This window comes from Vitis riparia, chromosome 11, assembly GCF_004353265.1.
Source record: "Vitis riparia cultivar Riparia Gloire de Montpellier isolate 1030 chromosome 11, EGFV_Vit.rip_1.0, whole genome shotgun sequence".
Classification (NCBI taxonomy): Eukaryota; Viridiplantae; Streptophyta; class Magnoliopsida; order Vitales; family Vitaceae; genus Vitis; species Vitis riparia.
The window spans coordinates 203,357-347,535 of NC_048441.1; the positions used below are offsets into that span (position 1 = coordinate 203,357).

The 144,179-nt window shown below is 32.3% G+C and overlaps 8 protein-coding genes across 11 annotated transcripts in view; 3 read left to right on the forward strand and 5 right to left on the reverse strand.

Moving 5' to 3' along the window:
• Positions 1-2,069, forward strand: part of LOC117925699 (PTI1-like tyrosine-protein kinase At3g15890) — a 2,347-nt gene extending 278 nt beyond the window's left edge. Inside the window, exons 2-4 of the mRNA XM_034844774.1 lie at positions 1-67; positions 202-464; positions 1,221-2,069. The exon at positions 1-67 is cut by the window's left edge and continues 81 nt beyond it. Coding sequence (XP_034700665.1) covers positions 1-67; positions 202-464; positions 1,221-1,926 — 1,036 coding nt within the window. The 3' untranslated portion in view covers positions 1,927-2,069. The remainder of the gene's footprint in view (positions 68-201; positions 465-1,220) is intronic.
• A 5,881-nt stretch (positions 2,070-7,950) lies between these two features.
• Positions 7,951-11,377, forward strand: LOC117924925 (probable receptor-like serine/threonine-protein kinase At5g57670). The gene is made up of 10 exons (XM_034843664.1): positions 7,951-8,186; positions 8,489-8,607; positions 8,769-8,887; positions 8,975-9,096; positions 9,187-9,576; positions 9,711-9,965; positions 10,069-10,226; positions 10,311-10,526; positions 10,829-10,978; positions 11,069-11,377. The coding sequence occupies exons 1-10, from the start codon at positions 8,054-8,056 to the stop codon at positions 11,213-11,215; spliced, it is 1,809 nt and encodes a 602-aa protein (XP_034699555.1). The 5' UTR covers positions 7,951-8,053; the 3' UTR covers positions 11,216-11,377.
• Positions 11,378-16,577: 5,200 nt separating this feature from the next.
• Positions 16,578-18,081, reverse strand: LOC117925718 (zinc finger protein CONSTANS-LIKE 5). The gene is made up of 2 exons (XM_034844806.1): positions 17,300-18,081; positions 16,578-17,215 (listed from the first exon to the last, which is right to left on the reverse strand). Exons 1-2 carry the CDS (start codon positions 18,011-18,013, stop codon positions 16,847-16,849), a joined length of 1,083 nt encoding a protein of 360 aa, XP_034700697.1. The 5' UTR covers positions 18,014-18,081; the 3' UTR covers positions 16,578-16,846.
• Positions 18,082-29,630: 11,549 nt separating this feature from the next.
• Positions 29,631-44,665, reverse strand: LOC117925299 (probable 1-deoxy-D-xylulose-5-phosphate synthase 2, chloroplastic). 2 transcript variants are annotated; one of them, XM_034844286.1, is made up of 11 exons: positions 44,615-44,665; positions 34,217-34,389; positions 33,003-33,194; positions 32,686-32,850; positions 32,404-32,554; positions 31,732-32,003; positions 31,364-31,637; positions 30,951-31,258; positions 30,469-30,750; positions 30,088-30,372; positions 29,631-29,955 (listed from the first exon to the last, which is right to left on the reverse strand). In XM_034844286.1, exons 2-11 carry the CDS (start codon positions 34,337-34,339, stop codon positions 29,803-29,805), a joined length of 2,205 nt encoding a protein of 734 aa, XP_034700177.1. In that variant the 5' UTR covers positions 34,340-34,389; positions 44,615-44,665; the 3' UTR covers positions 29,631-29,802. The 2 variants fall into 2 exon arrangements, with proteins under 2 accessions (XP_034700177.1, XP_034700178.1); XM_034844287.1 differs by lacking the exon at positions 33,003-33,194.
• LOC117925298 (probable 1-deoxy-D-xylulose-5-phosphate synthase 2, chloroplastic) lies at positions 40,816-44,668 on the reverse strand. Of its 2 annotated transcripts, XM_034844284.1 has the most exons (10): positions 44,442-44,667; positions 43,972-44,166; positions 43,651-43,815; positions 43,352-43,502; positions 42,970-43,241; positions 42,593-42,866; positions 42,175-42,482; positions 41,687-41,968; positions 41,302-41,586; positions 40,816-41,169 (listed from the first exon to the last, which is right to left on the reverse strand). In XM_034844284.1, exons 1-10 carry the CDS (start codon positions 44,562-44,564, stop codon positions 41,017-41,019), a joined length of 2,208 nt encoding a protein of 735 aa, XP_034700175.1. In that variant the 5' UTR covers positions 44,565-44,667; the 3' UTR covers positions 40,816-41,016. The 2 variants fall into 2 exon arrangements, with proteins under 2 accessions (XP_034700175.1, XP_034700176.1); XM_034844285.1 differs by lacking the exon at positions 43,972-44,166 and having other exon boundaries at positions 44,442-44,668.
• Positions 44,669-64,902: 20,234 nt separating this feature from the next.
• On the reverse strand, positions 64,903-82,286 carry LOC117925363 (ADP-ribosylation factor 1-like). Its single transcript, XM_034844364.1, has 8 exons — positions 82,107-82,286; positions 81,972-82,010; positions 81,612-81,674; positions 79,673-79,691; positions 76,830-76,941; positions 75,871-75,918; positions 75,431-75,561; positions 64,903-65,209 (listed from the first exon to the last, which is right to left on the reverse strand). The coding sequence occupies exons 1-8, from the start codon at positions 82,207-82,209 to the stop codon at positions 65,176-65,178; spliced, it is 549 nt and encodes a 182-aa protein (XP_034700255.1). The 5' UTR covers positions 82,210-82,286; the 3' UTR covers positions 64,903-65,175.
• Positions 82,287-84,890: 2,604 nt separating this feature from the next.
• LOC117925428 (xylose isomerase) lies at positions 84,891-92,331 on the reverse strand. 2 transcript variants are annotated; one of them, XM_034844432.1, is made up of 21 exons: positions 92,223-92,331; positions 91,833-91,923; positions 90,940-91,050; positions 90,679-90,753; positions 90,453-90,582; positions 90,268-90,359; positions 90,026-90,076; positions 89,398-89,474; positions 89,268-89,322; positions 89,052-89,153; positions 88,780-88,831; positions 88,519-88,564; positions 88,382-88,437; positions 87,201-87,252; positions 86,992-87,071; positions 86,793-86,863; positions 86,659-86,699; positions 86,431-86,530; positions 86,246-86,317; positions 86,071-86,148; positions 84,891-85,302 (listed from the first exon to the last, which is right to left on the reverse strand). In XM_034844432.1, exons 2-21 carry the CDS (start codon positions 91,890-91,892, stop codon positions 85,267-85,269), a joined length of 1,437 nt encoding a protein of 478 aa, XP_034700323.1. In that variant the 5' UTR covers positions 91,893-91,923; positions 92,223-92,331; the 3' UTR covers positions 84,891-85,266. The 2 variants fall into 2 exon arrangements, with proteins under 2 accessions (XP_034700323.1, XP_034700324.1); XM_034844433.1 differs by lacking the exon at positions 92,223-92,331 and adding an exon at positions 92,091-92,195.
• A 50,905-nt stretch (positions 92,332-143,236) lies between these two features.
• LOC117925279 (CBL-interacting serine/threonine-protein kinase 21) overlaps positions 143,237-144,179 on the forward strand; it is a 3,422-nt gene continuing 2,479 nt past the window's right edge. The window contains exons 1-3 of the mRNA XM_034844249.1: positions 143,237-143,790; positions 143,894-143,956; positions 144,031-144,102. Coding sequence (XP_034700140.1) covers positions 143,629-143,790; positions 143,894-143,956; positions 144,031-144,102 — 297 coding nt within the window. The 5' untranslated portion in view covers positions 143,237-143,628. The remainder of the gene's footprint in view (positions 143,791-143,893; positions 143,957-144,030; positions 144,103-144,179) is intronic.

Genomic DNA, 144,179 nt, shown 5'->3' on the forward strand with positions numbered 1-144,179 from the left:
GGAGAACAAGCTTGGAGAAGGAGGTTTTGGAAGTGTGTACTGGGGAAAAACTACTGATGGCCTTCAGGTACTATATATATATATATATATATATATATATCCGTTCTTTTGTGCACCTTTTTTGAATACCTTTGAGCCTTGATGCTTCCAATTATGCTTCATCTGGAAAATTTATTTGGTTTTGGCTCCTCAAATATGCAGATAGCTGTCAAAAAGTTAAAAGCCATGAACTCAAAGGCTGAGATGGAATTTGCAGTAGAAGTTGAAGTTCTCGGACGGGTTCGGCACAAAAATTTGTTGGGTCTTCGGGGTTATTGTGTGGGGACTGATCAGCGCCTCATAGTCTATGATTACATGCCTAATCTAAGCTTGCTTTCTCATCTCCATGGTCAATTTTCGAGTCCAGTCCAGCTAGACTGGAGAAGGAGAATGAAAATCATAATCGGCTCTGCTGAAGGCCTACTGTAAGCTTAAACTCGTCCTTGTTATGCACGTATACTAATGTCACAAACATACAACTTATTCTTAATGACTTAAATATAGAGAATAAAAAAGACAGACTTCTAAAATTCCATTTTCATATTCACTAATCCGTTGAGATTGAATTGGGTACACCGTCCTTTAAGATTTTTACCAATTCCATTTGGGGCCTTCTGGCTTAGCTTGTAACATATATTCTTGATAACAAAATGATATTAAAACATGTGATATGAATTTCATTTTCCTAGTTATCAATTGTACTTATGTTTGCAAAAGAGACCAATCAAGTCTGTAAAAGCCTATGTAACAGAAGGGTGCCGGTCAGCTGACTTCAACCCTTCAAATATTTTCATTTTATAACTTCATATACTCAAGGTCTCTTTTCTGCTACTTTTCAAAGATTTCAGTAGTTGATAGTACTTATAGTTTGGTTTGATGAACATCATGGTGTCCTCAAACTAACATTATTAAGACGCTATAATTTGATGTAACTTTAATGGGGCCATCCAACTGTCACATTTAGGGGCCTTTTGGAGGCAACATGAACTGTGACTATATATCATTACCAACAAATTAGATGATGACAGAAAGTCAAGTGGGAATTCATCGTATTTGATGAACTTGTTTCCAATGCTCTATGAATTGATATGAATTAATTACATAGTCGTTAAGTGTTTCAAAATCACCTTATCCCTGTGATCAGAAGCTAATGAATTGGGCATTTTATTTGATGCTGTTAGGTACTTGCATCATGAGGTGACACCCCACATCATTCATAGAGATATAAAGGCTAGTAATGTGCTTCTGGATTCAGATTTTGAACCACTGGTTGCTGATTTTGGGTTTGCAAAGCTAATCCCAGAAGGTGTTAGCCACATGACAACCCGTGTTAAGGGCACTTTGGGATACCTAGCACCAGAATATGCCATGTGGGGGAAGGTTTCAGAGAGTTGTGATGTATACAGTTTCGGAATTCTTCTATTAGAGATTCTCACTGGAAAAAAACCAATAGAAAAGCTCCCTGGTGGAGTTAAGAGGACGATAACTGAATGGGCTGAACCCCTGATAATCAAAGGGAGGTTTAAGGATCTTGTGGATCCAAGGCTTCGAGGGAACTTCGATGAAAACCAACTGAGACAGGCCATCAATGTTGCTGCCCTATGTGTACAAAATGAATCTGAGAAGCGGCCTAACATGAAGGAAGTGGTTAGCCTTCTAAAAGGTTATCAGCCCAAAGAAAAAGTGACCCAAATGAGAATGGAAAGCGTAAAATATGGGGAAGAATTATTGGCACTTGACCAAGGCAGTGATGATGATGATGATGATGATGATGATGATGATGATAATGATCCTGATGAAAGCAAAGGGTATGGCGTTTTTGGTGCCATGGAAGTGCAGAAGATGCCAGAACCTCGCATTCGCCGTGGAGACAGAAGAATTATGTAACATGTCCATGAATGAGTGGCGAGTGGCTTCACTTGCATGAACAGAAACTTCATTTTTCCTTTTTCATGGAAAGATCAATGGTTAAGGGAAGCTCTTTTTCTGTTGTTTATGAATTTCTTAGTGATGGAAGTGTGAAGATATATCAAAATATGTATGTTTAATATATCTTGTTCCCTTACATTTTTATGATCTTATACTTGAATCTTTATTGTAAGTTCCACAATGGAGACAATAAAGATTAAGAACTAAATATGTTTTTTTTTCCCCTTGATTATAGATAGTTCCTTAAACACAGCCAAATGCTAGCTAGAAGCTAGCTGAATCCGATTATATGATCTCCTTAAAAGCACCTGGCACAGCAATATCTTGATAATCCCTTGAAGATGATTCAGTTGTGTACTTGAAAAGGAGAAAGAAAGACAATTAAGAAAGCCTAGCATTGTTTCTCATGTCTGTCTCTACTCCCTTGTGCCTGATTCCGCCCCAGCCTTCAAATCTCTCTCCTTGTTTCTTGGCCTGAAAACTACATTTTAGCCTTTTTGCTTCAAGATCTGTCACAACATTCATTTTGTTGATATTAATATCAATATAAATATGGGGACTTCTCTATAGAAAAATGAATAATTTGAGTACAAGTGAAATATTATAATTCAATGATCAATATAAAAAAGTACTCATTGTTGATGTTCACTGAATGGCGATGCATCCATCTTAAAGTTGGCACAGGATATCACTTCCATATATCTAAGATGCTCTTGACTGCAGAGCCATGTTTGCCTAATTCAATAGAAGTTAATTAAGAAAACTCCAAACCCTTAAAAGCACTTGTTCATGTCCTTATCTACTAAATTATTCCTTTTGGAGAGAAAGCATGGGAGGGATAATCATATCTATAAGCTGCATATGGCATGTGCATAACAATCTTTTTAATTAGAGAAAAAAGTTTAGATGACAAAATATAATTATGGAGATAATCCAAGATACAGACACCATTACCATATATATTACAAAGGGGATGCCTGAAAATCATAAAGCCAACAAGACCATATTTGTTGATAAAAATTACAAGAGAGAGCCCAGTTGGACCCAAAAATTAACATATGGTCCATATAACTTCCATAATTGATGGAAATGATATAAGGTGTTAAAAAACCAATATATTCTTCAAATTTCTATATATTACCTTTTAAGGATATAAAATAGTAATGGACTAAAATACTCAATAACCTTTCACGTAAGCTTTTTTTGTCTTTATTGCACCACTATTTATGCAATCATAATAATTATATTTTAATAATTTGGATTTTTTATTGTTTTTAATTTTTTTTATAAATAATTGAAAATCAGCATTATTTTTTATTTTAAATTATAAATAAAGAAAAATTATGTTCAAAAACTATTTTAAAAAATACTTTCTAAAAAAAATGGTAATATGATTTATATTTTTTATATTTTCTTTTTGAAAAAACATTTAATTAAAAAATGAAAACTATTTTTAAAAATAAAAATTGAAAACCTTGTTTAGTAATATTTTTTATATGAAAATAATAAAAAGAATTAAATTTCATTCATTGATTATCCATTTTTATTTTTTTCCATTAGTTATTTTAATAATAAAAAAACAGTATTTTTACAATTAAACAAAGAAATTGATCAATTATGTGTTTTTTGTGGGACTATCTTTTACATGAAAAATAATTAAATTAATAAATTATATATATTTATTACTCTTTTTAATTTTATTTTATTTATGTATTTTTTTCTAATAGAAAATTTTAATATATTCATAATTAACAAAGTAATAAATCGATTGTGCACATTTTAATCTATTAAAATAAATTATTTTCTAATTTAAATAAATAAAATGAAATAAGTAAATAAATTTGGGGTTATTTCTATTTTCTAACATATCTTATATCAATATTTTTTATGGTTAAATATATTTTTATTTTTTATTTCTTTAATTCCAAAAATAAAATAAATAAATTTGATATTTTCCAACTGATCTTATATTCATATTTCTTATGGTCAAATAAATTTTTTATTATTTTTTCTTTATTTTAAAAAATAAAAGGAAATAAATAAATAAATTTGGCTTAAATAATAGTTTTTAAGTAATTTCTTGGTCTTATTTTTAATTACATTTTGCATTGAAAATAAAATAAAATAACGTTTTATTTTACAAGGTATTTATATTAAGTGTACATGACAAATATACTAACTGTACAAGGGTGTTCAAGACTACTATTTGTGAAAGATTTTAAATAATTCTGAAAAACTTGTTTGTTTATTTTCCCTAACCGAGGATAAATAACATTCCTTACACACATTGGTTAAGTATACATTCATCTCATGCACTTTATCTAACTTGTATATGGTCATTTGAATAGGTACCTCACTTATGATGATTGTAAAACAAAATTATACAACAATTTTTTCTTTTTCTTTTTTAAAACCAAACCAATGCATACATGGTTAACCAACCTATTGTCAGATATTCATGAGATGATGTATAAAATTTGAGTTATTGTACAAGTGTATTATACTAATTGTACAAGACAAATTTACTAATTGTACGAGGGTGTCCAAGACTACTTTTTATTAAGGATTTCAAGTGATTTTGAAAAACTTTCCCATTTTTTTCCACTCAAAGATTTTTTTTCGCACTCAAATTCTCTAACTCAAGAATTGTTTCGAATTTTATTTTTAAATTTCATCATCAAAGTGTTGTAATTGCATATTTTGTTTTTGTAGTTTTAGTAATGTTCTTTCTTTCCACTTTTTTTTTTTTTTTTTTGGTGAAATTTTATCCAAATGAATCTATATTTAAAATTATAATCATATTTATCAAATTTTTTACTAAGATTAACTTTAATTCTTTTAATATATTTATACTCATTTATTTAAAAAATGAAAAACTAATTTTTTTTTTTTTTTTTTTTGTAAACATATTCTATTACCTTTCAAGTAAAAAATTAGATAAGTTTGAAAACCAATAAAAAAAATTAAATATCACTTTCAATAATTTTTAAATAAAATTTTATATAATATATTTTATTTGAAATTTAATTTCTAAAGTTTCACTAAAAAATTGTATTGACAATTTTCTTATTGTGAATCAAAATACTTTGCATTAGTCTATTTAGATAAGAAAATTTATTAATATAATATTAGAACTTCATATCTTAGTTATTTTTTTCAATAAATTTATCTTTTTAAAAATTTTAAAATAAAACATTAAAAATTAAAAAGCTAAAATGATATATATATATATATATATATATAAAGTGAAGTGATAATCAATTTTTAAATTTTTTAAAATATGGTTAATGTAGAAAATATAAAAAAAATAATTAAAAATAAGATAAAAATATAAATGAAAGGGTAATATAAATTTAAAATAAAAAATGAAAAATTAAACTTAAAGATAAAAAATATTTGGATGAAAAATCTCAAAATTTTTATCATTGCTTATAATAAGAGCAAAAAGATTCAATATCTTGAAAAATGAAAAACAAAAAAACATTATTGCTTTTTATTTGACATAAAATAGAAATATAAATTGGAAGAAAAAGAAAAGAAAAAGTTAAAAATGAGTAATACTTAATAGGGAATAGAAAAGGAAAAAAAAAAACGCAAAAAAAATTGAAATTCACACTCACTTGTGCCTATGTAAGGGTTAAGAGTATTTTAAGGATTAATGAAGGACAATATCCTTCATCTTAATTTTCATACTTTGTTTGGGTCTTGGGCTTAAATATGCATGATATATATACCAAATGTTAATTTTTTGGCCCAATTAGGCCCAAAACATAATTCTCCCTAAGAAATAAAAAAACAAAACATAAACTAAGAGAGAGCCATATATATCAATGGGAATCCAATCCTTGTAGCATGAACATAAGAAATACAACTCATCAACCTAGAATTTTTATACTAATAAGCATCCATATTTAAATGACAGACCAAGATACTAAAGTAAAGTGACAAATCTTGTAAGTAAAATGCATCCATCTATTTATATTCTCCCAAAAAAAAAAAAAAAGTTTCAATTATACTCAATTTCCGGTAGTTGGAATAATGTATCACCTAATTGGAAATGATAACACAATAAGTAGGTTTTTAGAAGTAGTTTTAAGATGCATATATGTATGTGTGTGTGTGTGTTTAATACACACACTTCCTTGCTCTTAGGAGTTGCAAATTGTTTGACGGGTTTTTGAAGAAACAAAACCAATAATTTTAAAAAATAAAATATGACAATCCAGAGAATATATCCAAATCTATGTCAATTATGAAAAATTCAATTGAAAATCGTCATTTCAAAAGACAAGTACTTCTCTAATTAAAAAAAAAGGACAAGTACTTCACTTCAATTATGAAGTTTTCTTTGGGAAAGATATCTTTAATATCTAAATTAAAGTTGTGAAATTTCCCAATAATGGAATCTGATCTTATTGATTATCATTAATCCTAACAAGTAAATGTCTCGTTTATCCCAAATAACCAAAAATAATAAAACATGAGATGGGACTTGGAATTTTTCTAGACCGACCTGAAATCTGGGACTTATTTGTTTAGGAATGAGATCAACCCAAACGTATTCATCCGGATTCAGATCAGCCCATCATCTTCCCTTGCCACGTTCTTCTGTTTTGGAGCTTTACTAATAGACAAACCAAAAACAGAAAATAAGAACTTTAAGGACCATTTTGGTGCTTCTACACATGTGGCTCTTTTAAACTTCGAAAATGAGTTTGAAAATCATATCTATATCTTCTTGTTGCATACATCCATAAAGCTATGCAGGAATGTGCTTGAGTTATGAAACACAATCCATGAAAGAATTATTGGGTGCGGAGTCTCAAATGATTCTCCATCCCTTATGATATCTTATGCTGAAGGGGATTGAGATGATCATGACCCCAATTTCATGGAGGACTTCTGGCGTTCAATTGAGCAAAGCAGCATATAGCAGCAAAATCTAGGAAACTGTCGAGAATCCAGAGATGGCAGTCTGAGCTATGGTGGTGACCAGTAATAAGGTCACAAATGTTGCTGTGCTGCAATACCTTGATTGCAGTCATATGTACTCTGCAACTCTTTTCCATTATCACATAAAATCTCATAAATTTGGATTCCATCATTGATATCGTAAGTAAGCAGGATTCAAGCCTTGTTTCAGAGAAATGCGTGAGTGAAGCAAAACACATGATTGGGCTTGCCAGTTGCCCACCTGGCTCAGTTGTGTCCTTGTAGCACATTTTCTAGTTGTGTGTAGTGCAGAGAAAGAGCACCATCTATGAAACTTGTTACCAAAGTTGCCTGTGATGGTCCAAGGATGCAAAGCTTCTCATGAGTTTAGAAATGTTACTTAACACACACTGCCACTGTAAAGCTCCGTCCATCCCTGTTCCATTACCAAAGAATGAATGTTTGCTGGTTTTGTGAGAGGAGGGTTGTTTGAATTCTGATTGACTTGGTAATTCTGACAATGCAGTCGTCATAGTGACGTTGGGACTGAGCCTGACATGTACTCATTCTAGCTAAAGGACCTAGGATAGATGTAATGGAATTCAATGAAATCTTGGGACATTACTGTATGCTTCTAAATGTGTAGTTTAAGACAACTCTCTGTGTCTCTCAATCATCCAAAAGTGAAAAGTCTTCTCAAAGTTTCATCCATGATAAAGTGAGGATATCTTTTTGAGTGGCAGAGAGCCCACCCTACCAAATTCAACAATGTTTTTACTTTTTTTCTTTTCCAACAAGTTTGAACAGAAACTTCTTTTTTTTGGCTTATATGGCAAGCCAAATCAAATACATGCCCATCACCTTTGCTTATACCCCAAAGCACCCAACCTAAAACAATTAATTGTATTCTAAAAATAATAAAACTCCAGAGAGAGAGAGAGAGCGGAGGTGGGATTTTTTATGCTTCCCAAACAAGAATGTTTGAATGAGAGCTAAGGTGGCCTCAGTCTCCCACTGGCCTTAATCATGCTGTCCCAACATTACATATAAGCTCAGTTTCTGTTCTTTCAATGGTCTACCTGAAACAGAAAAAACCGAAGAACCAGAACCATATTCCACTGAATTTGAGCCTGTCAACCAACTGGTCAAGAGAATGGCCCCTATGGCTCCTGCTAAAATACTTATAGGCATCTCTCTGGACTCAGATGACAGTAAGGAGCTTCTTTCATGGGCAATCAGAATTTTAGCTCATCCAAAGGACACCGTTGTGGCCTTACATGTTATCGGTCAGTATGTTTTCTCCTAAAATTTTCATTTATGTGATTCCTTTACCCATTAGCTAGGTTCTCAGGTCAATCATATATCAATGGTCTCAGAGATTTTTGTTTTATTCCTTTGTTTTTTTTTCCACTTAAGTGGGAGTTCCAAGTAATTAGCTTATTTAACAGCATTATATGATCATCCTTCAATAGCTGATCAACTTTGCTTCAGAGTCCTAACTTCTCAAATCAAGCGTCCATTTAAGTCAAGTTATTTCAGAGTTCGCTAGAACTCTGTTTCTCACTCCATCACATTGTATGTTGAACAGTAGGCGAGGACATGAAGAAACCAGAATTGATGACAAAAGATCAAACACGCTTTCGTCGAGCAAAAGCCTTTGTTATATCCCTGGTGGGAGAATTTGCTGAGACCTGCCAGTCTAAGCAGGTATACCACGTTCTCCATCGCAATAAAATTTTATTACTCTTCTGCTGAATGTTTCTAAATGCTCATATATATGTCAGTACAATGTTCTACAATGTATCAGAACCTTAACATACCTTTGCACATTGTTTGAGTTTGAATGTTTTTTAATCTTCTATTTATAGATAAATTTGGAGGTTAAGGTTGGATTTAGCTCTAGTATTGGGAAAGGTCTAGTTGAGGAAGCAAAGTCTATTTCAGCTGAATTTCTTCTTATTGGCGGCTCAAGGAACGAATCAAATAGGTAACTTAACTCTTTAGTCCTAAAACATTTCCACTTTCTCTTAATTGACTATTCATTTTCAATCTTGCTTTTCCATTTTTCTATTAGAATTTCACGCAAAAAAACAAGATACTGTTTTGAAAATGCCCAAGAAGGTTGTGCAGTAATCTCCATTGGGAAATGTGGGCAAACACAAAAGTATTCAGACTCAAATTCCACACATTCTGAAGGTCAGTTTGGATGAAAGAAACCTCTTGGAATGAATTTGCTGTTTTCTGTTATATATATATACATATATCCTAATATGTTCCTTCAAGTAGAATTTCGCCAAATAAGTTCAAGAAGGTCGAACAAAGAGGTTGTCTCCGCCGTCCAAAAGCTTGTTACCTCAAAATCAAAGAGAGAAAAGCCTACACCAAAAGCAGTACTAGATGGGTCTGAAGGAGAATCCCACACCACAGAAGATAGCTTTAGTTTTGGGGATTCAAGCATCACAGAGTCCCCTCCTCTAGCTTCCAAGCTTAAAGGCCAATCCAACTTTAGGAAGCAATTATCACCAATTAAGATCATCTCCTCCTTTCTCCTCTCACCCTTTAATTTAAGTGGAAGAAAAAGGAATGAACGTTTATCTGATAAAGAAAAGCACCAACCTTTGTTGAGGTGCTTCAGCTATGAGGAGATTTCAAAAGCAACAAACAACTTCCACCCAGGTAAGGATGATACGAACCATAGGTTCTCAAGAAGAAGCTTCAAATATCATGGATTTTTTTTTTCTTTTCAAATTATTCATACTAAGTGCTGTCATTTGTGAAATTCATATCCATGAGCTTGCTTTGACTGGCAGATAATATGGTGGGACAAGGGGGGTATTCAGAAGTATACAGAGGCCACCTTGATAATGGACAGATAGTAGCAGTGAAGAGGTTAGCTAAAGACAACGCGGATGAAAACAAAGAGAAAGAGTTCCTTATTGAGTTAGGCATAATAGGACATGTTTGCCATCCTAATACTGCAAACTTGGTTGGCTGCTGTATTGAAAATGGACTCCATTTGATCTTTAACTTCTCTCCAAATGGAACTCTGTCATCTGCATTGCACGGTAAGGAAGACTTTATCCACTAGAGGGTATACTAAAAAATTGGGAAATTAAGAATGTGGACTGCACTAGTTCAGACTTCAGAGGTACTTTGTTGTTTTCTCAGGTAAAACAGGCAAACCTTTAGAATGGCCAGACAGATACAAGATTGCCACCGGAGTTGCAAGGGGTCTGCATTATCTTCATAAATGTTGCAAGCATCGAATAATACATCGCGACATAAAAGCCTCTAATGTCCTTCTTGGGTCAGATTTCGAGCCACAGGTGAAGCAACAAAGCAGCTCACTGTAATTTGTATGACAGTGTTCTTGATTAATTTGACTTAATGGTGGTTTCTTGTCTCTGTAGATTTCGGACTTCGGGCTTGCAAAATGGCTTCCTAACAAATGGACTCACCACTCTGTGATTCCCATTGAGGGTACATTTGGATACCTGGCCCCAGAGTACTTCATGCATGGAATTGTAGATGAAAAGACTGATGTTTTTGCATTTGGGGTTCTGCTTTTGGAGATCATAACTGGCCGAAGGCCTGTGGACTCATCAAAACAAAACCTTCTCCTATGGGTAAAGGAACTTCCATTGAAGCACTTCAAGGAAGAATTTTTTTTCTTTTTTCTTTTTAACACCCACTAGAATGATATCTAATGGACTGACAGTCACTCTTTTTATGTTCTGCATGATAGCTTAGAAGTCATACCAAATGAAATTGTGAATCTAGTACTTGGGCCTTTGCCTGCTCCTTATACAGATTCGCTTTCATCAACCAAATTGCATCAGTTAATGAAAGTGAATCTGTACAAGCAGCAAGCAAAGGCCATTCCTAAAACTAGGACAATTCAACTAACCCCGAGGATTTATATGTGTAGGCAAAGCCTCTTATGGAGTCTGGAGACATTTATGAACTAGCAGATCCTAAATTGGGAGGTAAATATGATGTGGAACAAATGTACAGACTAGTCCTCACAGCTTCCTATTGCGTAAGACAAACCTCAATATGGCGTCCATCAATGAGCGAGGTACACAAATTATTTCGTCCTTTTGATACTTTTACATACATTTGATATATAAAATCCATTGATCTGGCTGAACCCAACAATTTTTCCTAGGTGCTGGCGCTTCTAACAGATGGTGGTGACTCTGCTGTTGCAAGGAGATGGAGGGTGCCAAAATATACAAGTGATGAGATGGATGAATACTCCATGGTTTTTGGTTCTGATGTTCCAACAGATATAGTTTTGGATGATGATTACTGAGTATGCTGAAAATTTACCTTCTTTTTTGGCTGTTTGATCTTTTAGATTTCTTGTGGTGTAGAAGATGATAGATATGGCTGGGCAGTAGATAAGAGGCAATATCACTGGTTTTCTTCTATTAACTTATAAATTTTAAAGCTTTGGATTGACTCTCTATTCTAATACTGAGTATGTAGATCTGAAGTGGTTTTTTCTTTTGCGTAATTCCAGTGTTTCATCAGTGAATTTCTCATCCACCAAAGATGGGATGCTTCAGGTCATACTAATACAGAAAAATCACCACAAAAGAAAAAAGACTAGTGTGGCAGTTTTTATATGGTTAAAGATTCAAGGGACCATTAGAATATATACAGCTCATTTCAATATTGGCCCACCAATATTGCCTATTGGGCAAGAATAGATAATCATGATTTGACTTTAAATGCGAAAATATAAGAAAATGATTTGATCTGCAAGGCTAAGGGGGCATCGATATTGGGCCGGTTGAGACTTGCAGTGGGCTCTTTAAGTGTCTGCAGTTCCATGCCTAAACCCTTTATTTTGCGAAGCTTCCCCTTTTCACCTCCTAGGTCGAGAGATTTCACTTATCACCCTTGAAGTAGTATTTTTATATTGGACACATGGTAAGTAATACACATATTTACTGGGAAATGAAAAAATGTGATGACAGATATTACGTACAATGGTGACCTTCGAATTATATGGCTCAGGGAGCAATTTTGTCCCTACGGAAGGAGTTAAGTGCAGTGGGTCTTCTTATTTACAGTAGAACCTAGGCACTTAGGGATCCTCATGTGTTAAGTAGACGGTGACATATGGGCCACTATGAATTGTCGAGTTGGTCATTTATCTCGGTTATGTTGTTTGGACTTTGGAGGCTGTCATTGTCATTATTCTCTTCTTTTGATTCTTGGCGATTGGCCGTGGAGTTAGAGGTTAATTGGGTTCACTCCGACCCTAGTTAGCTTAATAATGCAGTTTCTCAATAATTATAGGCTATACTCCTATGTTATTGGCTGATTTTGTTAAGCATGTAATAATGTCCATGCTTAAAAAAAATAACCTTGGGATGGGCGTTGAAAGGTTCAAAGCGATTAGACCCAACTATAAGCCTCAATAATGAGCACAGGCTTCGGATATATACATGTATATATATTCCATTAAGAGCTTGTTTGAATGATGAAGTCTTTTGATGGGTGTGAATGAATTAATTTTAACTTTAATTAATTAATTTTCAAATAAGATGATTGATATCTTAATGTTTTATTCCAAACAAGTAGTATTAAGATTATGTCATGAGTTAAAATCATAGAAATCATATAAGACCATGTCATGGGTTCAAGTTACACAGGCCGCAAGTTCATAAGAGTCATGCAATGTATAGTTAATTAACTTTATCAAGATAAATGTGAATCGATTAGAACCTCAAACTTAAATGTTTGAATCTACTTGTTAGAATTGAAGGGTATTAAAGAGATGAAAGTCTAACGGTTTTGACAATATCTTGATCCCAAGAAGTCTAAGGTGCTTGTATCGACACAAGCATAAACTTTACTGGAGGCCCACTACTCAAAACACGTTATATACATTGGTTATTGAAATTTAAATATTTAGCAAGACAACAGTTTGAGAGGAAAAAGATCTCTCCGGCAAGAAAAGAACCCCCTTTGTTTCTAGTCAGAGTGATCCACACAAAGGAACGTGTTAAGCATGTGAATTTCTGAAGGGTCCAATTCCATAGACAGACTCAATGCGCCAGCATGAACTAGAGATGAAAGAGACCAATTAATTAAATAGCTTCTCCAATCTCCACTTGATATGGGTAGTGTATTAACCAATATAACATTCATTTTATATTCCAAATCTTAAAAGTAATGTTATGGTTCATCCTTTTAAGCTTGTTTGGTAGCTTAAATAAATATTGAGAACTTCTTCTTCAAAGGATTTGTAATGTAGGGTTAATAACTTAAAAAATTATTCTTAGGAATAAATAAGTGGTTTTATCGATGTAATGATGAAATGAAGGAAAGAAACAAAGAGGGGAGAGGAGTGGGGGATGCAATCAATTGGTGAGGGGTGAGTGGATAGAGGGAGGGGGGAAAGGACCACAGTGAGACAGAGTGGGTGAGGGTGAGAGTGAGAGGAAGCCCACAAGCGGATGGCAAGGGATGGTGGTGGCACGTGATGGCCATGAGGTCCTGCCCCACCATTGGTCCCCCTCCCCCACCACTTGTCTCCATTCCTCACTTCTCCACCACAAGTATAGATTTTTCTTCCCCCGCCCATTCATCTGTCCCAATAGACTCCCTGAAAATGATATCCATGCACCTCATTTCTACAAAAGTGGTATCTTTAATGCGTTTCCGAAATCAATTTTCGTTATGAGTGTAGATTCTTTTTTCTTTTGTTTGATGGGGGGGTCAAACCCATGTTCTCTTACCCCATTTCAACCTGGTTGGAATTGCCCCAAAAGGTTAAAATATTATTAAGAGAATCCATTGATGCTTACCATTTTCAATTCTTCTTGTTTGAAATAAAATCATATTTTGATTTTATCCTCAATTACCTAATAAAATTGTGTTTGATATATAAACAAGAATAAATGTGAATAAAATACTTTATAAAAGAAAGTAAAATTATGATAAGAGTGAATTCCAACTTTTACGGTGATAAATATTTTATTTTTGTTCGTATTTAAACAATGAATTGAATGCATTTCTAATTCCATTCTTTATTATAAAGCTTTAAACTTACCCTTAATATCTATACAATATTAATTAGATAATTGAAAAATTAAAGCCCCCCATTATATGTTTGGTTCTAAGAAAGTATTAAAGAAAGAAAACAAAAATATTAAGATGAATGATTTGTTTATGTTTAGTTTATTATGAAAAATAGTATAGAAAATAATCTATAATTAATTTATTTATTTGTTATTTTCTTCTATTTTAAATTATTTTACATCTTTCAAAAATCTTTAATAAGAACTCATAAGTAAGTGATTTGAGGGCTTCATTTGGGATGCTTTTTAGTTTTTAACTAGTTAATTAGAGGTTGAAACAAAAGTGAAAGAGGGGGTAGGAATGACATTGAATACTGATTATTTTATTTTTTAAAAAATATGCCTTAATGCTTGACCTCCTTTAGAATAAGTTTCACATTAAAAATTTATTCTAATCTAGAGATTATTTCGTATTTATTAGTGTTAATGCAAGATTTATGAAATTTATTTAGTCTTTTGGATAAAAGAAAAGTGTTATTTTGAATGAATTGAAATAAGAGCAATTTGTGGCACAGGGTGGCTCACAATTAAGGAGGTTGGTGAGGCATCAGAAGATGTATTAATTGATTGATTAAGAGTCCCCTTTTTGTTGGTTTTATTCTACTGTTTTACAACATTCTTATCTATTAACATGTTGACTATTTGGAGGGATTTGATATGTGTAGCTTTTGTATGTCGTTATTGTATATTTTAGGGAAGATTCCCTGTATGAATCTTTTAAGTTTTAATTGTTTGTCATTTTTATTTCCTTTGTGACATTAATTGAAATGTAGGAAAATCCATAAAGTTCCTCATTTGAAATTGCAAAACTTTTTGTTTGAAGGGATGAGTCATTTATTTTAACTGGAATGTAGTTTCAAGATAACAACTACTGATTTCAACCATTTGCCCGACCAAATCATGTTGATATCTTTTATAGGCATGTACCAAGAAAGTTAAAACGCCACCCGGTATAGGACAAAAATGATGAAATGTAATGTGTTGTAGCCTATAAAAGATTTTCTCACATTTATAAGGGGCAAGTGATGCATACTAAGTTTTAAGATTTAATGAACGAAAAATTGATGATATTTAAATATCCATTAAAAAAAAAAAAAACCATAATCATAGTTTGAGCATCCATGAATTGTATATGTGATTTCATACAAATACATTCTTGATGCTGGTACAAATTATTGAGCTTAAAACGGACAATATATATGATTTCATCGATTAAAAGGAAGATTTCAATAAATGTGTTTTCAAATTGTGAAACTCGTAAATCTAAAGCAAATAATAAAAATGATATTTCACATCATCCCGTGGAAAGAAAATTCTTGAATGATATTTATATGAAGAGAATGTCATATTTGTATGAAGAGTGATTATAATAATATGTAACATCATTTAAGAGAAGTTTCCAATGCTTACGAAGAATGGTTCATTTGAGATGTGTAAAAATATTTTAAAGTTGTGAGAGATAAAAGCTCCAAATAGACCCCAAATCATAATATCTACATAAGTCATCATAAAAGAAATTGATAATTAAAATAAATGATATTTATACTACAAGAGTCATTAGCCAAAGTGGGCATGCAATGTATGTGATAAAGGGGAAGGGGAAGAGGATGAGTTCTTAATCCCATAAAAGGTGACTAATTTGGAAAAAGTTATTCGCACTTCTATAAAGGATAATTCATCTATCTAATATATATCAATCAATAGCATCATATCTAATCCTCAACTAAAAAGATGTCATACTTATATAGAAGACTAAATGTAATATCAAGCATCTCTTGAAAGGAAAAGTTTATAATACCGCTACAGGATGACTTATCTAATAGGTATAGATTTGTTCTAAAGTTGAGATGACCAATTCAACTTGAGAGCAAATGATATTTACTTTGGATGAATGGGTCCGGTCATATCAGCATATACTAGAGATAGTTATTTAGACATTGTTTAGTCATGTCCCTTGTCTTCATTTTAACCTAAAAGAATCATGACAATAAAATGTGAATCCATGTTTCCTTTAGGTGCATGGGTCAATGTTGGCCTCCTACTAAGCAAAGTCATATCCGTCCCCACTTCTTCCAAATCCAAGCCAAGATTCACTTCAATATCCCCTCAACCCATCAATGCTACAATCCATCCTCTTCCTCTCTTTGCTCAATTTAAGGTATCATTTATATGCTGATACATTTGATTCAATTTCTGGTTTCTAACAAGAAAAAAATATTTGGTTTATTTATTTATCAAATCAGAATAACGTTATTAAAAGGAAGAAGGGTCAATCGGTTGAACAACTTATTGATAAAAAGTAAAAAAAAGTCAAATGAGAGTTTGCTTCTACTGCAAACCCAGGAAAAATTCAGAAAAATTGAATATTGTTTCAACCCCATCATTATCATCATCATTTATTTTATCTCGTAAGTTTTTTTTCTAAAGAGCTGATGATTCGTCAGAGGCAGTAGGGCTGGGGACTAGATCACTAGGCGCATCAGCTGGAATTAAATAATGAAATATACTACAATAGAAATTGAGATTTAGAAAGAGAAAAGAAGGTGGGTGAGAGCCAATTGAAACTCAGAAATAGATCCGTGATCAGAAAAGGCAAAAGTGAAAAGGTTTACTAACAGCAGAGTGTTACAGAAGCCTTGAGAAAGAGAGGGAAAAAACACAGTAGATGGGGGATGTTGAGAGCAACTTTGAGATGGAAAAAGCCTACCATCATGCTTCTTCTACACCACACTCTCATCCATGGAATCAAGGGTTCGATAATCAAAAAACGAAACTAAATTAAACATAAGACACCAAAAGCCTTCAAAGCACACCTGATTATTTCAGGGGACAAAAAAAAAAAAAAAAAATTAATAGGACGGAACGACGCCGTATCCGGCGTCCACCATGAAAGCAGCGGCGGAGGCGGAATTGTAGATGTGATCAACCATCTCCGATTCCATCTCGGTTCGCTTTGCGAAACGGCCTTTGATTCTTGGACGCGTCTCGGCGTAGGCTTTTCTGGAGGCGTATCTGATGGTTTTCTCGAATTTCCGGTTCTTTCTCTTCTCTCTGTACCTCAACACCCTCGCTTCGCGATCCATTCCAGATAATTGGGTCGCTTGATTCCCAGTAGAACCGCCGCCGCCGCCGCTCACTTGCTTCATCGAAGGGTAGGATGTATCAGACATGGAGTTGCAGTTCCCATCTGGGACAACCCCAACATCTGAAGATGAAATCTGAAACCACCAATTCATCCAAATTTATATACATATATGTTAGCGTTGACAATTAATAACACTAGTTTCTGCAAGGGAAATTACGCTTTGGCTTAGAGATTGAGCTGTATAGTTGTAGGCAGAGAGCTTTGATCGAGAGAAATCCAGTTCAAAACAATTGTCAGCAGGGTGGTTCGTGACCGGAGGTGAGGGATCTTTGGCTTGAACCGGAACTACACCATCATTTCCACCGCAGTGGTGGTGATGATGGTGTGGGAATTTCGCATCCGGGTAATCAAAATCCAGAAATGGATCGATATCGGAGAAGAAAACCTCGCCGGACTTCACCTCCGGTCCTTCGGGGAGTTTCGGGTTCGGGAGGAGCCATGAAGCAGCCTCGGAGTCCTCCTCATCCCCGGCGGCGCCGGGGACGAGAAACCCAACAGCAGCGGCGGTAGACTTCACCAAGGACTCGGCCGAGTCGTAGAACGGAACCACCGGGACTCGGTCGTGGCGACGAGCGAGGGGGTTCGCGGAGTGGATGTCGCGGTCGCACGTGACGCATAGGGCGGCGGCGTCGGCCTTACAGGTGACGCTGGCAGGAGCCTGCTCGCAGACCTCGCACATCCAGACGCGCTCGTGGCGAGACGCCAGCTTGTTGGCACCGTGGATCTTGGAGTCACAACCCACGCAAAGAAAGGCGGAATCCGCTCGACAGAAAAGTAGGGCGGCAGCGGACTTGCAGGAGTCGCATGGCTTGGCAGCCAAGGCCCAAGTCGCCGCCGAGAAAGTCTTGCCGTTAACTTCCTGGAATCCCATATCAGCTTGTTTTTAAAACCAAAAAATGAAAAAAATCTAAAGCCTAAGATTTGTAAATAACAATGTAAGTAGGAACAGTCTCTCCATTTCAAGCTCAGCTAGGAGTCGTTGTCTATCTTCAGCGTAGAAATCTAGGTGCTGACGACTGAGGTGTGGACACGTGGACGATTGCAAGCCACAAAATAAGTTTTATGACAGTAATCACGCGATTTGCGATTAGTACTTGTCATTTGTCTGTGCCGACCAAGGACCCACCTCTCGCTCCCTGCTTAATTGCTTATCTCTTTATTTCTTTATTATTCTTATATGTTCAATGGTCAGTGGTCACAGCTGTGACTGTGAGATGAGGCGACGCGTCCAATTAGGCAATCAAATTGGGTGCTTAACCTTGATTTGGACGCCCCAAATCAAATCCATCTCAGGTTCTCAACATGTATATTCGGGCTATGACCAACCCCATTTCCTTTCATTCCACACCAACTCCTTTCTAATTTTGGACTCTAACCTCTCGTCTATATTGATTATTATTTTTTAAATGTGGGTTTTAATTATTCATGTTTTCGTTTTTATGTATCGTGCTCAAATGTAGTTCAATCTCAAATTTTCGTAATCATCTGGTTGGTTGATAGCCGGTGAAAATTTATGTTCGTTTAACTAATTTAGTATATTTGTTTGTTTCTTTAATCTTAATCATATTATATATGGTATTCATTTAAATTAAATTAAATTTCATCATAAATGATATGATCAAGAGTATGCATGTGGGTCTAAGGGGCCAAAATTTTTAAGTGAGGTTGGGGTTTAATTGTTATTTTAGTACACCTACACTTACAAAATTTTGAAACTTCAAAAGATTAAACATACCAATTTAGATATATAGAGCCAATCATTTCTCATTCAGTATATTAAACTTTTTTAAACTTGAATTTAACATAAGCTTGTCAATTGAAATCATATGAAAATTCAAATGCAAATCTAGTTAAGTTTTAATCATGATGTTAGGATTATATGCTAATTAACTTAAGGTAATCATTCAAGAAGGGGAATGAATTGATTGCTTATCTCTTTTTCATAAATTTAATAATTAAGAATGCAAGAGGCAAATTAAATCATGGGCAATGATATGAGTATTTAAATGTAAAGAAAAAGGAAATATAAAAATTGTAAATACAAGATTTTAAAGTGGTTCGATATAATTTGATTTATGTCCTTGTCCTCAAGCTCTAACCATGATGATGGATAATTTGACTTATATCATTTTCCTCAAGCTCTGACCAAGATGATGGTCCCATTATTATGAGGTTTCAAACCCTAACCTTTAAGTTTTATACTTGTATCATGGTTCTAAGCAACCTTCACTATAACAAGACTTTTAAAAACAAAATTTTCAAACTTTCCCTCTTTGAAAAATCATCTTGTTTAATTACTTAGGATAACATTATTAGTTGCAAACCATATTTTGTAATTATCAAACTGAAATTAACCAAACTTTGGTCTAACACATAAAATTAAACAATGGATATTGTACTTAAAATTAAAGCTAAACATTTGTCTTATCTTTTTTTTTTTTAGGCTACTAAATGTAGTTTATAACAACTTAGTTAAAGCTAAATCATTATAAATAAATGAAACCATATAAAAGGCCTTTGAAATACTTAATCTCAATATTTGGTAATTAAAAATGTTGATTGGTAGATAGTCATCTATAGTTTATTTAAGCTTAATCTTTTGATTTGATTTAAGTTAAATTTAATTATAATATAAATGATATGATATGATATGATTAAAAGTAGGCGTATAGGTTAAGATAAGATGGGTAGGATTCTAAGTGACGATGAAAATACTAGGATAAGGGTGTTATTTTAGTACAAGCACATTTAATTACAAAAGTTCAAAAGATAAAAGTAAACTCATTTAAATGTATGAAATAAATTATTTTTCTTTCTATAACTTTTTAAACTCATATGATATGATTGATATGCAAGCCAAATCAAGTTTCAAGTTTTAACCATGAAATAAGGCTACAATACTAAAAATCAAAGCTAAACATGTGTCCATGCATTTTTTAGGCTACTAAACAAGATTTATAACAACTTAGTTAAATTTAACCATTATTAATACATGAAACTATCTAAAATGCCTTTTAAACACCAAATCTCAATTTTTGGTGATTAATTGATTGGCTGATAACTAGCTAAAATTTGTGTCTGTTTGTTCATTTAATATTAATAATATTATACCATTCATTTGATTTAATTCAAATTAAATTTAATTATATCATAAATTATATGATCAAGAGTATGCATTTGGGTAAAGGTGGGTAGAATTTTAAGTGATATTAAAATACTAGGATAAGGTCGTTAGTTTTGAAAGGTCAAAAGATAAAGCAAACTTATTTACATGTACACACAAAATTATTTTTCCTTTGATTACACTTTTTGAATATCACATCTAACATATCTTTATCAATTGAAGTCACGTGGTTCATATGCAAATTTAATCAAGTTTTGAAAATGAAACAGGCTACTATGCTAAAATTCAAAAGCTAATTAAACATGTGTTAGTGCTTTTTTCTTTTTTTCTTCTAAACCATTATTAATTGATGAAAACTTGTAAAAAGCCTTTTGGACACCAAATCTTAATTTTTGGTCATTATTTGATTGGTTGTCGACTAGTTAAAATTTGTGTCCATTTGTTTGTTTAATCTTAATTATATTATACTTTTCATTTGATTTGATTTAATTTTAATTTGATGACATCACAAATGAGTAGGCATGTGACTCAAGTTGTCTAACCCTAAGCCCTAAGAAGGTTGATATACATAAATAATTAGACTTAAATGAGTAAAATTCATTCCATAAGCCAGGGTTACTTAATCTAACCTTAATAGGTCTTATTTAATTAATTAACCTAATGAACTCTAATCAAATATTAAATAGCTCAAATAGAAACCACAAAAATTTAATTATAAGATTTTGTACAACCTTGTGCACTGTAAAAGCATAAATGCACTTATACTTACGTACCTTTATACGCACTTATAATTAAATGGAAAATTATCTTAAACCAAGTGTCACCAAAGAGTATGAGCTAGAGGGGGGCCCATTGAAACTTATAGGAAAATATTGACTCCCACAAGATCAAATATTGAAGTTGACTTAACTCATTAAAGAGAATTAACAACACTACTATCCTATGATATTAGATCTAGATGTAAAACTTGGGTCCATGACTTATAATTTATTACATGCAAGTTCTTTATGAATTAATGTTAGTAATCCAACAAAATAGTAGTAATCAACCTTTTAGGATTGCCTTTTCAATCCTCAAGTGTTAAATCTTTCAATATTATGATTAGTTGATATACTTTTGCCCATACATGACATATGTCAAATCTTACTTAAAGGATTCCTATGACTCTAGATTTTATGATCATAAATCCTTAAGATAACCTAAGGGGACCTATTATCTTAAACTTATGAGACATCATGGTGTCTCTATTAAGAATATTTGTTGTCATCTATCTTAACCACTAGTCACTAAATCCATAGGGAATGTAGGATCACTCTAAGATTTTACCTGTAAATCAAAGTAACCAATGACCTTAACAGTAGTGCAATATTTTCTCAAGATTGAGAACCTGTGCAACATAATAGTTTGGAACAATTATGACAACTCGATAAGTATTAGTCATGACTCTCCTTAGATCTTATACATACTAATATATTTACCACATAAAATCTATTCCAATGATTAAGACAAGTCATGTCGCCAATTAAGAGGCAATATACTACAACTTCTAATGAATTACCCAAACCTATAAACCAACTTTGAACAAACTCATCAACTTATAAAAAAAAAACCCATGATTTAAATCTTCCATATAGCTCCTAATATACTTAAGTCACATGCAATACAAGTGACTAATAGAATACTCAAATATATCATAATACAAATAGGGTAGAAAAAGGAAAAACAAATGACGTATATAATGAAATCAAAATGTTGTATCATGTTATTACTTTTAAGGTTCTATCCTAACACTTGGCCAATTAGCCCTTTAATGAATCCACATATAACTTGCATAAACTATTTAGTTAAGCATGCCTGCATACACTAGCAACACGTGCTCATGAAGCAACCCCATGTTCTAGTGTGCACATCTATATATGGCATTATGTTCAATTAATTATCATCATTTAACCAGTTTATCATCATTTGATTTCTTTAAGATTCCAATGTAAAATTAGTTAGGTTGTGCCAGCGTTTGATAGCACTAAGTTCTATCACTTTCAAGTGAGTTCTCAATTAACAGATATACAAACATTGAATTTAACAACCATAACAAGAAAATCCACAATGATGAAAAAAATATTAAATTAAAATAAACAACAAAAATGGAAACAAGAATTTAAATTAAGCACCAAGGTCATTACACTCAAAGATGGAAATATCGATATCAATGAAAATATCGATTGTAGGAATCTTTGTATTGCAATGCATGGACTGACTAGCTCCAATTTTGTTCTCTTAGAAGACAGGAAGATTGCATTGAAGATAAATGTAAAACTAGTGTTTGTACTCTCAAACAACATAGAATATTATATCTAAGCTTTAATGCCAATATTTTAATGGAAGAACACAAAAGAGCAAAACAATCCACACATAAAGGTACATGAGGTTTTAGTGTGGCTTAGTTAACCATGCTTACATCCATATATGAGAGATAATATTTTGCTATATGATAGAGAATATTCAAACAACATAAAACAAATATAACTATTAGGTTCTAAAATATATCATATTTCCTTACTTTTTGTATTTATACCCTAAACCATAAGTCCTTCACCAAGTGTCTCCACTCTTCTGCACATTTCCATCCACTACGTATAATCTTCACAAATCTATTTTCATCTCATCTTATAATTTTTTCTCTCATGACCTAGAATATTTATAAAAATATTTCTAGAAACTCCTTATTTTTGCAACAAAATTCAATTTAGGCTTTGGACTTTAATTATTTGATGTTTGATGTGAACTTTGGGCTTAGCTTTGTTTTGACAAGACTTGGTTTTAATTTGGATTTGGACATCAAATTCTTTTTGGGCTTGATTAGTTGAATTTTTGTGATATGGGTAAGAGATATTGATTTAAACTAGATGTGTTGGGCTTATCTTTGGATTTCATTGCATTTGGGCTTATCTTTAAATTTACAATATGGCCTTTGAATTGTAATTGGATCTTTGAACTTTAGCGATAATATTTGGGTTTTAGGCCTTAGACTTTTTTTATTTATTTACTTTATTTTATATATTAGAGTATAATGCTTGAGCATTCTTGGACTGGGCTTATAATTTTAATGTGGGCTTTGGATGAATATTTAGGATTTGAAATTGGGCTTTAGTTATTTAATTTGGGTTTGGGCCATCGATTAGATTTGAGATATTCATTTTAATTTGTTTTTTGGGAGAAGAAAAACTTCAATTTAATTTGAGCTTTCTAAATTTGGGCTTGGTATTAGGTTAGAGGCTTTGACCTTTAGTTATTTTAATTTTATCTGAGCTTTGGTTTATATAATGTAAGGCTATGAAATTTAGAGTGTGAGCTGGGCTTTACTGATTTAATTTGAACCTTGGGCTTTAATATTTTATTTGGATATAATTCATTGGTTTTGGGCTAAGACTTGTTTTAAATTTGATTTAGACTTATGATTTGGGATTAGACATTTTATGTAACGCCTAGGTAATTAATTAATTATTTGGATAAGTTAGGAAAATAAAATAAATAATTAATTAATTTAATAAAATGAAAGAGGGGTAAAAATTTAATTTTTCGAATAAATACCCTACCTATAAATTAAAAATTTTTGTTCTTCTTGTTCTATTCTGAATAGCGTTCCTGTTCACAAAATTCTAAAGAACGTAAGGTTGGAGTTGAAATTCAGGGTTTGAAAAACAGATCTTTATAGGTAAGATTTTTTTTTCTTCTAATTCTTCAATTTTATTTTCTTAGATTTGTCACTTTTGTGAAAAACTTTAGGTAATTTTTTAAGAAACCCCAATCTAGATTAGGGTTTGTTTTTTTAAAAGAAGAACAGATCTCTACAGATAAGATTTTTTTTTTCTTATAATTTTTCAATTTTATTTTCTTAGATCCGTCACTTTTTGTGAAAAACTTTAGGTAATTTTTGAAGAAACCCCTATCTAGATTAGGGTTTGTTTTTTTAAAAGAAGAACAAATCTTTATAGGTAAGATTTTTTTTCTTCTAATTCTTCAATCCTATTTTCTTAGATCCGTCACTTTTTGTAAAAAAACTTTAGGTAATTTTTTTTTAAAAAGGTGGAAGAAGTCTATGAGGGAGGACTTGAGACGTTATTGGGTATATAAAAGAAAAAAAATGAAATGAATGAATGATGAAGAAATTCTAAATATGGTGTCGTTTGGTATGTGTGATTTGGAAAGTCAAATGACATGTAGAATTGGTGTGTGTACTTTAAAAAGTTAAATGACATGTTGAATCTAGGATGAAAATATATATATATTATTAAAAGAAGTAGGTCTAAGAAACCTACGTAATGATGGGTTTGGATTGAAAAAATAAATTCTTGTATAAAGTGAAGAGATAAATTATTTCAAATAAATATTTTTAAGAAATTCAATTTAGTTTAGGAATTGGAAACAAATTATTGAAGATAAATTTTTGAAAAAAAATAATAATTAATAAATAATAAAATAGAATAAAATAAATAAATGGAAATTAATTAAATTGTTATTGGTTAAAAAGTTGGAAAATAATTTTGTGATAATAGTATCTTTTTGTTATGTTAGGTGGGAGTTAGATTCTTGAGGTTAAACTCTTCAAGGTTTCTAAATGCATTTAAGGTAAGGAAAATTAATACAGTTATTATTTTTAAAAACAAATTTTTATATACATCATTTAGAAACATTTTGAGTTATTATTCGTTTTATGCATGGATCAAATATGTTTTGCGTGAAAAGTATGTTAGAACTTTATATTTTGTTTACAACAGAGAAATGTGAAGATATTATGTTTTGCAAATTTGAATAATTCAAATAAGTGTTTGACTCTAGTTTGTTTGGCCCTTGTCAACGGGATATAATAGTTGACCTTTACATTTCTTAGTGGAGAATATAATTGATTTGGACCCCAACCTCTAGGGGTTTGACTAGATGTTACTAGTACTAGTAGTGTTTGGTTTCATCCACCTTAAAGAAACAATTTGAGACTAGTCACCTATTTAAAAAATCCTACCTAACTCGGCACCATTTGATGTTAATGACCAGAGTAAATAAATGATTTGCATATTTTGATTGAATTTGATATGAAAATGTTTAAATTAGAAATGAAAGTTTATGGTTAAAAGTGGTAAAACTGATTCAAAGGTTTATGAAAATAATTAGTTATAATATCTCCCATTTTGAAAGTGAACTTGAAATATTTGATTCATAAACTGCATTAATGTTCCTTATTAGGATTTGAGTTCATTCCTATTTGTTGATTACTTTTCAGGTACCCTTAGTTCGGGCGAAGAGTGATGACTAGGTCGGGGAATGGTCATCATTAGGATTTTTCTTAAAATATTATTTTAGACATTGTTAGCTTATAAGTTTATGTTCATTTGGATTATTTGGTTTTTGGAAGCTATTTAGATATTGAACTTTTAATTTTTAATTTTTTATTTTTTTATGATAGTTTGAAGTTGAGAGTTGGAGATTATGAAAATTTTGTCAACACTAGAATTGTTTGAGTTTGTAATCTATTTGAATAATGGATTTTGGTTTATGGATGCTTAGTTTTAAAGTTAAGTTTTGAAAATTTTAGAATTTTGTTCCGCTACTCTGAACAGATATTTGGTAATTGATAACTTCCAGTTACAAGATAATTGTTTGGTCAGGTTACGCTTTAAGCCTTCGGGTTTGAGACATGAAATAACCGTTATGCCTTTGGAGTGAGTCTTGGGGCGTAACATTTTATCTTTTTTATTGATTTAAATTTGATTTATGACTGTAGGCTTTAGGCTTTAGATTTTTTTATTATATTTTGCTTGCTTTAGATTTGGGTTTAATGTGATTCCACTCGTGCAATTTAAATTATACAACTCAAGTATTTTTGTTTTTCTATCATTAGAGTTATGTGATCCCATAGTTCATTTTTAACTACACTTAAGACTTGATCCCACACTAGGATATGTAGGCAACTTGTAGTTAAGTGTGAGACGAGAAAAGGCGTGAGTAGAAATTAGAGGAAGGGTCTTAGGGCTTGAGTGATAAGGGTCTACTTGGTTATTTAGTTGTGAGTTCAGTTTACGTTCGGCCTAAGGCTTGTGGGCTAGTTGTTTGGTATGGTAGAGTGTTTTCTACAGATCTATTTAAAGTTATTTTATATATGAGCTATCAGCGTTTTTTCAATTTTTTTTTTTTGGTTACTATTTGGGCTTATTTTTTATCGGCTATATTGCATGAGCTTCATTGGTTTTAATTAGGGGTGTAAGGAGGCTCGGTTCGATCGTCTATTAGGGAAAATTTTGACCGAACCAACTTGGTCGGTCTGTGTTTGCAGCGAACTGAACCATACCTATATGGGTAGGAAAACCGCACCGAACCAAACATATTGAGTTTGGTTTGGTTCGGTTTGAAGGACTCGATTTGGGCCTAATTTTAGGCTTCAAACAACCTCTAAGAAAACAATTGGAACAAACCCATTTAAGGAATTGGGCTACACCCATAAAAACAAAGCCTTTTAAATGGAAATGGACCTACAAACAAGCCCAACCTTTGCAAACCATTTCTGTACAAATAAAAAAATAGAATATCTTGTCTTAACTTTTGAAACCCTAGGATTTGCTCATGCACGCCTCCTCTATTGATGACCATAAAAGCAACCAAACCAATACAAATAAAGGAAAATGGAAAAAAAAAAAAGTATGTGCCTTTTTCTTATTAGTTCCCAATGAAAAATCACAACTCAACTTGTAATGGAAGAAATAATTCATAAAAAAAAAAAAAAAAATGAATAGTATTATAACGGAAATGAGAACAAAAATGGGAGAAATGTCGATAGTGGCAGGCTGAGAGAGCAAGAATGGACAGTTTTTGAGAGGAACCAATACCAATTTTTATAGAACTTGATTCCTGCAGCAACCGCTACTGCAACCATCACTATCAACCACTGATCACCCTCACAACCACCATAACGATCGAGGTTGGGACCAGCTCCACAAAGCCTCGAAATCTCGTCGGCTCTTACAACTTGCATTGCCATCGATGGAATGGGAATGTCGGCAACAAGCCGACATCAATTTGAGGACAAGTGGTAGTGGAGAATGGAGAACGAGAAAAAAGATAGAGATAAAATGACTTTTTGGAAGAGATGTGTGTATCACAAATCTTCCGTTTTATGGAGTGTGGGCGTTTTGTGGAAAAAGGAGAAGACCATAGTTGATGTTGTGGTGGTTGCATGTGGTGAAGAGAAATGACTAAAGACAAGTACTCATGAGTAAAAACTGAGTCCTGCTTTGATTTTAAGGGAGAATTAGGGAATAGGGTAGACTACTCAGAAGGCTTATTCATAGGGATTTTTTGAGGTAAATTTTACCTTTAATATATTTTTTATATTATTTATAAATAAATTTGAGATTATCAATGATGTGAAACCCATACATGATGATAAATACAAGTTATCAACTGTGTCCGAAAAAATTATTGTTCACTCTTAAAAAATCAAGTGATTATTTAAAAATTTACTATTTTTTTTTCAAAAAAAAATTGAGATTTTTTAAAGAACCTTATAAAAAAAATAATTTTCAATATCTTATAAATAAAAACAATATCCTAAAGTTATTATATGTTTTATATATGGAACATATAATTAAAAATTTTGTTACCATAATAAAATGAATAATTATTTTTTATCAGCACTCATCAATTGAATAATATATAAATATTCAATTGAGTAACACACAATTATTAAATGAAATAACTCACAATTATTCATTAGGTAATATAGCACGCGAAAAAATTAAACAAAAATAAATTAAATTATGTTGTAATATATTGTAATGATAGTGTATTTGTCTTGTAAGTATAATGCATTTATGTCGTACCTATATTTCATTACAAAAGTAATAATTCTAAAAATACTTATTCATACCCTATTAGTATTAATACATTGTATCAATATATTAACAATATTGATCCAATGCATAAAATAATTTTTGTATATATATATATATATAAACTACAAGTCTTGTGATTATTTATGATATAAGTATGTTGTGAAATATTATATAATCATACAAAATTATCATTTTTATAAAAGAAATTCAAAATATTCCTAATTAGGTTTTATTGTGATGTATTATAATGTAAGTGTATTTATATTGTAATTATAACATATTTTTATTGTACCTGTGTTATATAATAAAAGTAATAATCTTGAATATCACTTTTTATACCTCATTAATATTCAACATATCATATGTATTAACATCATCCACTCGATGCATTGGGAAAATATATATATATATATATATATAAATTAAGAAAAAAAAACACTATGAAAAGGAAAAAAAAAATCATATAAATTTTTTAAAATGATATTATTTTATTATAAAAAAATAAAAAATGATTAAACATTCTCCATCATTTTTTTAATCTTTTAGATAATTTGAATGAAAAATTAAATATTTTATCTTCCTTGAATTTAAAATAAAAACATAATTTATCAATTTTAAAATATATACATATAATCATCATTTTTATTATATAATTATAAATTTTTTTTTCTTAATAAAATTAAAAATTAGAATAAAATAAAAAATGTAACAAAAAAAACAATAAATGATATTTTGAAAATATTTTTTAGAATTATTTTTGTTTTATATAGTAAATTTAAATAACAAATTATATATAATTATAAGGGTTAAACCCAAAATTTTGATTTAAATTTTGAATGTCAATAATTACAATAAATGTGGAATCCAAGCACCATAAATGTCTTAACAAATAAAGTGAAGTACTTTAAATACTTTGAATTTTATAAGTTTTAGTTGAAGTTGGTATTTAAGCCTATTAAAGTCTTTCTCAAAAATTATTAGAAGATACCAAATTTTTTTAGTATTATTCCAACCCAGCCTACGTTAGTGGGTAATTCTCACTTATTTTAATAACATTAATAAAAAAAAGGTTTGTAGACCCTTCCTTTGCATTAGATAACGAGTGACACTAACAACATCATGTGAGCGTATTTATTATTATAAATTTTTAATACTTATCGTTTCTGATGTGGAGATGCACATAGGTTCGGTTCGGTTCAGTTTGTTTTATGAATTTTTTTTTTTTTTTAAAACGAAAACCAAACCGAGTTACTCAGTTGTTCAATTTTTCAAACCGAACCAAACATTTTGCAAATGAAAACCGAAACAAATAAGTCGGTTTGGTTAGGTTTGGTTCGGTTTGATCGGTTTTTAAGGTTCCACTTACAACCCTAGTTTTAATATTTAGTGTGATATGGACTTGTTTATAAGTTGAATACTTTGATGATATATAGTTGGTTGTTTATTATTATTTATGACAAATTTGTGCTATTTCCCAGCTGTATTTATTTATTGGAGACTCTGGATATTAAACATTTCAGTATACATAACCTATGAATTACATGGTTTAATTTCTTGACTGGGGACGTGCTTAGAAAAGCGATCCCATGGCTATTTACAAAGCAGTAGAAACAAGCGATAGCCCTCCAAAGGCAGCAGGAGCTCTTGAATGACCTATAGTTTGAGGAGGTGAAGGCTATCCTTGTTTTCACCCATCACTGAGAGAACTGTGGCAGCAATATGCCTTGAACTGAGCCCAGCCTCTTCAACCTGCTCTGTCTGAGATCCATGGTTGATGTATCGGTCCGGGAGCATCATAGGCCTCCACTGCACCAAGAGAAACAATATCAACTTGAGCTCTGATTTCTTTTGTATATAACTCTTAGATTCTGTTTGCCCATCTATCATTTTTTTTCATGCATGAAATTGAAATTAAGGTGTTATAAGAACCTTACATACCTTAAGTTTTCCGTCGAGTAATCCATTCAATCCCAAGAAATGGGAGACATGAGAGCTGAATCCTCCAATAGATCCTTCTTCAACAGTAATGAGGACCTCATGCTCTTGAGCCAGTTGTCTGATCAAATCTCCATCAAGAGGCTTGCAGAATCGTGCGTCCGCCACAGTCGTGGAGACTCCAAAGACCTGGAGAAGCTTACCTGCCGCTAAACAGTTTTGTACTATTGTTCCGTAGCCCAGAATTGCCACTCCACTTCCTTCCTTCAGCATCCTTCCCTTACCAATCTAGGTTCCAAATTAACGTGAGTTAAAAAACAATATAAACGTAACATATGCAAAGGCATGAGCGAAAACCAACACATAACTTTAGTATTTAAGTACCTCTAAGGGGGTCCCTTTGTTATTTTGTGGAAGAATGGAACCAATGCCATTTCCTCTGGGGTATCTAAAACAGCTGGGCCTGTCATCGATGGCTGCAGCTGTGGCTACCATATGCATGAGCTCGCTTTCACAGGAAGGGGCCATGACCACCATATTAGGTAAACAAGCCATGAAAGTAGTGTCAAAGGCCCCGCAATGGGTTGGACCATCCGCACCTACAAGGCCGGCCCTGTCCATTGCAAATCTCACTGGAAGCTTTTGAAGATCTACATCATGCGCTACCTGTACCACCGCCAACACCTAGCTTTTGAGTTAAATCATCAAAGAATTTGGAGATTACTTTGTATCTGTAAACTATTGAAGTATTGTATTACAAGGACAAATTTGATCTATAACATCTATACTTCTATATTATGCTATTATACTGTGTCTCCCTACATGTCTTCCATGAGCAACTAGCACATGGTTGTATGAATTTTTACCTGATCGAAACCTCTCTGCAGAAAAGAAGAGTAAATAGCACAAAAAGGCTTGAGGCCTTCAGTAGCTAGACCAGCAGCAAAGGTAACAGCATGTTGCTCTGCAATCCCAACATCAAAGCATCTATCAGGGAAGCGCTTCTGGAATAAATTAAGTCCAGTGCCTCCCCCCATTGCAGCATGGATTGCTACAATGTTTTCATCTCTTTCTGCTTCTGCAATCAAAGACTCTGCAAAGTATTGGGTGTGGGAAAGAGTTTTCGATTTGGTCTTCAACTGCTTCCCGGACATGGCATCAAATTTTACAACACCTACACAACAACATACACTACTATGAGATGAATGGTACCAAAGTGATACCTTTTTCTTTTTTTTTTTTCCTAATGAATGAAACAAGAGTTGTTAAGTCTACGCACCATGCATTTTATCGGCTGCAACTTCAGCGGGAGCATATCCTTTTCCTTTCTCAGTGATAACATGCACAAGAACAGGTCCTGGTGCTGGCATAACCCGAACCTTCTTCAAGATGTGAACAAGGTCTTCCACATTATGGCCATCCACTGGACCAATGTAGTAGAGCCCAAGTTCTTCAAAGAGGCAAGCATGAGAGCCACCCACTATTCCTCTCATATATTCATCCACTTTGGCGGCAATTTCATGTGCCTGGCCTCCCACTTGCTTAGTAAAACCCTGTTGATGGATTGAAAAACCTTAGTCTCTGGAAGAAATAAGATAGATACAAACAACTGCTAGTTATATGAAATGGTATGAGGAAATTACGTACTTTTGCAGCTTCGCGCAGCTGACGAAACTTTCTACTTGATTGTAGATTTGTTAGGGCTTTGCTTAGAGCTCCAACAGGAGGAGCAGGGCCATCAACAGTGGCGGTGGGTAGAGAAACTTGCCCATTGTCGTTCAAGATTATGATAAGGTTTGAATCAAGATAACCTGCATTGTTCATTGCCTCATATGCCTGTCCTGCTGTCATGGCTCCATCCCCGATCACCGAAATCACATGATTGTTCTTCCCTAACAAATCTCTACCAACTGCCATCCCTGAAAATCAATGGAAAAATGAAAATTTAGAAATTGAAATGTCAGTTAGCTTAAATTCATCTAGCCCGAAATAGTCTAATGATAAATAAACAAAAAAGAAAAAAGAAAAAAACACTCTTAATTGGGTTGGGATCACTTAGAATGTCCAGAACATATATCTCCAAGGTTTGTTCATGGGTTGGGTGTCATTAACAGTACTCCCAAGAAGTTCTTAATTCTGAATCACCTAAAAAAATGCTGACAATTAAGTGGGATCTTCTTAACGGAAAGAAGAGAAGTTGATGAGACTGGTAAGACCAATGGATGGCCCATACCATGACTTTATAGTAAGAAATCCAATGGTTGATTCAGTAACTTTATAATGCATACTCAAAAAGAAACTTCTGAATTCGCACTTTATCTAAGCCAGCTGAAATGCTAGTAGAACTATGACCAGCTCCAAAGGCATCATATATACTCTCATCCCTCTTGGGGAAGCCAGCAAGCCCACAAGTCTGCCGGATCGTGTGCATTCTTGATCTCCTTCCAGTCAAAATCTTATGCGCATATGCCTGAGAAAGACCAAAACTCCTGTCATCATCAATATCTGAACCCACTAGTACTAATACTACTAAAAGAGCATGAGTCAGTAGCTCTGATTTGAACAGGGTGAGAGCTAGAAGGGAAATATTCAAGGGCTTACCTGATGCCCCACGTCCCAAATTATCTTATCCTCGGGCGTGTCGAACACATGGTGAAGTGCAATGGTTAGTTCAGCCACTCCTAAGCTTGAGCTTAAATGCCCACCAGTTTTTGACACTGTATAAACAATCTCCTCCCTCAGTTCAGCAGCCAACGTCTCAAGCTCCTGAAAGCACATATTTTAATTAAAAAAACAGACACTATTAATATCCATTTCAAAACATTAATTAATATTCCATCATGTGTCGTATATTTCTCATTTTCTTGGCCTTCAAAAACGAAAAATAAATGTAAACATTAATTGGATGATAAATATACCCCAATAGAGAGATTCTTCATATGAATTGGGTAGTTTATGGTATCTAGGACTGGAGTTGAAGGTTTTTCCCCAGAGAAATTGAGGGATCTTGTGAACCTTGGATTCCTCCTTGCTTGCTGTTGACTCCGGACCATTGTGTTCTTGTCCTCACTTGAATTATTGTCCTGGGCAGCTGTAATCATGACACAGTACTGGAGAGCAAAATGAAATTAATATGTCACTTCACCACATGCAAGCTGTATATTTAAATATATATGCAAACGATGTCTTCGAGGCCATAAGAAATGAAGAATTTGTACTGATACTGTGTACTGCTCTAATACCCAACCATAAATTTATCCAATGGAGACCTAAAATACATGGAATAATTGTGTTTTGGGTGAGCTGGACCAAAAATTAAGGTTTGACCATACAGCTTAGATAATTGATGAAAATAATTTAAGATATCAAAATACCAAAATACCTATTAACCTTTCACATTAGTACTTATTGCACCACTATTCATACAATCATAATAATTATATTTTGATCATTTGAATTTTTCATTATTTTTTAAAACTTCTTTTTATTAAAATAATTGAAAATCATAATATTTTCTACTTTAAATTATAAGTAAAAAAATTACCTTCCAAAACTATTTTAAAAAATACTTTTTAAAAAAATAGTAATATGATTTATATTTTTTATATTTTCTTTTTGAAAAAATATTTAATTAAAAAATGAAAACTATTTTTTATATGAAAATAATTAAAAGAATTAAATTTCATTAATTGATTATCCATTAAATTTTATATGAAATTTTTTTATCGTTGTTCATAATAAGAGTAAAAAAAATTCAATATCTTTAAAAAGGAAAAAAAAAAGTTAGAAATAAGTAATACGGAAATAGAAAAGGGAAAAAAAAATATAAAAAAAAAATGAAATTTACATTCACTACGTGTCTATATAGGAGTTAAGAATATTTTAGGGATTAATGAAGGATAATACCATTCGACTTAATTTTTACACTTTAATTGACTCTTGGACTTAAATGTGCATGATATATAATCTTTAATCAATTTTGAGTTCCATCTCATCTCAAAACACAATTCTCCCAAAATACATCTAGTTCTAACTTTGGAGAATGCTACTTCTATCATATTCTTTGTCACTAGTTTTGTAATTCATTATTGTTAACAACTCTACGTGTGTAGGAAAGAGAGAAAATGAAGACCTTTGGCTTGCTGTTTGGAAGAGAAGTAGCAGTAGTTGCAGTGAGCAGGCTGAGAGAAGGCGGCCTTTCTTGGGAAGAGAGAGTTGGGCAGAAACAAGTCCTCAAAACACCACAAGAAGCCATTGTTTTATCTCTGAAAATTGAGTGGTAATAGATAAGAAGATGAAAACGATCTTAAAGGTTGAAGAAGAAGAAGAAGAGGCTGAGCCGCTGAGGAAGCAGGATGAAGTTAGAGAGAGCTTGGGGAGGAGGATGAGAATATGGAAGGCTTTATAAAGAGAAAAAAAAAAGTGCATAAAGAAGATGTCAAAGGTGGGGGCCCCCTAGTCTGGAACAATTTTTTTTTTTGGGGCCAAGAACTCCCACGCGTTTTTGGTGTATGATTAACAAGCTTCTGACCACCAACCTATATCTTAATCAATGGGTAAGCTTCATCAAAATTTTACAGAATCTGCAACTTCTCAAACGTCACGAGATTGGAAGAGCATATAGCAACAAACGCCTATTTATTATTCATTCAATATATAAATATATATATACGTGTATCCCCACATGATGTTTTCCCTAATGGCCACGTAGCTAAATGTCAGATTCATGTGATACGAAGGCTGTGATTCCCAGGAAGTTGCATGGGTGCGAAGGTCCAAATTATTAAAACAGAAATAAGAGACTTTTCGTATTGCATGCAAATCACATTATTTTAGGGGGAAACAAGCGTCCATTTGATCACCATCTGTGATGCCATATTGGCCTGCAAGCTGTCAACTCCTCAACGTACCTAATCAGACCGCACATATTCTTGGGCCACGTATCCATTCACTACATATGAACACACAAAAAATAATGCCACCCACTTTTTTAGTCTATACTAAAATTTGACTTTATTCTTTATATTTTTTTATTTTTATTTTAATTTTAAACCTATCTACTTATATTTTACCTATATTAATTTATACATTACATTTTTCACCATTGGAATTGCGTCTTTGATACATACCTATTTCACACTCTAAAATTTTCGTAAATACTTTATTTTTTCCTTACTCATATTATGTCACATATATAGCTTTTACATCACTTTTCTTGAATAGTTGTTATAAGACCCCGGTTATGAAGTTATCATTATTTGTGACATATATGCTCTAAACAAATTATATAATTTTGAATTGAGCCTTTGGTTAGGCCGATTGATATCATCTTGTTGTCCATGATATATGTATGTCCCTACAGGTATTATGTCAGTTTATGTTGGAAAATATCTTAAATTTCTAAGTAGTATAGTTTCTTTTTTGTAAATAATATTAAATAGAAAATTTCTTAAATTGATATATTAATATTGTAATATTAGATTTTCTTATAAAATAAGGAAGGTTGTTGGAAATATCTTTATAAATATTTTAAGTCATGAGAAGAAAAATTTATGAGATGAAATGGATTTGTAGAGATTATACGAGATGAATAGAGATGTGAGGAAAAATGGGACATACTTGGTGGAGCAAGAGGGCTCCATGGTAGGGTATATATAAAAGGAATGAGGAAATATGGAATATTTCGAAAACTTAATAATTGTATTTGGTTCTATATTTTATAATGTTTTGTATGGTGAAATATTTTTCTCTCATCCGAGGAAATAAGTATGATTGGCCAAACCACATTAAAATCTCGTGCACCTTTATCTTGATTATTTTATCCTAGTATTCTTGAATTAACCTTTTTTGCATTAAAACTTTCATTGACACAACAATTTGGTATCAAAGTTTCTATTGGCACAATAATTTATCTAAATTAATTAATTAAATAAATAAATAAAATGATAAAGGTCATCTTTGGATACAATTTTTTTTTTCTAATTTTTAAAAATAGAAGCCTTTATATAAAATATAAGAATTCTTATAAAAAAAAAATTGATATTTATAGTGAAAGTTATGCCTAAAATACCGAAACCTATTGAACATATGAAGGGAAAGCTCTCATACTCTCCCTCAATCTTTCCAATCCATGAACTCCTTAATGCAACAGTCGGGTTCTCCTCTCTAATGCTCATGGCATGATCTCTTAATCTCTCTTACCTTGTGCATGAGTCTCCTAAAAACAAATCCCAACTCCCCTGGCTAACGGCAGTTCATGTGTGAACTCTTAAAAATCCTCCTACCTTCCTAAAACCATGTATTTCTCCTCCAAAATTAAGTTACAATTTGTGTCTTCCTATAACAATATATGATAGCGACAAGTCCCCAATAACCCTCCCAAACTGTAATTTTAAGAGTTTTCTCAATGGAAAACATCTTAATGGCAATCTACCTTCCAAAGACTCCTCTTTCCTCTAAAACCCTCCTGAATCTTAAAAAATCTCCATGTAGCCATGTGAATCTCTCCTCTCCCACTTCTCAAGCTCTGTCTTCAATGGGAGCCTTCCAAATCTCCACAAAAAAAAAAAATTAATAAAATAAAATAAAAAAATAAAAAAAACAAAATAAAACAAAATAATCTCCAAAATATCAGTGTCTTAAGGTCTTCCTTATCTTCCCAAATAAGCCTCCATGTACATGCCATGTAAGATGATATGAAGTGTTGTCTTAAAATACACCTAAAAAGCTTCATAAAATGCATCCAAATAAATTATTCTAAAATGCACTTAGATAAACTAACTTAAGGCGTACCTAGCTAAATGGAATGAACTAAAGTACAACTAAGATGAACTATCTTAAAGTACAGTTAAACTAAGGTGCAACTAAGAAAATTCTTAAAATACAACTAAATGAACTAAACTAAGTGTATTAACTTAAAATGTAACTAGGTGAACTAAACTAAAATGTCACTAAGTAAACTAACCTATGTGACTAAATGAGCTGATATGAGTTGAACTTGAGTTAAAGTGTGGCTAAGTGAATTAAACATAAGGTGTCACCAAGTGAACTAAGTTAAAATGCAACTAAGTGAGTTGAACTTAAGATAGAGTGCAATTAAGTGAGTTGAACCTAATATGTCACTAAGTGAACTAAGGTAAAATGCAACTAAGTAAGCTGACCGTGGGCTGAAGTATGACTAAGTGAGTTGAACCTAAAGTATCACTAAGTGAATTAAGTTAAAAATGCAACTAAGTGAGCTGAACGTGAGCTAAAGTAAGGTGCATTTAAGTGATCTAATCCTAGAAATGCAACTAAGTTTACTAAAATAAAGTGCAACTAAGGTCACAAATGGGATCTATAAAAATCTCTCGATAAAGAATCTCCAAAGGTGGCTCAAAAATAGTACTAAATGAGTGACAATGGACCACCATGGGACCATTATAGGGCAACAATAAGTGAAGGAGAATATATAAAGTAACATATGCTACTAGAATAAAATGGAAAGTCTACAAATATGTCTTATAAATTATGTCTTACCTCATTTACCTAAGAGTTGTATCGGTTTGTAGGATATCTAAGAGAATCTCAAAGGTTATTGCTTTTATATTTAGGATGATGAAAAGGTATTTGTTCGAACAAATGCTAGATTTCTACTATAGACTATATGATAAATAATAAGACAAAAAGTGATATAAACTAGAAAACACTAAAAATAATCCTACATTTACACAAAATACTATAAATCCAAGGGTACAAGCATATATCATTCTTAATATTTCTAGTACATGAGTGTCTAATCATAACATGAGGATTGTAGCCCATAGTTTATGATGAAACAGTGAGTGATATTGATACTCATTTATAGCAAGGAATTATGAAGGAAAAGTTAGAACCCTAATATTTTGATATAGTCTAGATTTTCATAAAAGCACCTAAATGGATAAAACCCAAAGGTGTAAGTTGGTTTACAAGACAAAGACAAGAAGGACCAAAGAAGAGAGAGAGAGAGGGAGAGAGAGAGAGAGAGAGAGAGAGAGAGAGAGAGAGAGAGAAATACCCTAAATTCAAGAATTAAAAGAGGGTAGAATTATTTTTCATACCCTTAGAATGGGTCTTGGGGAGAGAGAGAATGAAAGAGTAACGCCCAAATTCAAGAATTAAAAAAAGGTGGAAATATATTTTTCATACTCTTAGAATAGGTAATGGGGAGAGAGAGGGTTTCACCATCTAAGGTTTTTCTTCTTGCTAGAAGAATGCCCCCAATTTATGGGACCTTTCCTATAAGTTTGGTGTGAGCCCAAATGTTGGATTGGGAGCTTGCTCTATTGCTGATGCATGGACTATGGACTACTCAATAAAGGCTATATTGTAAGGTAATATCTCTCATTATTTTACTTTATGACTTCTCATACCTAGTAGTTGTAAAAATAAATAATTAAAATATTTCTTATAGAAAGAAGCTACAAAGAAAAATTTAGTTAAAAAAATTTTGTAATTTTTTATAATCAAAATTATGCTAAAAAAAATTAATATCATATCATTTTTTTTATAGTAAGAAACTATGAAAAAAAATCAATTTTATAATTTCTCATGGCAAAAAAAACTCTACCAAAATTAAAGTTTGTAATTTTTTATAACCAAAAATTAAGTGAAAAACTAATAATTTTAAACTTATAGTCAGAAATTATAAAGAAAATTAAATTTATAGTCCAAAGCTATATATGTTCTTGTAGTAATTAATGTAAGTAAATTAATTAAGACCTAGATAAATTAATATAAATCATGATATTAACAATTCGATGGGACATGTATATGTATATTTTTTTCAATTTGGAGGTTTGGACCACATCATTTTATCTAGATTATTCTTGGCCATTTCTTGTATACATAAAAAGTTTTTATTTTTACATGAATTAAAATATTAGACTCAATTCTATAAAAATCAATAGATCATCTAGTATTCTCATTATTTATTTATTTATCGATTTATTAGCAAGGTTTTTAAAAGTCAATAATAATGACAGAAATTTATTTGGAAAAAATGATTTTCAAAGGTTAAATAGTTTTTGAAAATAAGTTTGGATCCTTAGAAAAGATAAGCTTGCGTAGAATTCGAAGCCACATGATAGAAGACATGCTCAACTCATTATCAAGAAAAGGATAGAGATTATGACATTTTTGTATGATTAATCCGGAGAGATGGGTATGAGTAGAAATTAAACATGAAAAGGAGTCTCATTTTGTGTTGTTTCCATGTGATTCACGTTCATCAGTGTTGTCAAAATGCTAGTGCTATAGTGCAGTCGTGACAGAGACGATCGAGTTTGGAATATTGGGCAAGCTCACATGCCCAAAATTGAACTCAAATTCTTCTTTTCTTTCTTTTTTATATTGAAAATTTTTTGACAGATGGAAAGGGAAAAAAAATGAAATTTTATAAACTTAAAACAACCATTTTTAAACTAGTATTCGGAGGTTGTTGTAAACCACTGAAGTTCTTCAAAGACTCATTTCTAGGAACTATTTTTAAACTAGTATTTGACTAAATGTATGTATCATCTGATTTTTATTTTTATTTTGTTTTTCATTTTTCTTATTTTTTAGGGTGTGGCATTGTTAATGCTCAAGCATTAGGCAGTTTAGTTGGTAAAATATCGCCATAGTTTATGGAACTAAAGCAAAAGAATGAGAAGACTACAAGATCCATTTTGGAAGGAAGGTTAGCATTGTTGAGGGGGAGAACTGAAAGAGCAGCATTTACCTTGAGAGGAGAGAACCGCAATAGTTTTTACCTCCCGTGATAAGTGCCTCATCAGAATCTCTAGAAAGCTCAACCCACAATGCCATTGCCGGCCCTCTCCTCCATGTTAAGATATGGACTCACATATCTCACAATAATTCATGATTATGCTATTCACTTTTCAGTTTGTTATTTGTTCATTCAAAAGTATGGGTCACCTATGTGTAGAGCCCAAATGCCATCACGAGTCTTGGATAATGGGCCTAAGACCCGTGAGGTCCAATAGCCCAATGGGTATGGTCCCTAAGGTAGGAGGGTATAAAAGGCCAAGGTTTCATTTTGGATATCAGATTTTTGAATAGAACAGAACCTAATCTCTCCCGCTTCCCATTGCCAGAGAGAATACAGAGAACGGTGGTTACCCTCCTCGGCCTTAGAAGATCCATACATCTTCAACCAAACTTCGGAAATGGATTCGGGTATGTTTTATGTGAATAAATGCATGTTCTAAGTGAATTCATAATTATATCCTACATATGTTTTGGTGATAACGGAGATCAAAGACTAATTTATCACTCCAATCATTGTTGCTCTTCTCTAGCAACTGTTGCTATTGTCGTGGACCACCACCAACCTTCCCACACCACTCTTCATCAGCTATAAAGGGGCTAAGTTCCATTTGACCATCTCTTTTCTTGTTAAGTAGAGATCTTAGGTGTGAGATGAGAGAGGCAGTGAGCAGAAATTAAAGGAAGAAAGGGTGCTAAGGGTCTATTTAGTTATTTAGTTGTGAGTTAAGGACCTAAGGTTAGGTTGGGCCTAAGGCTTGTGGGCCTTTTCTACTTGGATCTATTTAATACTATTTTATACATGAGCAGTTAGTTTTTTTTTTTTATTTCTTGTCTTCTCATGAATTATTTGGACTTGTTTTTTATTGGCTATATTACATGGGCTGTATTGGTTTTAATATTTGGTGCGATATGGACTTGTTTGTAAGTTGAATACTTTGATTGGAGACATTTGTGCTATTTCCCAGCTGCAATTATTTATTGGAGACTGCGGATATTAAACATTTCGGTATACATAACTTATAAATTACATGGTTTAATTTCTTGATTGGGGACGTTCTTAGAAAATCGATCCCATGGCTATTTACAAAGTAGTAGAAACAAGCGATAGCCCTCCAAAGGCAGCAGGAGCCCTTTAATGACCTATAGTTTGAGGAGGTGAAGGCTATCCTTGTTTTCACCTATCAATGAGAGAACTGTGGCAGCAATATGCCTTGAACTGAGCCCAGCCTCTTCAACCTGCTCTGTCTGAGATCCATGGTTGATGTATCGGTCCGGGAGCATCATAGGCCTCCACTGCACCAAGGGAAACAATATCAACTTGAGCAGTGGTTTCTTTTGTATATAACTCTTAAATTCTGTTTGCCCATCAATCATTTTTTTTCATGCATGAAATTGAAATTAAGGTGTTATAAGAACCTTACATACCTTAAGTTTTCCGTCGAGTAATCCATTCAATCCCAAGAAATGGGAGACATGAGAGCTGAATCCTCCAATAGATCCTTCTTCAACAGTAATGAGGACCTCATGCTCTTGAGCCAGTTGTCTGATCAAATCTCCATCAAGAGGCTTGCAGAATCGTGCGTCCGCCACAGTCGTGGAGACTCCAAGGACCTGGAGAAGCTTACTCGCTTCTAAACAGTTTTGTACTACAGTTCCGTAGCCCAGAATTGCCACTCTGCTTCCTTCCTTTAGCACCCTGCCCTTACCAATCTAGGTTCCAAATTAATGTGAGTTAGAAAACAATTAATATAAACATAAGATATGCAAAGGCAGGAGTGAAAACCAACACATATCTTTAGTATATTAGTACCTCTAAGGGGGTCCCTTTGTTATTCTGTGGAAGAATGGAACCGATGCCATTTCCTCTGGGGTATCTAAAGCAGCTGGGCCTGTCATCAATGGCTGCAGCAGTGGCTACCATATGCATGAGCTCACTTTCACAGGAAGGAGCCATGACCACCATATTAGGTAAACAAGCCATGAAAGTAGTGTCAAAGGCCCCGCAATGGGTTGGACCATCCGCACCTACAAGGCCGGCCCTGTCCATTGCAAATCTCACTGGAAGCTTTTGAAGATCTACATCATGCGCCACCTGCACCACCACCACCAACACCAACACCTAGCTTTTGAGTTAAATCATCAAAGAATTTAGAGATTACTTGTATCTATAAACTATTGAAGTATTTTATTATAATGACAAATTTGAGTTATGACATCTACACTATTATATTATGCTATTATGCTCTGTCTCCCAACATGTCTTCCATGAGCAACTAGCATATGGTTGAATGTATTTACCTGATCAAAACCTCTCTGCAGAAAAGAAGAGTAAATAGCACAAAAGGGCTTGAGGCCTTCAGTAGCTAGACCAGCAGCAAAGGTAACAGCATGTTGCTCTGCAATCCCAACATCAAAGCATCTATCAGGGAAGTGTTTCTGGAATAAATTAAGTCCAGTGCCTCCCCCCATAGCAGCATGGATTGCTACAATGTTTTCATCTCTCTCTGCTTCTGCAATTAAAGACTCTGCAAAGTATTGGGTGTAGGAACGAGTTTTCGATTTGGTCTTCAACTGCTTCCCGGACATGGCATCAAATTTTACAACACCTACACAACAACACACACCACTATGAGATGAATGTTACCAACGTGAAACTTTCATTTTTTTTTTTTTTTTTTTTCTAATAAATGAAACAAGAGTTGTTAAGTCCACGCACCATGCATTTTATCGGCGGCAACTTCAGCGGGAGCATACCCTTTTCCTTTCTCAGTGATAACATGGATAAGAACAGGTCCTGGTGCTGGCATAGCCCGAACCTTCTTCAAGATATGAACAAGGTCTTCCACATTATGGCCATCCACTGGGCCAATATAGTAGAGTCCAAGTTCTTCAAAGAGGCAAGCATTAGAACCACCCACCATTCCTCTCATATATTCATCCACTTTGGCGGCGATTTCATGTGCCTGGCCTCCCACTTGCTTAGTAAAACCCTGTTGATGGATTGAAAAACCTTAGTCTCTGGAAGAAAACAAAAAAAAAAAAAAGATACAAACAGCTTCTAGTTATATGAAGCGGTATGAGGAAATTACGCACTTTTGCAGCTTCGCGGAGCTGACGAAACTTTCTACTTGATTGTAGATTCGTTAGGGCTTTGCTTAGAGCTCCAACAGGAGGAGCAGGGCCATCAACAGTGGCGGTGGGTAGAGAAACTTGCCCATTGTCGTTCAAGATTATGATAAGGTTTGAATCAAGATAACCTGCATTGTTCATTGCCTCATATGCCTGTCCTGCTGTCATGGCTCCATCCCCGATCACTGAAATCACATGATTGTTCTTCCCTAACAAGTCTCTACCAACTGCCATCCCTGAAAATCATGGAAAAAATGAAAATTGAGAAATTGAAATATCAGTTGGCTTAACTTCATGTAGTCCGAAATAGCCTAATGATAAATAAACAGCTGAATTGGCACTTTACCTAAGCCAGCTGAAATGCTAGTAGAACTATGGCCAGCTCCAAAGGCATCGTATATACTTTCATCCCTCTTGGGGAAGCCAGCAAGCCCACAAGTCTGCCGGATTGTGTGCATTCTTGATCTCCTTCCGGTCAAAATCTTATGCGCATATGCCTGAAAAACACCAAAATTAACTCCAGTCACCATCAATATCTGAACCAAGTACTAATAAAACCAATGGTGAATCCTTTCTAGCTAGCTCTGATTTGAACAGGTGACGGCTATACTTAAACAAGTAAAAGGGAAATATTCAAGGGCTCACCTGATGCCCCACATCCCAAATTATTCTATCATCGGGCGTGTTGAACACATGGTGAAGTGCAATGGTTAGCTCAGCCACTCCTAAGCTTGAGCTTAAATGCCCACCAGTTTTTGACACTGTATAAACAATCTCCTCCCTCAGTTCAGCAGCCAACGTCTCAAGCTCCTGAAAGCACAGATTTTAATTAAAAAAACAAGACTATAAATATCCATTTCAAAACATTAATTAATATTCCATCATGTGTCGTATATTACACATTTTCTTGGCCATCAAAAACGAAAATATATATATATAGAAATATTAAATGGAAGATGAGTTTACCCTAATGGAGAGATTCTTCGTATGAATTGGATAGTTTATGGTATCTAGGACTGGAGTTGAAGGTTTTTCCCCAGAGAAATTGAGGGATCTTGTGAACCTTGGATTCCTCCTTGCTTGCTGTTCACTCCCGACCATTGTGTTCTTGTCCTCACTTGAATTATTGTCCTGGGCAGCAGTGATCATGACACTATTGGACTGGGGAGCAAAATGAAAATAAGTAAGTTCACTACAGGCTAGCTGTATATTTAATTATATACACAAACAATCTCTTTGTGGCCATAAAAAATAAAGAATTTGTACTAGTACTGTGTACTACTCTACTCTAATACCCAACCTTAAATTTCTCCAATGGACAGCCAAAATACATCTAGTTTTAACTTTGGAGAGTGCTATTTCTATGATATTCTTTGTCTCCAATGCTATTTCATTATTATTAAAAGCTGTGTGTAGGAAAGAGAGAAAATGAAGACCTTTGGCTTGCTGTTTGGACGAGAAGTAGCAGTAGTTGCAGTGAGCAGACTGAGAGAAGGCGGCCTGTCTTGAGAAGAGAGAGTTGGGCAGAAACAAGTCCTCAAAACACCACAAGAAGCCATTGTTTTATCTCTGAAAATTGAGTGGTAATAGATAAGAAGATGAAAACGATCCTAAAGGTTGAAGAGGAAAAAGAGGCCGAGGAAGCAGGACGAAGGTAGAAAGAGCTTGGGGAGGAGGATGAGAATATGGAGGGCTTTATAAAGAAAACAAATGTGCAGAAAGGTGTGAAAAGGAAGTGGGGTCACTGGTCTGGCACAAGTTTTTTTTAAGGGCCAGCAACTCCCACGTGTTTTTGGTGTATGATTAACCAGTTCCTGACCACCAACCCATATAGTGGATAAGCTTCATTAAGATCTTACAGGATCTGCTACTTCTCAAAATGTTCATCATATTATTAACTCTTCAAAATACCCCACTAAATTAATATATTCATTCACTTAATTTGTTGTTGATAATGAAGCAATCTGATGTGACATTTTACCACTTGATAAGGACGTGAACTAATTAAAGTAATAGAATCAATTTCTAATCTATGGCTACTCTCAAGCCATTTATGTCTGGTTTTGAAAAGTAATTAGAAAAAAAGAAAAAAAAATGGATAAAAATCTATTTTTTTTCTTATTTAGTCAACCCAAAAAATATGAAAAAAAAAAAAAAACAAATAGCATTACATTTAGTAATAACTTTTTTCCTTTTTTCTTTTTTTTTTTTATATTTCGTTTATCTTAAAAATTAAAAAAAAAAAAAAATCAAATATCACTATAATTACTTATGAATTTGAAAATTGTTTAATTTTTTAATTTTTTACATAAAAGACAAAAAATAAGTAAAATGAAGGCTCCTGGTGTCAAGGGACGAAGCAGGGCATGGCTAGCAGCATACTGCGTCGGATTGATCGGCCAGTATGCGGTTTTCAATTCTAATTGTGAAACACGAAGAGTAAAAGAATGTTTCAGGTATTGAATTGGAAGTGAGAAGTGAAATATATCCACATTGACGTTTTTCCCAGTGGCCACAAAAATGTGAGATTCACGTGACCAAGGGTGTGATTCGAGGAAGTTGCACTGTGCGATGGTCCAAGTATTAAAATAAAAATAAGGGACTTTTAGTATTCCATGCAAATCACGTGTATTTGACGGGAAAACAAGCGTCCATTTGACCACAATGCGTGGTGCCAAATTCGCCTTATATTATTTGCTCCATTTGTCCATTTTAAAATATTTGTTTTAAGTAGTTTGTTATTGATTCGTTTGTATTCATTATTGATAAGGGATGTACTGTTTAGTTTAATTTATTCTTTAATTATAAATCACGTTTCTAATATTTTTAAATTAATAATTATTTTCTTTTTTAAAAAATAGAAAAAAATTAATAATTGTCACAAATAATAATAATAAAAATTGGTTTCTATGAATTAATTTTGTTCAAAAAATCAATTATTGATAATAGGTATTACCACATGAAAACTCACATAAAAAGACATCTTGATTTTCATTGAACAATTGAAAAATAATTATAAAAAGATAAACGATTTTTTATTAGATAGTCCATGGCTTGCCGCATCAATATATCACATTATATTACTAATTAATCTATGATTTAATCAATAGTTGTTTGAAAAAATCACTACCCTCCTTTCAACATTTCTCTCCATGGAGTGATTATTTTGACCCAAATGTTTCCTATTAATACTTTGGCTATGTTTGGTTCCCGGAAAATTTGAGGGAAAATGCGAGGGAAAGAAAATACAAAGGAAAAGTAGAAGGAAAATAAAAAAATAGATTAAAAGTTGATAAATTATTTTTTTTGTTACTTCAAACTCATTTTATTTATTTTAACTCATCAATATAAAGATTAAATAATTTAAAAATACATAAATTTTTAATTAGTTTTAATTATATTTGATTTTCTTTTATATTTTTTATAGGACAACCAAACATGAGAAAATCATTTTCCTTAGTATTTTTTTTCTTTCCTTTGTACTTTACGGGAACCAAACATAGCCTTTATTTTCATCCCATTTTACCTAGAATTCCCTTAAAAACTCTCACAATCTCATATTGCTCCATTTTTATATGTCCTGTATTGAAGTTGTAGATCTACTATATGTTAAGGAGTATGATATATATATATATATATATATATATATTTATATTTATATATTGAACTTAAATCCTATAAATTCAAATTTTTAGGAAAATCGGTTTTCAATATGGCATAAGAGCTTGCTTTGATGGGAGGTTTGACTCAAATTCAGTTTCTATATACCACTCCAAGTGTGAATATGAAGCTGTAGGTGAGGAAGAGAGTTAAAAAGTATGATATTCTTATTGGACCCTCAACAATTATTTAAGATGTGTTAGCAAATTAGTAATATTATAAATTATAATTGTAGTTTAATTTAAATATTAATTGAAACTATTTAAATCAATTGAATGTTAATATTTGTTTTGCATTAAATTTAATTTAAATTCATTGTTTATGATTTGTCATTACACTTAGAATTCATTGTACCTTTATTATTTCAAGTATATAATGCAGTTCATTTTATTCATTGTTCATGATTTGTCATTTATACCTAGACGAGGAAATAATAAAACCAACTCCTACGAACACATGGAGTGGGCCCACCCCTTATTACTTACCTTTACCATAGGTAGTAAGTTCAAGTAATCCTGTTATTAATTAATTTTAATTGTTTCAAAGGGAGATTAATAGAGAAAATAAAAGTTATTTATTTATTTGTTCCGTGAGGTATTTAAAAATCAATTATAATGCCGATGGAAATTTACTTAGCGGAAATGATTTTCAAAAGCCCAATCCTTAGAAAATATGAGCTAGCTAGCTTGAAATTTGAAACCACATAATAGAAGACATGCTTAACTCAGTGATATTGAACCATGGTCTATTCATAATATTAATCCATCTAGGTTAGCATAGACAATCAAATAAATGTAAATTCCCTATCAACCATCTGAGAAGACCGGCCTTTATCGACCATGACGTTAATTTTTGTCCGATTCATGCAAATTGATGAAGATTTTGGATCCAAAGTGTTGGGTATGAGTAGAAAATATGAAAAGGAATCTTGCTTTATGTTGTTTTCATGTGATTCACGTTCATGAGTATTGTCAAACTGCCATAGTACTGAAGTTGATGTAGCCATTTGTTTTACATTTTACACAGTACATCAATGGTGTAAAGCATGCATGAACGTGTGGTCTTGGTTTAATCTTCATACAGTCCTTGAATAATTTTGGAAGGGCTGAAAGAGACGAGTTTCTAACAGGGGCCATGCGAGCAAGCTCACATGCCCAACATTGAATTCAGATTCTTGCTTTTCTTCTCTTCCTTTCCTTTTTTTATATTTAATATTTTTTCTTGAGGATAAATGAATTATATAAACTCAAAACAACAACCATGTCTACTTATTTAGAGGTTGTTGAGAAATATCAAACTACTTCAAAAGGGTTTGAAGGGTTCGGATTGATTTTATCTTATATGGGGGTTCAACCCATGACTCACTCTGAATCTTTAGAATCCAAATCTGATTAAAAAGTGATGAAGATGTAATTATCATGTTTTAATTGCATGTGGTTGAGACAAAAATACATACTAATTAAAACATGCATGTATCTCCAATTTGGAAATTAAATTAAATAATAGGCATGAGGTATTGTCGATTCAATTAATTTGATGGTGACCTATAAGAGGAAAAAAAACAAAAGAAAAGGTTCATGAAAGAAAGCGATAGAAGAGACATCCATATATTATATAGGGGTCTAAGATTAATTAAAGGTAGTGATATGGATGATTATCAAATTGATGGATCATTCTAATAGGTGGAGATTAAGCTAATTAAATACAGGATGATTGCATATCCACTACAAATTTATGTTTTACATTTTTCCATTATAATTAACGATAGTGAGTAAACCAAGGATAAACGAACCCTTACCAATCAAATTTTAAAATTACTCTTCCTTGATTTCAAATAAAAATTTATCTTAGAGGGTAAATTACAAAACAAACTCAGAAATTTTTAGCCTCTCCCAATTAATTTTTGAAATTTCTTGAAACAATATCAATCATAAATTATGTCCAAATATCAAATAATTTTTCTATGGAGATTTCTCAAATAAATAAATAAATAATGAAGAAATTCATGGATAATTAATAAACTTACTGTAAATCTTAAAATTTGTTTCAATTTTATCTTTACATTAATTTTGAATTCAGTTTTAAATTTCAATTACATATTTTTTTAGTTCACTCACCGTTTAATAGTTTTTATTATTTTGTATATAATTTTTTTATTTTATTACTAATACTTTTATTTTATTATTATTACTATTATTTTATTTTATTATTACTATTACTATTATTATTATATCTATTTTATTTTTATTTTTTATTTTTTTCTTTTTTTCTCTCTCCTCTCTCCTCTCTCTTTCCTGCTCCCCAACCACCCCCCATCTTCTTCTCTCTCTTCCCATTCTTCCCACACAGCCGGCCCCCACTTTCCTTTCCCCCCATTTTTGTTTCCCCCTCCCCCCCCCCCCCCATTTTTTTCCCCCCAATTCCCGATATTTTCCCCCCATTTTTTCCTACTCTCTCCTCTCTCCTCTTTTCTCTCTGGCCCATCTCCAAGAAAACACGCCCCCCCCCCCCCCCCCCAATTGGTCTTCTCTTTTTTCCCCCCCTCTCTGCAACTCCACTGGGGTCTCAGCAAGCGGCCCGGATTTTTATTTTGATTTTTCATCCTTCCATTCACTCAGAGACGGCCGGCACCCCACCTTGGCTTCGGGGCATTTTTTTTCTTTTCTTCTCCCCCCCAACTCCCATAGGCGCGACCCCCATATTTTTTTTCCATCTTCTTCCTCCTTCACGACACTCCACCACACCTCCCATTTGATTTTAATTTTTATTTCATTTATTTTGCTTCCCGAAAACCCGTCCATCCTCACTGTCGCCGCCGGCGAGCCACTGCCGGCCGGCGACCCCTTCCCATCTCATCCGTTTCCATCGTGGTTGTTATTATTATTATTATTATTATTATTGTTATTTTATTTTATTTTAATAATAATTGTTGTTCGTGAAATTTGAATTGTTGAATTAATATAAAATTTGGGATTAATTTATTATTGGTAGATTAATACATAATTTGATTTAATTTATTGTTAGTGAATTAATTTAAAATTTGTTAATTTAGGTTTGTGGGCATATTGTATTTGGTGATCAATTCGGAGATATTTAAATTATATCAATTGCATAGTGTTAAGTTGTTATTTGTCGGGGCTTATCGGATTGGGTTTAAAATATTATTTCTCTTGATCATGTGCTTTTTTATGTGGGCTTGTTAATTGATGTGGATTTTTGGGCCTATAATGTGGGTAGGATTTGTTGGATTATTTGAATATTTGATATGAACTTGACTAATTTGAATTGTTTAATTTTGACATGGGACAATTGTGGTGTATATTAAATTAGGTTTAAATTATGGAGTATTAAATTTAGGTCTAGTAGAATTTATTTTAATTTACGCAATTTTAGGTTTGGTTGATTGTATTTGTATCTTTGGCTATTAATTTGGATGTTCTAGGTTAAGACCTATAGTAATTTGGGCTCATTTTAATTGATGAAATTTATGGGACTAATTTGAAATTGGAATTTGGATTTGAATATTTGTTTGATATTTTATACATCTCTGGATATTTACATTTGTGTTATTTTTGTTTTTACATAGACCCACTCTGTAATCTTGTTAGCTGAGTACGAATGGATGACACGTGGAACTTGTTGTAAGTTTATTTTGGTACATATTTTATTTCTCACTTTTTATTTGGTTTTATTTTTATTAGTTTGTATAAATATTCGTTCGTATGTATTTATTGAGTATGTACAGAATTGAATATCGAATAAACTAGAAATTTTGTTTAAATGAGAGGAAAAAGTGTGTTTTAATAAAACAACAATTTTAAAATGTTATTTTTAATAAAAGAAAGTTTTTTATTTTATTTTTTATTTATTTATAAAAATTCAAAAAAATGCATTTAGAAAAATCCAAAAGAAATGTTTTTAATGGAATTTGAAATTTTGTTTTTAAATAATATTTGTCTAAAAATTTCTTTGTATAAAAAATTTTCCAAATATTGTTTTGTAAATAAAGTTGTCCCAAAAATTAATTTTTAATAAAATCGTCCAAAAAAATGTTTTTTTGAATAAATTCTTTTTATTTAATTAAAATTGGATTAAAAGTCATTTTTTAGAAATAGATGATTTATTTATTTATTTATTTTTATTTTTATTTTTTTCCTTTTAATTAAAAATTCTTTTGTAAATAAAGTTATGTCATTTTAAATAATTTATAAAAATCACTCTTTTAAATGAAAATGAATCTAAATACTTTTGTAAATAAAATTGTAAAAATTCATTATTTTCTAGTAAAAGCAAGTAAAAAATAATTTTTGTACCCAAATTGAAATTTTGTAATAAATTCTTTCGATACAATAAATGTAAATAGTTTTTTTTTTTAAATTGTATACAATTAAAATTTAGAAAATAAATTGTTTCTTTTTATAAGTAAATAAATGGAAATCATTAATTCAAAATCATTTTTAATAAAATCATTTGAAATTTCTTTAAAACTTTTTTTTAATATCTTTTATTTATTTAATTCAATAAATCATTTTGCATAATTCTCTTATTATTTATTTTGTGTATTTTTGTAATTAGATTTCATCATTGTTTTTGTGCATATTAATTCTCGACATGATTTGTATATTGATTATTTTTCTTGATATCCATAATTAATTAATTAATTGCCACAATTTTCTCAATTCGTTTAGTAGAGGTCATACGTATGCGGGCTTAGAGGGATGTTATGATTCATCATCATACCTTCCTAATAATTAACCTAACACTCGGACCTAGACTTGGTTTTTCACAGACCCGTTTTTTTTCTTCAGAGTCACACTGGTGGTGTTTGTTTTTTTGGCTTTTTGTTGAAAATCATTTAGTTTTAAAATTTAGGTTGTTTGTTTTTTTACTTTTTCATGACTTATTATAAACTTTTTACTAAATAGAAAAAGCCAAAATATGTAGTTTTTTCTAAATAGAAAAAATAATACAATGGTTTTTTTTTACTTTTTAATACTTAATAGAAATAAAATACTACAAAAACAAACAACCTAATATTTAATACTATTAAGTATTAAGGTTCTATTTAGAATTAAGTAAAAAAACAAACACCACCTTAGAGTTTTCTTTCTTATTTGGTTTTTCCCTTTAAAAAAAATAAAACAAAAATAAGTGGCGACTCCAAGTTTTTTTCTAAAAATCAAATTTTCATCAAATAAAATAAAAAACGAGTTTCGCCATCGAGTGGGAACGCATCGAGCAAAATGCGGGATCCACACTTATATATTTTAAAATTATTTAATCTTATAAACAAAAGGGAAAAAATGAGTAATAGATTTGAAGAAACATATATAAATAATTTATAAACTTTAATATTTTTTTCTTCTATATTATCTTTTTTTTTTCTTGTTATATTTTTCCTCAAGTTTTTTAGGACAAGAAATTTAAAGCTTTAATGGGGTTGTACTAGTATAATTTATCAACTTTTAATCTATTTTTTTATTTTTCTTCAATTTTTCTTTCCTTCTACTTTTCTTTTATATTTTCTTTCCATTGCATTTTCCTTCGAATTTTCTAAAAACCAAACATAACCTTAAATATATTTCATTCATATTAGTTTAAAATTTCATTAAATACATTTCTTATCATTTTCATTTATTATTTTCACTCATCTCTCTTATTCAAATTAAGAGAGATTTATGACCGGGATTAATAAAAGAATTAGGAAAATGTGAGTGAAATTAACCCTTAATTTTAAATCTCTTAAAAGTTAATTGTCCATGCATCTAATTTATTTTGAGATTATGAATCATATTTGGATTCTGAGTATCTAAATAATTGATAAATGCTCAAAAAGGAAATCAAATCAAGGATTAAAAACCTGTTCCCCTGCATGATTATTATAAATGAATCGATTTTTTATTTCGCGGTCCAAATCATTCCAAGCCTTACTTTCACCCATCACTAAATTTACGGTTGAAAATCCATTTAGCTTGTGCAAATCTATGGTCTCTTTTCTCTTGCTTGCACAAAGATATTGGTACCAACCATCTTATCACAACTTTTGAACCAAGAAAATATTTGTCATTATCAAATATGAATTTCCACACAAGGTTGAAAATTAAGTTGACCTTTAAGCTTTTTTTAATTAATCTTAGTACTATCTATATATTTTTCAAAAAAATGAATCGACCTCAAATGATGAAGTCCATATAAAGTAAAAATTTTAATAGGCTGGAAAATACAGATATTGTTTACTTAATATGACACCAAGTAAAGACTCCAGTTACATTTAATTGTAATTTTAGTACATGGTTTATATTACATAATAATATAGGTGTATTACCATGGCCTAATTTCAAAAGAGTTTGGGTACATTTATATATGTAGAGTTATGTGTGGCTTTTGGGAAGCACTTTTATATATATATAATTAGTTATCAGGGGTATAACTTGAGTAGGTCGGGTTGATAACTAACCCAAGTCTAACCTAAATTTAGAAACAATCAACCCAAGTTCAACCCAACCCGAACTCTAATCCTGAGGTTCTTAACCCAAGTTTAACCCAACTTCATTACTTCAAGTTCAGGTTAGATTCAAGTTGATTACGTTAGACTCAAATTGATCAAGTTAAATTCAGGTTGATCGGATTGTATAATTCAAAATCCATCTATAATATTTTTTTTAAAAACCTGTTTTAATGTATTTATATGAAAATTTAAATAATAAGTAGGTTGAAATTTTAAGATAGTAACAAAAGAATAAATATAAATTTATACATATTTTATATAAAAAAAAATTGAAAAACGTATGATATAATATAATTTGATATTTTTTCTTAAAAATAGAAAAAAAATATTATTATATAGGATAATATGCATTATAAATATTATAAAAATATTAATTAGATTTGCTTAGGCTCGAGTTGTACAAACCTTAATCCAAGGTTAACCCAAATTGAACTTGGGTTAAAAAAACCTAACTCAAATCCAACTCAAGGATTTAAAATGATTGCCCAAGTCCGCCCAAATGTTAGGTTAGATTGGGTCAACTAATCCAAGTTGCACCTTGTTAGTTCATTTTTAAATTATTTAGCCTTTATATATATTTTATAAAAAAGTAATGAATGAAATGAATTTGAAAAAAAATGTAAAAAAGATTTATTAATTTTAAATTTATTTTTTATTTTTTCTTCATTCTATATTACTTCTTTACTTTTTTCCTGTCATATTTTTCCTCAAATTTTCTAATACTAAACATAGCCACAAGGAATTTAAAGCTTTTAATGGAGCATAGAGGATGCGAAACTTGTCTTCTAAATAATTATTGACGTATGTTAGAATGTATACATCTTTGAATAACTTTAATAGTTTTATTTAAATACTTGAGTAAGTTTGAATAGATTATTAATTTAATGAATTAAATATTTTTTTTAAATAATAAATATTTAAATTAAGTTTACTCATTTCCTTTGAGATGTTAGTTAAACATATTTAGTTTCTATTGGTTTGAAATTTCATCAAATATATTTTTTATCTTTTTAATTTGTTATTTTTACTCATATCCTTTTATTTAAAATAAAAAACATATTTGATGAAATTTTAAACTAATAAAAGTTAATTATATTTAATCAAACTTGGGGAATTGTAAGTGAAATTAATGCAGAAAACTAAAAATTAATGCAGAAAACTAGTCATTTATAAATTGGGATTACCAACCATATATGGAATCCGCTGATGTACATGATTGATAAATGGTCAAAAAAAAAAGTCAAATCAAGGATTAAAAACCATTTTCCCCTGCATGATTATTATCAATGAATCGATTTTTGATGTGGTGGTTCAAGACTTTCACCCATCAATCAAATTATAATTGAAAATCAATTTAGGTCGTGCTAATCTATGGTCTTTTTTCTCTTGCTTGCACAAAGGTATTGGTACCATCGAATCACAATTATTGAAACTAAGAAAATAAATGTGTCATTATCAAATAGGAATTTCCACAAGGTTGAAAATTAAGTTGACCTTTAGGCTTTATTTAATGAATCTTAGTAAAAATATGTTTTTGTTATGTGAATTAGTTTTACTCTAAGCCAGTTGTTGTTGAAATTATAATCCAAGTTAAAGTCAAATTAAAATAACTTTAGGAATTTGATAAATATTAGGAATTGTTATTTATTTAGGTTTCCTATGTTAATTAGGACTTTTAGTCTACCAGTAATTGGAATCCTATTACAAGTATGATTAGTTTATTATAAATAGGTTTGTTATTATGTTCAATTTGAAAATGCAATAAATTTATTATTTTAGCAAAAATATTATCAATACCCAATTTTGTGCGTTAAGATCAGAGAAAGTGAAATGTCATATCAAAGCTAGAATACCAAGGAATGTGCAAAATCACAAGAAAGTTATAATCTTGTTGGTGAAATTATGGCTACAAATAATAACTCAATTCTTCCTCAACACCCAAAATTCACATGTAAAAATTTTGATAATTGGTGTATTCAAATGCATGTCTTATTTAGATCTCAAGATTTATAGATGATAAAATATCTTCGTGCAATGGGTCATTTGACCAAGTCTTTAATAATATTAAATTGTTTTATGTTGAGTCTTATATCTGTTATGTTGTCCTGGTCTATAAGAAATTGTTTATTGAGTCTCTTTATTATCTCCTGATTTTTGGTGATGGTGGCAACAGATTTATTGAAACATGGTTTCATGGTCCTATTTTTATGCCTTTGTTGTTATGGCTTTGTCAAGCCAGTTGATTGTATTGCCTATTTATTGGTTGTCTCAGTACAAATAAAGTGTTGGAATTGCTTCTCTATTCTGATTTTACTTCTGCTCAGTTTATTTTATCAGTGGTATCAGAGCCCGATTAACGTTAGAAAAGTGGGTTAAAACCAGAAAGTGAGAATTGAGAGTGCCAAAACAGAGAGAGAGAGTTTGTGAGACAGAGAGTCATAAAGCAGCAGCTTTGTTTATTTTCTTTCAACGACAGAAAAAAAACAATGGCCTCTGAAAATTTTGTGCAACCTGCAATTCCACGTTTTGATGGTCACTATGACTATTGGAGCATGTTGATGGAGAATTTCTAACGATCTAAAGAGTACTGGCAAGTAGTCTCTGGAGGGATAGCAGAACCAGCAACGAACTCACCAATGACGAATGCACAGAAAACAGAGATTGAAGGACAGAGATTAAAAGATCTAACGGCAAAGAATTATTTGTTCCAAGCTATTGATCACTCAATCTTGGAAACTATTCTGTGTAAGGACACCTCCCAGCAGATTTGGGACTCCATGAAGAAGAAGTACCAGGGATCAACGAGGACCAAGAGGCAGCAGCTTCAATCACTTCGATCTGAGTTCGAAACGTTTCGAATGAAGCCGGGGGAGTCAGTTTCTGATTACTTCTCAAGAACAATGGCAATCATCAACAAAATGCGAATTCATGGCGAGAAGATGGAGGACGTGACTGTTATTGAGAAAATTCTTCGGTCAATGACGCCAAAATTTAACTATGTTGTTTGTTCTATTAAGGAATCGAAAGACCTTGATGAACTATCAATTGACGAGTTGCAAGGATCTTTGTTAGTTCATGAGCAGAAAATCATCCAGGAGGACAAGGAGGAGCAAGCTTTAAAGGCTTCAACTAACAACAATGCTTTGACAATGAATAGATCAGCAGATCGAGGTAGAGGCAAAGGAAGAGGAGTTCGAGGAGTTAGAGATGGAGGTAGAGGAAGAGGTGGACGAGGCAATTTTAGAGTTGATGAAAATCAACTAGATTTCCAAAATAGAGGCAGAGGCCGAAATCAACAATTTGACAAATCCAAGGTAGAGTGTTTTAGATGTCATAAATTTGGCCATTACCGTTCTTAATGTTATACTAAATTACCTAACGACAAAGAAAGAGGAGAGAAATCTAATTATGCAGAAAAGAAAGAAGTTGAAACCTTGTTGATGGCTGCTCAAGTCAATGAACAACCTTAGGCAGAAGTGTGGTATGTGGACACAGGCTGCAGCAACCACATGTGTGGTAGTAAGTCTTCTTTTTGTTTTCTAAATGAAGGTTTTCATTCTACAGTGAGCTTTGGTGATTGTTCTACTGTGAATGTAATGGGAAAGGGTGATATTAATATTAGAACCAAGAATGGTTTTGTAGAAACAATTTCCAATGTTTTTTATGTTCCAAACTTGAAAAGTAATTTGTTAAGTGCTGGTCAATTGCAAGAAAAGGGTTACATAATAACAATTCAGAAGGGTGCTTGTGAGATATATGATCCTTCAAGAGGTGCTATTGCTGTTGTTCAAATGGCTTCAAACAGGTTGTTTCCATTGAAGATTGATAGTGTCCAGTCTTTCTTAATGGCTGAAGTGAAAGATCTTTCATGGCTTTGACATTTACACTATGGCCATTTGAATTTTGGTGGATTAAAAACTCTCCAACAGAAACATATGGTGACAGGTCTTCCTCAAATTTCCATTCCTTCTCAAGTTTGTGAAGAATGTGTTGTTGGCAAACAACATCGTTCTCAATTCCCTCAAGGAAAGTCGCAAAGAGCAAAGAATGTCTTGGAACTGGTTCACTCTGACATTTGCGGTCCAATTAATCCAACTTCTAATGGGGGTAAAAAATATCTAATTATCTTTATTGATGATTATAGTCGAAAAAAGTTGGTTTCTTTTTTGCAGGAAAAATCAGAAGCTTTTAGTGCATTTAAAAGCTTCAAGGCACGTGTTGAAAAAGAAACAGGGAGATCCATCAAAATTCTCCGTACTGATCATGGTGGAGAATATTGTTCAAATGAATTTGAACATTTTTGTGATGATCAAGGCATACGAAGAGAACTCACAGCTGCTTATACACCGCAACAGAATGGTGTATCGGAGAGAAAAAATAGAACCATCCTCAACATGGTGAGGAGCTTGCTTGCAAGAGGCAAAATTCCAAAGAGTTTTTGGCCAGAGGCAGTGAATTGGAGTATCCATGTGTTGAACAGAAGTCCTACATTTTCTATTCAAAACATGACACCGGATGAGGCTTGGAGTGGACGGAAACCAGCTGTAGATCACTTCAAAATTTTCGATTGCATCGCCTATGCACATGTCCCAGATGAGAAAAGGAAGAAACTTGATGATAAGGGTGAAAAATGTGTTTTTCTTAGTGTAAGTGAAGCATCCAAAGCATATAAATTGTTCAATCCACTCACGAAGAAGATTGTGACCAGTAGAGATGTTATTTTTTATGAGGAGAGCACCTGGAATTGGAATGGGCAGCAACCTACTCAAGCCATTTTTGACAATGATGCTGAAAAAGAAAGGCAGCAGCTTCTACAACAACAAATTCCTACGATTTCTATACCTGAAAGTCCACCAAATGATGCTCCAACAGCCGCTGAAACTTCATCAACAGCAGCAGAGAGTAATGTAGTTGCTAAATCACGACTTCGCCATGTTCGAAAAAGGCTCGCGTGGATGCAAGATTTTGAGGTAACTGGAGTTCAATCTGATAACTATGATACAATTGCCCATTATATTTTGTTATCAAATTGTGATCCCATTACATTTCAAGAAGCTATCAAGGATTTAAAGTGGCATAAGGCTATGAATGAGGAGATCGTGTCTATAGAGAAATAATAGTTGGGAGCTAGTTGAACTTCCAAAAGGGCAGAAATCCATTGGTGTTAAATGGGTTTATAAAACGAAGTTGAACAAAGATGGTGGAGTTGATAAGTACAAAGCTCGGCTTGTTGCAAAGGGGTACAAGCAAGAATTCGGAGTGGATTACAAAGAAGTGTTTGCTCCAGTAGCAAAGCTTGACACTATTCGCTTGGTGTTATCCATGGCTGCCCAAAACTCATGGTTTATCCATCAGTTAGATGTGAAGTCAGCATTTTTGCATGGAGAGTTGGAAGAAGAAGTCTATATTGATCAACCCCCTAGGTATGTGAAGCAAGATTATGAGAATCAGGTATATAAGTTAAAGAAAGCACTATACGGACTGAAACATGCACCAAGAGCTTGGTACAGTCGTATAGATGCTTATTTTACTGAGGAAGGTTTTATTAAATGTCCATATGAGCACACTCTTTACACTAAATATGGTGTTGATAAGAAGATTTTAATTGTGTGTTTATATGTTGATGATCTCATTTATACTAGTAATAATAAAACCATGCTTGCTAATTTTAAGAAGTCTATGATGAAAGAATTTGATATGACTGATATGGGATTAATGCACTATTTTCTTGGCATTGAAGTAGTGCAATCATCTGCTGGTGTTTTCATTTCTCAATAGAAATATGCTCTAGAGATTTTGGACAAGTTTATGTTGAAGGATTGTAATTCAGTCATCACCCCAAGTGAAGTTGGTCTGAAACTCTCAAAGAGTGGAGCAGGAAAGAGAGTGGATAGTACTCTTTACAAGCAGATCGTTGGAAGTCTTATGTATCTAACATCTACAAGACCAGACATTATGCACGCAGTCAATTTAATCAGTAGATACATGGAGAATCCAACTGAAGTTCATCTTTTGGCTGCAAAAAGAATTTTTCGCTATTTGAAAGGTACTGTAGACTTTGGGATTCTATACAAAAGGGGTGAAAAATCAAGTTTGATTGGTTTTTCAGATAGTGATTATGCTGGAGATCTTGATGATAGAAAGAGCACTTCTGGAGCAGTGTTTATGTTGAATTCTGGAGCTATTACTTGGTTATCAAAAAAGCAACATATTGTGACTTTGTCAACTACGGAAGCTGAGTTCGTTGCTGCATGCAGCATCAGGCTCATGTCAAGCTATTTGGCTGAGAAGGTTACTTGAAGTTTTGTACAACCAGCAGCAAGGTCCAACAGTGATTTACTGTGATAACCTCTCTGCAATAAAACTCTCAAAGAATCTAGCCTTACATGGGAGAAGCAAACACATTGATGTGAGGTACCACTTCTTGCGTGATTTATGTAAAAATGGAGTTATTGATTTGGTGTTTTGTAAAAGTGAAGATCAAATTGCAGATATCTTGACTAAGCCCCTCAAGCCTACTGTTTTTATGAAACTTCGAAGTATGCTTGGAGTTTGTTCTTCAAAGGAGGTTGTGGCTGCTTCAAGAAAGGCTTTGCAAATTGATTCCTAAACTGATTTATGCAGATATCAGTTTAAGGGAGGGTGATAAAATATCTTCGTGCAATGGGTCATTTGACCAAGTCTTTAATAATATTAAATTGTTTTATGTTGAGTCTTATATCTGTTATGTTGTCCTGGTCTATAGGAAATTGTTTATTGAGTCTCTTTATTATCTCTTGATTTTTGGTGATGGTGGCAGCAAATTTATTGAAACATGGTTTCATGGTCCTATTTTTATGCCTTTGTTGTTATGGCTTTGTCAAGCCAGTTGATTGTATTGCCTATTTATTGGTTGTCTCAGTACAAATAAAGTGTTGGAATTGCTTCTCTGTTCTGGTTTTACTTCTGCTCAGTTTATTTTATCAATAGGATCTAGTGAATATTGGTTACAACGAAGTGACTGATTCAAAAGAATTCGAGGCACTATCAAATGAGTAAAAAGATTCATTGAAACATTCTTGAAAGAAATATTAAAAAGCACTTTATACAAATCTTTCAAGCAGTGAATGAATCCATATTTAAGAAAATCTTAAAGGCGGAAACAACAAAAGAGACCTCGGTTACTTTACAAAAATTATACAAAAGTGATGAATGTGTCAAGCGAATGAAGTTGTAGACATTAAGAGGTGAATTCCAATCTCTTCGCATGAATGACTCCGAATTTATCTCAGATTATTTTGATCGGGTACAAACTATTGTTAATCAAATGCGGGTTAATGGTGAGAAGCTTGATGATCAACGGATAGTAAAGAAAATTATGCGCTCTTTAAGTGCAAGATTCGACTATACTGTTGCAGCAACTGAAGAAGGAAAGGATATTCTCGCTCTTACAGTTGAAAGATTGATGAGTTCATTATGTTCGCATGAACAACGAATGAATCAGAGAATCAACTCTACAATTTGGAGCAAGCCTTGTAGAGTAAAGCATCTACTAGAGGTCGTGGTGGCCAACAAGGTGGCAGAGGTCGTGGTCGTGGCAAAGATAGAACAAGACACAACTTCAACAATATAAATGGAGATGGTGACACAAATTCTTCTAAAGGAAGAGGTAAGTCAGAATGTCGAACAAAATTGCAAAATGAACAAGATGAGCAAGCAAACACCGCCGAGGTAGAGTAGAATTTGGTATTAGCCTACAATGTGGCAACATCAAATGTAGATTGGCAAGATGTTTAGTATCTTGATATAGGATGCAATAATCACATGTGTGGTAAGAAAGAATTGTTTTCACAATTAAATGAATCAATCCGATGTGATGTTAATTTTCGAAACAAATCCAAAGTTTCGATCATGGGTAAAGGTAATGTTAAAATACATTCTAAAGATGGTACTGATGTTACTATAACAGATGTATTTTTTGTTCTAGATCTTTTTTGGAATTTGTCGAGTATGTGACAATTAATAGACAAAAAAAATGGCATATTATTAATATCTCTAATGGAGTTTGCACCTTTAGCGATAAAAATAAGAAGATGAACAAAAGTATAGGTGACAAAGAATAGGATGTTTCCTATGTTTCTTCAAGCATAAACTTTATTTAGTTTGAAGGCAAAAATAGAAGATAGCAATTGACTTTGGCATCTTCGTTGTGGGTTGAAGTCATTAGTGTAGAAAAACATGGTAATAGGATTACCTATGATTGATATTCCAAATCATGCATGCAAAGGATGTCTCCTTAGGAAACAATATAGGAATTTTTTTTCCAATTAGAAGATCCAAAAAAGTTAAACAACTTTTGGAGTTGATGCATACAGATATATGTGATTCCGATGAGGTAAGATCTCTTGGTCATAACAAATATAAGGCTTTTAACAAATGATTTTACAAGAAAGAGTTGGATTTATTTGTTAAAAGAAAAATATAAGGCTTTTAACAAATTTAAAGAACAAAGTTGTTGTTAAAAGACAAAGTGGTTTCAGTCTTAAGATATTAAGATTTGATAGAGGAGAGGAGTTCACTTCTAATGAATTTTATAATTATTGCAAAAGTCAAAGTATTCGACAATAATTGATAGCTAGTTATACCCCTTAACAAAATGGTATAACTGAAAGGACGAATAGAACCATTGTTGAAATGGCAAGAAGCATGTTGAAGGTCAAGTCTCCTCCAAAAATTTTTTGAGTAGAAACTGTTACATGTGTAATGTCCTTATTAAATAGGTGTTATACTAAAACAGTCTTTGGAAAAACACCTAAGGAAGGTTGGAATGGTAATAAGCCAGAAGTTTCTTTTTTGCGAACTTTTAGGTGTATTACATATTCCTATATGCCAAAGGAGCACATAAAAAAGTTTGATGACAAAATTGAGAAGTGTATTTTTCATTGGTTATAGTGATGTAACTAAAGGTTACAAACTATATAATTCAGAAACAGGGAAGTTAATTGTGAGTGGAGATGTTCAATTCTTAAAGAATGAGAGTTGAACATGGACTCAAACACAAAGTGAGGAAAAAGGAGTTGTCATTGAAGAAGACTTTGAGAATCAGAAGGATTCTACAATAGATATTTCTACTTCAAATACTTCTTCTCCTATTAGAAGTTCTCTTATGCAAACAAAAACAAGGTAAGACTCTAAATCACAAAGTCACCCAAAACGTTCTCATATTATGCCTACACATCTAAAGGATTATGAAGTCATGAAAGACACAAAAATTATTGATGAAGGTTTAGTTTATTTTTGTCTATTTGCATATTATGATCCTATTTCATATGAAGAAGTAGCAAGTGATGAGAAGTGGATTCAAGCAATGAATGAATAAATTCAATCAATAGAGAAGAACAATACATGGAAGCTAACTTTTCTTCCAATTGGAAAGAAACTTATAGGTGTTAAATGGGTTTATAAGACAAAATATAAACTAATGGTAATGTTGATTGATTTAAGGCAAGATGGGTTGTAAAAGGCTATAAGCAAAAGCCAAGTATTGATTATTTTGAAGTTTTTGCACTAGTTGCTAGATTAGATATTGTTCGCATGATAATTGCACTTACAGCTCAAAAAAGGTGAAAAATTCACCAAATGGATGTGAAGTCAACTTTTATTAATGGTGTACTTGAAAAAGAGGTTTTCGTTGAACAACCACCAAGGTATATTAAGAAAGGGTAAGAGAAACAGGTTTACAAACTCAATAAGGCGTTATATGGGTTAAAGCAGGCACCACGTGCTTGGTACACATGGATTGACACCTATCTATTACAACATGGATTTCAAAAGTATCCTTTTGAGCACACACTTTACATCAAGTCAAATTCTAATGGTAATGTAATTATTGTTTGTCTCTATGTGGATGATTTAACCTTTATAGGAAATTGTCAACAAATGTTTAAAGATTTTCAGGGAGGCAATGAAACAACAATTTGAAATGACAGATTTGGCATTAATGTCTTATTTTCTTGGAATTGAAGTCCAACAAACAGATGATGGTATCTTTATCTCACAAAAAAGTATGTTTTAGACATTCTAAAGCAATTCAAGATGGAATCATCATCAACAATCCGTACTCCTATTGCAAAGCGACTAAAGATGAAAAAAGAAGACATTGGAGAATTAGTAAGTCCCACATATTTCAAGGGCATAATAGAAAGTCTTCGTTATTTAACTTCTACTAGACTAGATATTGTTTATGGAGTGGGAATTATTAGTCAATTTATGGAAAAACCATATCAGTCACACTTGCAAGTGGCAAGCGAATTTTGAGGTATGTAAATGGTACTCGTGATCATAGAATCTTCTACTTCTACTCAAAGAACTTCAGTTTAATAGGCTACACAGATAGTAATTGGAGATGTGATGTAGAGACTAGAAAGAGTATTGCTAGATATGTTTTTTTATCTTGGAACAGGAGCATTCTCATGGTCATCAAAGAAGCAACAAGTTGTAGCATTATCAACCATAAAAGTTGAATAGATGGCAATTACTTCCGTAGTATGTCAAGTCGTTTGGCTTTGTAGGATGCTTAGTGAATTGAAGTATAAACAGAAGGGTTCTACAAAGATTTTGTGTGATAATAAGTCTACTATTGCATTGACAAATAATTTGATGTTTCATGGTAGAAGCAAACACATAAGCATCAAATTTCATTATATTAGGGAACTTGTAAAAAATCAAGAGATTGAACTTGAATTTTGTAGATCAGAAGATCAAGTTATAGATATTTTTACCAAGCCACTAAAAATAGACGTGTTCGAGAAGTTGAAAATGATGTTTGGTGTGATTGACTTTACAATTCGAATTAAGGGAGGCTATTGAAATTATAGTTGACTTAAAGCCAAATTAGAATAAGTTTAAGAATTTGATAAATATTAGGAATTGTTATTTATTTAAACTTCTTATGTTAATTAGGACTTTTAGTCTAATAGGAATTGGAATCCTATTATAAGTATGATTAGTTTATTATAAATAAGTTTAATGTAAACTTATAATTATTGAACTAATACCAACAAAGATTCCATAATGTGGCACTTTGTTCCATTCCAGGATATTAGCAATTTTAGATACAAGATGGTAACCATATAATGTCTCATCAAGGCTATAGATTACAAAATTGATCTTATTAACTCTTATTTGTTATATCTTTAATATTAGGTAATAAGGTTACGGGAGAGCAATAACCAAAGAAATAGATACGGATACATTTCAGAGTTTAAAAATTTATATTTATTATTCTCATTCATTTTTACTTTAAAGTTACAATATTGAGTTAATGTTTATATATAAACAAATAATTATCAAAAAAGAAGTATAAATAACAATCAAAATAGAAATCTTTATGATTTCTGTGAGGGAGAGGGAGGGGGAGAGGGAGAAAAGCAAACCATCAAGAGACTAAAGCATTATTGTTTTCACGTGACGACTCCTATTCTGTATTCTACTTGGGAAACCAACAAGCAAGTACAACAAGTCTCACCTCTCAGCAATTTTCTTTTCTTTCACGTTTTTTTTCCTTTTTCATGACATAAACGGCCATCACAAGGGCTGCTGACCTCAAAACTCCCACATTTTGTACATTCACGAGTGTGAAATACAGAAAAGGGGGGGAATTAGTAAAACCAAAACATTCTCTCATTTTTCAATTAATAAAACAAAATTTAGAAAAAAAAAAAAAAAAAAAAAAGGTAACAAAGCCCACAAAAAGGTGCATCCTATCAAGCAACTGGAAAAATATAAAAATACAGAGTACCAAACAAGGAAAACATGTAATGCACTAAAATATAAATGTCTTTGATGAAAATTTTACATGTGTATTATCGGCAGTTGAATCCAAATAGCAGGAAAGATCAATGAGATAACTCTCTATCCATGAATGAATTCTCTCTCACAACTTCTCCCAGTTGAAAAATGAAGCCTCTTCTTTGTTCTGGCTTGGCTAACATAGCACCTTCACCTTTTCATCTCCCAAGTAGTTAGCCACCTCCTGACTTGAGTGTATTACTCAACCTACATCCATAAGCAAGCAATTACTTTCATTAGATTTCTGTAAAAATGATAATCAAACAGAAAAGGGGGCAACAAAGATTATAAAAGTAGCATTGTCTACCACAATCCTAGTTGGGCTTTTTCAGTTTGTGAATTGAGCAAGTATCAACAACTACCTCACTGCGCTTTCGCAAATTGGGAATTGATGTTTTACTTCAAAGAAGCCAAACTTTTCAATCTTTTTATTCACCATAGTTTCCATTCAACAGAGTGACGAAATATATTAGAGCTTTATCTAAAATAGAAAGTGGTGTTTGACTTCTGACAGCCTAAACTTTTCAATATTTTATCTCACTCCATTTAATCTTTTGCCGAATCAATGAAATACTAACTTAGTGAAATTCTATTTCATGATCCTTCCAAACATGATACACAACAACAGACACGGTTTTCCCTTAGTTGCAAGAATCTTCCATGTTCATCACCAAAGCTTTAACTGCATAACTACTTGAAGTAAATGACTTGGAAGAAAATCAAGCACGTCAGAATACAACGAATTTTTTTCAGAGATACATCCTCCAATGAGCTACATATATCACAACAAATGTTAGGTTTTAGGGGAGATATAAGAAAGAGATTTAGATAAGGGAGAAACATGAATCACATGTCAACATGGGTAGCAAGTTGACTCACAACAACAAGGATTTCTGATAAAAGTAAATGTAGGATACAGAATTTCTTATTATAGAACATTAGGTAGAGGAAAGGTACAAATTGGACTACAAAAAGGCATAACATCGTCCAATATTTGGATATATATGTGGGAATCGAGATTTGGTAAATATGTTTGGCACATGCCTAAACAAATAGCAGGCTGGCTCAGGCCAAAAAAAAAAAAGGCTCTCTTCAAACTGCATTAAATTCAAGACTGCTCATTGTATAAGTAGGACTACAGAGTTGCATGGTGGAGCCTTGGCCTAGTGCTTCGAAGGCACTAAACTCTTTATTGTAGTTGAGAAATATGGTTGGCCAAGGGAGAAGCATGCCACTATATGCCAAGCTATAATGACAGGAGAAATATTGGATTTAATACACCTAGCATCATATCTATAAAGATGGACTTGTTTGGTCTTCTGGGGATCCAATGCAATTCAGTACAAGAATTGTTAGCCTAGAGAGTCACAACTTTGGTTCCCAATACCATTACATGTGGTTTTTTTTTTTTCTCCTTTTTTTGGATAGGCAAATAAGGATATATATATATCTTTATAAATAAAGCCCCAAAAATGGCACAACGAGGTATACAAGATTTATACAATTACTACCAAGAGCAGACAAGCAAAAGGAAGAAAGAAAACAAAAACAAAAAACAAAAAACAAACTCCTCTCCTTACTTCATGCTCAACCAATCTAAACAATCTATCATCAACATAGAAAGATCATCTATGCATGCTCTAACCCAATCTAAAAAGATACACATAAACGAAGATTTGATTGCTTGATCCGACTGTTCAACTCCTTCGAAAGACCTATTTCATTTCCTTCATAGTGTTCAAACCAGGCACATAGGAGCAGCCCTTATGCTTTCTTCCTCTTCTTTCCCATAAAAGAACCATGTTGACTAAGAAGATTGCCTCTAACAGAAGACTACATTACCTAAGCCACTCCAAACAAAGAGAAAACCAACTGCCATAAGATTATCACTTTGAAACCATGAAGAAGCAAGTGATCAACCGACTCTTCATTCCCTTTACACATGTAGCGTCTATTAGGAATACTCCAATTCCTCCTTCTAAGTTGATTCAGAGTTAAAATCCTTCCCCAAATAACCCTAATATTGCTAATACCACATTTTTCTCTATTTTGTTTTTGATAGGTAAATTTTATTTTTGGTCTTACATGGAACCCCTCCATACCCACACCAATTCTCTCCACAATTTAAACCTTGGTTAAGAGTTTGATTTTTTTTATTTTTTTTCACAAAGACAAACGAGCCCACCCTTTACTTAACGAATAACCAATCTACAAAATCAATCAATGACAAAGTGTGATCCTTTATATACACCCTAACCCAATTCGCAAAATTATATTAAAAAGAACATTTGATGGTTTGGTCAGCCCATTCGACATCATTGAATGCTCTCTCATTCCTTTCCTTCCATAAAGTCCACATTAGGCATAAAGGGGCAGCCCTCCATGCCTTTGCCCTTCTTTGACCCACAAAAGCGTCATTCCATCCAAGCAAGTTCCCCCTCATGGTGGAATGCAAAACCCATTGCACACCGAAAAGGGAGAAAATCAGATTCCACAACATACTAACCTTGTTGCAAAACAGAAAGAGGTGGTCATTAGTTTCTTCTTCTTCTTTACACAAGAAAAATCTATTTGGAATGTTCCATCCCCTTCTTTTCAACTGGTCGGTAGTCAAAACTCTATTCCAAGACGTTTCCCAAGCATAAAATACCCACTCTCACTGGAGCCCAAGACCTCCAAATAATGCACCAAGGGAAAGGGTCACTAGAAGCCCTTGTGTTGTAACGGTAGAGAGAACTAACTGAAAAAACAACCAGTCCCACTTTCTCTCCAACTTAAAGTATCCTCCACATCTCTTCTAACAGCCAAAGAATGAAGCTTCCAAAACAAAGACTCCACCTCACCCATCTCCCAATCATTAAGATGCCTTGAAAAGTGGGGACTCCAATAGCCCAACTCCTCACTCTCCTCCCAAGCATCTGACACCGACCCATCTTTCTCTACAGCCAAGAGGAATAAAGTAAGAAAAACATCTTTCAACGTTTGATCCTCACACCACAAGTCCTTCCAAAACTTAACCCTTCTCCCATTCCTTACTACGAAATGGGATCTATCTCGAATGCCCTCCCATTCTCTTCTAATGGCTTTCCACACCCCCACACCAAAACCTCCTTTCCCTACTCTCGAATACCAACCCCCTCCCTCCAAACCAAACTTGTCGATAATGACTTGTTTCCAAAGGGGCTCCCTTTCTTTTGCAAATCTCCAACTCCACTTCCCAAGCAAAGCCTTGTTAAGGGCCACAAGGTTGCGAATTCCTAGTCCACCTTCCTTCTTATCAGCACAACAAATTTTCCAATTTACCAAATGGGGCCTTTTATCCAAGGCTCCACCACCCCAAAGAAAGTCCCTTTGTATCTTCTCTAGTCTTGCACTCACCTTCCGGGGAATGACAAAGATGAACATAAAATAAATCGGAAGGCTAGAAAGGGTACTTTAGATCAAGGTAAGCCTCCCGCCCTTAATGAGATATTGTCTCTTCCACATAGATAATCTTTTTCTAAATCTCTCTTCCACCACATCCCACACCTTTAGGGATTTGAAGGAGGCTCCCAAAGGAAGACCCAAATAAGAAGTGGGAAGCTTCCCTACACCACACCCCAACCCCACAGCTAGCTCCTCCATGTTATTTGCCCCTCCGATGGGAATAACCTCACTTTTATCTATATTCACTTTTAAACCAAAAGGCGCCTCAAATTACATAAACACCCAACTTAAATATCTCAGCTAGTGACTACTGGCCTCACAAAAAATTAAGGTGTCATGAGCAAACAACAATTGGGACACGTCCCACCCCTCTCCATTTCTTCTCCCCACCTCAAACCTCGAAATAAAACCCCCGCATCTGGCCCTAAGTAGCAGCTGACTGAGCGCCTCCATGACTAGAATGAACAAATAGGGAGACAACGGGTCGCCTTGTCTCAAGCCCCTTGAGCTGTGGAAAAAGCCTGAAGGACTCCCAATGATTAGAACCGAAAAACTAGCTATGGAAATACACCACTTGATCCAACTAATCCACTTTTCCCCAAACCCCATTTCAGACATAACAAAAAGGAGAAAATCCTACTTGACATGGTCGCACGCCATGGATAAAGGCGTGCCGAAACTCCGAAAAGTAATTGAGGGTAGACTAACAACTTTTACATCAATTGTTAGGTGATTCTGACCTTGCAAACACAATAATTTTTTTTTTTGATGGGTAAAGGAAATTTCATTAAATGCCAAAGAGGCTAAAGAAAGAGTATACGTGGAGTATACCAGGAAACAAAAGAACAAAAGACAATAAGGCAACAAGCCTGACCCTTATTTGGTAACTAACCAGTCTACAAAATCAATCAAAGAGAAAGTGTGTTCCTCTATATACACCCTAACCCAATTCACAAAAGTGTACAAAAAAAAGGATTTGATTTCTTGGTCATTTCTCTCAACATCGTCGAAGGTCCTCCTATTCCTTTCTTTCCATATGGTCCACATCAAGCAGAGAGGGGCAGCTCTCCAAGCTTTCTCCCTTTTCTTGCCCACAAAGAAACCATGTCATCCCAATAGGTTCCTTCTCATAGAGGAGTGCATCACCCATTGCACCCCAAAAAGGGAGAGGCTCAGAAGCCATAACATTCCAACCTTCTCACAAAACAAAAGAAGGCGATCTGTGATTTCCTCTTCATTTTTACACAAATAGCACCTGTTGGGGATGCTCCACCCACTTCTCTTTAGGCGATCAATGGTGAGCAGCCTGCTCCAAGCCGCCTCCCAACCAAAGAAGCTAGCCCTAATTGGAACCTAAGGCGTCCAAATAATTCTAGTCGGGAAAGGAGTTCTAATGCCCCTTGAGAACGAGTTATAAAAAGACTTGACTGAGAAGGTCCCATTCTTGTTATCTCTCCACCAAAGCAAGTCATCCACACCTCTTCTAATGGTCAAAGGATGAAGTTTGCTTAACAAGCTTTCTACTTCCCCCATCTCCCAATCATTTAGGTGTCTATTAAAACGAAGCCCCCAACTGCCCCCAACTCCGTCCTCCTTCCAAGCCTCAGCAACCCAACCTTCTTTGTTGACTGTTAGATTAAACAAGTTTGGGAAAGCATCTTCCAAATATTGATTTTCACACCACAAGTCCTTTCAAAACTTCACTCTAGTATCGTCCCCTACGATGAAGCGGGAGTGAGTTTGAATGTTCTCCCAACCATTTTTGATGGCCTTCCAAACCCCCACCCCATAACGGTCTCTTACACCTATGGAGCACCACCCCCCTCTTGAAGGCCATACTTTCTAAAGATAATTTGCTTCCATAGGGGATCATTCTCATTAGCAAATCTCCACAGGCACTTCCCAAGTAAGGCTTTATTAAGGATGGCTAGGCTACGAATGCCCAGACCTCCATCCTTTTTAACAGCACAAATAATCTTCCAACTCACCAAGTGAGGTCTATTCTCTAAGGCACCTCCGCCCCATAAGAAAATAAAATAAAGTATAAGTAAATTGTCCCTACCTTTGCCCTGTCTAGGTGGATTTGATAAATTTATTATCAGCCTAGGGTTTAATTGGAGTATGTTAATATGAATATAAAATCTATTGAAAGAAGTGCCTAATAAAAAGGTTGTGTGACATAGAGCATACATGAAGTACGCTAAGTGCTAAAGGCAAGAAAAAGAAATAGACCACAAGATAAACAACTTCCTAATGATTTCCTAGATAATCAATAAAATCAACTAAAGATCTATAATCAAAATCCAAAGAGACACTTGCTGAAAAATACAAAGTATTTAACAAAAAAACTTTTCACCCTTACTATTTAACTTTCCATACTCCTAAAACATATTCTATTATGCCCTAAAGCAACTCCAGATCAAGAACATGATTAGCCAATTCCTATCCCACTTATAAAGGCAACACCTTTTTTTTTTAAAGGTAAATAAGAGCATGTATTAGAAACACCTAGAAACGGCAAAAACAATACACACAAAGTATACACTAAATGCTCAAAAAACTAGGCATCACAAAGACAAAAGAGCCCACCCCTTACTTAATGAACAACCAATCTATGAAGTCAACCAAAGACAAAGCGTGATCCTCTATATCCGCCCTAACCCAATTCACAAAATAATGCAAAAAAGAATATTTGATAGCTTGGTCAACCCGCTCGGCATCGTTGAACATTCTCCCATTCCTTTCCTTCCATAAGATCCACATTAGGCATAAAGGGGCAGCCCTCCACGCCTTCGCCCTTTTTTTACCCACAAAAGCTCCATTCCATCCAAGCAAGTTCCCCCTCACAGTGGAATGCAAAACTCAATGCACACCAAAAAGGGAGAAGATCAAATTCCACAACATACTAGCCTTGTTACAAAACATAAAAAGATGGTCATTAGTTTCTTCTTCTTCTTTACACAAGAAACATATATTTGGTATGTTCCATCCTCTTGTTTTCAGCTGGCGGTAGTCAAAACTCTATTCCAAGACGCTTCCCAAGCAAAAAAACTCACTCTCACTAGAGCCCAAGACCTCTAAATAATGCACCAAGGGAAAGGATCACTAGAAGCCCTTGTGTAGGAAGGGTAGAGAGAACTAACAGAAAAAGAGCCATTCCCACTTTCTCTCCAGCTCAAAGTGTCCTCCACATCTCTTCTAATAGCCAATGGATGAAGCTTCTGAAACAAAGACTCCACCTATCCTATCTCCCAATCATTGAGGGGTCTTGAAAAGTGAGGACTCCAACAACCCAACTCCCCACCCCACTCCCAAGCATCTGACACCCAACCATCTTTATCAATAGCCAAGAGAAATAAATTAGGAAAAGCTTCTTTTAGCATTTGATCCTCACACCACAAGTCCTTCCAAAACTTAAACCTTTTCCCATTCCCTACTAAGAAGCGGGATCTACCTCGTATGCCCTCCCATTCTCTTCTAATGGCTTTCCACACCCCACACCAAAGCCTCCTTTCCCTACTCTCGAACACCACCCCCTTTCCTCCAAACCAAACTTGTCAATGATGACTTGTTTCCAAATGGGCTCCCTTTCTTCTGCAAATCTCCAACTCCACTTCCCAAGCAAAGCCTTGTTAAAGGCATAAGGCTACGAATTCCTAGTCCTCCCTCCTTATCAACAAAACAAACTTTCCACTTCACCAAATGAGGCCTTTCTCTAAGGCTCCACTGCCTCAAAGAAAGTCCCTTTGAATCTTTTCAAGTCTTGCACTCACCTTCCAAGGAATGAAAAAGATGGACATGAAATAAATCAAAAGGCTAGAAAGGGTGTTTTTAATCCAAGTAAGTCTCTTACCCTTAAAGAGATATTGTCTCTTCCACATAGATAATCTTTTTCTAAATCTCTCTTCCACCATATCCCACACCCTTGGGGATTTGAAAGAGGCACCCAAAGGAAGACCCAAATAAGAAGTGGGAAGCTTCCCTGCTCCACACCCCAACCCCATAGCTAGCTCCTCCATATTCTCTACCCCTCTAACAGGAATAATCTCGCTTTTATCTTTATTCACTTTTAAACCAGAAAGCACCTCAAACCACATAAACACCCAACTTAAATATCTCAGTTGGTCACTATTAGTCTCACAAAAAATTGAGGTGTCTTTGGAAAACAACAAGTGAGACACATCTCGCCCCTCTCCATTTCTTCTCCCCACCTCAAACCCCGAAATAAACCCCCACTTCTAGCTCTGAGCAATAGCTGACTAAGCACCTCCATGACCAGAATGAACAAGTAGGGAGATGACTAGTACTCAAAAAAAGCATATTTTAGATAGTAATTCTCATGAGTTTCACATCTTTTGAGTAATAATTATGCCTAAAATGCTCAATTAACATGGTGTTGCCCTTGCAAGAATTACTAACAAGTTTTATGAAGTTTTGGAGTCATTTCAAGGTATGATTTTGATACATTGGTGATAAAAGAGATGAATTGAATTGAAAAGGGCAAATAATGTGGATGATGAGGAAGAAGTAGTGTAATTGGATCGGGATTTGAAGCTAATTTGGAGGTAGTTAAGGCGAAGTCAAAAGAAGAAAATGGAAAAAAATGATCAAAGAGAGCTCAAAAACAAAAATATTGGAGATTCTCATGATCATGTGAAAATTTCGCATGACTATGCGAAATGGACCAAAGGAGGAAAATCGATTGCAGTATAAGGAGGATGCCTAAGTTGATTTCACATAGTCATGCGAAATGGTCCAGAAAGTTGTTGCTGCTGCTATTGCTCCACTGATTTTGCACGACCATGCGAAATTGATTCTCTTTGTGTGAAATGGCTAAGCTCATGCCAAATTATTATTTTGTTGTTAAACTCCATATTACCGAAGGGAGAAGGTTCCAGAAAACCTTTTAGATGATGTCAAGTGTCCACTTAACCTTGGCATATAAATAAGAACTTGAATTTCTCATTAAAGAGCTTTTGGGATACTTTTGATTTTAGATTTTTCAAGAAACTCTTTCTCTCAATAGAATTCTCTATTTTCTTTCATTTTCCCTCATTTTCTCACTAGCCAAACATGCCTTATGAGACCAAATCTCCAAGCATGAGTGGCTAAACCTCGTTTTCTCGAAGGAAGGAGGATCTAGAGGCAAGATTTATGGTGAATTAGATAAACGAGCTTTAATTACAAAGGTAATTTGATCCAATTGATTGATTAATTGAATTTTGGAAATTTTTCTCTTCAAATTATCTTGAATGACTACTACAATGCAAACTAGGTAGATTCATCAAATTCTTAAAGTTAGATTTAATGAGATCGAACAGTTGTATTGTGTGAATCATTGGAAGATGATTTGAAGAAAAATTAGATCTAGACCTAAAGTTCAATCAAAAATTGGTTTAGATGAGAATTTAGATTTTCAATCCAACCTGATGATAAATAGATCTCAGCATCTATTCACCATATAAATTGCTTTCTAGAATATTCTAACTCCAAGAATTCTTTTCCTTGTTATTTTCTCTTGTTCTACATTTTATTGTTCTTTCAAATTTGAAATCATTATTTTTTATTTTTCATCATGAATTGTCAATCCAATTTCACTTTATCACAATCATTTCTTTTTTTCCTCCATTCAAGCCTTAATGACCGAAAATAAACTATCCCAATGGATGACAACTAAGATCGTTATACTACCATAACTTTTACTAAAAACCTTTTTGATCAGGCAAGAGTTACTTTAGCATAGTTGAATTAGGTTATAAATTTCGTTTTGATGCAATTAACTATGAAAAATCAATCGATCAGGAGACAGCGGATCACCTTGTCTCAAGCCCCTTAAGCTTGGTGAATCCCCTTTTCTTAAGCTAGTCCATAGTAAGAATTTTCTCCTACATTGTCACCAAAGTAAAAAAAGCTAATCTTTGTATAAAGAGACCCAAACCTCCTCAATTTGAAAAAGAACAAGACGTCCTCATGCTCTTATAATAGGATTTGACCAGACAAAAAATGCCCTCCTTCACTGACCTCCAAATCCAGCCCAATTTGTCCAAGCAACCCACCCTATGCACCACCCTCTAAAAGCAGTAAAGAAAATTCTAAGTTTTTCTCAACAAACGTAGAAATAGGAGAACAGAAGCACTTTTTATATAGAAGAGAAATCAGGATAAGAAGGAAATTAGATGAGAAGAGAAGAAGAAATTAGATGAGAACAATGTAAGAAAACAAAGAAAAGGACAAAAGATGCCTTTATTTAATTTTGATTTCCATGTCACATCATAGCAGTTTAAAGTGATCAATTTAATTGTGATTTAAGAAGCATATAAGCATATTCCGAAAAAGAAAAAAAAAATCTCATATACCTATCACATAATTTTCTTTTCCTGTACTTTATTCATTCATTGACCTTAGTGGACCATTCAATTCAGGACCTAATTTGACTAAGAAGAATTCTATAGACCAACTTTGTAATGACCTTCAAGCAGAATTTCATTCTGAATTGACTGAGTTTCATCCGAGATGGCTAGGAAATTATGCCAATTACAAGTCAGCTGATCCCCATTGGACTCACACAAAGGGAGCTCCCCCATCAAACATCAAGCCATCTCCCACAATATGATAGTGCATTTCTGAAAAGTTTCCCATCCATTTTTGATTGGTTTCCAGAGGCCAACCCATAAGCCTCCTTTCCCTCCTTGGAAGCACATTTCCTTTCCATCTCCCCAAATTTACATTGACCACTTTACAAACTTGACCCTATCCACAATAACAGCACTCCCAAAGCTCAACATCTATGCCAAAGCATGTTAGGGGAACATGAAATGAAGAAATAAACTGAGATTCTTGTTAAATAGATTAACAAGAGCTTCATAAAAATATGGACCTAATGTGATGCAAGAAATATTAGAAAATGGTGAACAATAGAGCAACTCAAAATCTGAAAGCACAGATGCTTGGTAACCTTATTAACCAACACTAACATGTTTATCATTAAAAGTGTTGACTTACCAGTCCAAGCCCTCAAAGAGACCTTCCCCTTTTATGGCAGAAGTTTTAAAAATTGCCCATTGACGGTTTTTAATCTTGTGCAACTCTAAGGCCTCAGTCACAGCAGCATCATCAAGTGCACCAGGAAGATCCTATATAGAACAGGGAAAAAAGAAAAAGAAAAAACAATCAACTAAACACACAAATTTCACAGATGGATTTATGCGCAGAAAGTTCATAGAGGATGAAGCTGAATCAAGAAGATTTTTTTAACTGGTTAACCACAAAAATGCAGCTGCACCCTTTTCTTGTATTCTAAATAAATGTCCATAGCATTATTGTCAACTTTCTGGTCTATGTTAAGAGCAAACATGCAACTTTCTTCTCCAAGTATGATAAATGTATTAAATTTTTTCCCACTCCCTACAAATCTTAGAAAGCAACATGACACTACCACTAACCTGCTTGTTGGCAAAAATGAGGACAACAGCACCTTTTAATTCTTCCTCCTACCATAAAATTCAAAAAATGTAAGTTCGCATTCTAAATTTATAATCTTGAGCAAAAGTACAAGTCAAATATAGATTAAATGCATAAAATCTTAAATATGCATCAATATGATGTTAAATCCAAACCTGAAGAGTGGACAACAGGATCCAAGGGAAAGTATTTTGCCTTTTTTCTTTTTTTTCCTTTTGTCTTTGCTTTTGTTTTTGTTCTTTTTCTTTTTTTTTTTTCTTTTTTTGTTGATAGAAAAAGAAAACCAACCAAAACAAAGTCTCTCAAAAGTATGGGAGAATTCGCCAAATACTCTTATACGGAGAAAATGTACAACAGGACTAAAGCAAAACCAAATCATCCAAAGTTGCCAATTATAGCATCACTACCTTCTGAATTCAACCCATAAACAACAAAAATAGAAATAATAATAATAATAATAATAATGACAACAACAATAACAATAATAATAATAATAGTAGTAGTAGAAGAAGAAGAAGAAGCCAAAGTTAACACTTAGAGCATCACTACCTTCTAAAATAGAAATAATAATAATAATAATAAAGAAGAAGAAGAAGAAGCCCAAGTTACCAGGTGCAGCATCATTGCCTTCTAATTCATTTATCTATATGATATTATCTCACATCATAAACAACAACAACAATAATAATAATAACAACAACAAGAAGACGAAGAATAAGACTTCCTGAAATTTTCAAAATCACCACTTTCACTCCCTACACAGTACTACCTTTTGTTTTGATAGGTTGCCTACACAGTACTACCTCAATTTTATTAATTGCTAATTGTGTGTTAGATAAGTATACCATACATGCAGCCTATATCTGTTAATAAAACTACAATGATAAGGATAATAAATAAGCAAAGTAAGAAGCAGGAATTATAGAACTCAGTTCAGTACCTGCAGAATTGCATGAAACTCATCTTTAGCTATTACCAATCTATCAGTATCACTTGAATCAACAACATATATTATGGCTTGAGTATTTGGAAAATAGCATCTCCAATATGGCCTGTGCCCAAAAAACATAAACCAAACAAGCAGCTGATGATCCTGTGCGCTTGATGCAAACTTACAAATTATGCCCAAAAGAAAGGTAAATTTAAATGTTGCAGAGACCAAAGTTGGTCAAAGGATGTCTTAGCCTTCATAAAACAGAGAAGAAAACAACCATATGCATGTAATATCTATTTCCATTCAATGATAAAACCAACAAGAAAAGAACCTTATTTAAGTGAGACTTATTTCCAGTTTTGAAATTGAAAAATTTCTAGATTTGATCCTACCCAGAACATCCAATTTTTTATCCAATCCAGAATCCCAATACTAAAATTCAAAAAGCAACTTTAGAGTGATCAATGATGCTACATCATCTTATTGGAATCCAACAGCCACTTCAAAAAAAATTTAAGAAAATTACACATTCCAGAAACCCAAGATTTCTATACCACAAAAATGAACTCTTTATGATTGGTACCTCAGTCAAACATGGCATTCCAACAAAAATTATATACATTTGAATATTTTGAAGCCTCTTTTTTTTTTTTTTTTCTTTTTCTGTTTCTACAAAGAGAAGTCCAAGAGGATGGCATAGTTCGACACAGATCCATGTCAACTTCCATTTTATCTGTAAACAAAGAAAGGAATAGTCTACATGGGGTTGTTATCACTTCTTCACCATGGCATGTGGACAAATGCTAGGGCCCTATGTGAACGAGGTATGACACCACATTGTCCCATATAGAAGGGAGCTTCCCTACCTTGCCACCAAGCATGGTTGCTAGGACCTCCGAATTCTCCACATTCCTTACTCATATAATTTTGTTTCTATTTAAATTATGATACCAAGACAGCAAAAAAAGTGTCATTAGCGTACAAAAAAAGAAGGGATGTCTTCATCCCTTACCCTCCCTTCTCCCAAGACCACCACCCACGGTCTTGGAGATGGAACAACTTAGAACTTTCATCACCAACAAAAGGGGGAGAAGGGGAAAGGGGATAGCCTTGCCTACAACGTCTAGAACTCTAAAAGAAACATGAAGAAGTGTCATTTTCTAAGAATAAAAATATAACTACAGAAAAATGAAGTCAAGTCTTGGAGATGGAACAACTTACAACTTTCATCACCAGCAAAAATGGACAAGGGGATAGAGGATACCCTTGTCTCAGACATCTAGGACTCTAAAAGAAACATGAAGAAGTGCCATTCACTAAGAATAAAAATCTAACTACAGAAATATGAAATCTAATCCATGCAATCCACCCTAACCCAAACCCCATCTTCTCAATTGAAAGATTCAAAACAAATAGGAAATCCAAATTTATATGATCATAAGATTTTTCAAAATCCAATGTTGACAAATCTAATTGAAGATACCAAGGAATTAAGTTCCCTATGCATAACTTAAAAACAAAAATCAGTACACCAAAGTACACGACATACACACCAAAAGGAAAGGCCTCAAAGGAGAAGCCAAAAAAAACCACCCTCACTCTCAATAAGACCCCACTTGATCCACAAAATCAATCATGTACATGCCAACCCAAGTTGAAAGATTACAAAGAAATGAATTTCTTAACTTTTGATTAGTTTGTTCCTTGCTTTCAAATACTTTGCGATTTCATTCCCACAAACTTGTCCAAAAATGCAAAGAGGAATGGCTCTCCACACCTTCTTCCTTTTCCTCCCTATAAAGGAGTCATACCAACTTAACAAAGTTTCTTTCATTGAAGAGGGATAACCCTAACTACACCAAATAAGGAGAACAACCATTGCCACATGATCCTTGCTTTGGTATAGTGAAGTAGAACATGCCCCCTCAAGTTTAAGAAGAAAATGTTTATTCGTTAAAAATCACCCTCTTTTTTGGAGCTAATATGATGTCAAAACTTCTCCTCAACTAGCTTCCCAAGCAAAAAAACTCACTTTGGAATAGGACCCATGGATTCCATATAACATCTATTGAAAAGTGGATTAACCTCTCTCATTCTAAGATCGAATAGAAAGATTTGATTGAAAACAAACCCTTCTTAGAATCCTTCTAGATTACTTTGTGGTTTTCTTCCCTCCTAATTGACTTCACTAGTAATCTTGAGAGAGAGAAAAAAAGGTTTGTTTAGTGATTTTTTAAAAATAGTTCTTAATTGTTTTCAAGAACAAACTTCTATTTTTGAAGTTAAATGTGGAAAACAATTTTCTTGACTTATTTTTCATGAAGTTTTTTTCACACTTAGGTTTAATGCAAAAGTTTTCAAAGTATTTTTCAACTCTTCAATTTTTGTTCAAAACATGCTACAAAAATAAAAAATAAAAAATAAAAAAAAAATATTAAAATAATAAAAAAAAAAAATTTTAAAAAACCCTAAAAACGCTTGAAACTTGTTCTAAAAAACAACTTATTTTCAAAACAAATTCTGAAAAACTGTTTTATATCAAAAGTCTGTTAAAAATGTCTTTTGCTTTTAAGAACAATATCCAAATAAACCCTTATATTATGAAGTTTACCGGGGCCATAAATTTATGCAATAATGACAAAAGAAGTAAAATCACAATTCCAAAAACTAACTGAAAAAAAAAAAAAAAACTGATATTTATCATCTTACCATCATAACCATTCAAGAACAAAATTTTACTGCACATCAAAGAGCCACACATGCAACATAAATGTATCTAACAAGAGAAGGCAAATAGAATGTTCTATCATAAAATAAGCAAAAAAAAAGGTTCAATAGAAAAAGATTACCTGATACTTGTTTGCCCACCTGTACCAACAAACAATATAAACAGTATCAGAAATAGCCATAATTTTCCTTTTCTTTTTTCTTTCATGGAGAAATTTACATGACTGAGCATAATATTTTACTTTAGGAAATTTTAATATGCTAGAACCAGAAAAGGCCAAAGAATATGATGCTGTAGGTAAGGGATAAAACCAATATATTCATATGCTAGGTTAGTCAAGTATACAAGTACACAACATGTAAAATTCCAACATACCTTAAGACCACAGAACCTCCAGCTCTATTTTTTTTTTTTATCAGTAAATGAGATTTGTATTAAAAAGCACCAAAAAGGGCGCACCAAAGTACCACAGAACCTCCAGCTCTAATCCTGAAGGTTTATTTTATGAAGTGAAAAAGTTGGAGATTTCCCATATTCAAGGGAAATACTAACATTTGAGGACAATAGAGTGGAAAACCATTTATTATTTATAGTTATGCAAATCTGTTGATTCTTTTTTTTTTTTTTCGTTTTTAGATAGGCCAAAAACATTAATATTAACAGTGCTTAACAAGCACTTAAATATTCATGGCATATACAAAAGCATCAAAAGGCCATAACCAAGGGAGTTATAGACAAAAAAACAACTCCCACCCACTATATAGATCTCAGTCAATCAATAAAGTTCAACATGAACAAAGAGCGGTTTCTGTATACTCTAACCCATTCCAAAAAGTTATACATAAATGATTGTTAGAGAACTTGACCAACATTTTAAGTATTCTCAGAAGCATGCTTATTTTTTTCCTTCCATATGGTCCAAAAAAATGGATAAGGGAACAGCTCTCCAAGCTTTTCTCCTCTTCCTCCTCCTCCCAACAAAGAAACCATGCCAGCTCAGAAAGACTTTCTTTAGTGAGGAGTACACCACCAACTCTATTCCAAACTGAGCAAAAGTCAACTGCCAAACATTACTGCTTCCAAGCAACAAAGGAGGATGTGATCAACTATTTGTTCTACTTTACACATATAGCATCTATTTGGCTTCATCCATCCCCTTATTTTGAGCTGGTCCAACGCCAATATTCTTCTCCACATGGCTTCCCGAGCAAAAAAGTTGACTCTAGATGGGACCAAGGGTTCCAAACAATCTTAGAAGGGAATGCCTCTATACCTCCATTGGACAAAGAGGAGTATAGACATTTCATGGAAAATAGAATGGCATCCATCCAATTACTAGTTTTTGTGTAATGCATCTATCTATATTTCTTCTGTTTCTTGCCAATCTTATCACTCAAAAAACACTTTCTAATCCAGACTAGGGTACATGTCCATGTGTAGTAATAGAACTATAGACTAGATATTTCTATAAAGAAACAAGCCATTTTTCTGCTTCCATATTCACAACCTTCCTGGCAATCTTCATGAGTTTAACAGAAAGACACATAATCAATTAAATTTGCAGCTGAGATTGACTGAAGACCTAAAACTACATACAATAAATTTCAGTTCTAGACCTTGGAGAACTCCATTTGCTAAGATTCTACTCCCACACAATACAAATAGGAGAAATATTATTTTCTAAAATAGGTTCATCAATAGGGAGTTTGAACAAATTGAATGTTCAATATTGAGGTTTCAACAATCTGGGAAACATTTGCAAGCAAGACCCAGACATGTACATAGGCACCCTGCATCCACCTATTGACAGACCAAACAAATCCAACCTAGAAAGAAATTACAGAATTTTTTCCCTTTATGGTAGTTATTGATCAAAGAATATCAAAGTAATACTTGCCCTTTGATTTCATCAGAAGGGGTGAAAAATAGAGCTGCAGCTTAATAATGCCTATAATTTCATTTGTGCGATGTCAGCATTTGGTAAAACAAATCAAAAAACACCAACCAAAATTTAGTCATTTGCTAATAGAAGATATAGATCAAGGATTTAATTCACATACCCAGATCCCATACTTGAAATTTGATATTATTGTACTGTACTGTTTCCACATTGAAGCCAATTGCTGCATCAAACCATAAACACACAAATTATTCCACGATTCAAACACTAATGCCCGTTTGGTTCCTAGGCTTCAAATAAAAAGGGAAAATTTAAAATCAAAGCTAAAACTTTCAATCTTCGATTTTGTTTTCGTCATTTGTAACCCGAAGAGACAAAACCTCTCCTCAAGTGAGCCGAATACAACCATTTGATGCAGTTGATGGCAGAACATGAAAGATTCAAAATTCAATGTTCTGTTCCTTTTCCTAAGGATTCTCAGCAACCAAACAAAAAAAAGGCGCAGAGAAAGAATACCAACTTGGAATTGTGGAGACAACTTCCCCCATCTGAAGCCGATCTGAACAAAACTCGAATCAAATCAGCAACCACCTAAAACCCAAATCACAGAAATGCAAAACAAGAAAAGGGTAAGATTAGAATCAAAGAACCATACAGAGAATTGTGGTTTTCCCCGCATTGTCAAGGCCGAGAACGAGGATCCGAGCTTCTCGGTTTCCAAAGAGCGAAGAGAACATTCGAGTAAACAAAATCCCCATACTGTATTTGATTTGTTGTTCAGACAGATAGAAATGAAACAAGATCAGATCCGCAGAGCAGAACCCACCCTATCCTCCTGCAAAACAAGCACGGTTGGCTGTGAATTGAGAGAAAGAGAGAGAGGAAACAGAGAGAGGAAATTTCCAGAGATTGAAAACAGTGCCTCAAGAAAAGGAGAGGGCCTGCTTGCTAGATTTGTTGTTGTTTTGGGGGGTTAATTGAGAATTGAAAAATTATGGGGAGGTTTAGAAAAGCCTCAAGGAGAAGCAGAGGCAGAGGCAGAGGCAGAGGCTGAAGCAGAAGGCTTTTGAAAAATGACCAAGAAACAAATGGAGGTTGGCTTCGATTTCTTCGTACCTTCCATTGGGCTCCATCACAGCATTGGCCCCACTCCCACTTCCTCAAGGGTCCCGGACCAATAGGGCCAAAGGTGAAGGAGATTTATTTTTTTCCTTTTTCAATTTTTAATTTCCCGAAAATAATATGTCTCCACAAAGTATCCTTAAGCCCATTATTTTATATTTTAATATGATCTATTAATATATTGATCATATATATTTATCAATATTTTCATAATTGGACAATCATTGAACCGAAAAAGTTATCGGTTCATGGTTTATTGGTTGGACCGGCTGTCGAATAGGTGATGTCATAAATATATAATTTATAAATTATTAAAATTTAAAATAATTATAAAAATAAAAATAATAATTTATATATTATTTAAAAATTAAAATTTTATTTAAAAATCAAAAAATAGTTTCAAATTAGAAATTAAAATTAAAATCATAATTTTAATTTAAAATTTTAATATTTTAATATTTATTTTTAAATAAAAAAAATTATTTTAAAATTAGAAATTTATTTAAAATTGTAATATTTTTTAATTTTACCATTAAATCATATCTCATACCATCCATATAAATCCATATAAAATGCATTAAATTATATCTCATACCATTCATGTAAATTCATATAAAAAGCATTTTTTACTTTATCAATTTTAGTTCCCACCCTCGCACAGCACTTAAGACTAATAATTAATAAATAAATAAAGAGAGGTGCTATGAAGACTAATAATTAATAAATAAACAAAGAGGGGGGGCGCTTTGACGAGGGGTTTGTAGCGCCAAGAGGGGGCTTTGCAACGGGGGGTCTTACAGCACAAGGGAAGAAGAGAGGGGGATGGTTGCAGTGGAAACAGTCTGAGAGAATCAGTTTGAGAGAAGAAGAGAGGGAGGGGGGATAGTTGCAGGGGGTTTTGCACTGGGACGGGCAGGCGATGTAACCGCGGGGGAGACAGTCGGTGGGAGCTGGCATGGGTGTCGCGGTGCATTGGGGGGCGGCAGCTTTTTCACCTTCGGGTCAGATGGAGAATGAGGGAGTGTTTTTATATCCTCCAAAACGACATCGTTTTGATATTAGAATAATCAAACTGACGTCGTTTTGATAGTGTAAAATTAAAAATAATAATAATAATAAATTAATTGAACCGTCCGGTTCAAATGGAATCGACCGATTTGTTCGATTCGTTAGTCAAACCACCAATTCAACTGATCTGATTTTGGTTCAACTTATTTTTGGCCCAATTGACTGAACCAGACCGAAACAGTGACCGATCAAAAGTCGGACCAGTCAAATTGGGCGGTCCGATCTATTTTTTAAAACCATGATATTTATATCTGCTAACATATATGTTACTAGACAAATTGGGATTTCCATAAACAATCTTAAGCTTCAATCTTGATAAATGACATGCCCTTGTTATCTAGCCAAAGTGGTCCCCTTTAGTAATTTCTTATTGAAATATTTTTTCATTTAATGACTCATACTGAACTTCAAAATAATATTCATGACATAAAGAAAAGTCCGTTCTAAGAAACGCTTTTAACTTTTTTAACACTAAATTTTTTTTATCTTTTTAAGTATTAAAAAAGTCAAAAACATTTTTTATAATCACTATCAAACACATTTGAAGTTATACAGTGATTTATAATTTTAACTTTAAGATGATCTTCAAATAACCATTTCAATCTTTTTTTTTTCTTATTCTCATGATTATACACTTCTTAGTAATGGTTATGGAAAGTGCTTTCAAAATTTATAAGTGTTTTATACTTCTTTCCATCAATAATTGGAACACATAAGATATTTTTAAGATGCATATAATTCAATGTCAACAAAGTTCACACATGGAAAATGATGAACCAAAACTTTTAGGAAAAGAAGCTTAATATCTACCACTTTTGGTTTAAACATTCTCCTCTTAAAAATGCATCACATCAATACATTTTTGTGAACAGTTAAAAAACAAAGTCTTTGGCAAGTTCAAGATAAATTATTTTAGGTCAATTCTCTGTTCAAATTGTTTGGTAAAACAATATCTTTAACTTTAATTTCTTGTAATTGTATTGGTTTTAGGAATTCTTTTCACCTATTTTACTCAAATTCTTAATCAAAATTCAATCATGAACCTCAATGGATTGAAGGTTCTTTATTAAAAAGATTTAAGAGGGTCTTTTTATATATGTTTGAAGGATTATAAAGGTAAGGTTGACATGTATGGATATGAGCACTATCCAAAAGCCTTATAAAATATACAAGAAACCAACTTCCAACTCTCTACATTTTCTCCCACCCGAACAGTCCATAACTATCCCAAAAGATGGTAGAAGAGTACTAAAAAATCCATGTTTACTCCTGTGACAAGTGAGCTCTGATTTTATTTCAGTCAAGACTTGTATACTCTGTTATGAAAATTTAATATGAACATCTAATGAAAAGCTTTTCACCATGAAAGCTGTGAAATAACATGTAAAATGTGCTCAATACTTGCCCGTAGCCAAAAGGCTGAGATACATGAGCTCTTTCCGATGGAAGTAGAAAGTAAAACTGCTCTATGCCCCCCCTAATATGAACAGGTTCCATTCCCTGAATCAGTTCATCAATGTCCTAGAACCAGAAGACTGACTCAATTTCAACTTCATGGTTGCTCCTATATTATTGATAGACTCCAATACTAAATAGAAAAATAAAAGCTTGTAACATGCTGCTTTCTACAGTGCAGATTGGAATATCATCTCCGCAAGTTCCTGCAACATAATAAAAATTACTTATTAGATCCTATAACTCGAGGAAGATCAGTGGCTTCAAACTATGGACCTGCAGTCTTAGCATGGCATGCATACTTAAATCAAAATTAAATGGACTGGAAAAGGAAAGGATATCTGAAAAACTATATCTCACAAGGGAAAGAAAGAAGATCTTCTCTGGACTGAAAGGTTCCTAGAAAAGTTTGGTTTGATGAGGGGTTGTTTCATTAAAAAGGGGTTAGTTGGCCAAAAAGGCTGGTCTCACTTTACTATTAATAAAAATCATGAGCAAAGAAGAAAGAAAAATCACATGTCCTTGAACAAGGTGAATTTCAGGGGAGGAGAGGTAAAGAAATTGAAAGAGAACACAAAAGATTTTGTACAGAATGTAGTTCAACTTGAACAGGGAGATTTTACAGAGTGGTTTAATGACAAAGTGTTCTTCATTGAATTTACAGTCTTTGTATTGTCCAGAAACACAATTGGGTTGGATTAGAGAGAGGCATTTTGGGTGTAGATGCTGAAGAAAGATGGGAACAGAAATGAAGGTAATGACAGAGCATTAGGGAGGACTAAGGGCATACCATTGTCTGGAAAATGCAAAACTCTGCTCTAGTTGTGCCAGTAGTTTTTGGTTCTTTTCTTAAGATCCAATTTTGACAGGGCAACAGTCATCTTTACACAGGCCAAACGGCCACAGATCACATATTGCTATGCGGCTGTCATAAGCAGAAAATTAAAATAGGAATCTTATACTTCAAGTTATACCTGCTTAGCAGAAGGAACCTTTGGCTCTCCCCATTCCATGGCTTTCTTCTCTAGCATTTCAAAATCAGCCTTACCAGCCTGTTCAGAGGTTGCATAAATGCATACTGGGCATTATCCCCCAATGGAAGACATAAAGCTATAAAAGCAAAAGAAAAAGAAAACAATGATATATTACCTCTATTTGAGCCCCGATTTCAGTGTCAAAACTCTGATATCGCTTGCGAACAAGATTCTCCAAAGAGCCATCCTTTTTTTCAGGACAAAAAACAAAAAACCATTACTGTTATGGTCATTAAATGAAAGTAATATCATAATAAAAGAAGTTGGGAGTTGCTAGCTGAAAAGAGTGAGTTATATCACCTCAATTAATTTAGCAACATTTCGGAGACCACGGGCCAGGGTGTCCATTCCACTAACGTGAGAAATGAAGAGATCCTCAACATCAGTGCTCTCCCTTCGCCTAAAATTCATAAAAAAAAATGAAGGTAGTATGGTAATCTCCAGATGCATAAGAAGTATTGAAAAAACAAACAAACAAACAACATTATAAAAATAAGGTCCATATAAACAAAAAAGAAAGAAACTTACAATTTGGCATCAAAGTTGAATCCTCCAGGGGCCAGCCCTCCCTGTCAATGAAAAAAAGGTAGTACCAGTTAATGTTTTTTAACCCCCCCCAAAAAAAAAGTAGAAGAAAAATCATCAGCAACGAGTTGACATACATTTCGGACCACACTGAGCATAACCATGGTTGCCTCAGCTATATCTGTAAGGAACTGATCTGTGTCCCAACCTGCATTCATGAAACAACAGCTATAGGTTACAATCTCATAATCAGAATATACTAATTTATGTCAAGCCTGTAAAATGGCAAAAGAAAAGTAAAAATTCTAGAAAAGCAGTTTATGTAGACAGTAATACCAATTTGAGGGTCGCCAGTGTTAGCATCAATATTTCCCAGTAAACCATTGAGTCTTGCAGTCTCAAGCTCATGATGACAGCTGCATGGTACACACGTAGTAAAGTTCATAAAGAAGTAGTTTAAGTTATCCTTAAGTGATTATCAAGAAAAAGCTACAAACATGCAGGCAAGACTTTAGAAAAGCTTGAAACCAAATTATAGGACAAACCTGTGACCAGATAGGGTTGCATGGTTGCATTCAATGTTGAGCTTAAATTCCCCTACCAAAGAACAGAATGGATAAAAATAGGTTAAGAAGCACTCAGTAAGTACAGTATTTGGTTGTAATATTTCTTGGGTGTTCAATAGATAGTGTCAAAGCTTCCATGACAAATAAATCAATTAAGGCAAGTTTAAGTTTTATGGATAAAGGTGTAATATTGTTCTCTTTGAAGTACCTATTCCATAAAAAGATATTAAACAAACTCAAATATATGATACTCAAAGCCAGAAACTGAAAATATTCCATGCACCCAGTGTTGAAAAAAGGCTGTATCTTATCTCCCCATGAATCCCCATTTCTTTTTTTTTGAGAACATACCTTTTATAGGATGTCTCTACAAAGATATAATTCAGCAAATTTGTGAACTAATTTTTTTTTAATAATAGGGGACATATCGAAAACACACCACCCTTGCATCTTGGAGCCATAAACATGTCTGACATGAATTGCAGCTGCCACCACACCCCATGATGAAGGCGACAAGTTTAATAATCCTAAATTAACCTTAAATCTAAAATAACTGTAACAAATTCTTACTGAAACCAGGAATTTAATGAATTTGTACCTTAACATTTTAGTTTCCTCATGAATAAGCAAGGAAAATGTATACAAGAAATTTGGTCTGTTAACCTATCATCAGATTTCATGAGCCAGAACTAATTCCATTGACAAACAATAAACAAAAGTATTTAAAAAATCACAACACACACCACCATCACCACCAACATTTTATGCCCAGCAGTTACCCAATGGAAAAAAGCTTCAAAGTCTCATAAAATAAAACTATTCGAAGTGTTCAGAAAGTATCAATCTGAAGTTTAGTTTGGACATAAAAAGATTAGGATAAACTCCAATGTGTAAATATAATCTCATTTAAAATGCCAGATGCTCTGGAAAGGCTCAACTTTAAGTAAACAAAAGAATAACAAAACAATTTATAGTATAACTAGCATACCCTTGGAATAATAAAAAAACTAAAGGAGCTCGATAGGAAATTCTAAAACTCAGTTCATGATAGATTGCCAATTTTAAAGCCTAGTATATTTCGAAATTAATCGCGAATGATTTTAGTCCAGAATGAATGCAATATTGTCAGAATAGAATAAAGAGGGGATTGCGAATATCACCTATAAGACCATATTTTCGTAAGAAATTAGCGGTGGTTGCAGCATCCCAGTCATACCTGCCACATTATTACATACTGTAAACATACATGTGAATGCTAGCTGCTCTATCAATTATAAGAACTAGTTAAGAAGAATACTGGTGTTTTGTAGGTTCTTGAGGCTTGGGTTCAATCAAAAGAGTCCCTGGCAAGAACAATAGAAAGAAGCAAATTTAATTCCCTGGAGAAGTGATTATAATAACAATAATAGTAGTAAAAAAAGAAAACCAAATCTATTTAGTGTCTTTCCCATCCAACTTAAAATATTTCCTCCACTTTAGACTGACTGATTTCTTGGACGATCAATTCATAATATTAATCACATAAAATGTTTAGGGAAGAAATGGACAGAAAGTGTACCATTAAACCCAATCTTCTTCTTATATGCAGCAGCAGCTTCAAGAAACCTTGCCTGTTTTTATAGACAAAACAACAGACATACACCTTTAAACCAAGAAAAAAAATAAAAATTACAAGAAAACATAATGAGTGAAGCTAAGATCTAACAAATCTCATAAAAATAAAAAATCTTCTAATACCAATATTAAAGTGCCAAATTTTGTACCAAGGGAGGAAAGAGTTCACGTAATATAAAAGAGAATAATAACAAAACGGATGTCCAATAAATGTACCAAATGATCAAGCTCTCTTCCCATATCTGTGTTCAATAGAGTTTGATAACCTTCTCGACCACCCCAGAAAACATAGTTTTCTCCACCTAAGTAATGTGTGACCTGTAGAATGTGTAAATTAGCACTGTTAGATTCCAGCTGAAACAGCAATACTATAGGCACAATTTATATGCACATGGCTCTTTTTGTAAAGATTGCTTGCACACTACCACCCACCTCCATGGCTTTCTTGACTTGAGCGGCAGCATAAGCATACACAGCAACTTCAGAGCTGCAAAGCAAGATTAAAAAATATAAGCCCATTGACAGGCAGATTACATTTAAACAAGGATTAAACAAAAATTACCTAGTAGCACCACCATGCATATAGCGAGGATGATGGAACAACTGAGCTGTACCCCACAAAGGATGGATCTTTTTTCCCTGTAAAGATGCAAGGGAAGTATAGGTATCAGGCCTGACAAAGATTGGACATATCAAACATATTGGCATCCAAAGAAAGTGGCATGGCCATTCAGTTGAACTGGCCATCCATGAATGCAGGTGTGATCAATGCAATAAAAAATGTTAGGTAGCAGCAGCATTGTCAGACAGCCCAGAAAATACATTGGTTTCCTGTATTCTCTTCTTCCTCCAGTAACTCAGGAACCCCTAACTAGAACACCTCAGATTAAACTTGGTGCCCTTTTCAGGCATTAGGAATGGAGACTTCTTTAAAAATGCTGCTAATGGTATGACACTACCCACCCTCAAATCTCTCTCCTTTTAAAAAAGTAATATCACGTAAAGCAACAAGCATACATATTCAAACCACTTCAGCAAGGGTTTATAGCACTTGATCATCAATGGAGCTCAACTAACTGGCATGCATAAGGAGGTAAATGGAGAACAAAGATGTAAATAGTGTGTCTACTTGATGTATGATATATAGTCATGTGTATGACTACATACCCATTCATGGATGTAGAAATTACCTGAAGCTCTTTAGCTAGGGCGACCACTTCATCCAAGTTTGCATTAGCTTCCTGTAACAAGCATCATTTATCAAATATGGTCACTTATACAAATTTCAAGAGTATGGAAAGGATATATAACAAAAACATTTTCATTCTTTCCAGGAATTCAAACATGTAAGCAACCGACATTCCCCTCATTTCTGATATTGAATCTTAAAAATTATCATCATGGCAATAAATAATCTTGAAAATTGACTCACCTCCAGGGTTTTACCATCAGGGGCTATATCCCTGTCATGGAAGCACCATAGATCGACTCCAAGCTTTTCAATGAACTCAAAGTTGGCTCTCACTAAGTTGTATTTAATAGAGGAAAAAGATTGGTCATGTTATACACTATTTTCCAACAATTAATAAATAGAAGAACAATATAGATTCAACTTACTTCTTCTCTTGGCCATAGCCAATGAATCGGTACCATCTTCCCATGGCCAAAACTTTGTAGGTGCACCAAATGGATCACCTCCGGTTCCACGGAATGTGTGCCAAAATGCAACACTGAATCTCATCCAATCCTATTGACATTAACAACTTTATTGGTAATTGCAATTTAGTTGATAAAATAAATCTGAGGCAAAAAAAAAAAGAAAAAGAAAAGAAAAGAAACCAACCTTCATTTTCTTCCCAAGAATTTCCTCATCTGCATTATACCACTTGTATGAAAGAGGATTCTTGCTTGAAGGACCCTGAAAGCAAGCAATTCCCACAATTTTTCAGGAAAAAAGGAATTAGTGGAGCAAAGGGATTGCAGAGACAGATCCACATAGAATTTGAGCCTCGGTATTAACTTTTTTAAAACACAACCAGTGCATAGAGATGAAGCAGATGATGTTTTAATATTCCAGGACAAATAGGTCTTAACCCTGTTTTACCTCATATTTAATTTTGGGAATCCCGGGGAAAAATTCCCCTTCCCATTCATCTGAAGCACCACATTTGCTACTAACATCATCAGCAGGGCAAGTTTGTGGACTGGAAGCAAACTGCACAAGATTAATGAAATCAAAGACCAACATAGAAGAAAGGATTTGGCTCACCTCAGTTCCCTCTCCATTAAAATTTTTGGGTTCCAACAATTCACTCCCTTTTCCCCTATTCCAAAGAAGTAATCGACTGCTAACATGAAGTGAATCAATGCAACACAATCAAGGACCCCAACCCATTTGTTCATTACAAATTTAATTTCTAATTTCATGCTTTAGAAATTGCATGTTTTATTATGATATTATCTTTATAGTAAACACAACAAGAAAACAATTACACTGCAGGAAATCATCTTGATTGAAGGATCAAAATCTATTGACAGATTCAGAATAAAAAACGGTGTACGGATCTTAAGCATGATTTTCATTAATATTAAATATAAGGCACTTGATGGGGTTAATCATATGAAAAGCTTCAATTTTTTTTGTTGCACTTTAATGTAGATGTTGAGAAAATGTGAGGAGTAATTACTCAACAATGAAAGGAAGATTCTGTTCCTAGGATTTAGTTTTGTTTATCTGCCTCCCTATTTTCTCACAAACCAAACAGACTTTAGAATTCAGAATAAGGAGATTATGGCTAAAAAAAGAGCATTGGCCACTAAAAAGAACATGTCTGGATGCTCTATTTTATATTCTCGTTTTTAAAATCTCTGAAGTAGGCATTGCCAAATTAAAAACAGAATACAGATCGATTACGGTTGTTTTTATTATAATAAAAAAATGATAGCATCAAATCAAAAAGAAAAACAACTAAAAAAATAGAAAAAGGGATTCTTTACCACTGCAAACGAGACCACATTTAAACAAAGAAGAAACAAAAAAACCTTCCCAGCCATCATCTTTCTCTCTTTTATCTCATCCAATCTACTCCTGCAACTCAAAAAGCAAACGCAACCCATCAATCACACACGCATAGAAGTAAAGACCCAGACATACGTTTCATGTCTACTTCGTCCCTTCAGAAGAATCAAAACCCATCAACCAAAAATCACAATAATTCATTAAAAAAAAATTTCATAGGCTTTCTTGGCCATTACCCAGAAGGTTTTTCACAATCAGTGATCTAAACCCTTGTGGGTCATTGCATTTATAAACTCATATAGAAGATAAGGATCAGTCCTTTGGGAACTGAATCTCTTCAATGTTTTTGAGAATTACAAGAAACTTACAGAGAAGAATAAAATTGGCACTGAAAAAGCTTCAATTCCTGTGGATAAAAACAAAACTAAATCAACCAACCCTTGTCTCCTCTGCATATATGATCAAATTTCGAGATGAATTTTGGAAATTCAAAAGATTAATGAATTTTTCAAGGATAAGGACGTACCTCACGTCATTCACACGTGTCATTTTATCTCCCTTATTTCTCGATTTTGCCCCATCGAAATTATGCAACTTATATAGTTATATCACAGAGAAAACGTAAAAAATAACAAAATTAATTAAGTTAATGGGAATTTTATTTTATACATTTCAGATAGTTATATTAATCGTTTAATTATAGCTTTTTAGTCAATTCAACTTATCAACTAAACTACATTTATCTCTAATTTATTTTAAATGTCATATATTATTTAGTTTATTCATAAAAAGAAATATAATCTTCACTTGCTATTTTTTTAGCAAGATTTTAGAAGAGGTAATATTATTTTAAAATAGTAGTGAGATGGTCAAAGATTTTTTCTTTTTATTTTTATGAGAAAAATATATATATTCTTTTTCTTTTTCTTTTTGTGGACGAGCTTGTATTTAGGAGGTTGGAATTTATTATTGTTATGATAATAATATTAAGATTACAATAAAAAAACATAATTGGAGAATTGAGGACTAATATGTCTTTTCACTTTGTCACCGATTTTGTTTGCACTTTTAGGACTCTCCGAGGTGATTAAAATATTATAATTGCAACGGTAGTGATAACGTTACCGCCTGGTCACCTAGCTGATTGGTGGACGGGAGATCAGTGGGTGACCAAGTGTAAGGTAATGATTTTGTCAATGGGAATAGACTTTTGAGGAAAAGTACGAAGGCTTATCCAATTAAGTTTAGGTAACTACAACTATTTTGGATCAAGGTGATCAAGGTGTGAGTCAGCGCTGACACATCAAAATCAAATAAAAGTAGAATACGTGGATTTTGGTTATTTTGTAGTCACATTCCTTGTATTTTTCTTTCAATTAATAATAATTATGAAGGGGATAATAATCAAGTTTATACAAAAATTTATTATGAAAAAGCTTTGTTTATTTCATTTTTAGGAAAGGGAACGAAATATTTGAAGAATCTTTGGGTCTTTCATCCTCATCCTCTTTGGATGTCCCTCACCTCCTTTGAAACTTTGCCCTTAACTAACTTTAATTTATGGCTATGATTTGTTTTAGGTTATGTTTGGTTCCGGAAAATATTAAGAAAAGAAAAAAAAATGTAAAGAAATGATTTTTTTATGTTTGGTTGTCCTATGAAAAATATTAAAGAAAATCAAATATGATTAAAACTAATTAAAAACTTATATATTTTTAAATTATTTAATCTTTATATTGATGAGTTAAAATAAATAAAATGAGTTTGAAATAACAAAAAAAATAATTTATTCACTTTTAATATATTTTTTTTTTTATTTTCCTTCACTTTTTATTTCCTTCAGCTTTTCCTTTGTATTTTCTTTCCCTTGCATTTTCCTTCAAATTTTCTGGGAACCAAACATAACCTTAGTATTTTCAAAATAAACAATTATCTATTTTATTTTAAAATTTATAATTGTGATGAATATTTTTTTCACTACTTTTGAAATATTTAAATGATCTTAAACCCCCCCCCCCCCCCCGGACAAACTAAAACCATTATCCTTACGAAACCATAATCCAAATATGGAAAATTATCTAAAATTAAATTATGACAATGTCACCATTAAAAGGAATAGAAGATCACTCTATTTCTTATCCTAGATTCTGGCTAAGTATATAAATACTCCCTTAAGCTTCTAGACCTTAACAATTGAAGTAAAAAATATATATATATATATACAATTTTTATCATAAGGATTTATATTAACAGTATTTTAGAAAACTCTACCTGTGATTTGTGTTGAGTTTTTCCTCATATAGAAGGTCAAGTTAAGAACCCAAAATTTAAGGTCTCTTAGGTCTTTATATAAAAGGGTTAGAAGAAGAATCCCTCTTCTTCTTTTTCTTCCAATTTTTTTTTGCAGCCACCGGAGGTAGAAGAAAAAGAGAGTAGAAGGAGAAAAAAGAGAGAAGGGGCGCCAATTTCTTGACCGAAATTCTCTATTGTACCAAAATACTTAGCCTTTTTACGTGATAACTTTGGTAAAAAAAAAAAAATTAGAGAAAGAGTCACTACAGTTTTTGTAGTATTCCGGATATCGTTCTCAAGGATTGACTTATGAAAATTGTCAATACTAGAATAAATGAATTGTTTTTGTTTAAATCCTTAAGTGAAAAACAATATGTGAATAATGTGAAACTAAGTAAAATAAATTAAATTAATAAGAAAAAAATGAATATTGATTTTAAATTCAATTGATTCAAGTTTGGGGTTTTCCACAATCCAACCTAGGGTATATAAATTAGAGAAAACAAGGGTATTTTAAGTAATATGATCTTAGGGTTTTGGGATCCTTGGCCACTCGCGATCAAGTTGAGTTCTATAACTCAAAATTGCATCTGAAACCTAATTTTCCCTTTTTAAAAATAGATTCCTAAAACCATCAAATGAATGAGATTGATTATCAATTTAAGATTTGGTTTTTTAACCCTTCCTACTCCTTATAGCTTTGTTTAGGGGCAAATAATGGTAGGTAAGACGAGGATAATTAATGATCAAGAATTACCAAGAATCACTAGTATCAAGTAATAACCTACCGTAGCATTCCTTAAACGAACTCATAGGGATAGGATAAAAAAAATGATAAATTGTCACCCAACCAATAATTAATCTCATTATTATAATAATTTACCCATTGTCCTTATAGGTTTCCTAGCCTTTAGGTTTTCATGCTTCAAGCCCCAAGTTGGCTCTTAGCCTCTCATGGGGGTGATGTCACATTCACAATCCATAATAGGGTAAAAATCCATAATTTGAATCAAAAGAAACTAAAAACAATATATTCAATAAAGAAGAAAAAGAAAACAAACCAAAGTTCTCGTCTTCTTCCACCTTCAATGTCAAATTTTCCAGAAAAAAATCCAAGATCCCTAAAACCTAGAATTGAGAGAGTTTATATAATATCCTCAATTATCTAACATGTAGCACACTCTCATTGGCCACTTATTACAAAATAATTTCCTAAAAATGATTAAAAATTAATAAAATGGTGATTTCTAGTCTTGTGGGGTCTACCTAGGGTGGATGGAGTGCTTTAGATGCAATTCCCGAGGTAGAGGAGGTGGAACATCAAAGTGGCAGTGGGTGAATTCGAAATTGGTGTCATTTCGAAGTGGATTTCGAATTCATAAGTTGAATAGATTCAATTCCCGGGGTAGAGGAGACGGAACATCAAAGTGGCAGTGGGTGAATTCGAAATTGGTGTCATTTCGAATTCATAAGTTGAATTTCGAAATCATTTCGAAATAACCCTCCAGCTTGGTGCAGTTGTCTTCAAATGGCCATAACTTCTTCATTTCAGCTCCGATTTGCAAACCATTTAAAGCGTTGGACTCATGACTTCTCAAGCTTCGAAACGATATATAGTATGTATATAATGGACTCCCGAAAGTGCTCCAAATTTTTCCTCAAAATCAGAGTATATAATGTCATCAGATTTTTGAGTTCTAAATTTCCATGCAGCTGAATCTTGCTTCATGCCTCATTTCCCATGCTTTCTTGCCTTCTTTCTTACTCCATAATGGTCATTTATCATCTTCCAAACTCATGATAGCCTCGTCTTGCCTTTCATTACGTTCAATGAGTCTTGACTCATTTATTTCTTTATTTAGCCCTTTTTTGATCTTTCAAAATCTAAAGTCATTCAATTTGCACCATTTTCTTCCCTTGAACCTGAGATAAGTCTTCAAAGTACAAATTAAACTCATGGCTAGGGCCTTAGCATTGATTTAGGTCAAGTTGGGTGATTTGAATGTCCTTTGGTGCACAAATCATATCGAATATGTGCCATTAGAGCACATATTTTGGCTCCAATCATCCCCCTCAACCTAAACTTTGCTAGTCCCTAGCAAATGAAAAGAGTAAAAAAAAATGAAAAATATGTAATGAGATTCATGAAACCATATTAACTTAACATAACATGTTTCACACACAAGATACCCAAGTAGACAAATTTCCTAGAATTGAGCAAGATGACACAAGATATGCAATTTCTTAGTTTTCTCACCTTATCTTCGTATACATAAATGTGCATCCATGTTTAGCATTCCCCTTAGTGTCTCTTGATTTTCCCTTGATTGGTTCTTTCTGCCTAAACCTCATGTGCTTAATTTTGGTGTCCCCTCATAGTATTTTTCTTAAGATTTTTTCTTAAACTCAAATTTCATCATTCTTTAAGTTAAAGAGGAGGAAAATTTATTTTGATTTTTCTTTCTTAGTTTAGGAAATCTCCTTCTATATGGCTTAATAGGGATCCACCGGCACTCCCGAGTTTTCACCCAAGGTACCAGGTATTGAGGACCTTTATAGGCCACTTGCCCCTCAGGTATCACCTTAACTCAAGGTATAACAAGGTTGAATTTCCCAACCATTTTTTTTTTCTTTCTTTTTTTTCAAAACCGAGTTTAGCTTATGTAACGAGCAAGATACCGATGACTCCTAACTAGTTGGTTTCGGGCACCAGGGCTTGAAGACACAAGACCATTACCCCCTCAGATAATTGCTCAAGCTTAAAATAGTCATTTTTCAAATTTGTTTTTTTTTTTTCATTTCCTCATTTTATTGCTTAAGAACAACTCTTTTTAAGCTAAAGAAATTATCTTAATCAAGATACCATAAGGGTACACGTGCTTGGTGTGTGCTTTGAGTCTTAAATAGAAAATAACCATCAAAGAAAAATTAAAAGTATTCCAATGATTCAACCTAACTATTTTTGCACTTAAAGGTATATAAAGATAAGGTAAGTGAACTAATACTCTTGCTCTAACTGCATTTTTTCTCAAATTGTAAAGAAATAATACTACTTAAAGCATTCTCATGCTAAATAAACCATGAGTTACCAAGGCAAATCAAGAATCTTATTAGCTAACCAATCAAGGGAAAATCAAGAGACACTAGAGAGAATGCTAAACATGGATGCACATTTATGTATACGAAGATAAGGTGAGAAAACTAAGAAATTGTATAGCTTGTGTCATCTTGCTCAATTCTAGGAAATTTGTCTACTTGGGTATCTTGTGTGTGAAACATGTTATGTTGAGTTAATATGGTTTCATGAATCTCATTACATATTTTTCATTTTATTTTTTACTATTTTCATTTGCTAGGGACTGGCAAAGTTTAGGTTGAGGGGGATGATTGAAGCCAAAATATGTGCTCTAATGGCACATATTCGATATGATTTGTGCACCAAAGGACATTCAAATCACCCAACTTGACCTAAATCAATGCTAAGGCCCTAGCCATGAGTTTAATTTGTACTTTGGAGACTTATCTCAGGTTCAAGGGAAGAAAATGGTGCAAATTGAACGACTTTAGATTTTGAAAGATCAAAAAAGGGTTAAATGAAGAAATAAGTGAGTCAAGACTCATTGAATGTAATGAAATGCAAGACGAGGCTATCATGAGTTTGGAAGATGATAAATGACCATTATGGAGTAAGAAAGAAGGCAAGAAAGCATGGGAAATGAGGCATGAAGCAAGACACTAAGGGGAATGCTAAACATGGATGCACATTTATGTATACGAAGATAATGTGAGAAAACTAAGAAATTGCATATTTTGTGTCATCTTGCTCAATTCTAGGAAATTTGTCTACTTGGGTATCTTGTGTGTGAAACATGTTATGTTAAGTTAATATGGTTTCATGAATCTCATTGCATATTTTTCATTTTTTTTTTACTCTTTTCATTTGCTAGGGACTAGCAAAGTTTAGGTTGAGGGGGATGATTGGAGCCAAAATATGTGCTCTAATGGCACATATTCGATATGATTTGTGTACCAAAGGACATTCAAATCACCCAACTTGACCTAAATCAATGCTAAGGCCCTAGACATGAGTTTAATCTATACTTTGGAGACTTATCTCAGGTTCAAGGGAAGAAAATGGTGCAAATTGAATAACTTTAGATTTTGAAATATTAAAAAAGGGCCAAATGAGAAAATAAGTGAGTCAAGACTCATTAAACGTAAGGAAAGGCAAAACGAGGATATCATGACGTTGGAAGATGATAAATGACCATTATGGAGTAAGAAAGAAGGTAAGAAATAATGGGAAATGAGGCATGAAGCAAGATTTAGCTACATGGAAATTTAGAACTCAAAAATCTGATGACATTATATATTCTGACTTTGAGGAAAAATTTGGAGCACTTTCTGGAGTCTATTATATGCATACTATATATCATTACGAAGCTCGGGAAGTCAGAAGTCCAACGCTTCAAACAGTTTTCAAATCAGAGTTGAAATGAAGAAGTTATGACCATTTGAAGACAACTGCACCAAGCTAGAGGGTCATTTTGAAATTCAACTTATGAATTCGAAATCCACTTCAAAATGACACCAATTTCAAATTCACCCACTGTCACTTTGATGTTATGCCTCCCCTACCCCTGGAATTGCATCTATTCAACTCCCTCAATGATGCTCAGAAGAACTACACAACTACTGAAAAGGAGCTCCTTGTAGTGGTGTTTGCACTTGATAAATTCAGGAACTACCTTTTGGGAACTTCAATAGTAATTTTACTGATCATTCGGCCTTGAAATATCTACTCAACAAAAAGGATGCCAAAGCAAGACTTATCAGATGGATCCTTCTCCTTCAAGAATTTAACATTCAAATCAAGGATAAGCAAGGGGTAGAGAATGTGGTTGCTGATCATCTTTCCCAAGTTAAAGTAGAGTCACATTTCGAGGAAGCACAAATTAATGATGAGTTTCCTAATGATGCACTTTGTGCAGTGGAGAAGTTGCCTTGGTTTGCAAATATAGTCAATTACTTGGCAACCGAAGAGCTTCCATCAGAATGGAACATGGAAACAAAGAAGTATTTTCTTTCGCGGGCAAAACACTATGCTTGGGATGATCCATATTTGTATAAGTTTTGCCCAGATCAAATTATGCGAAGATGTGTTCCAGAGAATGAACAACAAGACATATTGCGAATGTGCCATGAAGGAGCTTGTAGAGGTCATTTTGCTTCAAGGAAGACTTCAGCAAAAATTCTACAGAGTGGATTCTATTGGCCAACTATGTTCAAGGATTGTAACACTCACTGCAAAAGTTGTCCACAATGTCAACAATTGGGGAAAATCAACACAAGGTATCAAATGCCTCAAAATCATATTTGTGTTGTTAAGGTCTTTGATTGTTGGGGCCTGGACTTTATGAGACCATTCCCTCTTTCTTTTGGTAATCTCTATATTTTGGTGGGAGTGGATTATGTCTCTAAATGGATAGAAGCAGTGGCATGCAAGAGCAATGATCACAAAGTGGTGCTTAAATTTTTAAAGGAGAATATTTTCTCTAGGTTTGGCATTCCAAGAGCAATCATTAGTGATGGAGGTTCACATTTTTGTAATAAGCCCTTTTCCACTCTTTTGCAGAAATATGGAGTGAGACATAAAGTGTCTACCCATATCACCCTCAAACGAATGGGCAAGTTGAGCTAGCAAATCGAGAAATTAAGAGAATCCTCACCAAAGTAGTCAATACTACAAGAAAAGATTGGTCTACCAAGTTGAGTGATGCACTTTGGGCATATAGGACAACTTATAAGACTGTCCTTGGCATGTCACAGTACCGGATTGTTTATGGTAAAGCATGTCATTTGCCTGTAGAACTCAAACATCGTGCATATTGGGCTATAAAGAAGATGAACTTTGATTCGAATCAAGCTGGAGCTAAAAGGAAATATGATCTGAATGAACTTGAGGCATATCGAAATGAGAGTTATGAATGCTTATGTAATGCAAGGGAAAAACACAAATTTTACCATGACAAGCTTATTTTACGAAGAGAGTTCAAGCAAGGTGAAAATGTGTTGTTGTACGACTCCAAGCTTCACATTTTTCCAGGAAAGCTTAGGTCAAGGTGGAATGGGCCTTATGTGGTAAAAGAAGTCTTCCCTTATGGCACCGTGACCATTCGAAATCCAAGGATAGGTAATGAATTCAAAGTTAATGGTCAGCGCTTAAAGCATTTCATTGAAAGATTTGAGACACAAGAGGAGAATCTCCATTTTCTTGATGGGGATGTTCAAAAGGGTTGAAACATTTTATGAAAATCTAGTAGGTAAAAATTAGATTTAGGTAAAACTTTTATTCATTTAATTTCTCTTTTATTTTATTTTATTTTATTTATTTATTTTCCTTTATTTAGTTTTGCATTTTCAATTAGTCATTAGCAATATGGTTAGCATTTTTTTTTTATTTTTTATTTTGTTTTTAACTTACTAATGAGTTTATGAGTTGTAGCAACTTAGCTTGCAAACATCCGAGTGATATAGGTAAATGCGAACTTCAAGGGAGTGAAAAGGTAAGCCTCACATGTGTTCAAGGTGACAAAGCTCCTACAGTTTATATGAAGTCCTCATAGCAAACTTCTCACTTGATGATCTTGAGGTAACATATTCATTTTTCCTTTCTTTTGACCCATTATCCTACACATTGGGGACAATGTGTAATTTAGGTTGAGGGGGGAAGGCCTATTAGCCTATTAGCCCTAATTTTTTTCAAAAGTTTGCATGTCATCTTTGGTTAGCTAATGAGATTCTTGATTTGCCTTGGTAACTCATGGTTTATTTGGCATGAGAATGCTTTAAGTAGTATTATTTCTTTACAATTTGAGAAAAAATGCAGTTAGAGCAAGAGTATTAGTTCACTTACCTTATCTTTATATACCTTTAAGTGCAAAAATAGTTAGGTTGAATCCTTGGAATACCTTTAATTTTTCTTTGATGGTTATTTTCTATTTAAGACTCAAAGCACACACAAAGCACGTGTACCCTTATGGTATCTTGATTAAGATAATTACTTTCGCTTAAAAAGAGTTGTTCTTAAGCAATAAAATGAGGAAATGAAAAAAAAAAAAACAAATTTGAAAATGACTGATTTAAGCTTGAGCAATTATCTGAGGGGGTAATGGTCTTGTGTCTTCAAGCCCTGGTGCCCGAAACCAACTGGTTAGGAGTCATCGGTATCTTGCTCGTTACATAAGCTAAACTCAGTTTAGAAAAAAAAAAAAAAGATAAATGAAAAAAAAAAGAAAAAAGAAATGTTTGAGAAATTCGACCTTGTTCTACCTTGAGCTAAGGTGATACCTAAGGGGTAAGTGGCCTATAAAGGTCCTCAATACCTGGTACCTTGGGTGAAAACTCAGGAGTTGCTGGTGGATCCCTATTAAGCCATATAGAAGGAGATTTCCTAAACTAAGAAAGAAAAATCAAAATAAATTTTCCTTCTCTTTAACTTAAAGAATGATGAAATTTGAGTTTAAGAAAAAGTCTTAAGAAAAATACTATGAAGGGACACCAAAATTAAGCACATGAGGTTTAGGTGGAAAGAACCAATCAAGGGAAATCAAGAGACACTAAGGGGAATGCTAAACATGGATGCACATTTATGTATACGAAGATAAGGTGAGAAAACTAAGAAATTGCATATCTTGTGTCATCTTGCTCAATTATAGGAAATTTGTCTACTTGGGTATCTTGTGTGTGAAACATGTTATGTTGAGTTAATATGGTTTCATGAATCTCATTACATATTTTTCATTTTTTTTTTTTACTCTTTTCATTTGCTAGGGACTAGCAAAGTTTAGGTTGAGGAGGATGATTAGAGCCAAAATATGTGCTCTAGTGGCACATATTCGATATGATTTGTGCACCAAAGGACATTCAAATCACTCAACTTGACCTAAATCAATGCTAAGGCCCTAGCCATAAGTTTAATTTGTACTTTGGAGACTTATCTCAGGTTCAAGGAAAGAAAATTGTGCAAATTGAATGACTTTAGATTTTGAAAGATCAAGAAAGGGCTAAATGAGGAAATAAGTGAGTCAAGACTCATTGAACGTAAGGAAAGGAAAAATGAGGATATCATGAGGTTGGAAAATGATAAATGACCATTATGGAGTAAGAAAGAAGGCAAGAAAGCATGGGAAATGAGGCATGAAGCAAGATTTAGCTACATGGAAATTTAGAACACAAAAATCTGATGGCATTATATACTCTGACTTTGAGGAAAAATTTGGACCACTTTCTAGAGTCCATTATATACATAGTATATATCGTTTCGAAGTTCGAGAAGTCAGGAGTCCAATGCTTCAAACGGTTTACAAATTGAAGTTGAAATGAAGAAGTTATGGTTATTTGAAAACAACTGCACCAAGTTAGAGGGTCATTTCGAAATGATTTCGAAATTCAACTTATGAATTCGAAATCCACTTCGAAATGACACCAATTTTGAATTCACCCATTGCCACTTTGATGTTTTGCCTCCTCTACCCCGGGAATTGTATTTATTCAACTTATGAATTCGAAATCCACTTCGAAATGACACCAATTTCAAATTCACCCACTTTGATGTTCCACCTCCTTTACCTCGGGAATTGCATCTAAAGCACTCCATCCACCCTAGGTGGACCCCACACGACTAGAAATCACCATTTTATTATTTTTTTAATCATTTTTATGAAATTATTTTGTAATAAGTGGCCAATGAGAGTGTGCCACATGTGAGGTAATTGAGGATATTATATAAACTCTCTCAATTCTAGGTTTTAGGGATCTTGGATTTTTTTCTGGAGAGTTTGACATTGAAGGTGGAAGAAGACGAGAACTTTGGTTTGTTTTATTTTTCTTCTTTATTGAATATATTGTTTTTAGTTTCTTTTGATTCAAATTATGGATTTTTACCCTATTATGGATTGTGAATGTGACATCACCCCCATAAGAGACTAAGAGCCAACTTGGGGCTTGAAGCATGAAAACCTAAGGGCTAGGAAACCTATAAGGGCAATGGGTAAATTATTATAACAATGAGATTAATTATTGGTTGGGTGACAATTTATCATTTTTTTATCCTATTCATGTGAGTTCGTTTAGGGAATGATACGATAGGTTATTACTTGATACTAGTGATTCTTGGTAATTCTTGATCATTAGTTATCCTCATCTTCCCTACCGTTATTTGCCCCTAAACAAAGCTATAAGGAGTAGGAAGGGTTAAAAAGCCAAATCTTAAATTGATAATCAATCTCATTCATTTGATGGTTTTAGGAATTTGTTTTTAAAAAGGAAAAATTAGGTTTCGGATGCAATTGTGAGTTATAGAACTCAACTTGATCGCGAGCGGCCAAGGATCCCAAAACCCTAAGATCATATTATTTAAAATACCCTTGTTTTCTCTAATTTCTATACCCTAGGTTGGATTGTGGAAAACCCTAAACTTGAATCAATTGAATTTAAAATCAATATTCATTTTTTGTTATTAATTTAATTTCTTTTACTTAGTTTCACATTATTCACATACTATTTTTCACTTTAGGATTTAAACAAAAATAATTCATTTATTCTAGTATTGACAATTTTCATAAGCCAGTCTTTGAGAACGATACCCGGAATACTACAAAAGTCGTAGTGAATCTTTCTCTAGCTTTTCTTGACCAGAGTTACTACGTAAAAAGACTAAGTATTTTGGTACAATAGAGAATTTTAGTCAGAGAACCACCATTTTTTAAGTTAGAGAGAAAAGCTCAGTTTTTCTTCACTGTCCAGATTTCATCAAAGGTCCGATCCCGCTTCGTCTGTGGGCCGATCGACCTGAAATTTGGAGGAGAGGTTTGTGACTCATTGATCTTCAATCTGAACGATTGAGATCAGATTTGGAGTTCTGACATCTTTCAATCCGAGAAGAGTGGTTGTGTTTGGTGAGATTTCTCCATTGTCTTTATGCAAAGTTGTTGAAATTGCCAAGATTAATTTGTCTTGAGATATGGTTGATGTATGCCTCTAGTTTTATCTAGAGAGAATTGTGTAGCCCATTGATTGTATTAGTGGAGTTTTTAAGTGGCGTAAGGGTCCCGTGGTTTTTACTTCTCACATTGGAGAAGGTTTTTCACGCTAAAAATTGTTGGTGTTCATATTCTTGTTGATTGAGTGAATTCTTGTTGCTCTATTTGATTGATTCCTATTAGGTTCTCACAAGAGGAGATCTGGTTGTGCATTGTTTGTGTTTATCCTATCAAAGTGGTATTAGAGCATTGGTTCAAGATAATTTGTGTCTTGTGTAGAACAATGGAAAACAATACAAGTAGAATGATTACTCTGAGGGGGTGTTTGGTATGTCGAAATAGGGAATGGAAATGAATATTTTGTTTTCATTCCTATTTCTTAGTGAATAGAAATGAATTTGATGATTCCATTTCTAGCATTTGGATGAACTTAAAAATGCAAGATTGGAATGAGTATGTGTTTCCATTCCAATGTTTGATAATAATAGGAGTGGAAATGAAAATGAAATAAATTTACAATAATATCATTCCATATAATTTAAAATATATTTTTTTTATTTTAAAAAATAAATTTTGAGAGTTTTTTTTTGTTATTAAATAATAAGACTAAAAAAATATATATACTCGTAAATAAAAATTAACCATAAAAAATCATATAACCTTAATGTACAAATATTCAATTATTATTTTTATTAAAACTTTGAATAATTTGTCATGCTTAGGTAGTTATAAAATTATATTTTACCAAAAAAAAAGAAAAAAATATTTATTATAATATTTAAATTCTCAAAGCTAGCAAATGTTTTTTCTATTTCCAAAAGAGGAAATAAAATAATTCAATTTTCATTATAATTTTCAACAAGTATCATATCTGAAATTATAATATTTAAATTAGAAATTGAATTTTTTTTTTCTAAATGTCGTGAAAGGTTTTATTGATTTAGTTTGAGAAAATCACTTGTTGCATAGAAGTGGATGATGAATGAGTCTCTAACTTTGCAAAAAAGATAAGCATCAAACTTGAAGAATAAGATAAGAGGGTAAAATAGTAAATTTAGGTTATTTTATATTATCAAATGGGTTTAATGAATCAGAATACCACCTACTTTTAATGAATTCAAATCCGACTTATAAGTTGGATTTGCTTTCTACCTGAATAATTTTTTATTTAATTTCTGTCTTCTTAACATTTATCCAAACATAGGAATAAGAGAGAAAAATAATGAGATGTTTATTCCCACTCCCTATTCCCGTGTACCAAACACCCCTTGAACGGCTCCAATTATCATGTTTGGAAAGGAAAGATGGAAGACTTATTGTATGTGAAAGATTATGATTTGTTTATGCTTGTTTCTGAAAAGCCAAAAAATAAAACTGATGCAGAATGGAATTTACTTCATTAGCAGGTTTGTGGTTATATCAGACAGTGGGTAGATGATAATGTTCTCAATCATGTTAGTGAAGAGAAACATGCACAGAGTCTATGGAACAAGCTTGATCAATTATATGCTCGAAAAACTAGTAACAATAAATTGTTTCTGATCAAGAAGATGATTAGCTTGAAGTAAGATGGAACTCTGATGACAGATCACTTGAATACATTCCAAGGTATTATTAATCAGTTGGTTGGAATGAATATCAAGTTTGAGGAAGAAATGCAAGGGTTGTGGCTTTTTGGTACATTGCAGGATTCGTAGGAGACGTTTAGAACTTCTTTGTCTAACTTAGCCCCAAATGGTACTATGAATATGGATTTGGTTAAGAGTTGTGTTCTGAATGAAGAGATGAGAAGAAAGTCACAAGGTTCTTTTTCACAGTCAGATGTCCTAGTTACTGAAAAAATGAGGAAGAGTAAGAGTAGAGGTCCAAAGAATAGAGACAAAATAAAAAACAAGACTAACAAGTTTTCCAATGTTGAGTGTCACTATTGCCATTTTGAAAGGGCATATAAGGAAGTATTGTTGCCAATTGAAGAGAGATATGAAACAAGGGAAAGTAAAGGACAAGAAGAATGACAATGGTGGTGAAGATGATCGAGTTGCCACTACCTCTTCAAATTTTCTTATTGTTTATGATAGTGATGTTGTTAATTTTTCTTGCTAGGAGACCAGTTAGGTGATTGATAGCGGTGCCTCAATCCATGCTACACATTGGAAAGATTTCTTTACATCCTACACATCCGGTGATTTTGGAAGTGTTAGGATGAGTAATGATGGCTCAGCTGAAGCCATTGGTATGAGAGATGTGCGTTTCGAGACTAGTAATGGTACTGTGTTGATTTTAAAGAATGTCAAACACATTTCGAATATCGGCATGAATTTAATCTCCACAGGTAAGCTTGATGATGAAGGGTTCTGCAACATCTTTCGTGATAGTCAGTGGAAGCTCACCAGAGGTTCTATGGTGGTAGCAAAAGGAAAGAAGTGTTCCTCATTGTATTTGATGCAAACAAGGGTAATTGATTCCAGTATCAATGCAGTGAATGATGATATCACGATTGAGCTTTGGCACAACAGACTCGGTCACATGAGTGAGAAGGGCTTGATGATTTTGGCTAAGAAGAATCTTTTTTCTGGTATGAAAAAAGGATCTTTGAAAATGTGTGCTCATTGCTTAGCAGGAAAGCAGACCAGAGTTGCATTCAAAACATACCGCCATACAAAGAAGCCAAGTATGCTTGATTTAGTGTATTCTAATGTATATGGTCCTATGAAAACAAAAACACTTGGGTGGATCTCTATAATTTGTAACTTTTATAGATGATCATTCAAGAAAGATTTGAGTGTATACCTTGAAAACAAAAGACCAAGTGTTAGAGGTGTTTAAGCAGTTTCATGCTCTTGTTGAGAGACAATCTGGTGAAAAATTGAAATGCATCCGGACTGATAATGAGGGTGAGTATTCTGGTCCTTTTGATGAGTATTGTAGACAACATGATATTCGACATCAAAAGACACCTCCTAAGACTCCTCAATTGAATGGGTTGGCTGAGAGAATGAATAGGATATTGGTTGAAATGGTGAAATGTTTACTTTCGTAGTCACGGTTGCCAAGATCCTTTTGGGGTGAGGCTTTGAATATTGTTGTACATGTTCTCAATCTTACACCATGTGTTCCTTTAGAATTTGATGTTCCGGGTAGAATTTGGTCAGAAAATGAAATCTCTAATGATTACTTACGTGTCTTTGGATGCAAGGCTTTTGTGCACATTTCAAAAGATGAGAGGTTTAAGCTTGATGCTAAGATAAGACCTTGTGTATTCATTGGCTATGGTCAGGATGAGCTTGGTTACAGGTTTTATGATCTGGTGCAGAAAAAGCTTGTAAGAAGCCGAGATGCTATGTTTATGGAAGATCATACCATACAGGACATTGAGAACACTGATGCAACAGATTTTCAGTATAGTGATAATCTAATTGACTTAGATCCAATTCATTTGACACATCTTCCTACATAGGTTGAAGATGAAACACATGATGACCAACATGACATTGGTGATGTTGAAACTCCCACACAAGTTGAGATGGATGATGATGTTCATGAGCAGTCACTAGTAGCAGAGGTTCCACCAAATATTCCACTCAAGAGGACTACCAGAGACCGACATCCTTCCACACGGTATTTTGTTGATGATTATGTATTACTAACTGATAGGGGAGAACCTGAAAGTTATGAGGAAGTCATGGGATATGAAAATAAGATGAAGTGGGTTAAAGTTATGCAAGATGAGATGAAGTCATTGCATGAGAATCATTCTTTTGAGCTTGTCAAGTTGCCAAAGAGAAAAAGAGCTTTGAAGAACAAGTGGGTTTACAAAGTGAAGCAAGAACACACTTCACAACCATGTTACAAAGCTAGATTGGTTGTCAAAGGGTTCAATCAAAAGAAAAGTATTGATTTTGATGAGATTTTTTTTTCCTGTTGTTAAGATGTCGTCTATTCGTGTAGTTTTGGGCTTGACAACTAGTCTTGATTTGGAGATTGAGTAGATGGATGTTAAGACTGCATTTCTCCATGGTGATTTAGATAAATAAATTTATATGGAATAGTCAGAGAGTTTCACAATAAAAGGAAAAGAGGATTATGTGTGTAAGTTGAAGAAAAGTCTTTATGGCTTGAAGCAAGCACCGAGACAGTGGTATAAGAAGTTTGAATCAGTTATGGGGGAGCAAGGCTACTGAAAAACTACTTCTGACCATTGTGTATTTGGGCAGAAATTCTCTGATGATGATTTTGTTATATTGTTGCTCTATGTTGATGATATATTGATTGTTGGCAGAAATGTTTCAAGAATTGATAAGCTAAAGAAGCAGTTAAGTAGATCATTTTCCATGAAGGATTTGAGGCCAACAAAGAAAATTCTTGGTATTAGAATTGAGCGAGATAGAACATCCAAGAAGTTGTATATGTCACATGAGTAATATATTGAAAAGGTGTTTGAAAGATTTAACATGAGCAAAGCTAAAGTGGTTAGTTCTCCTCTAGTTAGTCACTTTAAGCTAAGCAGCAGACATAACCCTTCTATAGATAAGGAGAAGGAAGACATGAGAAGAGTTCCGTATACCTGAGTAGTAGGAAGTTTGATGTATGTCATGGTATGTACTAGACCAGACATAGCTTATACACTAATCTAGGAAGACTACATTGGGAGACAGTCAAGTGGATTATGAGATATTTGCGAGGCACTTTCAAGTTGAAAAAGTGGGAAACTAGTACTTGTTGGCTACACTGATTCAGACATGGTAGAGGATGTAGATAATAGAAGGTATACTTCAGGCTATTTGATGATATTCTCAGGAGGTGTTGTGTCTTGGCAATTGATTCTGTGTAAATCCAGTCGGGTCTTTTAATAAAAAACATTTATAAATCCTATGACCTCATACTAGCGTAGCAAAGCTACTATAGCATAGTGGCTCTAGGGTCGAACTATGGGATGGGTTTTCATTCTACCAGTGATATACTTAAGATTAGAAATTGAGTCTGATGAGTTCCTTTGTCAAAAACTTAAAGTTTAAAAGAAAATAAAATTTGTTTTGAAAGTGGTGTTTGAAACTAAACTAATATAGAACTAGATAAAAATGGAAGAAAGAAAGTCTCCCGGAGCTAAGGGTTGCTAGGATCAAGTTCAGAATGCAAAGTGGAAAATTCCGGATTTTTCTCCTCGCATTGGGGATTTAACCTATAGTTATTTCCCGAACCGGCATAGGTTTAACAATGAAGATTTAATCCATAAAAAGTCAATAGAAATGGTAGTCAAGGTCCATTAATGGCTTTAGACACTATGGGTCTTCACCTTGAGACATTTTCTAATGGCTCGTACATGATAACTAATGGACTGATATGGATCTAGCAATAAGCATCCACAGAGACCTGAAGCTTACCATGTATTGGCCATTCAAAATGATTCTAAGGGATTTAAAGCAAAACTTTATATTTAAAAGCCATTTATGAACTCCAACTACCTGTATTTAATGCACGAGAGTTTTCCACCTTTGCATCTAGACTTTTCACCTAGCTTCCTTCACTCCAAGAAACCAAAAGTTTAGCCTCTCATCCTCTGGGAAAACATCCTCAGAGGTTGTTTGACTTCCAAGAAAAAGAAAATAGTAGAGAGAAAAGGAAAACGAAAGAGCTCTGTATTTCACTAAGTGTAAAACATAACATCATTGTCGAGAGATGATTTCCACCTCTCTTATAGTCTTTACAAAAGCAAAGCTTGTGATTGGCTAGTTACAAGGATAAGAAAGGAATTTACATAAAAAAAATACAAAAGAAAAGATCTAAAGTGGAGTCGGCAGAACAGAGGAGAATTTGCACCACGCATGGGCTGGTGCGAATTTTCAAGGTGTTTCACACAACCTGAAGGTGTTGTGCGAATTTCGCACAAGCCTGGAGTAGTTGTCTTCCGAAGGCCATATCTTCCTCATTTCAGCTCCAAATCATACACGGTTTAAAGTGTTGGATTCTTGACTTCCTGAGTTTTGAAATGGTATATAGCATGTAAAAAATGGACTTCGGAAAGTGCTCAAAAAGTGCGAAGGAAGATTGAAGCTGTTGTCCTCTGTTTTCTTCACTTTGCTTGTTTTTCCTCTTTACTTCTCTCCTTTACTTGGCTTGTCTTAATGATCCAAAAAGCTATCAAAACACTAAAACTAGCCACAAATATGATTAGAAGTCATTGCTAGGTCCTTAACATGCCAATTGGAATAAAGATGGAGAACTACTACACAAAAGTGTTTAAAACATAATGACTTAAAGGTGTAAAATAACACTTTTTGGGTAGTAATCAGCAATCAATACTACATAAATGTGTTGCGCTTTCTACAATAGAGACAAAGTACATTACAGGAGCAGAAGCATGTAAAGAGTTGTTGTAGATGAAACATTTCATACATGAGCTCGGGTTTAAGCAGCAGCACTATGTGGTATACTGTGATAACCAAAGTGTCATTCACCTTAGTAAGAATTCTACCTTTCATGCAAGATTTAAGCACATTGATGTGAGGTATCATTGGATGAGAGATGCTCTTAATGACAACTTGTTTGAACTTGAGAATATGCATACCGATCACAATGACTCAGATATGTTAACGAAGTCCTTACCAAGGGAGAAGCTTGAAGTTTGTTGTTCAATTTCCGGAATGGCGAGTCCCTCCATATAATCGGAAAGAGAGAGATTTAATGGGTTTTTCCTCATGTGGAAGGCCCAAATTAAGAGCCCAAAATTTAAGGCTTCTTAGGCCTTTATATAAAAGGGTTAGAAGAAGAATTCATCTTCTTCTTCTTCTTTAATTTTTTTTTTTTTTTTGTAGCCACCGGAGGTAAAAGAAAAGGAGAGTAGAATGAGAAAAGAGAGATGAGGGGAGAACCACATTTTTGAAGTTAGAGAGAAAAACTCAGTTTTTTTTCACTGTCCATATTTCATCAAAGGTCTAATCCCGTTTCGTATATGGGTCGATCGACTTGAAATTTGGAGGAGAGGTTCATGACTCATTGATCTTCAATCTGAACAGTGGAGATCAGATTTGAAGTTCCAGGCGGTCGTCTTTCAGTCCGAGAATAGAGCCTCTATTTTGGTGAGTTTTCTATCCGGACAGTTTTGATCATGAGCTCCGATCAAGGTTAATCAATGGTTCAATTGAGCTGATTTTTGGTGAGCACGTTCAGAACTCATTGATCTTCATTCTGAACGGTGAAGATTGGATTTGGAGTTCATAAAAGTTATATTTCAGTTCGAGAATAGTGATTGTGTTTGGTGAGATTTCTCCATTGTCTTTATGCAAAGTTGTTGAAATTGCTAATATTAATTTGTCTTGAGATATGGTTGATGAATGCCTCTAGTTTTATCTAGAGAGAATTGTGTAACCCATTGATTATATTAGTGGAGTTTTTAAGTGGCCTAAGGGTCCCATGGTTTTTACTTTTCACATTGGAGAAGGTTTTCCACACTAAAAATTGTTGGTGTTCATATACTTGTTGATTGAGTGAATTCTTGTTACTCTATTTGATTGATTCCTATTAGATCTCATAAGAGGAGATAAAATCTGGTTGTGCATTGTTTGTGTTTATCCCATCAATTTGAACGTTCCCACATCAATTCCTTTTGATGAAAAATGGTTTCATAGTAATTCGTCAGATAACTCCAACTCAATCTTAACATTCCAAAGGGTGGATCTTTAGAATAAAGGAAACTATGACTCTCTTTCTATAGAGGTGAAATTCTAACCCATAAGGGAGTATTTTTAGGGTTCCCTAACTGGACTTAAGTGACTTAAACCCACCAAGGACTTGAGTCACTAAATCTAACTCAAAATATGTCGTAATTGATTAATTAACCTCACAGGATTATTTAATTAATCAATTAACCTAACCTCAAGACCTTGTTCACTAATCTCTATGCAACATCACATAATTACCAAAATATCTTTTATGCACAAAAGTGAATATTGAGTCAATCCAATCTTCATAAACCATATCATCAAGGTATATGAGTTCGAGTGAGAACCATTATGACCCATGGGAGTATTGACTCCTTTAAAATTCAATTATGAAGTTGATTTAATATCTCACTATAGAGAATCAATTGCACTCTAATATCTTATGTAAATAACGATGAGACGAAACTCAGGTTCGTGATCTAAGTTTCATGATCTACTATCCACTATATGTAGACTCCCTATGAATAAGTATCTATAATATAATAAAGTAGTGTTATTACTTATCAAGATTACTTCTCTAATCTTTGAGTTACATATCTCACTTATTATGTAATCAATTAACATATTTTAATTCCAAATAACATATGTCAAATTTCCACTGAAAGAAATGTTATGATCATAGTTTTTTAGATCACATATCCTTTAACATCCCACTACAAAGAATCAATTGCGTTCCAATATCCTATGTAAATAACAGTGAGACACTAAGTGCTTGTGTCCATGATCTGTTATTCATTGTATATAGTTTCCCTATAAACCGGTGCCCATAATCTAAAAAGGTGAATGCTATCAGCCTCTCAAGATTACCTCTACTATCCTTAACTTCCAAATACTTCTATAATGTGATCAATTGGCATATCTTAGCTCATCAAGAGCTTATGTCAAGTTCCACTTAATGAACTACTATGACCATAGTTTACATGAACAAATCTTTTTAGGATCATCCAAGGGGACACATTGTCTCAATGCTATGAGATATATCATGGTGTCTCTATTGAGGATATCTATTGCTACCAGCTTCAATCAACAACGAACCAATCCATAAGGAATATATGACCACTTTAGGATCTCACTCGTCAGTCAAAGTCACTACTCACTTTGACACAAGCTCAATATTATCTTAAGGTTAAGAGACAATACAATATAACAGTTTGATGAAGTCATGATAATCTGATAACCTTATGTCATGACTCATTGTAGGTCCTATCCAATGTGTAACCATATACATTGGTGCACTCACCATGAAAAAACCCATCTTGATGGTCAAAACTAATCATCTCTTCAATTAGGAGGTAGTGTATTATAACCTCAAAAGGGTTGCCTAAGTTTATAAACTTACTGTGAACAAATCATCTACTTGCAAGGAACTTATGACTTGAATTTTCCATGCAACTCGTAACACATCTAGGTCATGTACAATGTAAGAAATGTAGGCTTAAATACTCATATGATACAATGCATAGAATAAAAATAGATTAAAGTGTACCGAAACTTTATTAAATGAATAATAAATTCTGAATTTGTTATATCATATAATGCTTTTAAGAGCTCTATCCTAATAGATATAAGCTTTTTGTGAGCTATAACATGTCAATTAATTACACAATAAGAAGATCTGTAACTTAAGAATGGTAGAGGTAGTCTTGAAAAGTTGATAATATTCATCTTATTAGATTTATAACACCAATTCATGAGGACACTATATATAGTGGATTTGTTATTTATATAGAGTACTAAAGTGTAGTTGACTCTCTATAGTGATATATTGAGTCAACTGTAAAATTGGATTCCAAGATAACCAATATTATCCTATGGGTCCCAATGGTGCCCACTTAAGGTCATATTTCTTGATAACATGATTTATGAGAGGTTAAATTGGTTATTAGTTCACTTATATATTTAAAAAAGGTGTTTTTGCATGTGCCAAATGATGAAAATGGTTTTCTTATGTATATAATTTAGATTTGACTTAGGTGGTGTTTGTTTTTTTTACTTAATTCTAAATAGAACCTTAATACTTAATAGTATTAAATATTAGGTTGTTTGTTTTTGTAGTATTTTACTTCTATTAAGTATTAAAAAGTAAAAAAAATCATTGTGTTATTTTTTCTATTTAGAAAAAGTCACATATTTTGACTTTTTCTATTTATTAAAAAGTTTATAATAAGTCATAAAAAAGTAAAAAAACAAACAACCTAAATTCTAAAACTAAATGGTTTTCAACAAAAAACCAAAAAAATAAACACCACCTTAGTAAATAAAATATTCAATTGTATGTTAGATTTTCTTTCATTTAATTTTGTGAACGCAGGAATATGGTTGAAACCAAATCCTATCAAAATGAAATGATTAAAAATAGGAATTTATAAACAAGTTTTAACCTTTTACCTAACTCAACGTTGACCATTTATTTTATTTTATTTTAAAAAATACATCTCACCCTCTCTGACTGAGGGTGCTGCAGAATAGGTAGGAAGGCTTTACCAATTGCAGCCCAATCCAGACCGACGAACAGCCCACATTAGGATACTTGGATCGGGCTGGATTTTTTTACTGATTTCTTTTTCTCATGAGCCCAAAACCATCACCTACTCCTTACCCTTGCAAACATCATCGTAGATCAACTTCTATATATATATATATATATATATTCAAACATTTTATTACTAAACTTCTAAGGGAGCTAGTATGTTCAAAAACTACCATAAAGCTTTTCTTATTCCTAATATTTATAAAATGATATCGAAAATTGATTATCTGTATTCATGCTCAAGTTGAATAAATTAAATTTATGACAAATTGTTTTAATTTAATAATAAATTGTCTTAAAATTTTAAAATTTCTGACAAAAGCTATCAAACTCCCATAAAGTTTTAAGACCATTTCTCGATGCCTTGCAAAACAAAAAGGGGGAAAAAATGGAAAAAAGAAAGAAGAAGAAAAGATGGAGACGTAGATGAAGGACCTCCACTTTTGAATCAGTCCATTCAGCTCATTTTTTTTTATGCCAGATATGCTATTCATAGTCACACTTGGATTTAATATTGTATGGGGCCTCCGTTACAGGCAGTGTAGTCAAATTAAATTTTATGTCTTGTATGCTACACAGTCACATGTAAATTTTAATGAATGGGTCCTCAATTATAGGCAGTATTGTCAAAAAAAACGGAACACATATATACATTATACATGTGTACACACGCACAACAGTGCATTTAAAGCATATGGGCTGTCACCTTTTGCAATATGATATCCATTGGATTCTTGGTTAAAACATATAAATCCCAACTATAACTATATACTAAAAAACCTAGAGAGTAAGTTTTAATTTATTTAGTCTGACTTCTAATGAAAAAAATGCATATTTGTTAATAATGTTATTATAAAAAAAAAAATCTTTTACAAAGAATTAGTTAATATTTACATAAAAATCATGTGTTTCGTGTTTTTGATAATGTCTTGTATGGTTAAAAAAATAAAAAAAATAAAAAAAAAATTAGAAGAAATATTTCTTAATTAAGTGCTAATTTGAAAATTACTTAAAGTAGATCTCTCAATTTCTCAATTTTCATCAGGCATCTATTTTTTTTTTCTTTTATATATATATGCTCTCAAAATCAATGGCAATCAAACATGCAAGCTCTTAATATTTGATTGAAAGTTCATTAAATTTTAATATGATTCAAACCAGGGCTATATACATAGGTTAGCATGTTAGTTTGTGGTTTCGTGACAATTCTAATTGCCTAATGCATGCTATAAAAAAATTGGTTTTTTTTTGGATTGTTTCGTAAGACATGTAACCATCCAAGTTGATATATATATATATATATATGGAATAAATTACATGTTCATGTGTCGTATATATCTAGTTGGCACAAATGGGTTGAAACAAACTCTGTGGGTGGAATGAATTTATTTTATTGTGGATAAGAATTAACGGGGAATTATAGTAAGAGTGGCCCTCCAAGGTCTGTATGCATCCAACCAAATACAGGTGGCTTGAGAATAAGAATGGGATCTCGGGTTTATTTCATATGGGAAATTCACAGATAAGCTAAAAGTCCTTCAAGCCCATATCAAAGGGTTGATTTTGAACAGAACTTCAAAGTAGCAAGGCTGAGCCATCATGAATGACTTTTTGTCTCACCTAATCTTCTCCCATATTGACATTTTCTTCTACTAGGGTTGAGACTGTTTTAGCATAAAAATTAAGTTGTATTTCAGCGAATTGAAGAGAAATTTTGGAGACCTTTGATCTAAGTCGATGGAATACTGCAACAAAAAATGATGTAGACAACTCTATTCCCATTCCACTAAAATATAACATTACTCAATTGAAAAGCATGCATCATAAGAAAGTTTGTTGGTAAAACAAGATAATCATTACACCCATCTTATATAAAAAAATCACCCAAATAACACCACACACCTCATTAGAAAAAATCTTAATGATAAAAATATCGTAATCATGAATATATTGGACTTTGAATTTTTTTTTCTATATTTCGAATTAATATATCATTGATAGATATTTTGACCAAAAAAATTGATGAAATAAAAATTGATCAAAACTTATGAAAATATTAAAAAAAAAATGATATAAAAAATAATAATAAACATTTGAAGTTGTTTTCTTGAAAAAATTAATAAATTACCATGAGGGAAATGATGATATTTAAATAAACATTTTTTATTTAAAAATATTAATAATTTTATTTATGAATTTATATTTATTTTGTATTTAATTAGTATATAAAATGGTATACAAATCCAAGAACCTAGGTTTCATCCTTTTTTTTTTTTTGTATATTTTGTACATTTTTTTTTTAAAGTGTAAGCAACAACACAATCCACATCAAAAGTTTGATAGAAAACAAAGTGGAATCATCATAGTTAACAAGTATGACTTTGAGCCATTTGATATAACTAAAAAAATTTAACATATATGGATTGATTGAGCTTGCTTTGACTCGAGCCCATTGGACAAATTAAAATTTTTTTTACCTAATCATTGAAATTTCATTGTTTTTTTCGTAAAAGATCGTTGATATTTCATTGAAATACATATGATTTTTTTTCATGCATAGCATGTAATCTAGAAGAAACTTCAGCAATTTTATTAACTTGGTCGATATATTGGCAATTTTTGTTGATTTTCTTTATTTTTTTCCTACAATTGAGCTTTTGGTGGAGATTATCACTTCAAACATCACCGATATTTGATACTTCAATGATATTTCTTGACATTTCAAACTTTGATTTTAACCATCATTTGCAATTATCTTTAATTACTAGCATGAATGACTATTACAATGAGAACCATTTTTTCATTTGGATTAACTTTCTCTTATGAATAGTGAAATGAGTGATAGTACAACCTGCCATTGAAGATTTCTTGGAGAGATTGTAAAATAAGATCAAAGATTAAGTTTAAGAAATTGAATCATTCCCAAGTTTAAGATGAAAATTAGAATTCAATTTAGAAAGAATAAGAAATGAAGATACAAGCCTATGATAGACAGGAGTATATCACAAGACTTCACTAGTGGGACTCACTTCACTAGCGGGACTCCACTAGTGGATCAACCAAGTTAGCACAAAGAAAAACCAACCAATCAATTTCTATCTTCTAATAAAGAAGTCGAAGCATGTAAAAAGTTAGCAGTTTTTGTAATGATGAGTATTCTCATAATTATGATACATGAATGATCAATGATTAGTATTTTAGATTAGATTCATAATTTTGTTCCAATTATATATCCATTGTTTAATGGTTTTAATTGACTATAAGTTTTTCAAATATTATGATTGATAAAGTGACTATATATTTAGGACTTTAGTTAGAGTAATGATGGTATAAAAATCTAAGTCGGTCAATAAAAGTGCAAACAAAAAGAGAGAAGCGAATTGTAGTAGACCGTTTGAATCATTTTGAAATGTGGATAGTGAATGTTGAATTGTTGGATAATATTATCAAAAAACAAAATGATGAACAAAAAATGTATATTTAATTATTTATCACTTTACTATTAGTATCCAACTTAAACATTTAGGGTTTTCTTAAAAATATTTGAGGCTAATTCTTTATAACTACATCATTGAAATATATTTTCATTATTCTAATATAATATTCAAACTCTCAAAACCTTAAAAGAACGAGTTTTGAAATTCCATTTGCTAGAAAGGCAAAGTGATTCATTGATATGCTAGCCTCAATGCATGGTTGAGATCCTACACTAAGAATAGCGAAGTGACACATCATGGATGTTAAGAAAAGTATACATCTTGATCATTACAAGATCCTTAAACATAAGTGTATTAAGATAAAGTAAAATTGTGTATATTCTCTTAAGATTTAGTAGATTTTTTTAAAGTTTGTTTAACATGTACTTTTTTTACATCTACAAATGATTCCATAGGTTTTTTTTTTCTACGTATATCCAATACACATCATGTGGATTGATTCTTTGGTATTCTTGATTGAATTAATTGACAACTAAGAAATCTTGATAAATTAAAATTTGTTTAAATGTTACTTGGATTATCTATTTGTACATGTTACTCTAGGTAGTCTTGTGAATCACTAACAAACTTTCAATTGGTATCAAAGTGGGTAAAAATCTAATATCAATTTTTTTTTTCTATTTATGTGTTTATTCTTGATAACATGGATTGATGGAAAGAAAACCACTTTACATTTAACCTTTGAAAAAAATTCTATTTATTAGGAAAGATTAAGTAAAGAAAAGAAAAGGATAAACAAAAGCTCAAAAAAATAAGAAACTTTGTGTGAATCTTTGATTCTTATATTAAGGTAAGAACAAGATGTGATTGGTAATTTGAATGGAGACAAACTCTCTCTTCTTAACAAAATTACTATTTTAATAAAAAAATTCATGAGAAGGAAAACCATTTAAACTATGTTGCAACTTTTGCCTAGGTAATAGAATGTGACCTTATAAAATATGAAAATTCAAGCAATGATGATGAAAAAGAAGTTGATGACTTGTGGATGCCTACAATGCTTTATATGAGGAAAGTTTCAGAATAAAAGTGAGAATATTATTAATACTTGGAGGACAATTTTTCTAAAGATTTTAACACTTGAAGTACAATTTTCAATCTTGATAGTTCTATGACTCAATATAAAGTATCATTATATAGTAGCTTAATTTGATGGGCCAAGTCCTAGGCCTTTAACTTTGCTTGTCCTAGATGTAGATTAGATTGTAAGAGGAGAGGGTTGATTTTGGACACTTGATGTAGTTGATGCTTTTTTTTGGATATCATCACTACCATTGGTTTATTATACTTTGGATATCATCACTTGTATCATACTATTACACTTTGTTATTTTTGTAGTAAAAAATGAGAACATTAGTGTAACGACCCGCACCCAACCATGTAGATATTGTCCGCTTTGGGCTCAAGAGGGCCCTCACGGCTTTAAAACGCGTCTACTTGGTTAAGAGGAGTCTCTACATATATAGCGTCAGGAACTTGCTCCCCTATCCGATGTGGGACATCACAAATACCCCCCATGCAGACACAACATCCTCGTTGTGTCCCATGGGATTGCGGGGCAAACACCCCTTACGGAGCCAAACAAACCTCCACACCGGGGTCGGGGATTGGCTCTGATACCATTTGTAACGACCCGCACCCAACCATGTAGATATTGTCCGCTTTGGGCCCAAGAGGGCCCTCACGGCTTTAAAACGCGTCTACTTGGTTAAGAGGAGTTTCTACATATATAGCGCCAAGAACTTGCTCTCATATCCGATGTGGGACATCACAATTGTGATGTCCCACATCGGATAGGGTTATGATGTCTCACATCGGATAGGGGAGAATGTTCCTGGCGCTATATATGTAGAGGCTCCTCTTAACCAAGTAGACGCGTTTTAAAGCCATGAGGGCCCCCTTTGGGCCCAAAACGGACAATATCTACATGGTTGGGTGCGGGTCGTTACAAATGGTATCAGAGCCGATCCTCAACCCCGGTGTGGGGGTTTGTTTGACTTTGTCTGTTTGGCCCCGCAATCCCATGGGACACAACGAGGACGTTGTGTCTGCATGGGGGGTTGTTTGTGATGTCCCACATCGGATAGGGGAGAATGTTCCTAGCGCTATATATGTAGAGGCTCCTCTTAACCAAGTAGACGCGTTTTAAAGCCGTGAGGGCCCCCTTTGGGCCCAAAGCGGACAATATCTACATGGTTGGGTGCGGGTCGTTACAATTAGTATATCTTTCATTATTTTTTTTTTCTTTTATTCCCACACATTGCTTTTTACTAGTATGTCATGTTTGAGTTCAAAGGTAATAAGTATGTTGTTATTAAAAGATGAAGTTAATATAGATTTCTATGAAAGAGTGCATATTCACTTAGACAAGATTATGAATTAGATTAATGAATTGTAATTGAGAGTTTTGAGAGATTTATTATAATCTATATTTTGTCAAAAGATTGTTAAAGGGGGAGATTATTGGTGTTTTAGATTATGTTGACAATTATGTTCCAATTACGTACTAGTCCGACGCTACTTACTTTATTAGGTTTTAATGGTTCTGATTGTCTTAAAGTTTCTCAAGCATCGAAGGTATGATAATGTAAGCACATATTTAAGATTTGGGTAATCACGTATTTAGGATTTGGGTTAATACCAAAGTGAAGTTGTGAAAGTGCGAACAGAAAGAGGAAAGTGAATAATATAAACATTAAAAACATAATATTTCAACATTCAAATGGTGATAGTAAAACATTAAAAATCGGTAAAAGTATTGCTTATAATACCAACTCATCCCCTTTATAGTTTTGTGAATTAACAATAATCTTTCATCAACCATTAACTTTATGTTTTATCTTAGTTCCGTAGCAATGAGAATAGGAGAACAATGATCTTAATTTCTTACAATTTTTTATCATGACCCTTATAAATTTCAACATGGATGGAGTATATATATGGACTTTTTTTTTTTTTTTTTTTTACATGGAATCCTCCATATATTCAACTTTATCAAAAAAAAAAAAAAAAAAAATAACAACTCATCCAATTAGGAAGTTTGTACAATGAGGCAAAAAAAAAAAATTAAAAATCATCTTACAACCCTAAATTGGCCTCTCCCAAGGCATGAATTTGGAAAATTCTATCATATCAAACATTCTAGACCACCCATGAGATGAAATTCAAGCCATTAAATGAGAATATAAATTAAATGATAGTGCAAACATATAGGTTGATGGTCTAATTTCATAAGACCAGGATGGAGAAAAAAAAAGATCATACTACAAAAACAATGGAACCAAAATATAAAATAATTAGATGTTATGTAAGTATAAAATAATGAACTCTCATATGAAGTACGAAGTAATATAACCTTAGATGTAAAGTAATGAGACCACAATAAGACCATGACAACTTTTGATAGTTGATATTTTTTTCAAGATGATATTGATACAATATAATTCGATGCCATAGGTCATCTTGTTAATTAATACACTAATATAAGATTATAACTTAGAATATCCTCATGGATGCCATAGTTCACCCTATTAATTACTGAAATGATGTGAAATTATAAGTTAGAAAATCTGCCCAGCGATTACTAATAGTGATAAAAATTCACGAGAGGAAGAGTGTGGTCCATACAAACACTTCGTCAACAAGGCCTTTTGCAACTGTAATATTATTACAGCTGCCCATCAACAGTCAAGTGCTAATTAAAAGCTTCATTTAATTAAATTCTCATCTACCATCTACCAGCTCACTTCATACATAATATCACTTGATGACTATCGTATCCTAATAGTTGGTATTGTCCAACACAAAGGAAACAACATGCAATCCAACGCAGATCACTTGATCCCCCAGCAACTCAATTCAAATTCATTTGATAGAACATTTATTCATTAACTATCCAAATCAATAATATTTTGTTTGATAGGAGGAAAGTATTAAAAAAAAAAAAACTTAAAACCGATTCTTTATTTTATATTTGAAGAAAATCAAATATAATTAAAATTATTTAATTTTTTATTTATAAAAAATAAGTTAAATAAACTTAAAAAGGGATGTGAAAATCATTTATTAATTTCAAAAACAATTTTTTTTCTTCTCTATATTTTTTTGTCCGTATTTTCTTTCAAAATTTTTAACAACCAAAGATAGATCGAAAAGTGCATAACAAAAAAAAAAAAGATGTATATGATCACCCCATGTTATTTGTTGAAAGTTAACAAAATTTTGATGGTGGGTCAAACCATGACTTGTGTTGATAACAAATGGATGTGTTGTTAATGGTTGAGTTTTGAACTTCGTGTTGGTATCTTCGTGGGCATTTCAAGTATTGATTTCCATATAAATAATTGAAAGCCAGTGGGCTCCAGTGAGTTGGATATGAATTAATGCCCGACCAACCATCACTGTGGATGAAAATCATTGAACATGGGGATTGGTATGATACATGCATTGCTGGCCAGGTCGGAATGAGACGTATATGTCCAAATAAACTAGTGGGGCGCCTGATTTGGTCCAGTCTTATTGTAATAAGGTTGTAATGATTTAATTTATTTCAGGCTAAACTAGGACTTAGATTTTGTATTTGATTTCTCTACTTTAGATCTTTCTCTTATCCTTATTATACATGTTGCTTAATTAATTTAATCCCTGTTAGTGTCTTATGCGGGTAGGTAGTTTGAGATATGACGTTGAAGTAATAGATATGCCATTTTTTGTTAGATTATTCTATAATATCGAATAGTTATCTTCGGGTATCATATAAAAAAAAATTGAGAGCTAATCATCATAAAGGGTCTCGATTATTTATAAATAGATCTAAATTTTATTTGTCTATGTTTTGGTCATTACAAGTCGGATAAGTATATATGATTTTTTTTTTTTATTACATTTTTTCTAATCATAAATGGTGGAGCCGTCATCTTCAATTATTTTTATTTTTCCAAATTATGTTGAAATGAAATATCATCCACTCAAACGCATGCCAATACAGCCACCACTGAATATCAGCATGTTTTTCCAGCGAATCTTCCAAATTTGGGACCATTTTTGTACTACATATTTATTAGATAACTCAAATATAATAATGATAACTCCACTTAAATTGTCATAAAAATAATTCAAAAGGAGCTTTCAATGGTCCAGCAAATGAAATAGAATTCTGTTCCTTGTAGCCTGTAGGTTGGACTGGGGGTTGGGTTCATCTGGGACAACTCGGTGGCATGGACAGGTAGATGTTTTCATTTTTGTTTTTTCTTTTTCTTTTTTAAACATATAAATCATTTCTTATTTGAGATGCGTTAGGTTACGTGAATATCCAATAACATTGGAACCTTTTAACAAGATCCAGCAGTCATTAATTCCATATTTTTAAACAAAAATATTATTATTATTTTCAAAACCAGGCAAGAAAATTTAAAGTTAATTTCCAGTGCGAGACGCTCTTCTCTATAGACTTTTGTTTATGACTTGGTAACATGGTTTCTAAGTAACCATTGAAGCAACCACATGGATCTAGGTGTCCAAAAATTATGGCCAAAAAAATTAATTATATCATGACAAGTTGAAAGATTAAAAGAGTAAATTTGACAGAATTTTAGTTGCTAAATATGATATTACCTTGAATAAATAAAGTTTTTATAAATTATTAAGGGTTTCATAAAATGTGAATAAATGCTATAAAAAAGTAGTAATTTATACCAAGAAATAAAGAATTTATTTATTTTAATAATAGTAATTAAAGGAATGCATTGGAGATGTATATTAAATGGAAATTTAAGATCCCTTCCTATATATATATATATATATATATATATATATATATATATATATATATATATATATATATATATATATATGTGTGTGTGTGATTGTAATTAGATTTTTATAGAATAAAAAGGGTAGAAATATTTTTATAAATTTTTTATAGATTATGAGTGGAAAAAGTTATGAGGGAGAGATGAAAAAGATGTGATAAGGAGTAAAAGACATCTAGTGAACAAAAAGGTCCATGTTTAAGGTGGAGATATAAAAGGACTTAGTGGTTATATCTAATTTTTATTAATCGTAACATTCTTTATCATATAATACAATATTTTTTCTCATCTGTGAAGTTAAACATGATTGGTTGAATCATATTAAAACCTAGTATATCTTTTGTATATTTTGTTTTATTTTTATATTCTTTCTATAAAATGTTTGCATTAACATTTTCGTTGTAACTACGTATGAATGAAAGGATGGATTAAATAGTGATGCAATTAAATGCAGAAAGAACAAATTTGACCAACATTTTAGGTAGTAGGAAGTGTCTTTTGTTCCAAATTGAACAAGAGATGGATTACCAATCTCTTCTTCCCAAACTTTTGTTGCAAAGGGTCTTGTCACCCACCAAATACTCAACTGACATTGCTCTTTCCTCCAAATTCGGTTACCCAAAATTGTGGGAGGAAGGCATGGTAAGTTACAAAAACCAATCCTATACTTTTACTTAGTCAAATAATTTTTCATTAAAAATAGATTAAAAAAATCACAAGATTTAATTTAAATATGTGAATATAAATAAAACTCGTATCTACATCATATAAAAAAGTTCCAACTCGTATCTATGTGGTATATACCATCAACACACGCATAATTGAAAGAAATTAAATTAACATAAAAATGAAAGTAGAAAAAGTGGCAGAATTTAAAAGAAAAAAAACACACACACATAACTTACATATGCCCAAGGAAAAGTTAAAATTGAATACTAAGTGTTAATTGTTTAGTAAGAGATGAAGACTAATTGTCTGGTCAGTTAAGGCAGCTGTTGAGTATAACAGTGATCAATCATGGCTTAAAATGAAAGAACACTGTCTGGCAGCAGCAGTGAAATGGAGGACATGTTCATCAACCCATCACTATCAACTTCTGTCCCTTGGAATTTTCTGCCCACCGCTGCATTCCAACATTTTCCAACAACTAGTCAACAAATATGAATCGATGAGTTTCAAATTTCAAAAGCAAAAAAAAGAGAAAAAAAAAATCGTGTATAAATTGAAAATAACGTTTATATTCAATATACATCAACTATATACTTTTTTTTTTTTTCCTGTTATTCCTTAAAACCAGCCAATTTGGCCGCATGCTTGGCATTCATTTTATTTGTATTTTTGCATGCCACGCCTTTATATCCTTGGTGGAGAATTTGTCACACTAAAAATGGGACCACTAATTGGAAATGAAGTAGTAGGGGGCGAGGGAATTCAATGAATCAAAGCAAGCAGATAACACCTACACGGGTTGCCACAACTAAGATTATTTCATATGCAGTGACATAAACAAATGAATCAAAGTTGATATGAATGGAATTTGTTATAATCCAAAATTTGCTTCTGGAAATAATGGTTTAAGTGATAGTGAGAGGTTTATTTTCATGTTGCAAGTGCAATAGCATTGATGGAGAACGTCAACCCCACAACATTCATTGGACCACCTCATCTTCGATCATTTCACTAAGGAGTTGAAACAACTTGTGGACAAGTATCACTTGAGTTAGAATACAAATTGAATTGAGTGACGGAGAATGTGGAAATGGATAACTATTATCATGACAACAAAATGCCAACCGCATATTGGATTTATAAAGTAGGAAAAATCAGTTGAATTCCAAAATTCCAACAGAAAGAGCTTCTTTTAGCTAATATTTAATATTATTATTATTATAATTATTGGGATTTTTCATGGTCATTATTATAAAAGCTAATATCATGTTTTCTTAAACCTATCATAGATAAGGTGTTTCCAGGAACCTCCCAGGGAATTGTACACGAGGGAATTAATTTGCCGACTTCAATTACCTTCCATTCATGATTTGGATGATTTGGAATGGATGTGACCAATTGCCCATCTACAACCACAATCGTGCTCGATCCAATCCCTCCATTTTCTAGGTTTTGTTTCGAAGCTTCAAAGAAAAAAATAATAATAATAAAGTCAATAACCACACATGTACCTAAAAATTGATCATATAGATTATTTACAAGTTGCCTTGTTTGAATTTTAATTAAGGAGAGAAATAGTCTTATTTCAACCAAGATGATTTGATTTTAATGTCAAGGGAACAAGAGTGAAGTTGGTGCCGCAATGAAATGAAAATCGAAATTGTTCTTTTTGTAATAAAAATGAAAACGCAGAAAAATATGGAGAAAGGAATACAAAGAAGCAAAAAGAATCCAATCTTGGATGTTATAACGCGTAGATGCATGCAGGAGTCACTTTTATATACCTACAAAATTTCTTTTTAATATTAATCTTTGACAATGAATAGATGGAAGACAAAAATTCTAATGTGGTAGTCATCCACATTTACTACATTTACAATTCTTCAATGGATGTTCATCCTATCCTTAAAATCTTGTTAGGAAAAACTCATAATATTTTTATAATTCCTTAGAAAGATTTTGATTTATTAAAACTGTTTTTGTTAAAAACCTTATTAATTAAACTCAACCAGACAAAATCTAGACAAAGGAAAAAAAAATTCAGTATATTAACATTCTTTTATGACATACTCTCCGTTGTAATCATATAAGTGTGATTTTTTTTCATTAATTTATATTGAAAGGATTTTCAATTGATGTATTTTAATCTAGTATATATTAACTTCTTGAATGTTATAATTGATAATACCTTTGTAAATAGTTCTACTAAATTATCACTTAAAAACTTTTATTTAACATCATTAAATTTTTGAATTGATATGTATAAAAGAAATTAGTAAGATGTGTTTGATTCTATCACCATTGATAAAAACCTCTTTTAATTTGTGCAATGCATGTAAATCGTCATCTAATATCACATTGCACGACTCTTGAATACGTTGATCTTAATTATATGTATTCACTACTATTTCATGAATTATAAGTATTTATAAATAATTTGAAGAAGTGTTGAAATGAAAATTATTATTATTTTTCAGCTTGCATCCATATGCAATCCATACAAAGATCATTTTGAAATGGATATCTAATTCTTTTGAACTACTATACCTTTTAGGTACTAAAATGTGATTGTTCTCATCATGAGAGAATACGTGCGTACGTGTGTTTTTTTTTTATAGTTAATATCAAGTTTCTATACAAAACCTTTATGTTATAAGTTGCTTTTTATGCCTTATGATTTCATTTTCTTTTCAAAATTTTATTTTCATATAAATCCCCATTTATAATATGGTAGGCTTTCTGCTAACATGATAAACCCTTTTTATTTTGGCTAATCATTTTTATATTACATTTTTCCACATTTTGTGGTTCAAAATCTTCATCATTTATAAATACAATTTCCTCTATGTTATTCCATTTTTGTGGTGCAATGTGACTTTCTCATTTCAAGAATTTAATGGAGAATGACTATGACCAATATGATGTGGGAAACTATATTTACCATAGCATCCACAACCTTTTTCATTTCCTTGTCTAAGATCATGAAATCAAGTGACATCCACTATTGGGAATAACAGAAAACTAATTGATAAGGGGATGATTTTTCAATAAAAGCTCATTATTTTTCTTAATGATAAAAAGACATAAAATTAATTTAAAATAAGTTATAAATTTATGTTCTTGATATTATTGTTGCTGGAGCACATTCAAGATATAAAAATAATAATATATATTTTATTTAACATGTCTTCATTAGTAACTTTTTCTTTACATAGCTTCAACTAAGAATTAATTTTGAATAATATGTAATTACATTTGCTAACAATTTTGAAGTCATGCAACCTCAAGTGCATCTAATTATAACAAGTTTTAAAATCTTTATGATTTTTTGATATTCATATCATTCTTTCAAATTTGTCAAGAGGATATATGAAAGAGACTTTAGTATTGTCTTGAAAGGATACCTTATTGCTTTGTTTAAGGTACCCTAAGGTTCATGGCATAAAAATGGATTTCAACATCAAGGATACATACTAGATTATTATTGTCAAAAATGTCCAAAGCTAATTCAAGTTTTATAAACTTTGACATAATTTGGAATTGATTTTATATAAGTTTTAATTATATATACCATAAAAAAAGGATGTCAAATATATATATCAAGGAGTGGTACTATAAAATATCCAATAAATAATATAATCAAACATAAAATACAAGTAATTAATAAAAAAAATTAATTTAAAAGATAACATTGGCATAATTTACATAGCTCCCATCTATGACACAATAATAAATTTTATTCCAATAGCATTTGGCCATTACAGGGGGCAATTTTGGTATGGTTTGAGAATGACACAAATTTTAGTAGATTTGTGTTAGAAATAATCATATTTGCATTAATCATGTCAACTTGTGTAACCCATTTAATAAGCAAGTTGTGTTTTCGGGTTTGATTACTCAATCCAATTGACTCCTTTAACTTGTTTACTTAATCATATCAAAATAATTTGTTCATAATTTAAACCATTTGATATTTTTAATTATGAATATCATATAATTAAAAAGATTTAATACTTAAGGTAAATTTTTCTATATTTCATTATAAAGATAAAAACATTTTATAATTAAAACAATAAATAAAATTATAAAAAAATTTAAAAATTAATTTATTTCCTATTTTATTAATTTATTATAATAAAATTAATTAATTAGTATTTAAAAATTAAACGTATAAATTAAAAATAACTAGAAAATATTTTAAAATAATATTTTTAGAAATTTAAAATCTTAAAAATATTCATTAGGTAATTATAATCATGTTAACAAATTTAATAATTTAGAATTGTATTAACTAGTTCAATAGTTTAAAAACCATATTAATGGATTATTGTGTCAATTCATGCATAATCAATCAAACCCATTTATTAAATAAGTTAAATCAAGTCATTCATCCATGCAATAAATTGGTATTATCAAATGACTATTATTAATCAACCAAACCCATTTATTAAATAAGTTAAATGATATTGATTGAGTAGCAAGATGACATGGGCTAAGTTAACCCCTCTAATAAGTATCAAGTGGTAAGCACATGAACAAACAAGTTGTTCCTAACATGGTGGCATGGGCTATTCAATTTGAAAGCAGGTGATATTAATTATGAGGTACACATTGCATATTGCTATTAGGTGACCACAAGAGGGGGGTTTAAAATCAATCGAGGGACATAGGGTAAATGATTGAAATATGGAGATGGTTAAAGCCACTTGAAAATTGAAGTTTGAAGTTTGAATTCAAATAGGTTGCTCTTATGTATATACTAAATAGTTTGTTGATGAATCCTATAAATAGATGTGCTCACCAGCCATTAAAAGAAATGAACTCTAAGGGTGAATATGAGAGTATTGTTTTAGAGAAAGGTTGAGAGTTAATATATGCTTTATGTAGAAGTAATATAAGTTGGAAAAAGAGTTATTCTATAACTTCGTGGCCTTGTCCCATTTTCTTCTTACTTTCCTTGCTGCATTCTCGAATAGATGAGTATAAGTTGGCTTAATTAGAGGACTTCTATGCATCACATAACATGAAAATTTGAGAAAAAAAAATTATGTGATAATTACTATTAATTGAAAAGGTGTTATATGGTTTTCATATAATTTTCATTTTTATTTTTTCATGTTATTCTTTACCTAATAAATATCTATGAAAATTCTATATTTGTTTTTTTGGTTGAAATTGAATTTAATGTTCAAAATTAAAAGCAAATTGATAAGAATATTATACAATTCTTTTTTATTTCCTTTTTAAATTATTAACTTTGAATTGAGGAGAATCCACATGTGGCACAATGGGTGCGCTTAATTATTTTATAGACTACACAACAAAGTCAAAATCTAGATTTCCCTTTTATGTGGAAACCCCATCAAAAAGAGAAAAACAATCTTATTTAAAATCCCAATATGAGAAAATCATGCAAGGAGATATTGAAATGTTTGAATATTTTGTATCTTTATATTATATTAGTGCATTCTACCCATTAATTTATTTTCATTTCTTTCCTTTTCTTTTTTTTAATATAAAGTATTTATCCACTCAATTATGTAACAACCAACAACTACAACTACTCCTATAGATAACCATGTGTTTCACCTATCCTTCAAAAGGTTTCATATGATTTCTCCTAATTTTTCACTTATATTATGTGGATTGATTTTAAAAATTGGTTTTCGAAATAATTTTTTTAATATACATTAAATAATATTTTCTATTTCTTCTTTTTTTTTTTTTTGAAGAATTCAAAAAAGTTTAGAGCCCCGTCAAAACAATTGAAATGGATGGATAAGCAGAAAAACTCCTCCTTTAACATTATTTCATATAGGTTGGACTGGAGGTTGCATTAATTAATTGGGGCCCATGAATTACAAAGTTTTTATTTCCATATTTTTATTATTTTTTAAAATGTTTTTCTGATGCAGAAAAAAATAAGAAGAGAGAATATCCAATAACATTGGAGGGAGCCCCATACCAACATGCACTGACCTCCACATATTTAAATAAAAGTGACTTTTTTTATTTTTTATTTTTCCAAGACAGGTAATATAACGAATTGATGAAAGAAGTAAATTGGGAATCTCAAAGCTCATCTTGCTAAACACTCTTCTCATCAACCAGTTCTTTATAACCTGGTGACATGGTTTCTAGAAATTTGTGAATATTCATTCCAAAGGGATGGGACCAAAAAAAAAAAAAAAAAAAAAAAAAAAAAAAAAATAATAATAATAATAATAATAATAATATACAAGAAAAATATAAAATAAAGATTAACAAAATTTACCCTTATGTAACGGACGTTTGGTATCAGAGCTTTTGGTTGAACCACATGACCACTTCTTTTTTAATATATTAATCTAAGTATGTGATGTCAATCTAATTTTTTAAATATTGACATTACCTTTGACTCTAAGAATTATATTATTTTTTTATATTAAAGTATATATGATAAATAAAACATATGATCAACTTGTTATAAACTTAAAATATAGCATTAACATCTAATTCAATTGGTTTACTTTTACTCAATATTATTTTATTAAATGTCAAATAAATGTATTTCATAAGAAGTGATTTAATTATTTCATATTCATTCCATTTGGGTCTACTTCATCTTAAAAATTTTATCTAATTAAGAAATTCAAATAACTTGCGATCAAATGTGGATAGGGTTACAAAAAGATAGATTGAGAAATAATAATATAAAAACTAGAAAGTGGGATATGAGATAAGAAAGATTAAGAAATTAAAAGGAATAATAATAATAATAATAATAATAATAATAATAATGATGGCAATCACATGTTAGAATGATAAAAAGCAAGAAAAAAAAAAACTAAAGATGAAGGTGGTGATGGGCCTTTTCATCATTACCCTCTCCTCATTAGAAGCAAGCTGTATCTAGAATCTAGAATGAATTATTTTGCCTATTAATTTGGTTTATCTTAAAAATATATATTTAGTGACAAATTTTAAAAAGCTTTACAAGTCAATGAATAAGAGCTGTCAGCACACTTTTTCTATTCAAAAATATTAATTGATTAAGACCCTCTTGTACTAAAATACGATTCAGTCTAGCATGAGGTTATTGAGAGTCAACAAGAACAATCATTCATCCAATCAAATTTATCGGCCTATCCATTTCTTGCAATTTTTTTTTATTTTTTTCCAACTTCATTTAAAATAAAAAAATCATCCAACCAATCACATAACAACAACTAGGAGCACACGAGGAGCATGTTTTCCAGCTAACCTTCAAAGGGTGGAATAGCGTTCTAAGTTCTTACACAAGTGAGGCAGAGATAACTTTTTTATTTTTATTTTTTCACTTTCTACTTCTAATAGTTGGATTGTTAGAAATTATAGTCCTATATTTTTATATTTTCAATATTAGTTTTATATTTTTTAGAAATTATAGTTCAATATTACTTATAAGGATAATTTTGATAATTTTAAAATTTTTAATTAAATAAAAATTTTCTTTCACATTTTATTTAATAAAAAACAAGATCTTCCCATGTTGGAAACTATGAGACGTTTGACCCTTAAAAACAAGATCTTCTATAAATATTTTTGGATTTTAAAATATTTGTTATTTCATTCACTGTCATTCCAACTTGGCGGGACTAAAAATTAAAAAAATATGATGCCAACTTGAGAACAAAACAAACCATAAATTAATGGAACGTTGAAAATTGATAAACATTTACTTTTAGTTCTTCGTATATTTTTATTTATTTTTTTATTTTGAAAAATTAAAATTTTAAAACAATTTTCCTCCTCCTTCCAAGACTTAGAAACTTAGTTACTTTTAACATATATTGTGATATATTTTTCCCCAACAACTATACATTGAGGAAGTTTAAATTTTAAAACATTCAAATAAAAAGGATAAATTCTCACTTTTGCTTCAAACACAACCTCCACCTCCATTTGGCTTTCTATTTTTTATTTTTACTTTATGCTTAACTTTCTTAATAAAACATTTTTCCAAAAAAAAAAAAAAATGACCTAACTGGAAATTATTTTTAAAAGTAGGTTTTGTTCTTTACAATAGAGCATCTTTTCAACTTTAAAAATTAATTTGACAAATTTTAAATTGAAAATAGTATTTTGAAAATTTGTTCTAAAAACAGAATTGATATTATGAAAGTAAAGAAAATATAAAGAATAATTGAGAGAAGAAATTCAAAAAGTTACGATCATAATGACTATTTTCTAACAATTGTGAATGTTATATGGATATTTAAAAAGTTGAATATGAAAATGGGGATGTCCACAATAAAATGTTGTAAGTAAGAAAATAGAGAGAATTTTTTAGAAGAAATTAAAATAAAGTAAATTCCAAAATTATATGAGTTTTTTTACTATTACACCAAACAATTCTTTTGTGAATATGCATGTTTGTTAAATTATTATTTAATTTTACTTGTTGAAAATTAATTTTATTGCTCTATTGGAGCTCATAAGTATAAAAGAACTTCGGTGATATATGTTTAATTTTATCACCCTTAATATATCATTCTTTAAATTTGTATAATATATGTAACATTATCTTTATATAATAATATCAAATTATCTTTAATGGAAGATAGTCTACATAATTCGCAAATTTGTTGAACTATAGATCTCAATTATATACATTCATAACTTATATATATATATATAATGAATTGTAGGTATTTTTGAATGATTTAAAGAAACAACTATCATTGTTTGCTTGATCACCATGACATTGTAGTAAATATGTAAACACATATCTTGTTTGTTATTTAATCTCGTGAGGATCTACAAGTTAATTAATATTTACATATCCAAGTAACTTTGATTGTGTTTCTTTTGCATAAAATAATCCCATATAAGTGATTACAAGAATATGACAAGCTAGTTCCAACGTTTTTGAGTTAGCGTCGAACTATAACTTGCAAATTACTTGACAAAAAAGAAAAAATTATATCTGGTCATATACAATTCTTTAGATACATCAATGTACCAGCTACATTGAAATATGATACTTTTTTATCAAGCTTCCCTTCATTATGATAAAATGAGTCCTTAAGTGAACAAACAACCATAGGAGAATTTAGTGAATGCGATTTGCTCGTGTGAAAACGAGTCAAAACTTGTTCTATGTATGCCAATTGATGGATAAACACATCACTTGTAAAACTTGTTCTACTTTAATCCACACAATGACCTAATTTGATCAAATATATTATTATGACTTCATGTAGAATGTGATCAATATGAAATTTCAATCATTGTTTTAGACATTTTAATCATTCAAGGAGTCATTTGCTTTAAAAAATTTAAATCCTTCAGGAAAATATTTGCTTTAGGGTATTTTAAATTCTTCAAAAACTTCATTGTTTCATGCATTCAAGGATTTTAACATATCTATGGATTTCTATAAATATATTATAGCTACATCATAAAGTATAGATTAAGTCCTCTAGAGACTATTAGATTATCATGGGAGTTGATGTAAGGCCTCTATAAAAAACCTTATATTATAATTTTTTATTTATCTCAAATCATACTTTTGTATAACCTGTTGATATCTAACAGTTTTTACATTTTTAGGCATTAAGACTTTAAGTTCATTTATATGCAATGGATTTAACATCTTCAAGCATTTGAACTATGAGTCCAAATACTTCTTATTTTATTAACAAATTTAATTCTACCTGCATTGCTTCTTTTCCATTAATTTTTGTGTTACCTTTCTCCCACATTTTTTTTATGTCAAAGACCACTTGAAAACAAAATAGCTATCGTATATATCTTTCAATTATTTCAAATGATGAAAATAGCTATTTAGGGCTATTTACCATACAAGAGAATTTCTCATATTTACATGATTCTATATATATAGTTTAATTATAGAAAACGAAAATGATGACATATAATTCCACATTATTTTCTATGAGTTAGTTAAATGAGTTTTCGCCTTCTGTTTTTTCTTTCCCTTTTTTGTTTTGCATTTTTTATAATCTCGTCTTAATTCTTTCACATATGAATGGTAAGCATCAATTTTTACATCTATAAGTATAGTTTCAAGTTTTGTCTTTCTTTTTTGTTTTAAGTTCTTATTCCATTCAACTTGAAAATTTATTATAATATTATGATTATAAATGGTTTTTCTCAACTATCAACTTAGTATATATTTAATTAAGAAAAATTATGTATTCTAAACACCTTAGGTAAATAGGAAATGTGTTATCATCTCATAATTTGTAAAACAGGTTAATTTCATTCACAGATTTAACATAAATACATTAATTCGTTATTATTTTCAAATTTGCTAATTAACATTCCTATAAATATATTTCACAAATAAAATTATCTTTTAAATAATTATTAAACACAATTATCTAAAATCTTTTTATCACACATTAGAATGATAAAAAGATACCACACATTACAATGATAAAAAGCAAGAAAAAAAACTGATGAAGGTGGGCCATGGTACTTTTCATCATCACCTCTCTCCTCATTAGAGACAAGTTACATCCAGAATGGCCACTTTTGCTATTAATTTAGTTTATCATAGAAATTATAATAAGTTAAATTTTTTAAAAAGGTTTAAAAGTCGATCAGCAAAAGGTATGAGGACACTTTTCTACCCAAAATTATGAATTGATTAAGACCCTTCTGTGCTAAGCTGTGATTTGATCTAACACGAGGTGATTAATTGTCAACAAGAAGGGCAGTCTCGCATCCAATCAAATTTCTTGGCCTATCCATTTCATTTTTTTTTTCCAACTTTATTTAAAAATAAAAAATAAAAATCCACGCAATGATATAACAACAACTACTAGCACACGAGGAGCATGCATTTCAGCTAACCTTCAAAAGATGCAATAACCTATCAAGTTCTTGCACGAACCCTTTGCAGTAAAAGAAACTCAGTGCTTTCCAATGGGAATCAATTTGAATAATATCTCCCAAGGAGTATTCCTTTCCATATAGATGAGATTAATTGACTTGGACGTTCAAGTGGGACAAAGATCAATTTTCTCCTCCTTTCTTAGCTTTTACGATCTTAGATTTATTTTTTATTTTTTATTTTTTGGGTGAATAAATTAAAACAAAAAAAGAACAAACAATAAAACAAAAGCAAAAGAAAGGAAACCGAATTATTTTATGAATATACAATAATATCAATAATATGGGAACCATACATCAATATATACTCAATTCTATGTTATATAACTTCATTTAGAAAAGCTTCTTCAATGTTAAAGCGGCTTTTGAAGCCTTTTAAAATGTTCTAATAGAATTATCAAACTTGAATCTTATACTTTTTAACGTGATTTATTCATTTTTTTTTTCAAATAAAAAAGGAAACCCATGATTTCCTCAAATGTAATCCGGTGAACAAGTTTATGTTTAATTTTTTTTTAATATCATAATTATCCTTTCTTTTAATATAAACATTTTTAAAATATAATTTTCAAACATAAAATTTAATCTAAGAGCAACCATAATATATCAATTGTGATTTCTATTTCTAGTTGTAAAAGAAATAGAAAAAATATTATTATTTCAATTATTACTATTAATTTTACTTTTACAAATAATATTTTAATATTAACTATTATTGAGTTTTTAGAAAAATTGATTGTCCAACATATATAGTATCACAACCTCATTGGCAAGTGGTTATGTGTTCGACCTTCATCACATATTTATTTCCCTAATTTATTGTATAAGCTTAAATGGGATTGTTTGCCTATAAACTTGTGAAAATTGGTAATTCAACAACTATGATATTGATATTTTTTTTAAATATTTAATAAAAAATAACGGGGTTGTTATTCGCAACATCCCTTTTGCTAAAAATAACATTTTTTTGTCGTATTTTTTTTTTCACATATATCATTTTTAATAAAGAACTCTCTCTAACCTCCTCTCAACATATTAAATCTAAATTTTAATTGATTAAGATTGTCAATCACATACGAATACAATGAGTGATGAAATTCAATCATCTGATGACAATTTTCTGGTAAAATTTATCATTTTCATTTTTTTATAAAGAAATATATATATATTTATTAAAAAAAACCAATTTGGAACAACTACAATAAATTATGTAAACTTTGATTGAGTTCATGATTCAACACATTGAGAAAATATTTAGTCGATTATATTTATTGACTTTTGAATATATGTAGGATTGAAGTCCCACTATGTTTTGACATTTTCTTAGGCTCTTGATTACATACTTTGTTTTATGAGTCTTTACCTCGCATACACAAATAATTATTACATTACTCATATTATTAATCAATCTCTAGTTCTATGCAATATTTTTGTTTGGGTTACAAAAAAAATCATATTGAAAACAATAAAAAAAAAAATATTTTTTTAAAAACCATTCCAATTAAATATTGTTTATTTTAAAATTTTGACAATAATTTTTATTTTAAAAATTGAGTTATGAATTTCACATTAAAACATTGCATATAATAAAATCATTTTACATAATATGCTTTTGGTGAAAAAATCATTTTATAATTTATTATTTAAAGAAATGATTTTGTTTTAAAATATAAGAAGAATATGAAAAACAATTGAGTGTGAAAAAATAAAAGAAATGAAAAGAAAAAAAAAAACAAAGTTTACTTAGGGTGGGGGGTTGGGTGAGTAGAGATGAAAAGGAAGATAAAAAAAAAAAAAATGCTAAAATGTGGGGTGAGGGTTGAGAAAAAAATAAATAAATAAGGGGTGCAATTGGGCCCGGAGGTTGGAGAGGAGAGAGGAGAGAGATGGAAAAAAGAATAAGGGATGGTAGTTTAGGAATGTAAAATGCTACATTAGTAAAAATAGTGTTGCGAATAGCAATTGAGAAAATAACTTAGACCATGTTGGAAATTATGGAACTATAGTTTGACTTTTAAATGTTGTTTAATCTTCTAAAAGATTATTTTTAGCTTTCAAAATAGAGATAATTTGTTAAAAGATTTTGAATATTATTATCCTCTTTTTTTCCCCTCAAAAATGACATCTCCTCCCATTTTCTACTCATTTTTCTCTCATTTCTCCATTTCTAATGACTAATTCTTATGTCTATACTTTTATTCTTTTCATGTCTTTGACTTCAGGATAATTTTTCAATGAAGTTCACACCTATAGTAAAGATTAATGAATAAAAATCAGTCACAATTTTCTTATCATTCTTTCTTCTCCAGGATCTTTAATTTGTTTCTTTATTTTTTGTTAGAGCTTTTGTATTGGTTTTTTATTTGGATTTTTTGAGTTGTTTTTTTTGTTGAGATTTTGTATAGTCGTTTTTTGTTAGGGTTTTGATTATTGATCTTTGTTGCTATTTTTTGTTAGTTTTTTTATGTTGTTTTTAGTTGGGATTTTTTTTATTGTTTTTTTTTTCACATATGTTTTGTGTTGAAATTTTTGTTAAGGATTTTTGTGGTGAAATTTTGGTTGGTGCTTTATGTTGGGTTTTGGTTTAAGTTTTTTGTGGTGGGATTTTGATTGAAGTTTTTTGCAAATTGGATTAAGGTTAGGTATTTTTTGTGGTTTTCTTTTCTTTTCTTTTGTAATTTATTTGTTGGATTTTTTTTTTTCAGTTTCACATGAATTTCTAAAATGTGATGAGAACAAAGTTCATCAAATTTATTTTTTAAAAAATAAAATAAAATGGAAACTTAATCTTAATTAAGTTCTTTTAAATAAAACTTAACAATAATACAATTTAGATAATTATAATTAAGTTCTTTATAGATGAAATGAAAACTTAACCCTAATTAAATTATTCATAAATAAAACTTAATCATAGTATAATCCAAATTACCATTATGATTAAAAACATAACCTAATTAAGTTCTTTGCAAATCAAACTTAACTTCAATGTAATTTAAGTGAACATAGAAATTAAACTTTGTTAACTTTGTAATAAATAAAATTTAATCTAAATAAAAATCTTCAATGAAAACAATAATGGACCGTTGAAAAATAAATTCTTTTAAATAAAACTTAACAATAATACAATTTAGATAATTATAATTAAGTTCTTTATAAATGAAATGAAAACTTAACCCTAATTAAATTATTTGTAAATCAAACTTAACTTTAATCTAATTTAAGTGAACACAGAAATTAAACTTTGTTAACTTTGTAATAAATAAAATTTAATCTAAATAAAAATCTCCAATGAAAACAATAATGGATTGTTCAAAAAAGAAAAATAAAGATTAAAAAAAAGGTAAATCAAAGAGATAAATATAGTATAGGATGAAATGAATAAAATAAGTGCAAAGATTTGTTTTTGGAAGAAAATAAAATATACAAGAAAAATGTTCATAAAATTAAAAGGAAAATTAATTTTTATTTATTTATTTGATAGTTATTTTAACCCTTTAAAATATTCTAGCAAACAATGCATAGATATTTTAAATTCTTTCGATTAATCAACTAAGAAAATTTATGAATTAAAGCTTCACTCACTTGTTATACACTCTTGTCTTGTTAGCTTTTAAAATTGGTAAAGATGGTTTGTAATGCCTATTGAAGGTAGCACATGGACTTGTTTTCTCATTCACTGTCATTCCAGCTTGGTGGGACTAAAAAAATGAACAAAACAAACCATAAATTAATGGCATGTTGAAAATTCATAAACATTTACTTGTCAGCTGTCAGAACCTTCTAACACGGATCTTCAAGCTGATTAGTTCTTCATATTTTTTTATTTTGACAAGGTTTAAAACAATTTTCCCACTTCTTCCAAGACTTAGAATATGGGCTACTTTTAAAATCTATTGCCATTGATGCATTTCACCCAACCCCCAAGGTTTCTGTTTTCTATTAATATATGGGTTTTTTTTAAAATATATATAAATTAGTAGCAAAAATACGTTGAGATCTCCATCAAGCATAGAAGCAAAGTTTCATTAGAACAGGCCAAAAAAGCTGTTTTTCAAAACTGGATTGTCAAAAAGAAATTTGTTTTTGAAAACAAAATAGAACTCCCATCAAAAACTAATTTTTAAAAATATGCTGCCAAGCAAACCATAAAACTCTCTCTAGCACTGTTCTTTTTGTAAATTTTAAAATTTTCTAGAATGTCTTATTAAAATAATGGTATCTAAATATAACAAATAAACTTAGTAAAAAATATATATATTAATAAACCAAAATTTCAATAATCTTATAAATTGACCTATGATATGAAGTCATAGGCTTGGTGTTATAAACTTGGTGTTGATTACTTTGGGCCCCACAGAGAAAGGTCTCTTGGTCAGAACAGCCATACCGTGGAAGATGATATGTCACATTTTTGAGATAAGTAAATGAGTGGGCCCATTAATCGGGCAAATGGGATCGTCTCAGTCTCTCAAATGAATTTGTGCACTACAAAAACCAACTTGGGAGTTGGAACTGTTTTTTTCCCACATTTATGGGGGGTGTTCCAGTCTCCTCTTCACAAAATATAGCCATAAAAATGGGACCTTCTCAGCTACCCAAGATTGACTCTTGGTTTTCCATTTCCATCTGCTCAAATCACTCAAAATCTTGAGAGGGAATAATACCTAGTATCCAACCTTTTTATTTTTTGCTTTATCCAAAAGTTGACAAATTACAATTTTTTTTTAAAAAAAATATAATATGGATATTGTAAGAGTTCTATTAATTATGAAATAACCTTTTTAATAAATCAAAATAGAATTTTTAATTTTATTAATATTATAATATTATAATCAAACTATATATATCACATTAAAACCTTCTACAACTATTTCCATTTTCTCCATCATTCTCCGTAACGCAATTGGACAAGTTGTTTGAAATGTTGGTGGAATTGTCGAGGGTGAGGTGGATGCAATGGTGATGGATTTTGTATCAAGGACAGAAGAAAAAAGAAAATATATAGGATAAGAAAGGAAAAAAAAAATTTTAATGTAAAAATATATTTCAACTCGATAAATTTTTTTTTTTCAGAATTCTTCTCCCATCAATGCTTATAATGTTTTAAAATTTAAAAAGTAGGATGTCTTTAAAATAATTTTCTATTTTAAAGAATACAAAATAAAACAATTTTTTAACTTAAAAAATAAATATAATAATTTTTAGATTGAAAATAGTATTTTTCAGCATTGGTTATAAAAAAATATTTTTTTAGAAGAAAATTAAGATGTTTTAAAAAAAAAGAAATAATCGAAAATTTAAAGAATATTTTGAAACTTTTACATTATACACAAGAAGATAATACATTTTTAAATCTAAGAAAAAAGAAAACCCATTTTTTATATTTGAGTTTGAAAACATAAAAGTTTTGGAATATAATTATCAAACAAGCCCTATCATGAACTTATAAATAATAATGGAGTTTTGTATGTCCCTCATACTTTATGCTAGAATTATTTGAATTATTGATAAAAATGTGGATCCCATTCTATAATCATTGTCATGTTTAATAAAATCTAAATAATGGAAAACACCACGCCCCATCCTCACCAAAAATATTGATTTGCTTTCATCATTTTTGCTCACTACTTTAAGCCACCTTCAATAGATCGAGCAATAACATGTAAAAAGTAAGGAGAAAAAAAAAAAATCTAGTCTCCAACAAAAAAGGTGCACTTTTTATTTTAATTTTGTTTTTTTTCTTAATCCTATTTTTGAAACAAATATCTACAAGATATCAATCCAAGAATCCTTTAAAACTATTTTTATAATTTTCAAATTTCATTAAACACCTAATTTTTATTTTTATTTTTATTTTAAAAAAACCACTTTTAAATATTGGAAAGCTTTTTTAATGCTCCCAAAATCACTCAAAAATAGGTTCAACAAATATACCTTCTATTTCAAAGAGCTTCTAGAAAATCATATGAATCTATAAGAATCCATTTAAATTGGAATTTTGTTTCATTTAAAAAAAAAAAAATAAACCTTTGATCAATCATAAAGGAAAAGCCCTTTATACCCCAAATAATAGCTTCTATAGAACAAAAAAGATTTTGCCCAACACAATTCCATTGTGAGAGGCCTTTCCACCCTCACAAGTCACAACTACAGTTCAAATAAGGTTTGGTGGCATGAAAAGGTGGGATACACTCAAGTCTAAAGACGGTTTAAAAAAATAAAATAAAAAAGGCTACAGAAGGTCCAAAGAAAACAAAGATTTTCTTAAATTTATCATTCAATACAAGTGCGGAGTGCCCATGTGGTAAATGTGCATTTCTGCCATGGTCAAAATGTGGCGGAGGGCATGAAGTATTGGAGCTTGGGGTAGGTGATGGGCTCCGTATCTAACTCATATGCCATCCTCAACCTACCACACAACCACCCCCAATCTCAAATCCTCCACTATTATCATTATTACTGCCAGAGATGTGGCAAAATGAGCAAAGCAAATATGGCACTCATCCTGCACTAAAGTTGGTGGTGAGGATGTGAACGCCACACAAAAAGGAAACAATCTTCTTCTACATACCACAATCTAGCTTTTTGGCTTTTTGGCTATTCTTCTTTTTCTTTTTAATCTTCCGGTTTCTTATTTCCTCATCGCTTGATCCATGCTTAATCATGTCCGTGAAAAGCTTAAAATTTGTATTGTTTGATAGCTTTCCAAAAGAGTTATTAGTTTGAAAATACTTCTTAGCAAATTTTAATAACAGTGCCTTATTATTTTTATGAATAAAATTTTATTTAAAAACCTAAATATAAAAAACGATTTATTCTCCGTCTACTACTATACACTTACCTATAATTCAAAGTTTCTAAAATATTTTTCATATTTTGAATTATTTTTTAGAATACTTTATAAAAAACACTTAAAAAACATTTAAAATTTATTTATAAAAACAACCATTTTTAGAACAAAATCTCAAAAAAAAAAAAAAACAAAAAAACTCTTTTTTATTTTAAAGAATAGAAACTATAGTAAAAAATATTTCCTAAACGTGCTTTTAGGTTTCAAATTTGATATGATTCGGTATGCTACAATAATGCGCACAGCCTACACCATTTTTGACAATTTTAAAAATAGGACTAAAAAAATTATCAATGTTTTGAACCTCTTTCTTAGCTATTAAAAGAACACGTAAAAAACTGTAAGGCACTGGGATGATGATTCATTTGAAGGAGAAAAAAACATTCATTCCAAGAAAAAAGGCCTTTGGGCCAAGGGAGAGGAGGCAATAATAATGGCACCACAGCAACCAAAAAGGGTATAAATAAATAGCTTTAGAGAAAGAACACGTGTTTCAATTCAGATTTTTTTCGACCTGTGCGTTCAAATTGTGACAATAAATAGTGGGGAAGGGTCGGTGTGGTAGACGTGGGTAAACCACGCTCACATTTAACAATTTTCTTTTCTTTTGTTTTTTTTCATACATTAATTCCTGATTAAAATGTTGATAATGATATTCCACTCTCTGCCTTAACCTTGGACTCATATTTTCACATGTGGGGATCTATGATCTTCCCATTCTCAAGTCTCAACCCTCTTTGCCAGGGGACCCTTGAATTTTTTTTAAGTGCACCTGGTAAAATTCTGCACATTCCTTTTTGAGTTTTAAGTCCACAAATTCATATAAAAAAATTCAAAGATATGTTTCTACAACTAAGAATTTGAATAGAACCCCGTCAAAAAAGAGTGGTCGGTGTTTTGAAACGTACATGGCAGCATGAGAGTAGTTAATTGTTTGTACATACGAGTTATAAATCCGTATCAAAATTAGGATTTCTCTATCATGCCACGTGGTGATCCAGCATTGGGCAAATGGGGATCGTGGAGGAAACAGCGAGTGAGGGTATCACAGCCAGGCTTAAGACTAATCTATAAATATGAATGACAAGAACCACCTTCCATTCAAACCAAAGTCTGGGTTCTCCAAACTCAACAACTAGCCAACTAGTCACCCTCCTTTCCATCCATGCAGGACTCATCCGAACCTCTAAAAAAAGTTCAGACCCAGAAAATGTGAATCTCTCAATCATACATATCGCTTTTTCTCTTCGAGAAATGAGAACCAGAGATATGGGAAGTGAGAGGAAGCAGCACAAAAAAACCCGAAAAATAAATCCCATCTGTTCCAACTTCAGCAAAGAGATAGACCAGGGAGGATACAAAGAGCATCTGCAAGGAGCGTAGGAGGAAGAGAGGGAGTTGTTTTTGTTGTTGTTGTTGTTGGTAGTTGAGGGAAAGAAGGAAGGAGGAAGGTGGAATTAAGAAGGGCCATCCGATCATCTGCAGAAATGGGAGTGGCTAATAACATAGGGAAGTACCAGCTGAGTAGGACGATCGGAGAAGGTACTTTTGCCAAGGTTAAGTTGGCAGTGAACGCCGAGAATGGCCAGTATGTTGCCATCAAGATCATCGACAAGCACATGGTCATGGAGAACAATCTCATCTTTCAGGTGAGTTATCGACCCTATATTCTTTTCTTTCTGTTGATTTTTCTTCCTATAAGAGAAAGAGAAGGAGATAAACCTTAACTAACATTCTAAGCTTGAATTTCAGGTACAGAGAGAGATAAGAACGATGAAGCTTCTGCATCATCCCAACATTGTTAGGATACATGAGGTAATTTTCAGGTTGAGATTTGGTGTGAGTCATGCATCGATTTCATCTGAATTGGTATTCAACTCCAACTGCAGGTCATTGGCACCAAGACAAAGATTTACATAGTAATGGAATATGTATCAGGAGGACAGCTCTCAGACAAGATGGTAAGGTTCCTGCAACAGCATCTAAGAACCAAAAAAAGGGGGATTGGAGTAGCTTTTACAAGGAAAATTCTAATTGG

Excerpts from the sequence above, each read along its gene's own strand:
- LOC117924925 (XM_034843664.1), top strand. The coding sequence starts at position 8,054 with ATGGCCCCTATGGCTCCTGCTAAAATACTTATAGGCATCTCTCTGGAC. Across the intron at positions 9,097-9,186 it reads AAATTCCACACATTCTGAAG|AATTTCGCCAAATAAGTTCA; the intron begins GTCAGTTTGGAT and ends TCCTTCAAGTAG. Across the intron at positions 10,227-10,310 it reads GGTCAGATTTCGAGCCACAG|ATTTCGGACTTCGGGCTTGC; the intron begins GTGAAGCAACAA and ends TTGTCTCTGTAG.
- LOC117925718 (XM_034844806.1), bottom strand. The coding sequence starts at position 18,013 with ATGGGATTCCAGGAAGTTAACGGCAAGACTTTCTCGGCGGCGACTTGG. Across the intron at positions 17,216-17,299 it reads CTCAATCTCTAAGCCAAAGC|ATTTCATCTTCAGATGTTGG; the intron begins GTAATTTCCCTT and ends TGGTGGTTTCAG.
- LOC117925299 (XM_034844286.1), bottom strand. The coding sequence starts at position 34,339 with ATGGCTTCTTGTGGTGTTTTGAGGACTTGTTTCTGCCCAACTCTCTCT. Across the intron at positions 33,195-34,216 it reads TTCCAAACAGCAAGCCAAAG|TACTGTGTCATGATTACAGC; the intron begins GTCTTCATTTTC and ends TTTGCTCTCCAG. Across the intron at positions 30,751-30,950 it reads TGCAGAGAGGTTTCGATCAG|GTAGCGCATGATGTAGATCT; the intron begins GTAAAAATTCAT and ends GCGGTGGTACAG.
- LOC117925298 (XM_034844284.1), bottom strand. The coding sequence starts at position 44,564 with ATGGCTTCTTGTGGTGTTTTGAGGACTTGTTTCTGCCCAACTCTCTCT. Across the intron at positions 44,167-44,441 it reads GTCCAAACAGCAAGCCAAAG|TCCAATAGTGTCATGATCAC; the intron begins GTCTTCATTTTC and ends TTTGCTCCCCAG. Across the intron at positions 41,170-41,301 it reads TACTCGACGGAAAACTTAAG|TGGAGGCCTATGATGCTCCC; the intron begins GTATGTAAGGTT and ends CCCTTGGTGCAG.
- LOC117925363 (XM_034844364.1), bottom strand. The coding sequence starts at position 82,209 with ATGGGGATTTTGTTTACTCGAATGTTCTCTTCGCTCTTTGGAAACCGA. Across the intron at positions 82,011-82,106 it reads GGGGAAAACCACAATTCTCT|ATCGGCTTCAGATGGGGGAA; the intron begins GTATGGTTCTTT and ends AGTTTTGTTCAG. Across the intron at positions 75,919-76,829 it reads AGTTTCATGCAATTCTGCAG|GAGGAAGAATTAAAAGGTGC; the intron begins GTACTGAACTGA and ends ATTTTATGGTAG.
- LOC117925428 (XM_034844432.1), bottom strand. The coding sequence starts at position 91,892 with ATGATGGCTGGGAAGGTTTTTTTGTTTCTTCTTTGTTTAAATGTGGTC. Across the intron at positions 87,072-87,200 it reads GCAACCCTATCTGGTCACAG|CTGTCATCATGAGCTTGAGA; the intron begins GTTTGTCCTATA and ends TGTACCATGCAG. Across the intron at positions 86,531-86,658 it reads TTCAACTTTGATGCCAAATT|GCGAAGGGAGAGCACTGATG; the intron begins GTAAGTTTCTTT and ends TATGAATTTTAG.